Here is a 109,115-nt window from a genome sequence, read left to right as displayed (position 1 = left end):
CAGCATGCATCGACACCCGGGGTCAGCCCGACAGCACGCCAATCAACGCATGCTGTGTCCACCACCAGAATGCCGTCATTGCAGAGCTCAGCAGTGTGGCATTTTTGTGTGTGTCTGCCTCTGACAACAGCGATGCCATTTGCAACCTGTGCCAAAAAAAACTGAGTCGTGGGAAGTCCAACACCCACCTAGGTACAACTGCTTTGCGTAGGCACATGATCGCACATCACAAACGCCTATGGGATCAACACATGAGTACAAGCAGCACACAAACTCTAAGCCGCCATCCTCCTCCTGGTCCAGCATCTTCAGCCACGTCAACCACTGCTGTCCTCCTTGCCCCCTCTCAACCATCCTCTCCCCTTGAGCAGTTCCCGCTCATCTGCCCACAGTCAGGTGTCTGTCAAGGACATGTTTGAACGTAAGAAGCCAATGTCAGAAAGTCACCCCCTTGCCCAGCATCTGACAGCTGGCTTGTCTGAACTATTAGCCCGCCAGCTTTTACCATACAAGCTGGTGGAGTCTGAGGCGTTTAAAACATTTGTGGCTATTGGGATACCGCAGTGGAAGGTACCCGGACGAAATTTCTTTGCACAAAAGGCAATCCCCAACCTGTACTCGATTGTGCAAAAGGAAGTAATGGCATGTCTGGCACACAGTGTTGGGGCAAGGGTCCATCTGACCACTGATACCTGGTCTGCAAAGCATGGTCAGGGCAGGTATATCACCTACACTGCGCATTGGGTAAACCTGCTGACGGCTGCCAAGCATCGAATGCGTGGCTCTGCAGAGGAGTTGGTGACACCTCCACGACTTGCAGGCAGGCCTGCTGCCGCCTCCTCTACTCCTCCTACTCCATCCTCTTCCATAACCTCCTCGGCTGAGTCCTCTTGTGCTGCTGCGTCTTGCTCCACATCAACGGCACCCCCCAGCTCCCCAGGTACTATTCCACATCCTGGATATGGCAGTGTCACGCCGTCTTGGGTTTGACTTGCTTGAAAGCAGAGAGTCACACCGGACAAGCACTCCTGTCCGCCCTGAACGCACAGGTGGAAAAGTGGTTGACTCCGCAGCAACTGGATATCGGCAAAGTGGTTTGTGACAACGGAACAAATTTGTTGGCGGCATTGAAGTTGGGCAAGTTGACACATGTGCCGTGCATGGTACATGTGTGTAATCTGATCGTACAACGCTTTGTGCATAAGTACACATGCTTACAGGACGTCCTGAAGCAGGCCAGGAAGGTGTGTGGCCATTTCAGGCATTCCTACACGGCCATGGCGCACTTTGCAGATATCCAGCGGTGAAACAACATGCCAGTGAGGCGCTTGATTTGCGACAGCCTGACCTGTTTGAATTCAACACTCCTAATGTTCGACCGCCTGCTCCAACAAGAAAAAGCATTTAATGAATATTTGTATGACCGGGGTGCTAGGACAGCCTCTGGGGAGCTGGGATTTTTTTTGCCACATTACTGGACGCTCATGCGCAATGCCTGTAGGCTCATGCGTCCTTTTGAGGAGGTAACAAACCTAGGTCAGTCGCACCGAAGGCACCATCAGCGACATCATACCATTTGTTTTCTTCCTGGAGCGTGCCCTACGAAGAGTGCTGGATCAGGCCGTAGATGAGCGTGAAGAGGAAGAGGAAGAGTTGTGGTCACCATCACCACCAGAAACAGCCTTATCAGCATCGCTTGCTGGACCTGCGGCAACGCTGGAAGAGGATTGTGAGGAAGAGGAGTCAGAGGAGGAATGTGGCTTTGAGGAGGAGGAAGACCAACCACAACAGGCATCCCAGGGGGGGGGCTCATTGTCACCTATCTGGTACCCGTGGTGTTGTACGTGGCTGGGGGGAAGAACATTCATTGAGATCACTGAGGAGGAGGAACGGGAAATGAGTAGCTCGGCATCCAACCTTGTGCAAATGGGGTCTTTCATGCTGTCGTGCCTGTTGAGGGACCCTCATATAAAAAGGCTGAAGGAGAACGACTTGTATTGGGTATCCACGCTACTAGACCCCCGGTATAAGCAGAAAGTGGCTGAAATGTTACCAAATTACAACAAGTCGGAAAGGATGCAGCATTTACAAAATAAATGAAAAAGTATGCTTTACACAGCATATAAGGGTGATTTCACAGCCAAACGGGAATCTAAAGGGGAAGAGGTGAAAGTAATCCTCCTCCTCCCACGACCACGCCGGCAAGGACAGGACGCTTTAAAGACGTGTTGTTGATGGAGGACTTGCAGAGCTTTTTAAGTCCTACGCATCGCCACAGCCCTTCGGGATCCACCCTCAGAGAACGACTCGACCGACAGGTAGCAGACTACCTCGCCTTTACTGCAGATATCGACACTCTGAGGAGCGATGAACCCCTTGACTACTGGGTGTGCAGGCTTGACCTGTGGCCTGAGCTATCCCAATTTGCGATAGAACTTCTGGCCTGCCCCGCTTCAAGTGTCCTGTCAGAAAGGACCTTCAGTGCAGCAGGAGGTATTGTCACTGAGAAGAGAAGTCGCCTAGGTCAAAAAAGTCTAGATTACCTCACCTTTATTAAGATGAATGAGGGATGGATCCCGAAGGGACAGACAGTGGGCAATACATTCGACTAAAAAAGGCCTGATGAGATGAGCTGCCTTGGGCTAAAAATGGTGACCCTATGTAGGGGGAACAGTCCCTATTCTGCTCTGTGTCAGTGTGTATCAGGGTCCCTGAGGACAGGTGTCAATTCATATCTGCCAAGTGACCCTATGTAGGGGGAACAGTCCCTATTCTGCTCTGTGTCAGTGTGTATCAGGGTCCCTGAGGACAGGTGTCAATCCATATCTGCCAAGTGACCCTATGTAGGGGGAACAGTCCATATTCTGCTCTGTGTCAGTGTGTATCAGGGTCCCCGAGGACAGGTGTCAATCCATATCTGCCAAGTGACCCTATGTAGGGGGAACAGTCCCTATTCTGCTCTGTGTATCAGGGATCCTTAGGATAGGTGTCAATCCATATCTGCCAAGTGACCCTATGTAGGAGGAACAGTCCCTATTCTGCTCTGTGTCAGTGTGTATCAGGGTCCCTGAGGACAGGTGTCAATCCATATCTGCCAAGTGACCCTATGTATGGTGAACAGTCCCTATTCTGCTCTGTGTCATTGTGAATCAGGGTCCCTGAGGACAGGTGTCAATCCATATGTCAAGGTGTCAATATGTCATATGTCAGGTGTCAATCCATATCCATTGTGATTTCGGAATGTTAGGTGATTTATGCCCTTTATGGATTAAAACCAGACTCTGCATCAACTGTGTAATTTTCCATGGGAGTTTTGCCATGGATCCCCCTCCGGCATGCCACAGTACAGGTGTTAGTTGTCAGGGTACCTGTTGTCTCTACCTCTGTGGAGGTGAGATACTTGGACGTTCTTCCTCGCAAAAGGGTTGAATCACTCGTTCCTCGCGGTTCCCTCGGTCGTTTACACGCCGGCCGCGAGGGATCCACTTCCTTTTATGACGCGGCGTTCAGTAGCCGACGTCATGACGACAACCCAACCCGATCTGTCAATCAAGCCCCAAGCACGAATGAGGATTCGTCGGGGGCGTGATTACCTGTTTGGAACCAGGGTATAAAATAGGGCTTTCTACATTTGTTCATTGCCCTGTCGTGGTTCTAGCTTGTCTAGTCACTCAGTGCTCTTGTATTCTGTTAGTTTCTTTGGTTTTGACCCGGCTTGTCTGTTCTACCTGGTTTACCTCTATTACCCTTTGACTCAGCTTGTCTCTCGCTTACCTGCTCTCTCGTTCCCTCGACCTCGGCTTGTCTCTAGACCATTCTTTACTTACGTTAGTCCGGCCATTCTAAGGTCCGGTATACGTACCCTGTACCTGTTTGTACTCTGCGTGTTGGATCCCTGTCCCGATCCTGACATTAGTCCCCTTGAAACAACTTTTCCATCACTATTGTGGCCAGAAACAGTCCCTGTGGGTTTTAAAATTCGCCTGCCCATTGAAGTCTATGGCGGTTCGCCAACGTTTGAGGAAGTTCGCGTTCGCGAACCGAAAATTTTATGTTCGCGACATCACTAATCACTATTATTGAGAGGTATGTTAGAGGGAGAAGGAAGATGAAGGACAGTGGTACGGTCCACTTCACTGGTCACGCAGTGCAGACAGGCCCTCCGTAAATGGGATGTATGTTAGCTTGGCGTTCATGTGTGCCAGGCTGACTGGCATTCATGCTGGACAGCCTCCCCCAGATCTGTTCATGGGCATAACGCTGCTGACAAAGTCTGTATTGGCAAAAAAGTCAAAAGGTTTTTTGGAACAGCGCAATCTGTGCACTGATTGGACAGTGAGACAATAGCCCAAAATCTGGATTGCCTCACTTTCTGGGTCAATTGGGGGTATGCCTTGCCTCCCTAATCAGTGGTTTCTCGGCTCCCTGTACCCTCTGTTATGAGGAGTAGGTGAAGGTGTGAATGGCAGTAAGGGTTGACAGAAAGGATCCCACTATGGTCCTCTAGCTTTCAGCCAGTGTTCATTAATTTAGACCTCAAACATTTTGCTAAAATTCTTACCTGATAAAGATTTGTCCTTCTTGGTTTGATCCACAATGGCCTGATGGGGTACTAGAGGTTATATAAATCATATTTTCATCTTACAGTAATCAATATGACGTGTGATGGCCCTGTAGCTTTATTAGGTGCGTCCTGCTTTCCTAAATGGCACATTTTAGGAAAATCTTGTTTTTCTTCACTCTTGTCATCAAGCTGCTTCCACGAGCAATATGTCAATCCACACATTAGTGGGAGAGGTGTAGGGGTGAAAACGAGAACCTATAAATTAAGTCACTTTTCTTGCAACTTGTATGTCATCATCCGCCCGAAACAGTCTGATTTACCTTTCCGAAAAATTTAGATGCAAGTAAAATAATGATTTCCAAGAATTTCCCCTGACACGAGACATTTCTAAGTTCCAGTTACATGTCGGTGCAAGAGCTAGATTGTGCAACACTGAGATGGCACCAACTCTCAAACACAAATAGATGCCAAGTGATGTGCACACATCTTATCCAATTTCCTGAAAGTTTGGAACCTTCCAAATCACTACACTCACCTAAACCTGATTCATTAACCCCTTAATGACACATGACATTTGTGACATGTCATGATTCCCTTTTATTCCAGAAGTTTGGTCCTTAAGGGGTTAAAGGAACACTCCTTGAAAGCAGCTTGCAATGCTCTAGGGCTAAATTGCAGATTCCGTTTGCCGTATTCTTGAAATGTGAACTTTTCTAAACAAAATTAGCTATTCTCGCTGTTAGACAGTCTGGAAGGTTTCTTTCTTTAAAGTTTGAGTGTTTCTTTCATATTCAGGTGTTATTGTGATTATTATTATTATTTATAAAGTGCCAACAAATTCCATAGCGCTGTACAATGGCTGGACTAACAAACATATAATTGTGACCAGTCGAGTTGGACGCACAGGAACAGAGGGGTTGAGGGCCCTGCTCAATGAGTTTACATGCTAGAGGGAGTGGGGTGAAATGACACAAAAGGTAAGGATAGTATTAGAGAAGTAGATTGGTAGAATAGTATTCACTCAATATTTAGTGTGTGTTTGTTTTTTATTTTAATGAAAGCTGCTGGAGAGGAATCAATTGGGATTATTAACAGTTTAATTGATACGCTTTTGTGAAGAAGTGAGTTTTTAATGCTGTTTTTTTTAAGGAGTGGAGACTGGGTGAACGTCTAAGGGAAGGGAGTTCCAAAGGAACGGTGCAGCCCACGAGAAGTCTTGAAGGCAAGCATCAGAGGTGGGAGTCGAACAGAGGATAGACGTAGTTCTTCGGACGAGCATAGTGGCCTAGACGGGACATATGTGTGTGTTTGGGAGGATAGGTAGGTTGGAGCAGCATTATGTAGAGATTTGAAAGCAAGAACCATAATTTTAAATTGAGCCCTATATCTTACGGAAAACCAATGCATTATTGAGTTGGGGAGTGCCATATGGACAGGAAATGAGGGGATGCCACTATAATGTTTCCCCAATTCATTTTTAAGCATTAGATATACTACTGCAAAAGGATCTAAGTTCAAATATTTCTAATTCCCAACTCATCAAATATGGCCTCTATAGGTTCCCTACTGAATCCACTAAGCACAGCTAGAGCAGACATTGGAAATGAGGAGAGACAGAAACATTGCTTAAAGAGACACTATAGTCACCAAACCAACTTAAGCTTAATGACACAGTTTTGGTATATAGATCGGGTCTCTTAAGTCTCACTGCTAAATTCACTGCCAGTTAGGAGTTAAATCACTTTTGATCATGCAGCCCAAGCGACACCTCCCCTGGCTATAACTCACACAGCCTACATGAAAACAATGGTTTCATTTTAACCCCTTAACGCCGTTACGGCGTTCTATGCCGTCGCGGCTTTAAAGGGCTTTAAAGCCGTTGCGGCGGCATAGAACGCCGTAACGGCTGAAGCCCCCAGGAGGTAAGCTATACTTACCTCCGCCGCGATCCTCTTCTGGGGGTCTGCCTGAGAGCCCAGGCAGCCCCCCTCCGGCAAATGAGGCCCCCGGGGGCCATGTGATCGCTCTCAAAGAGCGATCACATGGCCCCCTATAGCTGACTATGGATCTGCCAGCAGGGGGACTGTCTAAAATATTAGAGAGTCCCCCTGCTGGTAGGTAGTGTAAAAAAAAAATTAAATACACATGTTAAAATAAAATACAAGTATTTATATATATATATATATATATATAATATATGTATATATATTATATATATAATATATATACATATTATATATATGTAACGTCATACGTAATGTATTTTAATATTAATATTAGTATATATATTAGTATTAAAATACATTTAGAATGACGTTACATATATAATATGTATATATATATTATATATATAATAGATCTACATATATATATTATATATACATACGTATAATTACAATAATAAATAAATAAAATAATAAAATAAATAAATAAAATATTGAAACAAAATTTAAAATAAATTATATATTCATATGTAATTTCATTCTAACTGTATTTTGTTATTAATATATATATATTGGAAACAGAATACACTTAGAATTACATTCTATATATATCTATCTATATATAAAATACAAATAACCGCAAATATATATAGATAGATAAATACATATAATTACATGAAAGATTACATTAGTATACACGTAGAATTTAAATACCTATAAATGCATATATATTAAAATTCTACGTGTATATTTAAGTAATTTTTTAACATAATTATGTCATTTAATTAATTAAAATTTGATTGACATGTCTGACAACACAGGGAGAAAGTGCAGAGAATTTAATTCGCAAGCACTATATTTGACCCTGTAACTCTCCAAGACACCATAAAACCTGTATATAGGGGGTACTGTTTTACTCGGGAGACTTCGCTGAACTCAAATATTAGTGTTTCAAACTGGTAAATTGTATTACAACGATGATATTTTAAGTAAAAGTGACGTTTTTTGCATTTTTTACAAACAAACGGCACTTTTATGGACTATATTATTGTTGTAATATGTTTTACTGTTTTAAAACACTAATATTTGTGTTTAGTGAAGTCTCCCAAGAATAACAGTACCCCCCATGTACAGGTTTTATGGTGTTTTGGAAAGTTAGAGAGTCACATATAAGGCTCGCATTTCATTTTTTTGACATTGAAATTTGCCAGATTGGTTATGTTGCCTTTGAGACCGTATGGTAGCCCAGGAATAAGAATTACCCCCATGATGGCATACCATTTGCAAAAGTAGACAACCCAAGGTATTGCAAATGGGGTATGTCCAGTCATTTTTAGTAGCCACTTAGTCACAAACACTGTCCAAATATTAGTTTTTTGCTTTTTTCACACAGAAACAAATATGAACGCTAACTTTGGCCAGTGTTTGTGACTAAGTGGCTACTAAAAAAGACTAAACATACCCCACGTTCAATACCTTGGGTTGTCTACTTTTTCAAATGGTATGCCATTATGGGGGTAATTCTCATTCCTGGGCTACCACACCGTCTCAAAGGTAACATTACTAATCTGGCAAATTTCAATTTGAAAATGGAACGTTCTATATTTGACCCTGTAACTTTCCAAAACACCATAAAACCTGTTAATGGGGGGTACTGTTGTACTCGTGAGACATCGCTGATTACAAATATGTGCATTTTGTTGCAGTAAAACCTAACAGTATTATGACATTTACAGCTAAAATGTGAGGCGGAACTACAAATTAAAAAAAAAAATTCTAATTTCTTACAGTTTTTTTTTATTTTATTCATAATAAATTGTTTCATATATAAATATTTTATATGAAATGAAAGCCCTGTTTCTCCTGAACAAAATGATATATAATAAGTGTGGGTGCATATAATTTGAAAGAGGTGAATTACGGTTGAACAGACATATAGCGCAAATTCCAGTTTTTGTTTACGTTTTGTTTTGATCAGAACGTGCACTATTGACTCCGTCCTGAAGGGGTTAAATCAGATGTAACTTACTTTAAAAGTTTTTAACTCCTTTTTTGTAAATTGAACTTTAATTACACACAGGAGACTCCTGCAGGACCTAGCAAGCTGTTAACGGTACAAGTGTTGAGAAGTTCTAATAAAATTAAACAGAATTTGCAATAAAGGAAGTATAAACATTAGATGACTCTTTACAGGAAGTGTTTAGGAATGCTGTGTTAGTCACATGCAGTGAGGTGTGACTATGGCTACATAATCAAAGTGATTTAACTCCTAAGTGGCATAGAATTAAGCAGTGAGACTGCAAGGGCATGGTCTATACACAAAAACTGCTTCATTAATCTAAAGTTGTTTAATTTCTCCCCTTCTTCATATGCTTCCTCTATATGCTTCCTGTCAGGTGCAAATTACAGATTTTATAACAATAATTGCAAGGAAGCCAAGATACTGGGTGCATAAAATAAAGAGGTGGGGACATTTAACGTTTAATGTTCTCCTTTTTTTTTATTCTTTATCTAGTTGTAAGTAGACAAATGCATCACAGGTAAACAGCAAAAGATCATTAGGACTTGCAAAAATCTTAAAATAAAAATCTAATCACATATGAACGCATGGCCATGGAGAAACCAGGAGGCTTCAGTTCCTTCACAGACACATGGAACCGTGGGTAGATTGTTATGCCAAAGAACGCCCTGGCACCAGGTAGATCCCAAGGCCTACAGTAGGGTCTCTATGTCAACAACTTGGAATGGGATGTATATAGCATAGTTTGAGAGATGAATGGCTTTAGAGTGTTGTCCCCACCCACCCATCCCCTTTTTTTTCTGTACCATGCTTCCCTCCCTATGATACTAAGTAACAGAGCAATTACTGCGCACGTTATCTTGACAGATAGCAAAGGACATAAAATCTACTGTTAGAAAAAAAGGGGTAGGGTCGCACTCAGTCACAACAATTCAACACAGGGTGCTACTGAACATGGGTCAGCAAAAACCCCAAGGAATATGTACAAATAGAAAAATCTCAGGCACTCACTGCGATTGTCTCCAGGCAGATTTATTGCAACGTTTCGACATGTTAAGGTCTTTATCAAGCTTGATAAAGACCATAATAGGTCGAAACGTTGCAATAAATCTGTCTGGAGACAATCGCAGTGAGTACCTGAGATTTTTCTATTTATAAAATCTACTGCTGTCATGGATAATACGTTAGTGGCAAAATACACTTACTTGCATGAATATTAGAATTGCTGCATGCTATGAAACTACTTCTCGATCTCGAAACAAATATATTATCTACAGAAGCTCGTGCCATGACATATTGTACCACCTCTATAACGTAAGAGTTTCATCCTTGCTTTCAACATTGCCGTGAGACTGCAACCACTACTGATGTTACATACCATATGTCATGCACGTTTGTTATCAATTCCCCTCCCACCCCTTCATTCTTTTATTTCTGTATCCTCTTCCTTTTTCACTATGACAAACAAAATAGAAAAACCTTCAAATCGAAAAACAATATATGAACAGTTAACAAAACAAACAAAAAACTTAACCTTGTGTTCGAGAAATATACTGTTGTCTCTGTGTTCTAGAGAAAATGATTGACCTTACTTTGTATGGTTTATGTCTCAATTGCATTGTTTTACTATATAAACACTCCACATTCTTGCAACTTTTTATATTCCATAACGATTTATGTTAGGGGATGTTTTAAAATATTTTTCACACCTTATAAATACATATTTGTTAAATGTAAACAGAACATGCAAAGCTACCTTTTAATTGAAGAAAAACATGGAAAATTGCATTCCTTTATCTTCATGAAGACATGTAAAGAATAAATCAAACCACGCTGATTAAATAGGTTAATAAAACTTTTAATAAAATCTCCAACTCATTAAAAACAAAAAGTAAATACAATTTTACCAATCACATCTCTTCAATAATGTAATCTCACGCATTCTTAAAGTGAATTAGAAATTTGGTGCATTTTATGTTTTCACCATCTCCTGCAATTTAGTGTATTTTTCTTTTTTAATTATTTAAAATAACATTTTTACTTAACTGGCACAATAAAACAAAAACAAAAACAAAAAAAATACAATAATGAAAAAAAAATATCTATAAAAAAATAAAATAAAACTGTCATACGTAATATAACAAACATAGACCTGATTTGCAAGTTTAAAGAAAAATGTAGCCGTTTCCGATTCCTATAATGAAATATGCATATACAGAAAAATGAAACTTTATTTTGTTTACATTACTGTATAACCCAATAAAAGCAAGTTCACCACATTTGAGATTTAGCAAATTATTTTTTATCTACAGAAATAGTCTGCACATCCTATTTTTATGCTGTGTGCTAGTTTTCCAAGAGATTAGAGTTATTGGATTAGGGATTTGTGCCCCAGGGGGTAAACACATCATTATGTTTGCTGCTAAACGGCAGCTTCTGTTGGGAGCAGAAAGTGGCTGAGATTTCTTTGCAATCGGTTACGTGTGTTTATTAATAAAGCTCTTTTTTAAACTTTTAGCAGCAGTACTGCCAACGTTCGTTGCAAAATATCTCCACTCATTTTTTGTATGTTTTACGTACACTATCAGCCCCTCATGTTACCGTATTCTAAAGTTCTCTCATCGAAAGTTCTAAAAGTTATACAGGAATTGTACTACCAAGTTGACGTCAACGAAAGCAAATATATAGCTACCGCCATGTCTGCTAATTTCTACAGATGTAAGGCGTGGGGGAGCATGCTGGACATTAAATAGTAGAATAGGAGCTTTAATTCTAGGAGACAGACCTATTTTCATTTAAACAGTATAGGTCATTTATGATTATTTCTAAAACATTCCACATTTTGCAAAGTCAAATTGTGGCACAGCGCTGTAGAATGACGAGCTGTACAAGAATTCTTAATAAGTTTGACTTGCAAAAACAGAAGGCGGTGAGCGCCCTGGTCAAAGAAGCTTACAATCTAAATTAAAAGCAGTGATTGCATTAGCCTAGGATGAAGAGGTTCATTGGTTTTCATTTACCCCCATTAAGAGTCAGAAGGCATAGCTGTATCTGTTAAATATAGAATTATCTCTTACATAAATAATGCATTCTTTAAAATGTGTACAATAATAAAATAGAGTGATTTCAATACGAAACAACCAGGGTAGGTCTTCTCCAGTTTACAATATTTAATGTCTTCAAAGTCTTTATCAGCATCTAAACAAGCGCCCATGTCCTACCCGCTAAGTTTCAAATGTATATCTTCCTGACAATGCCTACTTTCCACTAGAAATATTCTACACAAAGAATATCTAGATAATTGGTGGTATTTTGATTGACTGTATGGAATTTAAATGCTTCTAAATGCCCCAGTTCTAAGCGCTGCAGAGAGCCATTCATTTAACACACATTTACACAGCATTTATGGTTTGGCAACAATTTATACCGACAGTTAGGTTGCAATGAGGAACCATTAGCACATAAATGAATTGATAATGATGGTCATCCTTTTATCAGTATGTTTGCCGTTTGTTTTTGTGGTTTTAGGGTGTAACCAAGGATAGAGTCCTGTACTCCATTTTTGACAAGTCTTAACAACTATTAATCTTAAAAGATTAAAGGATCACTATAACAATTTCAATAATGTCGTTTTCGTGCCGCAAGTCCCCTGGTGCCTTTTGTTCTATGTTAAATCGTTTTTAAACAGTTTAACACTTAATGAGGACCCTGAGCAGTCCCCAGTTGGCCCCTAATTTCACATCAGCCCACTAGTGGTAATTTCCCGCAGTCCTAAATGGTTATTAACTAAAGTGAGGATTCAAATTGAAGGCCAGAGTAGCCAAACTGAAAACAGTTGATTTAGAGAGAGTTTCCAGTTTGGCTAGTTTGACTTTTGAAATCCACTTTGAATTCTCACTTTACTGAATAACACTGTAAATGTATTGCTATGGAATTTGGTTGTGGTTTTAGTACCTTTAATCCAGTGTTTCCCATCCCAGTCCTCAAGGCACACCTACCAGTCCAGGATTTAAGGATTACCCAGTTTTGTCTAAGGTGTTTTTTCTTTTTTTTCTAAAAACACCTTAGACAAAACTGGGTAATCCTTAAATCCTGGACTGGTAGGTGTGCCTTGAGGACTGGGTTGGGAAACACTGCTTTAATCCACTCTAGGCCTGTCTCCAATTAAAGGTACTCTCGGAACCCTGTAATGAGAGATATGAGGCTGGGACAATGAGAAGCTTGCATTAAGGAAAGAGATAGAAAAGATGTATAAAGGACAGAAACCTTGTGTGTCTCCCTATAGTATGCTGATGCTTAACATTTTGCTAGCTAGACCTTGAAATACTAGTGATCTGGCTTCAGAGACAGAACTCTGCAGAGCCAAGACACACATGGCTGGGATTTGGGTATTTCATAACCATGGATTGTGTAGGATGGATTTAACCATGCAAACAAAGGTTCAATTGACTTGACACAATATTGTCATCACTTTTGAGTATACAGTTGGCAGCATTAGTTTAGGTTTTGATATATTGGGCTGAAAATTGTTTGGTAGACTGCTTTAAATGCAAAAACTATAATTTAAAATCCCCCTTTTTAATGCATCATAAAGCAGTTAATGCATTATATATACAAACACTACGTTTTAAAGTTTAACTTTGTTCCCGGTTTAGTTGTTTGCCCGCAGATGTAGTTAGACGTCCTCCCACACCACAAAGAAACTCTTATCCCATAAACTGCTAGTCTTTTAGGATGAGTGTAACTCCTCTGTAATAGCAGCCATACCGAGGAACATGGCAGACCTGTAGTCCATGCACAACCCTGTGGATTATATCTCTCTTCTGGGAGGAGAATAAATTCATATAGCAGCCAGGAAACCAAGCTGGTTAATGGACAGGAACTGAAGGTGGAAAACTTAAATCTCTCTTAACTGACAAAGGTTTCTAACTAAAAAGCTGAAAAGACAGGATCCTTGCACCATAACCGCTTCAGCAAGCTGACGTAGTTATGGTGCTCAGAGCAATAAAAAAAAGGATGGCTCTAAAATAAATACGTTTTTTTTTTCGTAGGAACTCACAAAAATGGAATGGAGTGTACAATTTACACTTCATTGGAGGTGAAATTTACTTTGTATGAACATCACTAAAATGACAGCAATTTTAATAAAAACATAAATGGGCCAGTAGATCAATATAGCGTATATACAAAAATATGGTCTGTAGGCAGAGAAGTTCATTTGTTACCATATGCTTTTATATATTTGGTCAGTTAACTAAACCACAGAAATGAGAATTACCAATGACTTCGGATTCTACCTAAATGATATATTTACAGTTTTGCTAAATCTAGCTATCAATAAAACATTTTAATGTGATCTATGCCAGCTGCTGAAATGTAAACGTCTGAAAATATATATATTCCTATTAATATTATATATTTATATCCGGCATTAAATAGTATATAAAATAATAAAATACATCAGTTGCATAATTATTTATTATGGCTATTGATGCTATTTCATACATCGTACAGCAGGACAGCTAGATCAGATTCATCGAGACTTCTCCGATACACTGCCCACTGGTCAGGCAGCTATAATGTTTCTCAGTGTTGTCAGAAATTGAATGATACCCGCTTTCTAAACACGACCCATCTCACTACAATTCACTCACGCTTCATTCATTTCAATTCAATCATAGCAGTCCATCCTTGTTTGACTCAGAACAAAGGAAATATTAAAACAAATGGTAATTTCGCTGCTCTGTATTTATAAAAAAAAAAAAAAAACTGTTTACTGAAAAGCAGATTGCTAAATTTAAGCTGCAATGGTCTATTGGGAATATAGTCTACAACTGCCCAGTAGTCACAACTTGGCTATTTTAGCATGGATTTTGCAATTTGGTATTCAGGTTATTGTTATGTAAAATAAACCAGTTGGTGAATTGTGAGCAGGGGAAAAATGTAATCTGTGTAGTTGCTCACGTGAATTAGTCCATAACATAAAGTTTAACATTTCTACAGGATTTATAGGAACGCTATATGCTGGAGCTGATCTCTGTCTCTATATAGATCGAGGCTCAGAATTTCCATTTGCTACTAGACATAGGCGAGCGAGTATTAAGCCCTGGCAAGTAGCAATTCACTCCTGGTTAGTGTGCCATGGACACCCCAATCTTGCAATGGCAAGCATATGATTTTAAATTTTGAGCCTTGATGTAGATAATGAATTTAAACATCAACAATAAAATAGATTTGTTTTAAAATCAACCTAAAAAAATCCCTGCACATCTTAAAGGACCACTATAGGCACCCAGACCACTTCAGCTTAATGAAGTGGTCTGGGTGCAAGGTTTAACCCTTTTTTTTTAATAAACATAGCAGTTTCAGAGAAACTTCTATGTTTATAATAGGGTTAATCCAGCCTCTAGTGGCTGTCTCATTGACAGCCGCTAGAGGCGCTTCCGCGCTTCTCACTGTGATTTTCACAGTGAGAAGACGCCAGCATCCATAGGAAAGTATTGAGAATGCTTTCCTATGAGACTGGCTGAATGCGCGCGCGGCTCTTGCCGCGCATGCACATTCAGCCATGGACGTCAGAAGAGGGAGGGGAGTCCCAGCGAAGAGAGAGCCCGGCGCTGGAAAAAAGGTAAGGGATTAACCCCTTCCTCTCCATCCAGCCCGGCGGGAGTGGGACCCTGAGGGTGGGGGCACCTTCAGGGCACTATAGTGCCAGGAAAACAAGTATGTTTTCCTGGCACTATAGTGGTCCTTTAAATTCATGGGTTTGTTGCCAATATATCAGATCCACAATATTTCAACCCATAGTGTGCCTTTGACATTAAAGAATAAAACAATTTCATGGTAGTACTGAATTATATCCAGTTGTTTCCAAGGGGGAGTAGAGTACCGATTTCATTTTTTAAATGAATGTTTTCTTTCGACAGATGCTGCTTATATTTTACAGAAGGGCTTTAGATTAGAAGTATTGTTGTGAAATGTTTTTTGTTGCGGTACTCGCATTTGTCAAACTCAAAAATAAGGATAAAACTAGCGGTGAACGGCAGACCCAGCTATGGCACACCTGTCACCATAACCACTACAGCGCATTGTAGTGGTTAATGGTGTGTGTAATTTCCCTTTTAACCCCTTAAGGACACATGACATGTCTGACACGTCATGATTCCCTTTTATTCCAGAAGTTTGGTCCTTAAGGGGTTAATATATTCAACTTTTCAAATTTAACAACAGAAAACATAAGACTCATTAGCTTACTTTCTAAAGTGAGAAATGTTGGGACTTGAAAGTGAAGTTTAAATTTAAGGTCAAAGCTGAATTTTAAGAAAAATTCTCCCTATGCCAAATTTGACTAGTTTTCCCCACAATTTTCCCAATATCAGCTACAGCAAGTAATTTGTTCCCTATCTTTTTTCTACTACTAAGATGTAGGGCTAGATTTACTAAAACTATGATTATCCAGTCAAATGTGAATCGGATTTGAAAATGCCATTTTTTTTTAAATTTTTTTTTTTAATAAAGGACACAGTGCAGTACATTCCCCTGCATCTATGGGAGACATATTGCGAGCACTTATCTATCTCTTCTGTGAATCAAAGTAGTTCAACACACAAATGTAAACTATATTATTACACTTAAATTTTATTTTTTTTCTTCGGTTACTAATTTATATTTTAAAAGTTTAGCCGACATAAAAAAAAAAGACAATTCACCAATTATGGAATTTAATGTCCACATTGAACTAGCCAAACTGCAAGAAAATGTCATTAATCCATTGTAATGCTACTATCAGCAGCATTTGATTCCAGGACTGAGTTTCATTTGGATCTGGAGTTTGGAGCGCCTCTAGTGGCTGTCAGGAAGACTGCCTCTAGAGGTGCATTTAGCCTGCAATGTAAACATTGCAGTTTCTGTAAAACTGCAAGGTTTACATTGCAGGTTTAAAATTGACAGGAGCACTGCAACTAGACACTTCATTAAGATGAAGTGGTCTAGGTGACACTAGTTTTCCTTCATACCATTGGTAAAGATTTAAATGACCACAAATTTGGCCAGCAAAATGTATAGATTAAATTACATCAAGAGGGCTTTTATGTGCATTCATCTTGTGAATGACAAGTTTACATGTTTTAGTTGAAATTGTTTTTTGTTTTTCAAATGCTCTCCTTTATTTTAATTGTGATTTGCTCTTTCGATAAAGACAGTCTTGGCCAGGGATAGGCAACCTTCGGCTCTCCAGATGTTGTGGACTACATCCCCCATAATGCTCTTACACACATAATGCTGGCAAAGCATCATGGGAGGTGTAGTCCAAAACATCTGGAGAGCCGAAGGTTGCCTATCCCTGGTCTTGGCGTTTAATATTCCTGCATGGGGACACTTGAGATGTCAATCTACCAAATGCATTTCTGACTGTGACAAAATGCTCTTTAAATGTTGTGAGAACTTGGACCTCACCTACAGTTTTTCATTAGAATGATAAATTCAGAAGGATGGACTGCTACCTCATTTTCCACTCATTACATGCATAGAACAAGTTGCATAAAATGGCACAATATTGTCTCTTTCAGAGACGGCTATATAGGCTTTCCTCCATTAAGAGTTCAAAACATGGTCATTGCCAATTAATATATTGCTGCTAATGCCCTTAACCTTTTGAGTTACCTAGGGGTGAAAAAAAATGCAAAGCCACTCTGGCATTAAGTAGACAAATGCTCCATGTGCCAACGGGACGAAAGTGTGGCACAGCCCCTTACCAGCACTCGAAAGGTTAACTGACGTGACTTGTGATTCCTTCACACTATTTGCAGGATCCTTCGTGAAGATGCAAACAGCATTTCTATATATTAACAGGCTTGTAAAATATCACAGTGTTAAGCTAGCAAGAAAAGTTCATATTCACATATGAGAAATAACAGGTACAGTTTGCAGCCAACTTCGTGTCCCTGTAATATCTCTGTGTGAACCAAGGTGCAAACATGCACGTTATTTTTATCCTGATAGGCATCTTGCAGAAAGCTTGCCTTGGGTTTTTTGTTTCTTCTTCTTTTTTTTTTTAATTTTCCACCGGTGGGTGATTCTGGCCCCTGCTTTTGCCTTTATTTTTGGACATCTTCTTGTTGAGGAGGCGAGACAGAGTCGCCCCTTTCTTCCGATGCTCTTCCGTTCCTGGCTCTTGCAGGTAGACCAAGTCGTTGTGAGATTGGCTCATACCTGGCTCTTTCTGATGATGTTTTCGCCGGAAAAAAAGCTTGGCCCCTTTCCTTAAAAACCCTCCTGCGGGAAAAGGAAACATTTAAAGTCAACTAAAATTCACCAAAATTACTTCGTACAGATATAGAAGAGCTAACTGGAATCAAATATTGGCAGAGTTTAAAGAACGTTGTATACTTAACCAATCCACTAGTGTTTCCAACTGTGGTCCACGATCCTTCCCCTGTTTTTCCACATTGCACTAGATCACTCATTTATGCTTTCATTTTACCAAAGAGGACCCATTTTTCAAGCCAATGTTATATATACTTTTAGCAAATCAAGACAGTTCTCATATTCCTCACAATCTATCCACCTCGCTATATCACTTTCTATAGATCTTGACCACATATACACGCTACTTCTCCAAGCATCAGAAGAAACATACATTTTGTTTGGTTTTACCATCTATGTCAAGATTTGACAAGTCCATTAGACAGAAATCCACATCGCCTGAATATGTCACTGTGGAGACCAGGAATTTCATACAACATTCTATGGATGGTGCTGATGTCAATAGAGAATTCTAAGTGTTTTGCTGATGTTAATAGAACATTCTATAGATGTTCCTAACATTTAAACAATATTTTATGGATGTTCCAAATGTCAACAGACCATTATATGCCTCATACATGTTCTTCCTAAATAATTCCATGCTTCATTGACTTGAAATCATGACAGGCTAAAACATTTTTCCTCCCAGCTGTTGCAAAACCAAAAGTACGATTACTTTTCCAGTTTAATAGCAGCCAACAAAATCATGGGAGTTTTATTACTACAATAACAGGAGGTCTACCTGTTGACTGTCCCTACTAGAAAACAACAGAGAGGTCCTGTTTTACTGAATACTTGTACAAGATTAAAATTGCCCAACTGGTCAACCTTGCAAGCCAACACTCTTCATAAACAACAAGTGAAAATAATCAAGAACAGATATGGATATAGGCAGATGTTTTGTTGTTACACATTTCAGTTTGTAAAGTGTTGTTCCACATGTACAGTTCCAGATACTGCACACAACCCAGTATGTACAGAACTAATTGTGTACAGATCCAATCAGTGCAGGATTTAGTTTCAAAGTTTACTTTTAAATTTTATCCTAACTAATCTATGTTCCGTTTCTTCGCCGACATACCCGCAGATCTTTCTCAGATAAAGGAATACATTTGTTTGGAGCTTTATTCCATGCAGGAAACACTAGCGAATGAAAGAACTTGCTTACCGTACTCCCACTGTAGATATGAACCAATAACCAATCTGAATGTCTTAAATCTCTTTTTTATTATTATTTTAATACTTATATAGCGCCATCAGACTCCGTAGCGCTGTACAATGGGGTACAACCTTTTAAATTGCTAGAGGTGTACGTTGTCAAGCAACGGACTGCGCAAACCTTTGGCCCAAGGAGAAACACAACACTTAATTAGACATACTCTAAGCAACTCTAACACACATGGGCCTTCATTTCTTATTGTTGGATACGTTTTACAAATATTTTTGGATAACATATTAAAATATACATTGTGTGTATCTATATCAAAATGTTAATATTTTTCACAATTTTAAATCATTTTAAAAGTTTATCCAACAATATCAAATCGAGGCCATGATTAGACACTCATACACATGTATAATAATTAGCCAATTACTCACATCAAAATTACACATAATTAAATAGTTAAATCACACACAGACTCACATATCAATTCATTTAGGAGGTCTCTTTAAAAAAAAAAAAAAAAAAAAACTGGAACACCTACCAGTCCAGGATTTAGGGATTACCCAGTTGTGTCAAGATGTTTTTTTTGTTTTTTCTCTAAAAACATTTTAGACAACTAGGTAATCCCTAAATCCTGGACTGGTAGGTGTGCCTTGAGGACTGGTTTGGAAACCACTGGGTTAGAGTAACCTACCTATCCTGTTAAACAAATAAAGCTAAAACTTACCTTCATTCAATGTGTCATGGCCAAGTTCTACTAGTGGTCCGATCCTCCTTCGAGGACGTCACTCCCCCTGCTGCCAGGGGAAGGATGTCAGGGAGGACATGGACACCTGTCTCTTGCATGCTGTTATATGCGGACGAAAGACGTCCAATATGTACAGAACGGACATTATTCTTTTTCATTAATGATGCCCCAACGATGCTGCCAGAGTTCTGCCAAACTTGCAATAGGGTTAAACTCTGTATGTGCAGTGTTTCATGGGGAAATTGGGACATGTAGTCTGATTCTCAGCACGCAGACAGCATACTCCCTTCGAGAGCATGGTGGTGACTCTGTGGTTATTTTCCTAGTAAGAGGATCAAGTATATGTGATCTAACTCACACAACTACAATTAATCCATAGCCACAGGGTGTACACCCACCTACAATCAACTAGAATACATTTTGTAGGAAACCGACAGCAAATATGTTGCACTTATTGGCAATAAAGTCTCAAACGGCAGCTAAGACAAATGTGCTTTAGACTAAGATGTGTTGAGATGGATGGCATACACGTATAATAGAATATTGAGACATATGATATATACAATTGAGAAATGTGGGATAAACAGAAAATACAGAGATGGGGGATATGTACATGTAATAGAAGAAAGATATATACATAGTACGATAGAGGTTATACAAAGTATAAGAAAATAGAGAAAGGTATGAATTAAACAAACGTACCAGGCACATATATAAAGTCTAATAAATCAGAGATAGGTATAAAAAACGGCTACATTTATCAGAATGAGGTCTGATACACACATCTAATAATTCAGAGGGAGGTATGATATAGACAGATAACAGAGAATTTTGAAATACACATAAATTAGGATTTTGAAAAGAAACAACATTAATCAACTTACTCTGTAAGCAATTAATTCATGTTGCAGAATAGGTCCTCTTAGATTTTACAGGAAGAATGAATGAAAGATGAAAGAAAACAGCAGATAAAACATGGTGAAAAAATGGAAGACTGATGAAAGATGTACTAAGATCTCTCCATCAAACGAGCATCTTTAATGTCTGAGCACATCCAGCCGCCGGCTTTGAGCCACTTAAATGTTGCTCTAATCTTTTCTTATTCTGTATCTAAAATGATGGATTTATTTTTGTCAATAGTTAAAGAGCCAAACAGTGATAATAAAAGCATGCGGTGTTCAATCCTGTTATGATCTCCAGCACTTCCCGCAGCAGCCTGCAGTTAAAAATAAAGTGAAACAAGGAAATGCTATATAGCAAAGCAGTTATAAAGCCAACAGACTGAACATTCATTATCTGCAGAGTTCTAAATCCAATCAGGGTTCACTATTCAAAAAGTGTCAGTGGCCAGGAATTCAAATTGAATTTCAAAGTTTGGGTAAAAATAGCCACACGGAAATGACAAAACATTTGAAGAATTTTTATAGTTTGGCTATTTTCAGCCTAAAATTTGAAATTTCCCATGATGCTTAAAACAGGAATTAAGTAAGATAAGTCCTTCGGTGATAAATAGAGGGATTTATTCACTAAATATTAAATTCTAGAGAACTGAAAACCCAAATAGCAAGGCAGGAAACAATAGCGGGTTTTTAACAACTCTAACACTGAGTTATAGACTATTTTAGCTTTAAAGTGCCCCAGCGTCCCAGCCCTATTTCCAAGTAATGGAGTAAATTGTTTTGCAGCAGTTTGCCCTCTTACCTGGTCCTACTTGGCACGTGATCTCCTTTAAGGATGGTCGCGATGTGTTTCCAGCGTATTGCTGATCCTGTTGGCAATCAATTCTGTGCATATGAACATGCACAGAATTGACATTAACCAGCCTGGAACTCCAGTTCTTAGCTGGCTAATGACATCACGGTGATGCTGCTGGAGGTGGAGTCAAACCTCCAGGAGCAGGGAGATTAATTTCCGTATGTGCAGCATTTCAAAGCAAAATGCTCCACATACAGTCTCCAGGCACCATGACCACTTTAAATCACTGAAATGTTTCTCACAGATGTTGTTGTGTGAGTGTAGGCCACATTTTACCTGTGTTGTTTTTTTATATCTTATCCTGGTTGCTATATCAGTAGCTAATAGGCATTTCATACTGTGCAATTCAGTAGTAAGATTTCTTCATAATGATATCTCAAGTTAGGGGACAGGACTGTATGTCCAGGGAATCCACATAGATCTGTTAAACCGATTAAAAATCAGTTTGATTAAAAATAAATAAATTATAATACGAAATATATACATCAGCTACAGCTTACTAACACTAGAAACAGTCTCTGTAAAGTGATCTCTAACGTACCTTTTTTCTACGGTTTCCTCTTCACTTCCTTTTTTTAGAATCTGTTCTTCTTTAATAATTTCGGATCTATTTCCCTTTAAAACAGGACAAAGTACTGACTACTTTGACTTATGTATTTTTCCTACACTTGATAATAGGTAAGCTACACCCTTTGTTAGCTTGACATAGGAAGTGTAGCTTGCCTTAAGCTCCACCCTCTTGTCACTATTGTCAAATTCACAAGATAAAGTAGTCCCTATGTTGTCTGATGTTTTAAAGAGAAAAAGATCAGAAATAAAGAAAAGAAGAACAGATAAAAGAGGAAACAATATGAGAAAGGTGAGTTTGAGCTGACAGAGTACCTTTAAGCCCTTCCCAATGTTAGGGCGTGCTATGCCGTCCTACAAAAGGGCTTTAACACCATTAGGATGGCACAACTCACCCTAGCGATCTGGCCCTGCCCCCAGCTCAGATACTTACCTTTGTCTCATATCGCGATCGTAGGACATGCAGCCAATCCAGGCGATCAAGTCCTGTGATCGAGGTGACACTGCATTCACATGCCTCTGATTGGCTGTAGATATAGAGCTTCTAAAATCATTTAATTAAAAGAACACTATAGTGTCACAAATACAAACATTTATTCCTGACACTATAGTAAAAATGGGATTTTACTCACCTTTTCTTCCACAAAGGTCCTGCTGTGGCTGGCCCTGCTTCTATAGCTGAGATCATCAATCTTGATGATCTCAGTCAATCCAACGCTTTCCCATATGCAAGAATTGGGACTCTACTGCGCATGTGTGGCAAAACATTGTGCTGCGACAACCAGCATCTCCTCATAAAGATAATCTCTGCAATGCATCTCTATGGGGAACGCTCAGCGCCTCCATGCAGGGCGTGGAGATGCTGAACGTAGGTGCTGATTGAAAACCTGCACATAGGTGGCTTCGTTGTACTCTTGGGACATCGTAGCATAAAAATATGTGTGTTTTATTTCAGTAAAAGCTAACGGTAGTATGAAATAAACCATTAAAATGTCATGCAGAACTTGAAAACAACATTTCTGAATTTCTCACACTTTTTAGATTTCATTCATATTAAATTAGGTTTCATATGTAAATATTTGATGTGAAATAAAAGCTTGTACTAAATGATATGTAATAAGTGTGGTTAAACTTAATATGAAAGTGGTAAATTATGGTTGAACTCAAATTCCAGGTTTTGTTTTAGTTGAGAACTTCTACAACTTCCACTGTCCTTAAGAGTTAAGAACTTCGGAGAAAACGCAACGTCAGAGTCTAGACACTCGCAACCCAAGCGTTAACATCTGCTTGAAAATGACATGTCAATTAATGATGTTCAGTCTCATACGGTAGCCCGTCCCCCCCACGCATGCAATGCTAGCAGCACTATAACAACATTACAGCAAATATAATAAATAATAAGAGCAGCCAGCGCAGCAAGCTGAACTCAAACCAGAAAGCATTTAATTACCTCTTTTAACAAATTAACAATGCTGATCCATTCAACAGGCACTCTGGAAAACTGAATACGTATAGAGATTATAGATGACAGTGCAAGTGTCTCTGAAACAGCAACATGCTCTGAAACGTGCCCCAGAAAATGTAATGCTAAATAGAAAGCATGAACATGTAATGCTAAATAGAAAGAATTTTCCCCCAGAAAATAAATTGTTTTAGATAATATTTATACCAGAGACTGGATAACCCCAATGTAATATAGGGAGAATGGGGGGTCGTCACCATGGAACAGATACCAATACAAAGCTTTAGCCTTTCTTATTTAGGCACATTATCACACAAGTGTATATTATTACATGATCTCTTTTATCTCATTAAGATAAAGCGTTGCTCTCTCCTTTTGCTTCTGTGTTTATAAGCATAGGAAAGACACTGAAAGCAGAGTCAATGATTAAGGTATCTCTAATTAAACCGGACTAATCACTCATCCCTTGCTATACAAACACTCGGGGTAATTTTCAATTGTTACCTTGTGTTATTGGTCACTTTATCATAGCTATGTCACCAAAAAGAAATCTTATCTAATCTCTAGATTTTCTACTAAGTGCTGAAGCTTTCAAAAAATACATAACAAAATGTATAGACTGCTTTTCCTGATGTATAGCAGCCATACAGACAATGGACGGAGCTTAAAGCAAAGTTGTGTTTTAGTTCCCAATCAAATTTTCCCACAATCCTTCAGTAAATAAATAATCCCATAGAATGACACCAGGGCCTATGGTAAAACAAAATGGCAGCACCCAGATACCGAGACCCAGCGCAAGGAAGAAACAATAATAATTATAAATAAAATGCAAATAGCAGGTATAATCTTTAAGATACAGGGCCATAAGGATAGGAAAACCAAAAGAAAAAAATAATAATTACACCATGACACGATCACATGAAGTGGATACATATACACACACAGTAATGTAGATAATGGTTTTGTTCTATAATAATTACATTTTTGTCTGATTAGATAATTAATGTTCATCATTAAAAGGAAAAAAATACAAAAAAATCTGGAGCTCATTTATGGTATTTTCTCATGTACAATGTATTTTATCTATTCGGACAAATGTATAGTTCATATAATTATTCATAACATACTAAAGAAAACAAAAAGACCCTAAAATGTTCAGCATAAAATATATAATAGGATCTGAAAAATGGAAATGGTGGTTAGCCACACAAATATTTTAGTTGCCACTGTGACAATATTTTCAGTCACCCTATCCACATTTGCATCGGTTTGAGGAAGTTTGGGGAGAGCTATTTATGTTTTTTATAGTATGGAGTCACTTTGCTATTTTAATTTTGCCTGTCTAGTAAATAAATGGAGAATGGACTGAACAAAAAAAAAACTATCATAATGAAACTCCACTACGTCTGGCAACCAGATAATGATCTAATGATAAAAAAATAAATAAAAAAATATTATATTAAAAATCTATTAGATCTAGTAATTTTTATAAAAAAAATTTAAAAGCACAATTTTTCAGTTATGCACAATACCAAAGAACATCCTCCTTAATGCTGTTTTAGTTTCCATTTAAATTAAAGACAATATTACAATTATCAAAACAAAGGATGGCCGGTTTCATACTAATAACTTTACCTGTCTCACCAGTCCCTGTAGCAGTGGTTTCCAAACCAGTCCACGCCTTCCAGTCCAGGATTTAGGGATTACCTAGTTGTGTCTAAGGTGTGTTCTTTCTTTCTTTCTAAAAACATCGTAGACACAAATGCTTAATCCCTAAATCCTTGACTGATTGGTGTGCTTTGAGGACAAGTTTGGAAAATCAGTGCCCCACAGTGCAGTATTAACAGACCATGGTGCATGTCATTTTGTGTACAATACTAGCACTGCATTGGAACATCTACGGTCAAACCAGGGGGCACCTCTGATGATCCATACTCCAACATTGGATGCTGCTGAACTGTATTGCCATGTCACAGCCCCTCAACAATTAAAATGACAGGCAACTTGGCCATAACAGTTACCGCAAAATAAAGTACTCAACCGGAAGTTTTACAAAGACCATTATTCAAAGCCAAACAAACTGGGCAATAGCCACAGGGGGAAAGGGTTTCAAACTTTGGCCCCGATTTAATATTTTTGGATAAAAACTTTTAAAATTATAATTTCTTTTAAACTTTAAATATATATATATATATATATATATATATATATATATATATATATATAAATAAAAAATAATCACAAAATTTAAATATTTAAACAAATATTATAATTTTAAAGGTTTATTCAAAACTGTAAAACGGGGGCCTTTGTTAGTTCATATTTACTATACGGAAATATTAACTATCTATAAGTTCCCATTGAATGCTCCAGTTTGGTGTCTTAGTGTCTGGTTAGACTGTCACTAATATCAAGAGGAACTCTTAACCATGCTACTCATGGTGTCTTCAATCAACTCATGGTAAGAGATCTCCTATGATGCTGGCTGTGTGCAGCATGTATACCCAGACAATTCCTTGTTACTTCAATAATTAATGTCTTTCCTCTATACAACGAAATGAAAGAATGATAATAAGCAAGGAAGGGTCTTCGTAACATTCCTGATTGCTTTGCAAGAGGTCAATAACACGGATTCAAACGAACAGTTCCAGATCTGATTACTCTCAACTCTGCTTTTACATCACCCAGCTTACAAAACATAGAATAAAATAAAATATACGTGTCCGTGCAGTGTAATGAGCTGCATTAATTAAAAGGTTAAACAAAAAATCTAATGGAATAAAAATAGAAAAATAAGTTTAAAAAAAAAACCAAAAAACTAAAGAGGCCAACGTGTAAGACATATTCTGCACTAGAAATAAATACACGTAAAATGCCTTAAGCCTCATCCCATATTCGTTTCTATTAAGGATTTTTAAGGTCTGAATTCTCACTGTGAACATGATTCAATTGGCAGGAACAAATAAAAACACTTTCGAATGTCCGCGTTTTTAACTGTAACTGTTCCTATTTTACCATCCTTTAAAAAATAAATAAATAAATGGATAAATAGAACGCTGAGCTGTATTTTCCTGGAATCAAGACTGCAGCCCTTAGACTTGAGCAGGTACTAGAGCCACTGACCAAGGTGGCTATTACAAAGGAACGCCAATAGTATTTACCGGGCCGAACATTCTCTAAAATAGACGGACACGTGGCAGTTCCTCTTTAAATCGCTGGTTTATTTGTAGCACTTTAAGGATTTGAATAATCCTTTAATAAATTGAGAAATGATTACTAAAGCATAATGTATGGAGCATATACATGTAAAACACCCTCAACACCTTAAAATCCTCATTGCTATGACCTGTGGGAATAAAGACATTAATATATCTGTTTGGACCTGGCACTACCTGTCTCCCTTAGCTACTATCAGCAGATCACACGTGACCCACTATGCCAGGATTTTCATGCCATTATCAAAACGATTCAAGTTTCTTAACCAGTTCCTATAAATGCAGCTGGACAATATCCATTTCCACTAAATGGTTTTTATTATTTGTTTATTTTAATGCACACAGGGTGGACCTGTAAACAAGACTATGGGACAATGTAGCATTAGGAAAACAGATTTATATTCCTAATGCTATATTGTTCCTTAATGGGAATAGGGACTGCGCTCTGAATGCCTATGAACATAAACATATTATGGGGTTAGGTGAGTGTCTATATGTCATTAGCTATCATGGTTTTATTCACTAATGAAAGCTGATAATATACCCCCATCCTATATATTTACTGTGTGGCTTATAATAGTTAGAAACAATTCCTAACCTTTGGATTTCTTGACGCTCCCTGTTTCAGAGATACTCAGATTGCTAATGGACATTTCTTCACAGTCTGGTTCCACCAGCCCGTTGCTGGTCCATTCGTCGGGCTGGCTGCCATTCTCCCAGGCATCATGCAGCTCATCTTCTGGGCTAGTGTCAGACATTCCCGGCACGGCCTCCTTAGAACGGTGCGGATCACCCGGTATTTCCATAGTTTCAGTTATAGAGACGGAATGGACATCGGTTCCAATCGTGCTGTCCATGGCGGCTGCATAATCAAACATTAGAGTGGTCTCATCGTCCTGAGAAAGAGCACTCTGTAAAAAAATAAATATATATATAAACTAAAAAAAATATACGAATGAGGAATTTTCCTTTATTTCTGATTTTGCGCAGTAGCTTAGTTATATTTATTTATTTCTTAATCCTTGGCTTATAGGAAAATGCTCCAGGCTCCAGATACAGTATCTCAGTCACAGGTTTGGTTTGAAGCACAAAAGCCTTTTTATTGTTCTTAATTGGATAAAATGGATTATATTAAGCTGTGTTATAGACAGAAAAAAAATCTAGACTCTGGGAACTACCTGGAAATCGGAGAAAATCTAAACTCACCTTCCCAGGCTAAATATGTGTATATACTGCACTAGTTTATGAAATATAACCCCATGGCCACACATCCACAGGGACGGACTGGATCTGTGGATGTCAAGGGTTGTGAGAAGCCCATTTATAAAAGGACCACCCTACTGTGCTCAAGGTGAGATAGAGATAAAAACCAGGATGAGATTTAGTAGTCCTCACAGAGCGTAGAGAGATTAGATAGGAGTAGTCGACCTACCTTTGAAATTCCTGAAATAATGATGGTGCTTTTCTTCCTTGGGGATTTCAGGGGCTGTTTAGAGGACTCCCTCAGCTGTCTGATCGCCACCTCTGCCACCGGATCAGAACCGTTCAGCATCAAAAGCTCTGTGTTTCACACAAGAAAATCCAAGAGATCAATAAAACTGGGGATAAATCAATACACCTCTGTAGTAAGTTCAGAAAAGATGTCGGCAAAGATTTTTCAAACAGGAAGGTTACAGACAGCTAGATCACCTGCATTTTATAAATCAATAAATAGGTAAAAATCTTTTACCAAAGTTTGCCACACAACTCAGTTTAGGTTAGTTTATCATCATATTGAAATACAAGCATTTTTATAGGTTAAACAATTAATATGATAGTTAGCAAAAAGACAGCTTGGCTACAAAGAAATAGGTCACAGATATAAAAATAGTGCATTGTATGTGTTGTGTTTTTAAAGCATTAATCAACTGCTTTTTTCCTCTCTTCCTTTTAATTGATAGGTGGAGGAAATAAACATTTGTCATTTTATTAACGGAGACAATGAGAAACTCAGCTAGTGCCCTCGTAAAGCACCATATATTGTCAGACAGCTTGCCGGGACACACATACTGGAGGGCGCACAAACGCACTGTGATCGAGTTATGTAAGATCTTGGCGGCTTGCAAGATTGAGAAGTACTAATTTAAACTTGCAGCTGGTGACAGACTGGAACCTCCTTTCATGAGTGGATTCTCCAATGCACCCATTTTTGTACCACATTGCACAAATACTTCAAATGTATTTAACCAACTGACCTCTCTATATGTATAATAAGACTATCTGAAAGAGGGCTCTAAGGCAGTGTTCCCCAACCCAGTCCTCATGGACCACCAACAGTCCGGGTTTTGTCAGTATCTCCATTGGAGTAAAACAGGGAAATACATAAATCCTGGACTGTTGGTGGTCCCCAAGGACTGGGTTGGGGAACACTGCTCTAAGGCACACTCCAGACCCCTAAAGTATTCTAGCTTGCTTTAAAGCTTTATGTGTGAAGACTGTGTCCTATTTTTTTATTTTGCAAAAAGTGCAGATTTAAATAGAACTTGACACTTTTATACATTAATCTTGTTACACCACCTGACTGTCAGGCAGACAACAGATCCTGTTACTTGTCTGGTTTCATTAGCTCAGTGGAGCTAAACTCAAGAGGCAACAATTGCCAGCCCTAGAGCACCTGCCTTGCAAATACTTCTTATTGAGCTGCATTGGGAAGTCTGTGATTGGACAGCCATATAAAGTCTTGGCAGGGTTAGAAGGGGAGGGCTTGCAAAGGTTTTAGACAAGAGAACTGCAGGTTTTGCAAGCTATTTTTAGATATACCGGTAACCCAACGAAAAAAAAACCCTGCATATTAAAATGCACAAAGTTTTCATTTTGGGTATATCTACTAAACATGGCTTTTTTTTATATTTGAGTCCCTTTAACTACAGTATGGGTTGCCAGTGATTTCCAACTTTTAGGCCAAAATAGCATAATTGTAAAACATTTTCCAAGTCACTTTTCAGTTAATTTTTCCCTTCAGTTTGAATTAATCATTAATTCCTGACAATTCACACTTTAATTACCGTATTTATCGGCGTAAAACACGCACTTTTTCTCCCTGAAAATAGGGGGAAAATGATGGGTGCGTGTTATACGCCAATATACCATTTTTACTTACCTGTCTTGAAGCGTGGGCCGGTGTTCAGCGCGCACCGCGGTACTGGAACTTCAATTTCAGGTTCCGGTTTCCTGCGGGACTGAAAGGAAGTGTGCACACTTCCTTTCAGTCCCGCCGGAAACCGGAACCTGAAATTGAAGTTCCAGTACCGCGGTGCGCGCTGTGAAGCCGGCCCACGCTTCAAGACAGGTAAGTAATTATGGGACAAGGGGAGGGGGGGACACTATGGGACAAGGGGAGGGGGGAACACTATAGGACAAGGGGAGGGGGGGACACTATGGGACAAGGAGAGGGGGGGACACTATGGGACAAAGGAGAGGGGGGACACTATGGGATGAGGGGGGGAACACTATGGGAGGGGGTGGAGAATACTATGGGGGGGAGAATACTATGGAAAGGGGGGGGAACACTATGGGATGAGGGCGGGAACACTATGGGATGAGGGCGGGAACACTATGGGATGAGGGCGGGAACACTATGGGATGAGGGCGGGAACACTATGGGAGGGGGTGGAGAATACTATGGGAGGGGGTGGAGAATACTATGGAAAGGGGGGGGGAACACTATGGGATGAGGGGGGGAATACTATGGGAGGGGGGGAAATTTCCTGGAATTTCCTTCTTAAAATGAGGTGCGTGTTATACGCCGATAAATACGGTAATACGCTTTGATATAATCACCTTGGATGCAAAACATAGGAAATGGGGTTTGACAGTAACAATCTCTATGTAGCACTTTGAAAATAAAAGGGAACGAGGACAGAAGTTATTTTGAGTAGGTAAATAAAGCTAAGTGTTCTTTTTGTAATTTTAACCACTCACGACACAATGCGATAATAGCAGAGAAGAGAACAATTTCTGTCTGACTGCAAAATAATGAGCATCACATCACACATCCTCTATCCCCCCCCCCCCCCCGCCCCTTGGTTTTCTATAACCGATGCTCTGAAACAGGGGGCCAAAGGCAGACACCCGAATAGCAAAGCATTGTGGGTATTTCAGTAATAGCTAGCAGCCCCTGCTTGTTTTTATATTTATTCCAAATGTTTAATGACAAACTGTTGGCATTCAGGTATAAGTTACCGGGTTCTAGAACAATTATATATAGAGGGGGGCCTCCTGTCCTCTGTCTTGCATCAGGTTTATGGAATTTAAAACATTTCATCATTGCTCTTAGGGTTGAGCTAACAATTTTGTTTGTACAGAGGTTCCTTTCTTCCATTTGCATTTTACCCCAGGCAGTGCATTCACTATTCAGCTAATCTATAAATGGCAAACAAATGTCTTCATTACACAGACATTTTTACCCCTTGATGGCAGTTATTAGTACTATCATGGAGAAATAACTGACTGTGAACTCCATGCCATGTAAAACAATAAAATAAGCATTATAGTTCTATTTCAGACATAATAATAGAAAAGTTAAGTTGGTATAATTTCCCATAATTAAGGTTTTGCCATTCAGTAGTAGGCCCCGCTGGGAATTAAACCTGCAGCCAGGATGGTGAGACAGGCACTGAATTATGGGTATAAATCAGTGCAACAAGAGCAAATTATTTATAAAACAATATTTCTGACTATGTATCAGACATTACCGGTATCGGATGATGACAGAGCCTTGCTGACAACAGCATTCTGGGAAGGAATGGCTTGAACAGAAAAGTCCCGCGCTAAAACTTTCATTTTTGGTGATGTCCTCACAGGAGAGTCTGTTAAATGAATAAATACATAAATTGGACACAGAAAGACTAGCAATCCTCCTCCCATACACACTTAATGCAGCTAGTCCTTATCACCCAGCCTGGACATGGATGGAACTGTGAGGAACACAACTGTGTCACTTAATTGTTACAGTTTGATCAAACATATAAATCATGCAGGCACACACAAACGCACGCAGGCACACACACAGGTCTAAAATAAGATAAGCCACACTGGGATGCCATCCTGTCCCGTACAGCTGACACACAAGGGAACTCTAAAGCAAAATATCTCAAGCGGGAACTGCCATTTGATACCATATGTCATGCGATTGGAACATGTTTTATGAGATTCTATAGGAGTTTATTAGATTGTAGTAAATGGTGTGTACATTGTAACTGGGTAATAGTCTATCAAACCGTAGTATACAGTGTGTATCACATGACCGTGCAATAGTCTAGCGATTTGTAGTAGATAGTTGTATGCGTGATTATGGCCACACAGCCCAAAATGTTTCAGGATTTTCACGCCCATAATTCTCGGTTAGTCTCACTATTAGGTCATGTAAGCCCAATCTATCTTGATAATAATTAGCATGTAATCACACTCCTTATAGAATGTCATGGGTGGTCCGATTCTCAATGTAAATGAAGCAAACTTCCTGCCTGATTTGACATAATGGATTTTGTAATTTGAATGTCTAATTAAACTAACATGCATCACTTAACATTTTTTTTTGTGCCAACAAACAACCATACAAACCAAATTACAATAAGAAATTTTTTGCAAAAGTATGTGATAAACGTTTAACTTGTATATCTACTTGGTCAGTTTGCATTATTGGACATGCCTCTCAGCAGGGGGGGTTTGTTTAGCCCACCCTGTCCATCACTTACCAATCTCAGTTTCAGATCAGTCCACTAATGACTAAAACAGGACACGGTTGTGCAACAGCAGGAGAGAGAAAGCAGATACTGGAGCCTGCACTGAATCACACTGATCAGACTCCCTCTCTTCTCCCCCTGTCTTTCAACTGCATATGTGTAAATCGGTCAGGCCTGCCCAATGCCCTTTTCTAACATTCCTTGGGATTGGATACTGATTGGTTAGATCAATGTGCCCTTGGAGTGGGTGTGGAAAGTAGAAGAAAAAAGGTAAATATGAAATAAATAAATAAATCATATTTACCCATTTTTTTTAACTCTGCAGATTGAGACAACTGTCTCATTCAAAGATAAAGCTTTTGAATGAGACAGTTGTCTCAAAGTGATTTATATCCCTTTAACATTCTCTAAGACCTTCTGGTCATTTTGAAGGACATCATCCTGTGTCTACAATTCTAGATCAAAAGGATGTTTTACACTTGTTTTAGCACGTAGTTCTTGATATGGAAATTTCACAAACTGATAATTGACATCTTGCACATGAACAACTTAAGAACATTTAATCTCTGGGAACCTTAGACAAAGTCTCACAGGTTTGACACAACTTTTTATTGGAAAAGGGTAAGAGGGTCTGATGTTTAATTAGAATACATATAGAAAATGAAAGGCCTCGTTAACATTCTATCAAATCTCACAAGAGCCACTGGCATCTTTGAAATGTAAAAAAAAAAAAACTACAACCCCCCGCTTTCCCCCTAAAAGGCATGATGAATTTTCTCACCATTGGTCTGAGTTGTCCCCTTCCCTTCCATGCGAGGCTTTGAGGTAACTGAGGTAACTGTGGTGACAACGGTCCCACATGGCATTACCGTACGGTCCTTTTCCACCTTCTTGGCTGGAATTGGAGAGGGGATTGTCCAGCATTTCACTTCATTCGGTTCTATATATAAAAACTTAAAACACATTGCATATATTATGTCAGAATCAGTCTTTCAGCGTACTAGTTATACAAAGTGACACCAACACTCACTAATACATTTCGGTGTAGAAATCTAACCTGCTTTGGCAACAACTGTACAGTATTTATAATGTCCAGTATCTATAATGACCAAGATGGCTTTCATGGAGGATGTGAGTTTTTCAGTTTGGCAACACACATGGGACTAGGGCATCCTGGGAAATTGGTGGGGCATCCTGGGAAATTGAGTTCACAACCCCCTGCATTGCCAAGATTAGCATTTTCCTTTTTAGTAGTAGAGTGAATCAGGATTCTGTGTTTTTCTAGATAACTGGACAGCTCTGGTGGTTAGAATGTAGATGCACTTGGGAAAGGTGTGCTTGTAAGATAGATCCCCAGCTACTACTAGAACTACCACTCCCGTCATGCTTTGCCTTAAATCTAGCAAAGATCTCTGATTAAGAACGTCTGCTCTGTCACTTGTCTCCCAAACAGAACAAGGAGGAAAAATAAACAATGATTGCTGCACAGGACTCTTTTCCGGAATAGTTAAAACACCATAAATAAAAGAATTACTGCCTACCTGTGCCGTGACCGAACCAGACACACCACTGCCAGACTGTGAGCTTAGCAAGAAACTTTGATATCCGGAGGGCTGTTTTCGAAAAAGATCCAAGGGCACACAAGCCCAGGCCAAAGGCGAACCTGAAATTATTAGTATAAATATCACTCTTTAAAATGTGTATAATGAAGCATTGCTAGGACAGCTTACACGTCAAACTTAAATACAGTACACCCCAAAGAAATCACAATTTACCAGGAAGGACTTGAAACACTGGAGTAACCTCATGTAAAATACAATGCACACAGAGATAATATCTTTAACCATGATGAACTTCGCCAAAACAATCTGACTCTAGATGTCCCTGTGACAACATGTAATACTCAGAGAAAGAAGGGTGAGCCTATAAGATGAAACTGCATTATCCATTTGTCTACACGGACTGATTGTTGATGACAGCATTGAGTCTTGGTCCTTAAAGGGAGACCGTTGACAAAAATGAACCCCTATTTTTTTAAGGTATTACATAGAAAAATCATTAAAAATAATACTAAAAGCAAAATGAAAAATAACTGAATAAAAATACTGACCCCTTAAATAATCCTATAGCTGCTCATCTTAAAGAAGCCGACTGCAGCTTCAGCCACACCAGGAAGTGTCTTCACCAAACACGAATGTCTTATTTTGGTCTATGAGGTTTGATTGCACCGGTAAACATATCTCTGCAGTTATCAGCCGCTCTCAGAACGGACACTGGGTGCAGAGTTACTTACAGTGACCACAATGGCACTGGAACCACTACAGCTCATTGTAATGGTTGTGTTGCGAGAGTCTCTGGGTGCCATCCTCTTTTTTGACAAATGTTTGTGGAACCTACATTATTTCAGTTGGAACAGAGGGTCTATGTTTTGGGTGTCCAGAGAGCACCTTTTTTAGTCAGTCAATAGCTGGGCTTCTTATAATTAATGAAGTATTGTTAACAGGTAATAGTGGGCAGTTTAATGTGTTGTTTAGGGTGAGCCTAAATGTCTAAGAGTAATTACCCTCGTGGTACAAAACACTTTGAGCAGCTCTCCTCTGTGTGATGGTGGTCTCTCTTAGTTTGCTGTGACAGTTTTTGTGTTTATTTGGGAATTTGCTATCAAAGTTAATTTTATGTCTTACTTTGAGATTTTTTATTCCTATGCTATGGTTGGAAGTCCAACTACTGCTGTGAAGCGCTCAATTTCCCCCCCCCCCCCATTTTTTTGGAGTTTCTTGCTTTAGTATCATGCTCCAAAATCGGGTATGAAATGTGGAAGTCTGTCTGAGTTGCCGAAGGTTGGCCAAGCTTCAAATTCCAAGACAATGCTTGTTTTTGTCAAAACACTTCATTGGTTTAAAACTAAAAGACCTTTTGCACCATTATATAATGCAATAAGTGGCTGTGGTTATGACGCCCATTCTAGTCATGGCTGGACTAATAGTCATCTCCATATCTAATTATATGGCACATGTTACACCAAAATAAACCAATACGTACTATCTGTTGGCTTCCCAGCTTCTAGAAATTGCAGCAGCAGCTCCCTGGATTTAGCGTTTAATTCACTAGGAAAGAAAACACAAATTGTTGTAAAAAATGTTTTTTTTAAAGTTTTAAAAAAGGCTTTTAACTCAACTCTGAGCACTGATGAAATTTCAGTAAAAAAAAAACAACAAAAAAACAGCTGGGGCAACACAGGTGTCCGAGAACACAAAAAGTAAGCTTTAACGAGAGTGGAGGAAAACGTTACAGACTTTCTTATGCGTTCACATTAAATCAGTGTGAAATGTAACCTCTATAAAGGACGCAGTTATCACAAGCACCATATAGTAAGTAACTGGGAATCACAAACTGCACATTGTCTATAAAGCAGCTTACCAAAAAAAACTGCAATATCTTCAACGCTCACCGCCACGACAGCTGCCGTGTTGTTTGCTATGTAAATTACTAACTGCTATTTCACCAGAGGTTAGCACCCATTTTACGTGCATTGGTACAGTGTGCAACCACAAGGTGGCCACAACCAATTCACCCCCTTTATATACACCCCATGTCAGCTCTACAGCAGAAAAACGCATCACACTTGTAAAATAAGCACATTCCCATGGAAAAGCTAGATATCAAACACACATATAATAAAATTCAATCAAGCCAGCACCCCTGGTACCTTACAGTGAACCTTCCCAGCTCCCGTGTGATGTAAGAGATAGAGAGAAAGTAGATGGAACACACTGACTCTCTGCTTGAAGCAGAAAGACTGGATTTTGCTATGAGGGCAGCTTAGCTCACAGGAGGGGATGCAGTATAGCCCAAGGAGAGGCTCTTTTATCTCATACACAGGACTGACAATGGATGGTAGATATCAGTGAGAATATAATGGTTAGCCTTCCAGTGGGAGCAAATGCATAAATACTTACTACGATTTGATATAAAACACTCAGCACTGTGAGATGTGTGTTTTGCCCTCCAGAAATGTTTTAGTAACAAAACAAAGATTTCCTTAGTGCTTTGTGTTCTACGTGAATGTAGGACATCTCCTAGTAGAAAGCAACCAAATGAATGTCCATACAAGGCCTGATATGGCATCTTACATCCTCTGCCTTGGTAATTGGTTCAGGAACAGCCAGCAGTTCACATAAAAAAAAAAATCTTTGTTTTCCAATCCAGAAACATTTACACACCATAGTGTTAAGATGTCAGAATGGAAATTCCCAACACTCATTACATGATGTCAAAGCCAAGAATCCTTAATGATGGAAACCCATTCACACACGGCTTTCCATGGTAGGATTAAGAAATACCCAGCAGAGATGTTTAAACTTAAAGGGACACTCCAGGCACCAAAACAACTTCATCTGAATTAGGTTGTTTTGGTGCCAGAAGGGCCCTGGAGGCACGCTTGCCTCAAAGGGTTAAACCGTTCTCGAAGGATTTAACCCCTAAGTTGTCTCCAGCGCTGGTCTTAACTCCTTCCCCCGGCGGCACTCTGCGCTTACTGAATCTCAAAATTTAGAAGCCGGAAGCCACTGGGCAGTGGAGCCATTGATTGGTTTAAAGCAGTCCGTCGTTCCCAGTCAAATTTGGAGGGGAAAAAAGAAAGCAGTCCCCAGAAACGTACCTTTTGCAAGCCAGTTAAGTGAACGGGGAGTTACTGATTGGCTAAGAGTGTAAGCCAACTGCTCTTAACCAATTAGCAGCACCCCTGCCGGCAGCACTCTGCACTTCCTGAATCTCACAATTCAGAAGCCACCAAGGGAGGAGTGGAGACCAAAGCTGGAGACAACTTGGGGGTTAAGCCGCTTGATTGGTTTTACCCTTTGAGGCAAGAGTGCCTTATACATTTAAAAGAAGTCGTTTTGGTGCCTGGAGTGTTCCTTCATTCAGAGAATTTCAAATACCTGCGTAAAAGTTGTAAATTATGATTTCTTATCAATACAGGAACTATATCCGTTAAAATTGATCGAGAGTGACAACAACATATCTTCTACTAGATAAGGCACACGCGTCATTGAGTCATAATAACCATACTGACATTTTTATAATGGGGTCTCAAGCTTATCTGAGACAGATCTTGTCTAACATATAATAACGGGTTTGAACACTTTGCTGAACTTGCATAATTTGCAAGAATAAATATAAACAAAGTAAACAGGTTTTTGCTTTTAAAGGAAAAAGATGTGATTTGCAGTGACGAGGTTATATGTTGATAGAACACATTTTATGCTTAGTTAAAATATCGGAGGGAATAACGAAATAACACTAAACAATTGTCGTACATTAAGGAGATATTCAAGACATTTGTGTGGTGTCATTGTCTCAGTAGGTGGTTCAAGGGTGCCTATGGAGAGGTGCATTCCTAGGAGGCTGAGTGTGCCCACGCTAGTGCCGGCTGGCTGTTTTGGTGATTTGAACTGTTGTGTGTTCAGTAGGTTGGCTGCCTGTGCCTTATTTTTTTGCAGGTGACCGTGACAGTCATGGTTGCGTAGTTTAAGCGGGAACAGTCGGCCGGTGGCTCGTTGTGTGGACTATCGACGCCATGGGGAGTCTATTAGGTATTGAGGAGCTGCAGTATTGTCTGAAGTAAGGTGTAGGCCTGGGTCTAGGTATATAGAATAAGTGGGGGCTCAAGGTGTGTGGTCAGGTTCGTGCACATCTATAAGCCTCGTGAGGTGTCTGATTGTATGTTGCTGGGTACGCAGTTAAACATGGCTAGCTGCTATATAATGCTTAAGAGAGAACGGCTGCATATGCGTCCATTGCCGGCCTCTGGGGGACAAATGGGAACGCTGTGGCAGGATTCTAGGTCCGGGTCGGGGCCTTGGGTACCGTCGGCCCTGCGGTAGTCAAGGAGTCCGGTGGAAGACCCAGGGTGTGTTGGAGCCCCTTGGCACCTTGAAGATCTTGTATGTGGTAGATAGTGTCGTTGTGGTGAACTTGCAGTGTGCGGGGTATTCACCATCTGTAGGTGATGTTGTTCGATCAGAGTGCGGCTGTGAAGGGCTGGAGGGTGCAACTCCATGCCGGTGTGAGAGTGTCATGGTCTCGAACGAGTATGGAGAATGGTGCTGCACTGCATTGATGACCGCCTGCCTGTCGCTGCTCCTTTGAAACCGGATCAGCAGGTCTCTGGGCGTCAAGGATGGTGCTTTGACTGGCTTCGATAACGGAATACCCCCTCCGTTTCCACTGCCCTCGCCTGTTTGGGCGGTAGGAGTGCCATCAGGAGTCTTCTCAGCAGATGTGGTAGTACTGAGTCAGATATTTCTTCGGGGCCTCCCTTTATTTTGAGATTTAAAGGACCACTATAGGCACCCAGACCACTTCAGCTCAATTAAGTGGTCTGGGTGCCAGGTTTCTCTAGTTTTAACCCTGCAGCTGAAAACACAGCAGTTTCAGAGAAACTGCTATGTTTCACTGAGGGTTAATCCAGCCTCTAGTGGCTGTCTCACTGACAGCCGCTAGAGACGCTTCCGAGATTCTCACTGTGAAAATCACAGTAAGAAGACAAGGGATATCCATAGGAAAGCATTGAGTAATGCTTTCCTATGGGCGGTTTGAAAGCGCACGCAGCTCTTGCCGCACATGAGCATTCGGATCTAACATCGGCAGAGGGAGGAGAGTTCCCCAGCACAGAGGGAGCCCGGTTTTAACCCCTTAAGCCCAGCGGGAGGGGGGCCCTGAGGGAGGGGGGCCCTGAGGGTGGGGGGGACCAAATGACCCTATAGTACCAGAAAAATGAGTTTGTTTTCCTGGCACTATAGTGGTCCTTTAGCCCCTTAAGGACCAAACTTCTGGAATAAAAGGGAATCATGAATATGAATAGAGTAAGGAGCACAACCATAAATATTTATGTACAAGAAAAATCTTTATTACATGGGTACATACTATTGCAATATCTCTTTAAATATGAAGCTAAAGATACATAGTCATAATGCTGTAAAAAAATCTACCAGAAAAAATTCTGGACATATATAACCGCACAATGCGTAATATGTAAATGAAAAAAATCTGTAGCGTAAACAAACCAATATAATGCTAGTACAATCCAAACCCACAAAAAAAGATACAAAATAGAAGATAATACCAAAACCATACCAGACCTAGTGAGAAGCAGGGACAGAGACAGAGTCATATATTATTATTTTTTATTATAAAAGGAAATCATGACATGTCACACATGTCATGTGTCCTTAAGGGGTTAAACTTCGCTTTTGACCTTCCAGTGCAGCGACTCTTATTTCAGTATTGGCTTGTTGTTGCTGTAGCTTGCCCACCGCCTGTGTGCTGCGCGTTTTTGGTGGGTGTCTTGTTTCAGTGTTTCTAGTTGGCCCGTCAGGCCACGCAGGTCTTGGCGTAGCTGGGCCATACCAGCCTGTATTGTGCGCTGGAGGCATGCCAGCAGTTCCTTGATGACCGTTGTGGTAACCGGGGCAGAGTCTGATGAGAAAGGAGGCAACCTGGGTAACAGCAGTACAGGTATCTGTTCCTCCGCTGCCTCGGTGGAGAAATCCTCTGAGATGTCTGAACCGTTGTCCATAAAGGCGGCCATCTTGGGATCCATGGCAATGTTAGCCTGTCGCCAAAGATCTCCTATGTTCATGCTCATCCCTGGTTTTTCAGGCTTTCGCTTCTTGGACTTTCGACCCATTGTGTCAGTGCTTCTCAGGGGAGCTGTTCAGGTGCCCGTGGGGGTCCTTGGGGTCTCGGGTTTGTCTAAAATTAGCTGTTTGGTGCAGAGCTGTGGCAACATGCAGCCATTCAGGTTCGCTGCTTGGCTCCTCCCCCCATAAACAAGGGGTTTTAACTCCAAAATGGCAGAGAATTGAGCAGTGAGCTCAAGCTAAAGCCGTTTAGGTGCCTATAGTGTCTCTTGAACTTTTATTTTTTAAATAAAATTCTGCCAACAGTTTTATACAAAAAAAAATTGAATCAGGAGGAGATATATATATATATATATATATATATATATATATACACACACACACACACATATTACATATTTAATTGAACGATCAATGGTGAAGCAGTGTGGCTGGGTTATCAACTTCAACTTATCTGAAATGGTAGTAAATACATGGCTTATTTTCCCAGCACAAGTAAATAAAGGCGATTATAGTAAAGCATGTAATCCTCTGGGTGTGGGGGCAAACCAAGGAATGAAAGCAGGAGGTGCAATACAGGTTTGTCTCTAAGTGTGCTATATCTGATGGAGAGCAGGTTGGGACTTGCATTTAATATTCATTTGGAATATGTCACTCACTGAATTACTGGCAATTTCAATTTACAGTTAATTTTCCTGGAGCAAAAAAATTGCTGAAGGTAGAGCTGAATTTATTTAGCAAACATTGTACGATAGCCAGCATGCATTGTAAGCAACGTGAGTTGGCCTATTACTTTATATTGTAGGTAAGTCACCAGTGTGCTTGACATATTAAATGAGTTGCACGGAAAAGCAAAACAATTAAAAAACAAATGTTGGGGTCATGCAGGGGAGGAATGGCTGGTAATGCTTGTCCTGGGATCAAGTAAACACAAACTACTTTTTTTTTATTTAAACATGAAACTCTCTGAAGTGGCACTCTGTTGTGGGGTTGGGGTGTAGGAGCCCAGGGACCTTCAATCAGTGTTAAACTTTTGAACAAATAGTATAACACCGAATAGTGTGCCGGCGCCATGCCATTCCAATCATCATAAATACTTTTATTAGATGAAGTGGTGTCTAGAGTGCACATTAAAGTTTAGCAATCACCATGGAATACAATGGAATGTTAATGCCGATTGGTCCACTTTCAGAATTAAAATAACCCCTTAATACGTCTGCCCTATACTTACAATGAGAACTCTTCGCCCCACGATGGGCTTGTAGTGTTATTTACAGTGGCTGTTCTGACTTTCTGTGCAGGGTCGTTCAGCTGTGCGGTACACACAATACCCGAGAGCCCTAGAGAAAAAAAAACAAACAAACACAACTTTATTTATACCATATTACCCAACAAGACACGCAATCTATAACATCAATTGTCACACAAACACTTCTTGCATCAACTAACATGGACCATGATACTGCCATATCGGAACCAAAAAAAAGCAATGCACATGTAAACCAGAGCTTACGCTTATTTGTTAATCAGGGAATAAATAATTTGATTTTAAGGTTTCCAAAATTAAACTAGGCATTATAACCACTGCACTGCTGCTAAGAAGCAGACTAATGTAAACCCAGTAGAAGTAACAAAGTGAAACAACAGTAGTCCATTGGCTAATAACTACTACAGCTCGGGGTACCATTCTCCAGTTTAATATCAAATCATGTAGTAATACAAACCAGGGCTCTTCTTAGTGCCAAGCCCCCATCTTGGTCGCTATGATAATGTAGAATTAACAGTTTAGCTGTGCTAGATTTACATTAAATGTTTATCAATCCCAGTACTTTACCGGAAAGACTTCCGCCATCTGACAAGGACGCCCTGATATTCTTCACCTGCAGTTTCAACTCGTGGGCTCTTGGAGGTTTAGGGGGACACATTATCTGAGTGTTGGCTCTGGACCCAAAAACTGTCTGAAAATAAAACACAAAAAAAATCTATAGTGAGTTGCCTGCACACGGAGATCTTCAAATTCCCTGCCCAGTCAGCATGTGTTTGCCTCGATCTTCACAACCCTTTTTTTTTTTACTTATAAGCCAATTAAAAAAAAAATTTTTGAAAAAAAATAGTGTAGCTTTTGTCAATAATCCATTTTACTTATGAATATGATCTCAACCGAAGTATCACTCGCTCACTTTCCATGCTAGAAACATTCATTTTTTTTTTTAAAAAAACATAGATTGATTAAGGAAAATGCTAACTTTAGGTCATAAGAGACAGAGAAAAATCACTCTCACCTAATTTAGAGTTTTGACCTGAATTTTGTGATATGATATTCCTTTCAGCTGTTCAGCTTCCAAGCTGATGAATAACCCAGCTGTGTGTGCCACAATGGGGTTATATATAAAAAATATTGCATGTTCAAAGTAGTACAACAGAGACACATCGGGGATTTTACTTACTTACACCAAATCTTAGTAAACTGAATTAAAATACATGTAGGCAGAGGCAGAGACAGAGGTTGGACATTTCAGAGGTTGGACATTTTAGTTTACAGTTTGTAATTCGATTTTCAATTTGTTTTTATCACTGTTTAATGATAAATCAGGGTCTACTCTTGTGTGATATGATGCAGATATAATTGCTCGGAAATAGGTAAAAGTGTAACCAGATTGCACAAAAGCTAAAAAAAAAAAAAAAAATTATTAACTATTCATTTATGGTTTTGTAAACTCTTCAGATGAGGATTTGTTTTACATTACTGTAATCAGAGAACTGGAGCCATTACCAGTGGAAGGTTCCAATACTGATTATCTGTTTTTAAAATGGCATGTATAGTAATTTCCTCTACTTTTTCTAAATCATCACTTTGATAAACCTCTTGCTTCGTCCTAAACCGTGTAGGAGCAAAAATGCATCTATTCAGATTGTTTATTACACCACAAATCCCAATGTATTGAGTCTGCCACTATCTGCAGTGTGTAAAATGATCCAAAATCAAAATAAAAAAAAGTCACAATTACATGAAGAATGGAGAAGCAAAGGTAACAAAATGCCAATATATGAATACATATAATAATGATAAACATATACATATTAACCCTGAATGATCCAGTCTGTGGTTCATGGTAAAATAAACACAGGATATAAGGTCATAAAGTAACCAGGGAACATCATGCATCAATTTTACTTCCAAAGTAGCTACTCCTGCCAGAACGATTGAAAGGGCTATTATGCTACTTTACAGGTAAAAGAAGCTGAAAGCAGTTTTCAGATATGTGAAAAGCTTTAGCAAAAGCCAAGGAACACGTTTAATGTATTGACTGGTGGCTGAGAAAAGGTAAGATATTAGGAGATTAGATTAAATGCAATTCACAGGACACTAGGGTATGAAATAAGACGTAGGGTATGAAATATTAGTGCAGGTAAGCCAGGCAATAAATAAATAATAATAATAATAATAATAATAATAATATTCTAGGGAGAAATGTACTAAGCAAAAATATATCACGTTAGTGTCTTCCAATTGTACCCCTCACCCCAACATCAAGAAGATTGCATGAAAAATACCTGCAGATCTTTAGGGTCGGTCGGTCGTGCGTTTAATTCTACACATGGTCGGACAATTCCCATGAGATTTTTTAGGATATCTTCAAGAGTTTCCACAATTGTCCCTGTTCCTGGAGTCTGGCAATATCAGAAGAAAGAAAATAGGAAGAATAAGTTAAAATCCTAAACGGACTTCTTCCTCAAATGTGAAAAGCAAAACTGTACTTTTGCAGAAATTAGGAAAAAGTGAAATTACAGAAAAACTGAGATATAGATTATTGCAACAAATTTCTCCTCTAAACAATACATGTTTGAGGAACAGTTTAAAGGGACACTATAGTCATCAGAACAACTACAGCTTATTGCATTTATTCTGGTGAGTAGAATCATTACCTGCAGGCTTTTTGCTGTAAACACTGTCTTTTCAGGGAAAATGCAGTGTTTATATTACAGCCTAATGATAACTTCACTGGCCACTCCTCAGATGGCTACTAGAGGTACAGTTCTGCACAATATGCAAAACTGCCATTCAGTGTCTTCACCCTCTGCATGCAGACACTGAACTTTCCTCATAGATTCAATGTATGTCTCTAAGGAGATGATGATTGGCCAGGGCGGTGTTTGACTTGTGCTGGCTCTGCCCCGATCTGCCTTCTTGACAGTTTTAGCCAATCCTATGGGGATGCATTGTGATTGGCTCAGACCACCACTTCTGATGATGTCAGCAGACAGCAGGCGGGTGAGAGGCAGATGGGGGCAGTGCGAGCAGCTTCAGACTTAAATATAAGTAAGATTTGACTATATTTAGGGAGGCAAGATGGTGGTTTTAACACAAAAGGGTCAGGTATACATGTTTGTATAGTGTTCCTTTAAGTTCAAGTTATATGAAAGAACATTTAGCAACACTGAATATTATATGCGCAATGCATGCAACATGAATACTGGAATATGTTTACATTTAACGTTCTATTCTGATCACTGACAAGGATGGGAATTTTAGCTGTATACTGATTGGCTTCTCATTTGCTCAAATGACCAAGCATCTAATAATTTGAAACATGGTTTTCCTGTCCTTCTCTTCAGCCTCTCTATAAAATGTATTGTCACCAATAAACAACTTGAATATTTCAGAACACATACACATGTGAAAATTTTTAGCACGACAGGTAAACTTAGGTAAATCTAGTTCGATACACCATTGTTATTTATGTCACTACAGCATGCCTCCCAACTGTCCCGATTTAGGTGTGCAGCCCTGATTTTCCCGCCCTGCCATCTTGACCCCCTTTTAGGGACACCAAGGAACTGTTACCAAAAGGCACAAGCACATCATTAGACGCGCTTGCGCTATGCCAAAGGTACTGAAACAGTGCTCCCTGCATGCCCTGCCTCAGTGGGTTGGCTTGAGGGATTTACAGGCAGCCTGGCATGTATTTACAGCAGGTTGACCTTTCAACTCTTCCGGCGGAACTGTCCTATTGGCAGGTAAAGTATTTAAAGGAACACTACAATCACTATAGTAATGACAGTTTATTCTACGGACTATTGTGTTAGAATCTTATGAGACCACCTAAATGGCACTATTATAACTACAGTGTCAGGAAAACATGTTTGGATTCCTGACACGATTGTGTTCTTTTAACCCTTCAGACACTGCGGGAAAGCACAAACTACGCAGCCAACAATGAACTTATGTAATCTATGTAAATAAGAGTGACAAGCAAGCGACTTACACACTGACCTCCTGCTTAGTTTTTGGTTGAACCTGAAGATCGAGGCCTGAGAAACTCCCCATAGACCAGGAGACTCGAATGTTCCCACCATTGTCCTCTTTCATGCGGAGTTCCAGCTGTCAGATGAGTAAAATCAAATCAGAAAAATAGCTACAATATAACCGGTGGACTCACTCCTAACATAAACAGAAAACCACAATTTAAAAAAAAATAAAAAAAATTCTGTTCAAATCTCTTGCTTTCTGCAGCGTAACCCTTCTCCTTTGGCCACGCCTCCTCTTCACACAAAACAATTTCCTGATTAGAAGTTCTCTGAGTATGTACACAGCTCAGCCAACGAGAAATCAGTGTGAGCCGAGTTCCTGACATGACTCCACCCCACAGTCAATCAAAGTAAGCGACTTAGCTCACACCAATATTTTGGCTAAAATGTGTACATATTCTGAGTACTTCTAATCAGGAAGTTGTTGGGCGAGTCACACTGATGGTATTCCATTCAAAAACGAAGTGATCGAAGAGCTTTGAATATTGAGAAAAACATAACATAAAAAAATAGCATAAAAGAGGCCAAAAATCAAATGCACTTAAAGGACAACTGCCACCTCAAAAATATTAATATAATAATCTTTTCATCCATTGGAAGGTAAAAATAGATGAAAAACGCCTCTCTAAATTTAGTGTATGACAGGATCCTTCAGCCATATACATGCACCCTTGGTCAGACAGCGGTTGAAAACGGACAAACTCTCTGTGCAGGGAGTGAAGCTAGGTAAACCATAGAGACTCACTGTCTGAATTCACTGTCCAACCAAAGGTACACATATATGGCTGAAGGATACCATAATGTAATAAAAGAAGGGATAAGTTTTTATCTTTTTTTTTTTACATATACTTCATAAAAAAACTTTTACTTTCAATACTTGTTGAAAGTATTATCACATTTCTGTTTGTGTTTTTTTTTCCTTTTGCAAATTAATGTTGTTTTTGTAAATCATGTTAGAAGAGTAAAATATACCAAATACCACATATACAATCAAAAATAAAGTTGGTAAATAGTGATTAGAAGCGAGTCCTAAAAGAATGAAAACCAATAAAGAGAGTACAAAATTGAAACATAATATATCATGCTACAGTTTTAACACAAGGGGGAGTAATCTTGGCAGATAGAATAGAGATGCGGTTATTTGAATGAAAGTTTGGCGAGTCAGACTCACACTCAGCTGAAGAGGGGTAATCCGCACGCTGTACACCTGGCACCCAGAGTTGGCAGGGATACTGCGAGTGACGCGCACAGCAAACTGTATAGAGTCCCCAGTCACAGTGCATGACACAACCTGTAGAAACAAGGAGCAAAGGTGGATTAACTATCAGTAGAGATACAGGTTATGTAGTAAGAATAATCTTTATTTTATTTATATTTTTTAAGTATTAATAAGACAAATCTCCATTAAACAATTCTGTATTCCCATAAAAAGCATTAAGAACCACACCATGCACCACAACCACTGCAGCACAAGAGCATCAGTTTTTTGTTCTCAGTCAATGAGCTAAAGCCAGCATCGATGGACTTCGAAAGGGAGTAAAGGTGGGATGCAGTTCTCAGCAGACCCCAGCTAAAAAGTCGAACCATTCAAAAATGTTTTGACTACTTACAATGGGGGTGGGACGGGGACCAAGAAAATCTTGGCACCGTAGCTACTATAGTGTGCTGTATTTACAGATCTCTACCTCCTCATGCAAGATGAATCTACAACATATATAAACTGCTGGGGGTTTGCAGGTAGGTACAGGTTTAATCTATAAAGTGTGCAACCGGAATTTACATCAAATATACAGAATAAAAGACTTGTATACATATATTTATTTTAATCTATTATACATAAAGACACCCAACTATCTCTCTCTGTCTAGATTATCACACACACACCTACCCGAAGACTTGTTTATTTTGCAAGATATAATGGCTCGTCAGCAGTAAAGACTAAAGAGGTTTTATCTAAACATTTGGCAGTAATTGTGCCATTACAATGCAGAGGTGAAGTGTCACTCTCGTTAGATTGACACAACGTCATGCTTGTCAAGACGAGTGCACTTTAAAACAAACAATGAATTCTTCTTTAAAAGGTCAAATCAAGTCAAAATGCAAATGCAACATTCTATTAGATCAACTTGGCTCATTGCTCAAGAATAAAATTAAGGTGTGATACATATTTCCGACCATTGCTCCATAAAAACAGTGTGTTGATAACCCTCGGAGTCAAAGAACTGGGACACTCAATGTTTTTGCAGGAGACTCCCAATGTCTGTTTAAAGCAATATCAGCATTACGGAAATCCAAAATGTTACATTGTCACATTACAGTGAATCACAATATACCAATTAGGAGCTACACCCAATCCACATAAGCCAAGGGTGCTAAACCAGACCATGGGCCAGCACAACCCCAACAATCAAAAATATCGGTAATAAAGAAGAGGTCCGGGTACTCCAATAGCTTCAGGCACATTTATTTGAACAAAAGGAACACTGTAACGTTTCGACCCAAGATTGGGTCTTTGTCAAGCCTGAACCTCTTCTCAACACAGCACAGATCATCATTAAAACTATGAAATTAAAATCACTTAACTCCACTAGTTCCAGCTCCCAAACGTATGTAGTGGAAACGGACATCGAAACCCGAAGGTTTAACTGCTTAAAGATTCTCAAGATTGCGTAATCAATGATGGTGACAACTGAACTTAAGCCCAGTTTTATGTCAACAATAATTTCAGACATTGGTGTCAATATTGGCAGAAAACAAATGAGAGATCTTTGAATTGTGAATGTGTTGAAAACAGTTGCACAATAGCAGGCGTTTAGATTACACCAGTACTGGACTGAGATCAGGGCCAATATTTTTGTTTTCAACATTCCAAATTGAAACAATAGACTGTTCACTAAGGACGTACAGAAGGCCGAGAAAGTAACACATCAGCAATCTTTAAAAGGAAGGCGTTTCAGGGTTAATGTGAATCCCAGCCGGATGCTCCTGAAAGTACAAAGATAATCCACTTACAGGGGTCCAAAGGAACAGCGGCGTCTCGTTTCAGCAGCAGATGGGTGATTAGTGACTTGGGAAATAGCCTAATCAAGCTCCTCAACGAGATGCGACTAACCGAAGCGCAAAATTAAAGTGAGATGGCACCATTCCAGCTTCCATGCGTGATACACTCATAACTCACAGAATATAGGATCCACCCCAGCTCATTAAACCATCACACATTGCATTTAAACACATCAATCACCCCGTCAGTTTATTATCTAATAAAAAATAATAACTAGAAGCAATGTGGCTCCGGGTAATATGTATTTTTATTTTAGGTTTAAGAGATTTTCACCTGGGAACAAATATACCTCTGCGCGTGCGAATATATATATAACACGCCCTACAAAATACTCCTCTGATTTTTATTGAATATTCTGAAAATCTGTCTGCTACTAACTTTCGCTTCCACAAAACGCTTTATCCACTCTCACCAGGCACGATTACTTTAACTCCTTTCTAGAATTATGGTATTTTTAGGTTTCCCTTACTGCACAGTGTAGTTAATTTAGACGTTAGTTCCTGTTAATTGCCTGCTAGAACCTGCAGCAGTGTCCTGTGTGTGATCAAAGTTATAATAAATACACAATCATGGATCCTCACCTTCAAGCGTTCGGCTTTTGCCACACTTTCCACTTGTTTTACTGACAAGTCGAGAGGACGCTGGGTACTTTCCACTTCAAATGCCAGTCGCAGAGAACCCTGGGAAAGAAAAACACTGATTAACATACAGACCAACACGTGCATTTTGTAAGGAAATACGGTACATACTAGAATTTCATATGAGCAAAATAAGGCTGATGTTAAAGGGAAAACTTCACTTTTCACTATTGAATAAAAACGTTGAACATCACCTGTAACTTATTTTAGAATTATACAGATCTCATGGAAAAGAAATAGGATTCCCATCCAGCGCGCCCCCTCTTTTTAATTTTTTTAATTTTTTTTTTTTTAAATTGACCTCATGCTAAAGCGCTCTCTCACAGTGATAATGTTGTATGGAAAATGTGCTCATTAAAGGGACACTCCAGGCACCCAGACCACTTCTGCTCATTGGAGTGGTCTGGGTGCCAATTCCCACTACTCCTAACCCTGTAAGTGTAATTATTGCAGTTTTTTAAAAACTGCAATAATTACCTTGCAGGGTTAACTCTGTCTATTAGACAGCCACTACAGGTCTCTTCCTGGTCCATAGCACAGGAAACCTGTGCTAGAGCGTCGCTGGATGTCCTCACGCTGTGTGAGGACCTCCAGCATCGCTCAAATCCCCATAGGAAAGCATTGGGTCTCTATGGGGAGACCTAATGCGCATGCACGGAATTGGCGCGCATGCACATTAGGTCTCCTCGGCCGGTGGGCGGGATCAGTCTCACCCGCCGGCCGACGGAGCCAGTAGGAGGAGCGGCGCGGAGGAGGAGACAGCGGCGAGGGACATCGCCGCTGCCACAGGTAAGTGACTGAAGGGGTTTTTACCCCTTCAGTAACTGGGGATTGGTGGGTGGGAGGGAGAGGGACCCTCCAGTGCCAGGAAAACTGATCGTTTTCCTGGCACTGGAGTTTCCCTTTAATGTTGCAATTGTCATTTTAGGTAACCGTAAGATTTCATTGCAATGTCTTATTTTGCTACTGACATTTGAAATGGACGTTCTTTCTTCATTACATAAGTAAAAATTGTTACAGAAAAAAAACAAAAAAACACAGAAGGCATTTAAACTTTTTTCATGTAATGTTCGGTTTTCTTTTAAATATATATTATGGATTTGGCAATTATATCACAATCCAGCTAAGTCCTGGCACAGCCAAGGCATACATTGCAAATGAGAAGGAGAAAGATAAACATTGTGTCCATGATAAAAAGAGGCTAAGCACTTTGTATAAAAGATATTCAATAGCTAGATCTCAGTTTACGGGCAGGGCCCTCTCTAATTTAAGACTATACCCGCTTGTTGTGGCAGTTTTTTTTTTCTTTTATTAAATATAGTCTCCTCCTTTACTGTGTTGATTCCCTTTATGTATTTAAATGTTTCTATCATATCCCCCCTGTCTCATCTTTCCTCCAAGCTATACATGTTAAGAACCTTTAACCAATCCACGAATCCGTTTAGTAGCCCTTCTCTGAACTCTCTCTAAAATATCAAAATCCTTGTGGAGATACGGTCTCCAATACTGCGTACAATACTCCAAGTGAGGTTTCACCAGTGTTCTGTACAATGGCATGAGCACTTCCCTCTTTCTGCTGCTAATACCTCTCCCTATACAACCAAGCATTCTGCTAGCATTTCCTGCTGCTCTATTACATTGTCTGCCTACCTTTAAGTCATCAGAAATAATCACCCCTAAATCCCTTTCCTCAGATGTTGAGGTTAGGACTCTATCAAATATTTTGTACTCTACCCTTGGGTTTTTACGTCCAAGATGCATTATCTTGCACTTATCCACATTAAATGTCAGTTGCCACAACTCTGACCATTTTTCTAGTTTACCTAAATCATTTGTCATTTGGCTTATACCTCCTGGAACATCAACCCTGTTACAAATCTTACTATCATCAGCAAAAAGACATACCTTACCATCAAGACCTTCTGCAATATCACTAATAAAAATATTAAAGAGAATGAGTCCTGTAACGGACCAGCATAAAAGGGGAAAAATCCGTTTAGGCGATAATCCCCTTTGCTAGAGACAGGCACAGATACTGCAGAACACCAAACTCCCGATCTGGATACGAAATAACACTCCGAACTGGAACAGCTGAACAAGAAAAGCATACAAGCCGCTTACACTCTTGGCAGTCAGCTTACAATCCAATTCCCCCCAAGAACGAGACGACACTTAATTTTGAGGGTTAAACAGGAACTCTGGACTGGGACACCCAGTCTGGCTTTTATTACAAACAAGTACATACAGGACACTCCCAGGGGGAGGATGAAATTAACCAATCACAGGGATGTACCTCCCACACATTTCCTCCCCTTAGATTAGCACTTAATATAATTATACCGTACACCCTTTTCCCCAATTCCTGGATGTACCCCAAATACATATGCTACACCTCCAAAACAGGTATCCCCTGATAGCCCTTATTCAGGGGGACAACATATGCAAGAATCAGGTCATTCGGATGAATGGTTAGGGAAATATGAGGTTCCAAAGATTTGACCGACCGCATGGGTAAAGTATCCGAAAACAGTTCCATGCATTTTGGCCCTGCGGTCGGTCACAAACAAGTGAATGAAACAGACGAATTACTGGTGTTATAGAGACTAAGGGGGATTCGCATGAATCCCCTAGTTCGTACGTTTCTTTCTACCGAACGGCGGGCCGTTCGGTAGTTTCCCCACGAAATCCTGGAAGTCTGGAGGTCTCAGCGGTGTTTGCCTAGTCGAGTGTCCGATTTCAGTTCCAGACACTCGACGGCAAAACACCGCTGTTCGGTAGTTTAAGATGGCCGCCGCCACGTGTTTGTTTCCCGAATGGCGGCCACCCAGAGGACAAAGCATACATTACATGGATTGCCAATTACCTGTTTGCAACATTGTTGCAACCGGTAATTGGAGGCACACTTATTCCTGGGTGGTCTGGTTGTTCGGTAGTTTCACTCAATATAATGAATGGAGTGATTCTACCGAACAATCAGATGAATGCTGCATATATATATAACCCAGGTTAACTGCATACAAAAATACATACATGACATTAAAGTATTAAAGGTAGGATTACTGTACTACGCTCCACAGTCTTAAAGGTACAGTATCCCAAAAGTCCCCATAGATCCACGGATGGCCCTTAAAGGCCCAGTAGCAGTAATATACATTATTACATGCCCCAATATAGTTTTTCCAATACAATATGTCCAGGGGCCATAGTCGCAGGGCAGGAGGCTAGCAACCAGGCTTCTCCAGTTCACAGTGGCGAAGTTGGTTTCGCCACAAGTCCAAGTACAGATCCCTGAAGTACCCCACTGGTGACAAGCCCATGCTTCAAATCTACTCCATTGACTACAACCGTCTGTTGCCTGTCACTCAGCCACTGCCTTACCCATTCAACAATATTGGAATCCAAACCTAAAGATTGCAGTTTATTGATAAGCCTTCTATGTGCAACAGTGTCAAAAGCCTTACTGAAATCTAGGTAAGCAATGTCTACTGCACCACCCTGATCTATAATTTTAGTTACCCAATCAAAAAAATCAATAAGATTAGTTTGGCAGGATCTCCCTGAAGTAAACCCATGTTGTCTCTGATCTTGAAATCCACGTCTTTTTAGATGTTCAACGATCCTATCCTTTAACATGGTTTCCATCACTTTCCCCACTACTGAAGTAAGGCTTAGTGGCCTATAGTTTCCCGACTCCTCCCTACTACCTTTCTTGTGATTGGGCACAACATTCGCCAACTTCCAACCTTCAATAAATACCAGTAATAAATCAATGATAACAATGAATGACAAGAAGCTATGATGGAGGTGCCCAGTACTAAGCTAGAGGTAAATAGAGCAGTGTGGAATTTTACATTTAAATTTTTTTTTCAGATCTCATAAAACACCTACATGTTAAATGAAGGGAATAAATAAACAGAACATTGACACTCCCAATTCTGGGAAGTGAGAGTTCCCACCCTAAATGTCCTTTCTCTGTTTTGTTTCTGCACTTGCATTTTATTTTATTGCTATTGAAAGATTACACAATTCACTAAGTTCATCTAACAAATTCCGGATCAAAGAATGACTGAGTTCAGTCCTTTTTAAAATCGGTCTGGGTGCAACGAAGCATGAAATACAGACGGCAGCAAGGCCTAGAAATACCATGCAGCATCGATAAGATAAGTTCTTACATGCACAGATTCCAGTAAACGGTTTAACGAAAACATGGCATTTAAATAAAGTTTGCATGAAGAATGCAAATAATAATAAACCGTCCTGTACATGCCTCTTTATTTACATAGTGTTGACAAGGCAAGGACCCACTACACAGAAAACAATGTAGGCAAAAGAACACACTGAGAGCAGACAGCGGTAAGCAAGTTCTCACCTGTACGAAGACATAAATACAGGAATGCTTAAAGGACCACTATAGTCACCCAGAATGATCTGGCCAGGGTGCAGTGGTCCTGCTGTTTTAACACTGCAATGCAAACCACGGCAGTTTGCAGGGTTAAATGCATCACGTTGTAGGGTTAAATCCATCACTGGTGACTCTCTTCATCACTGACAGCCACTAGAGTCACTTCCTCCTCCAGACCCAGTAAGGCTGAAAGCATTTGATTGGATGAGCACGGCGTTGGCCGCGCATGTGTACATCCAATCTACTGCTTCGCTATGAGAAGAAATGGATTGGAGGAGATGGCAGGTGATGTCAGCATGAATGATGACATCACTGGAGGAGGAGCTGCAGCAGAGGCGTCCCAGCGCTGGAAATGTTAATTATGATGAGGGTAGACAGAAGGGAACCTAAAGGCCCCTAAATAACAACTTATCTCCAGGACTATAGGTACCCATTAAGGAGCACTTACATACAAAATAATAGCTAAACGTATACAGCGCATTCAGAAAGTATTCAGACCTCATAATTGTTTTCACATTATTTTATGTTGCAACTGTGTCAGATGTGTCCCTTAATTATTATTTTTTTCTACAATTCTCAGAAATTGTACTGTTTTCAGCTGCCAAGATGCAGGAGCAGCTAAGCAATGAAATGATTGTATTAAAGGAGCACTATAGCATTAGGAATCCCAACGTTAAAGTCTTCTACTCTATGTTTAGGTGCCGGCTTCCACTGTCTGTAGTAAAAAAAAAAAAAATGTTTTACATACCTTTCTGCCCTCACCACACTGTCTGAAAGACGGCCACTAAAGATATATTAATCCTGCAATCGAAACATCGGCGTTTCTACAAAATAGCAATGTTTTATAATGCAGGGTTAACGGGGCAGGACCACTGCATCCAAACCACTTCTGGAGTTCTATCCCTCCTTCGCTGGCATCACATAAATTCTACTCCTTCATCTTCTCTTTTCATCACTCTACATTTCATCTCTCGATAATCTAATAATCACATTTGGTTTGTGAGACAATCTAGCATCTCCTGATCTCACTGTCACCAGATGCCTCCACTTCAATTTCTCCTTTCACTTCCACTAGAAAAGCCAGACTGTCTCTTTAATAGCTTAAATAATGTTATGTCAAGTTAAAAAGAAACAAAGCTGTGCTATAATAAGCTCTCGCACCCAACTAGAAGTGAAGGAGATTTATTTAGTACATATGACTTATAGCACTAGCCTAATGGATGCAAAGGCTTCATTAACAAGGCGCATTATGGTTTTCATTAACAATGAATAAATTAACCCATTACATCTGTATGTATACAACTTGGACTCCAACACTGGTCTACTACAAGGAGCTGCTTGCAAACTCATGAGCAATATTCATCGGAGTAAGGTCACGGTTTGAAGATTGACTCAGAAATGCTGTGCCCAAATAACATACACTGGTATGGTGGTTAAATTGTTACAATGAAATATCGCTGAATGAATACCTCCCAACTGACCCAGACGGACAGTGAATCATTGAACCCCTTGTAACGGCTACCCAGTTAGTAAGAGGGTATCAGCCGTTGGAGACGTCCTTTTTCCCGGCAAGTTGCTGTGTAGTAGTGGAGTTGCTTATTCCCATTCACGAGATCCAAGAGAAGAGTCAGGCATAGCTATTAAAAGAGTCAGGTGGTAATGCTGTAAATCCCCTTCCAAGAACGAGACAAGGCTACGTTTTGAAGGGTCAGGAAGAAGTGAATTTTAATGGCATGCATTCTCCTTTTATGTGATGCTGCCCATGCAAGGAAGACACCAACATAATTAACATAGTAACCAATAACATATAAGGTACAACCCACACATCTCCTCATCTCAGATAAACCTTTAACATAATTAACAAGGATAAATTTTTACCCTAGTTTTGGATGTACCCCAAATATCTGGGGTACATTCCTAAATCCAATATCCCCAGATAGCCCTGATCTGGGGGAGCAACATATTTAAAAATCATCCCATTCGGTTAACGGGTTCAGGAGTTATGGAGCTTTAAAGTTTTGACCGACTGCACAGGCACACTAGACGAAAATAGTTCCATGAGTTTTGGCCCCGCGGTCGGTCCTCGTTCGTGCGTTAAAAAGTCCCGAAAAGCTTGCCATCCGTGGGTATCTTGGTGTTCGTCAGAATCCCCATATGCTGCTTAGTCTTTCTACCGAAAGGCAGGACGGTCGGTAGTTTTGGCACAAATTTCCGGTGCCATGGAGGTTTCAGCGGTGTTCGCCTACTCGAGTGTCCGATTTTAGTTCCAGACACTCGACGGCAAAACACCGCTGTTCAGGATTGGCCGCGGCCACGTGTAAAAGTCCCGAAATGGCGGCAACCCAGGAACTTAAACAAAGCGTTTGTGCGTTTCCCATAAAGACTGGATGTGCCGATCAGGGAGGTAAATTACCACATAATTAGGTAGCAGGGTGGTCCTGTGTTCGGTAGTTTGCATTCGTATGATGAATGCTGGGTCCATATTGTCTGGGTCTCACAATTAAGCGAATGTTATAAAAGGCACGAACTGCTTTAAAGAAGCATCCCCATGAAAGCAGGTAAGCCTCTTCAATTTATATCCAGTTTGATATCTTTTTCTGGATGAATAATATATATCGTTATAATCCCATGTCTCTGTTCCTGTGTAGGTGCCCGGCTGACTCTTAAAGGGCCGGTAATAGCAGATGTTCCCAGGCATAGGGTAGGGTTTTGTTACACCCCTGTTTCTCTGTCTGGGATTTTGCTCTGGCGTGTCACTTCATTATTTGTGTTGAGCAAAGAAAACTCTGGGCGCTCTGCAGGTTGTATTGCTGTAAGCCCAATTTTATACACAAAGCAACAAGTCAAATCCACCAATTAATGAGAGATGTGGCGAACCATTTTAGGCTATGCAATTATATGCACGCTTTGTAAATATTTATGTATATATCTCAATATGGCGCTTCAAAATGTAGAGAAATACAATGGACACATAGAATGTGACGGCAGATAAGAACCATTCGGCCCATCTAGTCTGCCCAATTTTTTAAATACTTTCATTAGTCCCTGGCCTTATCTTATAGTTAGGATAGCCTTATGCCTATCCCACGCATGCTTAAACTCCCTCACTTTGTTAACCTCTACCACTTCAGCTGGAAGGCTATTCCATGCATCCACTACCCTCTCAGTAAAGTAATACTTCCTGATATTTTTTTTTTTCAATTTGACAATTTTTATTTTGTCGTAATTCTCAACAAGGGATACAGAAGAGAAAAGAAGGGGGGGAAGGGAATCACATTTGTCTCATTGCTAGCATTCGTTAGTAATCGACTTGGTTCACCTGGTACAGTATTACAATTTTACAATATGTACAATAAGGTTGGTGCTATTTACATTGCTTAATTCGACAATGAGAGTCATCACAACACTTTGTGCATTTTGGAGTATATCCTAGGGTATCATACACGTTGCATCGGACATATACATACAAAGGTTACATTATACATTTTAAGATTTGTCAGTTGATTTGCCTTGGACCAGCTGCTGATTATTGAGTCTACCTGATATCTATCCCGACTGTGGTACACTTTTGCATTGATCTCACTGAGTTTTAGCAGCTACTTGTCATTACTGTGTTGCTTACGCCAATTGCGATGTCTAATCTCGTTCGTTCGTTGGTGAACGTATATGTTGCTTGTAGTTCCGGGAGGGGGGACATGGGGTTTTCTGACATGGGGGTGTGGGTGGGGTAGAAGATAGAAGGGTAGGGGGGGGGGGATTCCATGAGCCCTTCTTCGAATTTACGAAGCTCCGGCTACCTTGCCGTGTTCGTTGTTTCTTCGTGGTATTTAGGCCTGAATCCCCTCAACTATGTACAATGTGGGTTCGAGTTCTCCATTACCCTGGATCAGGTGTAGTAGTGGGTGTGTTCCGTAAACCTCTATCCTGCCTCTCCGGTATCATTGCTCTTCTTACCCCTCCTGTTACTAAGATTACCCCTTACTATTGAGTTTTTCCTTTTTTTTTTAAATATTATCTATTATTTATGACTCAAGCTCATCCACTATTCCTAGCTTCTCCACAAAGACCTCCCATTCTTGTCTAGCTTGTATGATGTGTTTTTCTATTTGGGACTGCTGGTTAGTCCCTATTTCATAAGTCAAGTTAAGTGATACTTGTTGTATCAGGTCATTCCATTTGGGTGTTCGTGTTTGTTTCCATCTCCTTGCTATTAGGAGGGTGGCCGCTATCAATATGTGAAACATTAGGCTGGCTTGTGTTTTTGTGTAGGTTTCGAGTGTCATGAATAGTAGGGCGCATTCCGGTCTTAGCTTAAATTTGATTCGCAGTGCACCCTGTATCGTCTCTTCTACTCTCCTCCAGTATTCCCTAATGGTCGGGCAAGTCCACCAAGTGTGGAGCATGGTGCCCTCCTCTGTTAAGCATCTCCAACATGTTTTGGGGGAGTCGGGGTGTATGTGCGCCAATCTAGTTGGCACTAGATACCATCTATACTGTAATTTGCGCATGAGTTCTAGATGGGATGAGCAGCGAGACCTGCCTTTATGGGCAGTGAAGGCCCGGGACCATTGGTCGTCTGAGAATTCCATGCCTATGTCTTTGTGCCATGCTGCTCTAAAGGTGTCACCCTGGGTTTGCTGACTCGGATCATTAAGTACTGCATAAATGAGTGAAAGTGTTTTTTTGGGCATGGTCATCGACATACAAGCGTGTTCTACTCTTTTTGCATGTGGCGGGGTGTTCGGGTTGGTGTTGTTCGCCAGTATTCCTTTTAGTTGTATGTAAGAGAATATCATATTTTGCGGTAAGTTATATTCTAATTGTAGTTCTGGGAATTGTTTCATGTGCCCCTTACTATACAGGTGTTTTACTAGTGTACATCCCCTGTCTATCCATTTGCGGTGGTCGAAGGTGGGGTGCGCTATATGGATGCTAAATATGGGGGTGGCTAGTGACCAGGCATTTGTGTACCCTAATTGTGATTTAGCCTTGTCCCAGACTCTGAGCAGGGTGTCTGTGGTGGTGGGCATGTTTGGGAGCGGTGGTCGCCGGTTGTGCGGCACCCACAATAGGTATTTAAGACCTTTGGGGTTTGTCCAGGTCGATTCCATCTCTATCCACTGTGGTGGGTTTTCGGCTGCGTGAGCCTGTAGGGCCGTGGATATTATTGCTGCTCTGTAGTACGTCCGCATGTCCGGCAGTCCCAGCCCTCCCTGGTCCACAGTCTTGGTTAGAATCGTCGTGGCTACTCTTATTTTTTTGTGTGCCCATACAAAACTTGTGATAACATTTTGCATCCGTTTTATGTACGTATTGGGCAGGGGGATCTGCAGTGTCCTAAGTAGGTATTGGTATTTAGGCAGTAACATCATTTTGACTGCTGCTAATCTCCCCACCCATGACATGCATGTGGTTTCCCATTTTTTCAGCGTGTCACTGTATTCTCTGTGTAATCTTCCGTAGTTGAGTTCCAGGAGGCCTTGTGGGTCTCTCGGGATTCTCAAACCTAGGAATGTGAGGTGGTCGTCTCTCCAGTCCAGTGGGAATGAGAGCTTGAGGTGTTCTATAGAGCTGTGTGGTAGTCCTATCCCCATCGCTTGGGTTTTTGTGACATTTAGTTTATAGTATGATTGTTCCCCGTAAGTCTTTATTTCCTGCAGTAGGTTTGGTAGTGATATGTGCGGCTGTGTAAGTGTAAGTAAAATGTCATCTGCGAACAGGTTAGTTTTGTACTCCCTCCCCCCTATTTCTATACCGTGTATCGCTGGATTGTCGCGTATCCTCACCGCCAGTGGCTCCAGCGCCAAGACATATAGCAGGGGGGACAGGGGGCATCCCTGTCTCGTACCATTCGTGATCCTGAACGGCTCGGACAGAAACCCTGCGTTGAGCACCCTTGCTGAGGGCTCGCTATATAGGGCCCTCACAACCGACACAAAGTCAGGTGGGATATCGAACTTGCTTAGAACTGCTCGTAGGAACCCCCAATGCAGGCGATCAAAAGCTTTTTCTGCGTCGAGGGAGACCATCAGTCCCCCTCTCTGCTGAGTTTTCAGATGGTAAAGGATGTTTATGACCTTTCTGGTGTTTTCTGCTCCCTGTCTCCCTTTGATGAATCCCACCTGGTCATTGTGTATGATGTGTGGTAAAATGTTTCCCAGCCTATTTGCGAATAGTTTAGCGAAGAGCTTCGCGTCAGTGTTGAGGAGGGAGATGGGACGGAAATTTTGCAGAGTTGTGGGAGGCTTGTTGGGTTTAGGGAGCGTGACAATATGGGCAGACAGTATGTCTCTGGGGAGTTCGCCCTTTTGGGCTGCTTCTGTGAACATTCTGGCTAGGTAGTACTTCCTGATATTTTTAAACCTTTGCCCCTCTAATTTAACACTATGTCCTCTTGTTGTGGTAGTTTTTCTTCTTTTAAATATTGTCTCCTCCTTCACTGTGTTGATTCCTTTATATTTTTAAATATTTCTACCATATCCCCCCCGTCTCGTCTTTCCTCCAAGCTATACATGTTAAGATACTTTAACCTTTCCTTGTAAGTCTTATCTCTTTCTACTGCTAATACCTCTCCCTATACAACCAAGCATTCTGCTAGCATTTCCTGCTGCTCTGTTACATTGTCTGTCTACCTTTAAGTCATCTGAAATAATTACCCCTACATCCCTTTCCTCAGGGATATTCTGTACTCTGCCCTTGGGTTTTTACCTCCAAGATGCATTATCCATGCACTTATCCACATTAAATGTCAGCTGCCACAACTCTGACCATTTTTCTTGTTTACCTAAATCATTTGTCATTTGGCTTATCCCTCCTGGAACATCAACCCTGTTACATATCTTAGTATCATCCGCAAAAAGACATACCTTACCATCAAGACCTTCTGCAATATCACTAATAAAAATATTAAAGAGAATGAGTCCAAGTACAGATCTCTGAGGTACCCCACTGGTGACAAGCCCAAGCTTCGCATATACTCCATTGACTACAACCGTCTGTTGCCGGTCACTCAGCCACTGCCTTACCCATTCAACAATATTGGAATCCAAACTTAAAGATTGCAGTTTAATGATAAGCCTTCTATGTGGAACGGTGTCAAAAGCCTTACTGAAATCTAGGTAAGCAATGTCTACTGCACCACCCTGATCTATTATTTTAGTTACCCAATCAAAAAAATCAATAAGATTAGTTTGGCAGGATCTCCCTGAAGTAAACCCATGTTGTCTTTGATCTTGAAATCCATGTGATTTTAGATGTTCAACAATCCTATCCTTTAACATGGTTTCCATTACTTTCCCCACTGCTGAAGTAAGGCTTAGTGGCCTATAGTTTCCCGACTCCTCCCTACTACCTTTCTTGTGATTGGGCACAACATTCGCCAACTTCCAACCTTCAATAAATACCAGTAATAAATCAATGATAACAATGAATGACAAGAAGCTATGATGGAGGTGCCCAGTACTAAGCTAGAGGTAAATAGAGCAGTGTGGAATTTTACATTTAAATTTTTTTTTCAGATCTCATAAAACACCTACATGTTAAATGAAGGGAATAAATAAACAGAACATTGACATTCCCATTCTGGGAAGTGAGAGTTCCCACCCTAAATGTCCTTTCTCTGTTTTGTTTCTGCACTTGCATTTTATTTTATTGCTATTGAAAGATTACACAATTCGCTAAGTTCATCTAACAAATTCCGGATCAAAGAATGACTGAGTTTAGTCCTTTTTAAAATCGGTCTGGGTGCAACGAAGCATGAAATACAGACGGCAGCAAGGCCTAGAAATACCATGCAGAAACGATAAGATACGTTCTTACATGCACAGATTCCAGTAAACGGTTTAACGAAAACATGGCATTTAAATAAAGTTTGAATGAAGAATGCAAATAATAATAAACCGTCCTGTACATGCCTCTTTATTTACATAGTGTTGACAAGGCAAGGACCCACTACACAGAAAACAATGTAGGCAAAAGAACACACTGAGAGCAGACAGCGGTAAGCAAGTTCTCACCTGTACGAAGACATAAATACAGGAATGCTTAAAGGACCACTATAGTCACCCAGAATGATCTGGCCAGGGTGCAGTGGTCCTGCTGTTTTAACACTGCAATGCAAACCACTGCAGTTTGCAAGGTTAAATGCATCACGTTGTAGGGTTAAATCCATCACTGGTGACTCTCTTCATCACTGACAGCCACTAGAGTCACTTCCTCCTCCAGACCCAGTAAGGCTGAAAGCATTTGATTGGATGAGCACGGCGTTGGCCGCGCATGTGTACATCCAATCTACTGCTTCGCTATGAGAAGAAATGGATTGGAGGAGATGGCAGGTGATGTCAGCATGAATGATGACATCACTGGAGGAGGAGCTGCAGCAGAGGCGTCCCAGCGCTGGAAATGTTAATTATGATGAGGGTAGACAGAAGGGAACCTAAAGGCCCCTAAATAACAACTTATCTCCAGGACTATAGGTACCCATTAAGGAGCACTTACATACAAAATAATAGCTAAACGTATACAGCGCATTCAGAAAGTATTCAGACCTCATAATTGTTTTCACATTATTTTATGTTGCAACTGTGTCAGATGTGTCCCTTAATTATTATTTTTTTCTACAATTCTCAGAAATTGTACTGTTTTCAGCTGCCAAGATGCAGGAGCAGCTAAGCAATGAAATGATTGTATTAAATGAGCACTATAGCATTAGGAATCCTAACGTTAAAGTCTTCTACTCTATGTTTAGGTGCCGGCTTCCACTGTCTGTAGTAAAAAAAAAAAAAAAGTTTTACATACCTTTCTGCCCTCACCACACTGTCTGAAAGACGGCCACTAAAGATATATTAATCCTGCAATCGAAACATCGGCGTTTCTACAAAATAGCAATGTTTTATAATGCAGGGTTAACAGGGCAAGACCACTGCATCCAAACCACTTCTGGAGTTCTATCCCTCCTTCGCTGGCATCACATAAATTCTGCTCCTTCATCTTCTCTTTTCATCACTCTACATTTCATCTCTCGATAATCTAATAATCACATTTGGTTTGTGAGACAATCTAGCATCTCCTGATCTCACTGTCACCAGATGCCTCCACTTCAATTTCTCCTTTCACTTCCACTAGAAAAGCCAGACTGTCTCTTTAATAGCTTAAATAATGTTATGTCAAGTTAATAAGAAACAAAGCTGTGCTATAATAAGCTCTCGCACCCAACTAGAAGTGAAGGAGATTTATTTAGTACATATGACTTATAGCACTAGCCTAATGGATGCAAAGGCTTCATTAACAAGGCGCATTATGGTTTTCATTAACAATGAATAAATTAACCCACACACATTACATCTGTATGTATACAACTTGGACTCCAACACTGGTCTACTACAAGGAGCTGCTTGCAAACTCATGAGCGATATTCATCGGAGTAAGGTCACGGTTTGAAGATTGACTCAGAAATGCTGTGCCCAAATAACATACACTGGTATGGTGGTTAAATTGTTACAATGAAATATCGCTGAATGAATACCTCCCAACTGACCCAGACAGACAGTGAATCATTGAACCCCTTGTAACGGCTACCCAGTTAGTAAGAGGGTATCAGCCGTTGGAGACGTCCTTTTTCCCGGCAAGTTGCTGTGTAGTAGTGGAGTTACTTATTCCCATCCACGAGATCCAAGAGAAGAGTCAGGCATAGCTATTAAAAGAGTCAGGTGGTAATGCTGTAAATCCCCTTCCAAGAACGAGACAAGGCTACGTTTTGAAGGGTCAGGAAGAAGTGAATTTTAATGGCATGCATTCTCCTTTTATGTGATGCTGCCCATGCAAGGAAGACACCAACATAATTAACATAGTAACTGTAGCGGAATGCATTAAGCCTGTCCTGTATTATTCCTATGTAACCGTGTTCAGTATGTAATTCGTATAGTATTTTTCACATTACTAATGTATCTCTATGTGTTTAAAGTATGTTGTTCGGTAGTTTCCATCCGTATACTATGCAAAGGGAAACTACCGAACTGGCGGACCACCCCAGAGAGAAGTGTGGCAGCTATTAAGGTTCACACTTTCTCTGACCGCAGGTTAACAAGCTTGTTATATATGTATCTGGGTGGTCGCTGTTCGTATGCGTACACGTGGCGGCGGCCATCTTACGCATACGAACCTCAGTGGTGCTTGGTCGTCGAGTGTCTGGAACTCAAATCGTCCACTCGATTACCCAAACACCGCTGAGACCTCCAGAGTTCCATAACTACCGAACTGAAAGGTTAATTAGAACCCGGTTCGGTAGTTTTAAAGTACCGAACGAGGGTATTCGTATAAAGGGAAATTTAACCATGGATGGCAGTATTTTCTATGCAATTCACCTCTCGAACGAAGACCGACCGCAGGGCCAAAATGTATGGAACCCTTTTCGGATACCACCTCGTGTGTGGTCGGTCAAATTATACCCTCCACCTAACTCCCGAACCCCTGGTACGATCTGGGTGAATTTTGGATATGTTGGTCACCCAGATCAGGGCTACCAGGGGATACCATTTAAATAACTGTACCAGGCTGTTTTGGGGTACATCCAGAATAGGGGTAAAAATTTACTAGTTATAAGTGGATTATGTGTCACACTGAGGGGAGGAGAGGTATGGGAGGTAACTACTGTACTATTGGTCATTGTACTGATTACTGTAAATCCCTCCCTTGCAAGGGAGAACCCTTTATAAGAAAGTGTGTGATTAAAAGATTTTAGTTCTGCTCCTGAAACTATGTGTCGTCCAGTTATTGGGATTGCTGTTGGGATATTGCTGTGTTACTTTGCCTGCTGGAAACTCTGCTTGTGGATTTTCAATTGCCTTGTTCCTGAGCCTCACTAGGATCGTAAGTGGAGAATAGCTGTGGGATATCAGCTCTCCGCTACAGTAACCAATAACATATAAGGTACAACCCACACATCTCCTCCCCTCAGATAAATCTTTAACACAATAAACAAGGATAAATTTTTACCCTAGTTTTGGATGTACCCCAAATATCTCCAGTATCCCCAGATAGCCCTGATCTGGGGGAGCAACATATTTAAAAATCATCCCATTCGGTTAACGGGTTCAGGAGTTATGGAGCTTTAAAGTTTTGACCGACCGCACAGGCACACTAGCCGAAAATAGTTCCATGAGTTTTGGCCCTGCGGTCGGTCCTCGTTCGTGCGTTAAAAAGTCCCGAAAAGCTTGCCATCCGTGGGTATCTTGGTGTTCGTCAGAATCCCCATATGCTGCTTAGTCTTTCTACCGAAAGGCAGGGCGGTCGGTAGTTTTGGCACAAATTTCCGGTGCTATGGAGGTTTCAGCGGTGTTCGCCTACTCGAGTGTCCGATTTTAGTTCCAGACACGGCAAAACACCGCTGTTGGGGAGTGGCCGCGGCCACGTGTAAAAGTCCCGAAATGGCAGCTACCCAGGAACTTAAACAAAGCGTTCGTGCATTTCCCATAAAGACTGGATGTACCGATCAGGGAGATAAATTACCACATAATTAGGTAGCAGGGTGGTCCGGTGTTCGGTAGTTTGCATTCGTATGATGAATGCTGGGTCCATATCGTCTGGGTCTCACAATTAAGCGAATGTTATAAAAGGCACGAACTGCTTTAAAGAAGCATCCCCATGAAAGCAGGTAAGCCTCTTCAATTTATATCCAGTTTGATATCTTTTACTGGATGAATAATATATATCGTTATAATCCCATGTCTCTGTTCCTGTGTAGGTGCCCGGCTGACTCTTAAAGGGCCGGTAATAGTAGATGTTCCCAGGCATAAGGTAGGGTTTTGTTACACCCCTGTTTCTCGGTCTGGGATTTTGCTCTGGCTTGTCACTTCATTATTTGCGTTGAGCAAAGAAAACTCTGGGCGCTCTGCAGGTTGTATTGCTGTAAACCCAATTTTATACATAAAGCAACAAGTCAAATCCACCAATTAAAGGGAAACTCCAGTGCCAGGAAAACGATCCGTTTTCCTGGCACTGGAGGGTCCCTCTCCCTCCCACCCCCCAATCCCCAGTTGCTGAAGGGGTGAAAACCCCTTCAGTGACTTACCTGAGGCAGCGACAGGTCCCACGTCGCTGCTTCCTCTTCCCCCGCCGCTCCTCCTTCTGCTTACGTCGGCCGGTGGGCGAGACTGATCTCGCCGGCCGGCCGAGGAGACCTAATGCACATGCGCGGCAATGCCGCGCATGCGCATTAGCGCACCCCATAGGAAAGCATTGAAAACGAATTTCAATGCTTCCCTATGGGGAATAGAGCAACGCTGGAGGTTCTCATACAGCGTGAGGGCGTCCAGCGACGCTCTAGCACAGAAAACCTGTGCTATGAAGCAGGAAGTTCCCTCTAGTGGCAGTCTAATAGACAGCCACTAGGGGAGGACTTAACCCTGCAAGGTAATTATTGCCGTTTTAAAAAAACTGCAATAATTACACTTGCAGGGTTAAGGGTAGTGGGAGTTGGCACCCAGACCACTCCAATGAGCAGAAGTGGTCTGGGTGCCTGGAGTGTCCCTTTAATGAGAGATGTGGCTATGCAATTATATGCACGCTTTGTAAATATTTATGTATATATCTCAATATGGTGCTTCAAAATGTAGAGAAATACAATGGACACATAGAATGTGACGGCAGATAAGAACCATTCAGCCCATCTAGTCTGCCCAATTTTCTAAATACTTTCATTAGTCCCTGGCCTTATCTTATATCTAGGATAGCCTTATGCCTATCCCACGCATGCTTAAACTCCCTCACTGTGTTAACCTCTACCACTTCAGCTGGAAGGCTATTCCATGCATCCACTACCCTCTCAGTAAAGTAATACTTCCTGATATTTTTAAACCTTTGCCCCTCTAATTTAACACTATGTCCTCTTGTTGTGGTAGTTTTTCTTGTTTTAAATATAGTCTCCTCCTTCACTGTGTTGATTCCTTTATATTTTTAAATGTTTCTACCATATCCCCCCGTCTCGTCTTTCCTCCAAGCTATACATGTTAAGATCCTTTAACCTTTCCTTGTAAGTCTTATCTCTTTCTACTGCTAATACCTCTCCCTATACAACCAAGCATTCTGCTAGCATTTCCTGCTGCTCTGTTACATTGTCTATCTACCTTTAAGTCATCTGAAATAATTACCCCTACATCCCTTTCCTCAGGGATATTCTGTACTCTGCCCATGGGTTTTTACGTCCAAGATGCATTATCTTGCACTTATCTACATTAAATGTCAGCTGCCACAACTCGGACCATTTTTCTGGTTTACCTAAGTCATTTGCCATTTGACCTTACTACCCCTTCTGATAAATTTAAGATTTTGGAGGCATGTACCAGCCACGTGTAAGATGTATGTATGTGTGGGAAAAACAATTCACAATGCAGCACATCAAAACGAATTGTCAAAAATCAATACAATGAAAATAATAATTTGTAAAAAGAAAAAAAAAGGGCACTGCATTTGTAGGGTCTTTGCATTATTAGAAAACCAGTCAAGGGCTTTACTCTCTCACCTTAATGCTAAATGGGTCCATACATTTTCTTGTGCAAGTGCAATAACATATCATGTCAACTCAAGCAAAGAATGATGGGAAATGGAAGAAAGTGGTGGCTGAATTGTCACATTTTGCCAACAACATAAGGCAAAGTAGTCCCTTTTATCTTTGTATGAAATTCTCTAAAGTGACAGTGCTGCATAGGCCCATTTTATATATACTTCCCATGAACTCTGTCAGAAGGGGAAAAAATGTATAGTAGAAACCAAAAAAAAAGTGGCATAATAATAATAATAATGAAAGCAGTATAACAGAGGGTTTGGTTTTGCGTAGTTTTTCTTGGTGCAGGAAAATATCCCAGCCATTTTATTTGTACATTGCGTCAACTAAAAACCTTCTACTTTTTCCAGAACAAATTTTCAAGTTGCTCTGTAGATGAAAGACACGAGAATACAAATCGTTAAAAGGATTTACTAAAGACAAGTGCTGTGACAGGACTGTGTGACATGATTCCTGATTCCACAGGAAGTGTAGTGACATTAATTGGCTTATCCCATGGTAGCGTCAGAAGATATTTGACCTAATTAAGGTTAAACAATCTGTTTCCTGTCTACACTCTTTCTGTATCAGCGATGTATTGTGACATTCCACAAACTTACAGAAAACATTGACTCACCACACTCTAATTGCCTTTAGATTCCATTCGTTTCAGCGTCTCTTAGTTAAACTCTCATTAAAAACTCTAAATATTCCCAATCTGGGCTAACAAAAATAATACAGGACGTTCTTCACGTTAACAAGGCAGCGTTCGAACAGACATGCAGGTCCTCCTGAATCGAGCCATCTGCATACCACCAAATGGCTGAAATCCACAATTTTTGCTTGCTGGGAGATGAATCAGTGACTACCAAATTGTCAGCACAAAGTTAGATCTTTAACAATTTCCACCTTTGGGTCATATTCACGAAAGTTCTTCTACCAAAACCATTCACTCTGTGTAAGAGGAGTGCTGCAATTTTGTTAATAAAATGATCTAGAACTTGAGTGGGAGCTGGCAAAAGCTGAAAAATCAGGACATGATTTCTAAACTGCCACCACTCCCTCATTTTCAAGCCCACCTACACAAATCTTATATCAAAACGTTTAGCTATCCCTGCTGTCACTATGCTAAGCCATAGTCCGGATAGTTTTCACAATATGACCATTTGTTTGCAACTGATGCCGTCCATTGACATTCATTGAAACTCCACTCTAGCCAGGTCAAACTTGAAGGGCAATTTCTAAACTGCAACTGTGCCTTCATTTTTAATATTTCAGAGACATACTATGCATCCAGATGTAGGTCTAGGTCTTGTGATTCTCACAATATAAAACTCATCGATGTAGGATGTATAGTTTTTAAACTACGACCATTTAAAGATGGCAACCGCCAAACTACTCTGACCTGTGCCAGGCTGGAGCAGCAAGTGATGTCATAGACAGGGCCTTTTGTACACCTGCTAATGTTTTTATAACTGTATGTTTTTTTTTTTTTTTTTTCAATTTATGTTTTTATTGGTGTTTTATGTATGACATCGAGAAACATATTATATATTATATAGTGTGAATACAGTAGTATAAAATGAAGATGCAACAATATATATATAAAATGCAGTAGTGCAGTCGGCCACATTTGAACAAGCATTGAATAAGATGACTAAGATGGCTAAGATGCGACCTGCATTAATGTGCCTAATGCCAATACCCACTGGCACCTTGCTCTTTGCTCTGCAGTTTAGTCTCGTATGTCTCTAAACGGTTTGTCTATCTGCAGCGTGTTATTTGTAGAGTTCCGTACGCTGTTCCTGGGTATTGGGGTCAGTCTCTTAATAACGGCGCCTTGTGGCCTGTCTGGTTTGCGGTTGGGTCGCGTGGAGTTCTCCGTCTCTACTGTTGGTTCTGTTGGTAGTGGGGTACCTGGATGTTGCGGTTTCCCCACATCAATGAGCTTCAAAAAGCCGTCTGGGTCTCCCTTTGAAGTAAGTGTGTTGCTTTCTCCATTAATATCTGTGATTAGGGATCCGTCCATACCCCAGCGGTACTTGATAGCGGCTTCTCTCAGTTTTCGGGCTATGGGTGCCAACTTTCTTTTTTCCGTTAAAGCCGAGAATGGTGTATCTGGGAATATCGCCACTCTGTGTCCTGCATGTTGCACCGTTCCCAGCTCCCTGGATCGGGTCAGTATGGCGGCTTTTGCGGAGATGTCACGTGTGACTATTATGATGTCTCTGGGTGCCTCTTTGGGTGCCGCCGTTGATTTGCGCACCCTAAATATTGCGGTGATCAGAGTGCCTGTCGGAGCAGGGTTAATGCCCATGGTTGCTATGAGGTCTTGGGTGTAGGTCAGGAGCTGCGCATCATTTACTGTCTCAGGTACACCTCTAAGGCGCAGGTTTTTTATCCTGTGCCTTGCCTCCAAGGTGGTCACTGTGCGTTTTAGGTCTTGTACCTGGGTTGTGAGATCCTTTTGAGCCTGTTCCATAGCGCAGATTTTGTTGTTTCTGGATGCCTCTCTGTGTTCCAGGCCTTGGACCGCACGGCACACATCTACCACTTCCGTTTGGACCCTTTGGAGGTCCTCTCTCCATATTTGACGCATTTCTACCAGCAGCCTCCTGATATCTCCCTTTGTGGCTGGGGTCCCGTCGTCCCCGGAGTCTGGCGTTGTGGATCGCCCTTCCGATCGGGGTGAGGGGGTTTCCTCCTCCTCAGCTGAGGATTCTGAGGTGCCGCAGGCCGCAGGCGCCATCTTGGTTCTCTGGGGGGGAGTAAATGCTTGCCTTATATCAGGTTGTCTTGGTGTAGGCATGCCCTGAGACTTCTTGTGCTTCTTCCCCATATTCTCTCTGTGGGGGGGGATATCTTTTCCAGCCGGATTTGTGTTTATTTTCCCTCGTTTTTTTGCCGTTTTGTCTATATTCCGAGCGGAGCCCTGCATGAAGACGTCCGCTCGGTTCAGTCGCTGGCCACGCCCCCTATAACTGTATGTTTTAATGTAACTGTGAAGCACTTTGGGCAACAACGTTGCAATTAAATGTGCTATATAAATAAATAATAACAGTTACTCCACCAACTCCAGTTGTAGACTACTGGTGGAGGCAAGAACACTTCACACAATTTCCCCAGAAATTGTAGCATTTCTAGTTTTTTATTGTTATCCTAAAAATTGCTTATGATGTCAGTTTTTTGTTACTGAAAAATCACTGGGCTTTACCACCAGATTATGCAACAAATTCACCCCATGTATTCCGGCAACAATGAAATGGTACAAACTATCTGTCAAGAACTCGTCACAAATATGAAAATCAGCGCTTGTAGGTTCATATTATGGAGAACTACAGTACTACGGATATCCCATATGAGAATTCTCAGCCTGAGGAAGGTTGGTCTGAAACCCACCAATAAACACTTGGTGGCATCTCAGCCACACACTTGTTTCCTATTGGTTGTTTATTTTTTTATAGAAGGTCAAGGTAGGCTTTAAGCTCTACACTACACAAATGTAATATTAGCTTCACAACTTTCTCATAGAGGCACACTGGTTATTGAAATTACCCAAATAAAAAAATAAAAATGCATAACTGAAGCGATAATCTCTAGTCTAGGATGGCTGTGAGTCAAGGGAACTGTAGTTTCCATCTGCAGTGCCAAAGTTAGCTTTCACGGTCCTACAGCATTAGCTTCGCACTATTGGTTACAGAGTGTCATTAAGGATTAATTGTAGAGCTAAAGGTTACCGATGTGTGAGACAAGGTGTATCTGAGGGATAGCAAATATAGAAACACAAATATCATAAATCAGTCTGTGTCACAGAGTCCTATTCACCACTGAACTCTGGACCAGATCATGGATTCGATAAGAAAGAGGAGGGGAAAAAACGTTGAGGCAGTTAAGTAATCTTCTTTTACCGGCGAGTGTGCATCATTATACGGGTTATCAAACAGACATACAGGGTGTATCCTGCATACCGTCTCCCTTCCCTAGGTGGCGTTATCCATTCCCCCCGCTATCTGCTCCTCTACCTCTAGGCTTAGGCTACTGGTTGCTCTCGACCAATGAGTGCAGTTATTCACAGGTTAGGCTGTGCTCTGCAGAGACATGTGGCTTCCCCTATAGAAAACAAAATGGGGTGGCCCAGGCAAGTTGTCAAATTGTACGAATTGATGATTAGTTGGTCATAGCACGGGGCATGCTTATAAATGTTTTATTTGTAATTATATTTAAAGTGATAAAGGTGCTGGAACTTGAAGCATAAAGAGTTTTCCCAACTCAGCTATTCTGTCCTCAAAGGGACACTCCACTGCCCAAATGCAAAATAAAAATCACCATTAGTAGATATGCCCCCAAAAAATTTTTTCTCTAAAGTTCTATCTAAAAAACATTTTTTAAAAAAAAGACCTCTTGTCTCCTGCCTTTGCAATCCCTCCTCTTCTCACCCCGCCCAGACTTTGTGACTGTTCAATCACAGACTTCCCAATGCAGTTAAATGAGAAGTCTTCACAAGGCAGGGCCTCTAGTGTAGTCTAGAGGAGACAGTCTTCACACATAAAGATTTTCAGCAAGCTAAAGTGCTTTAGGGATCTAGAGTTCCCCCTTTAAAACAGGGCTTGACAAATCTGCTTTGAATCTAGGAGCCAGCTAAAAATGTTAGGAATTAGTTATTTAGTAAACTTTTTTTTTTGTCAATTCTTTATTTTGGTGATGACAGTTAAATTGCGACCGGTGATGTGGAATTATTAAAAATCTTTATTGTACTTGTATTGAATTATTGTACTAACTCCATTTTAACTTTATACTGTGACTTCGTCCTCCATTTTGTCCTCCTAACCTGACTTCTTCAATCCTCCATTTTGTCCTCATGACTTAACTTGTTCATTTTAAAACTACATTACGTGACTGAACTTCTCAACCCAATTAATACAATAGACAAAGACTGTGTTTCCTTCAAGGACAAGTACCAGGAGGTGCTGGCTACTCCTTAAGACTTGCCGGCTACTCCTTAGGACTTGTAAGATAGTATAGTTTGAAGGCCACGAGAACACAGTAGTAATGAAATGTTCTATTCATAAGAGACCTTGCACCTGGACATGAGGCCTGATATCATTGACCGTGTAAAATTACGCTTAGGACCCCCTTGTCCCCCACCCGTGTCCAGAATAATCCCACCTCTGATGGGTGGGCACGGGGCTAACTTCTTAATTTTACTAACCAATAGGTAAGACACTAACTCCGTCACTTAACAATTAATCCAATTGATGATGTTTATTTGCTGATATTCTAATAATCAATGATGACGCAAAATGCCTCTTAAAAGGGCCTGCGCGCCCGCTTTTTCTTCACTTGCCAATAAACTTTCTCGAAGTTATTTTAACCTGAACCTCGTGTGTCAGACTTAATTACTTCAGCGTATATACGCAATTTAATTTTATTGATTTGGACAGGAACAGATAGACATTTGAACATTTTGGTTTACTTTCAAAAAGTACCATAACAACTTGGCGCCCAACGTGGGGCATCGGGCTATGTCCGGCCGGTGAGCCGTCCTAAGGAAGACAAGGGTGGACGGAGGAATCCAGGGGGAAGGAAGGGAGATTGATCACCTCCAGATACACGGTAGAGACTTCTGCAGAGCCACCGGTACGTTCCGGCCCCTTTGATTGACCCGTCCACGTGTCTGTGACTGCTTCCCGGGAGGACATCAAAGACAGGTAATATCTTGCCCGGTGTCTCGTTACTCATTTGTTTACCTGCATTTTAGTCTATCTGTTGCCTGGGTGTGTTTGAATTGTTTGCCTGTTTCCCCATTTTGAGATAAAGGGGGGGTGGACCTGCAGGGGATTTGCCTGGGGTTCTGTCTTGCTTGTTTTCCCCTTTTTGGGATAAAGGGGGGTGGACCTGAGGGGACTTGCCTGGGTCTTCAGTGTGTCTGTCTATCTGTTTGTATTTTACCCCTTTTGGGATAAAGGGGGGTTGACCCGTGGATGTGTTCCTGGGGGGTCTTCTGTTGCCTGTTTTACCTCTTTTAGGAACCACGGTGCTGTGGTTGTAAGGAAAAAGAGGGGTTGACCCGTGGATGTGTTCCTGGGGGGTCTTCTTTGCCTGTTTACTTCTTTTAGGAGCCTCGTGGCTGTGGCTGTAAGGAAAAAGAAGTTTGTGGAACTGTGGGATCTGTGTAGAATCAAAGTTTCCTGTGATCCAAGTTTGTGTCACTTTGATAGCCTAGCTAGCTTCACTGTGCGCGTTCGGACTATCCAGCTCTAGTTGAGTTGGGGACGTCCTGACCCGGACCATCCAGCTCTAGTTGAGTTGGGGACGTCCTGACCCGGACCCTTCGGCTCTAGTTGAGCTGAAGGTCCACTGATTATTTAATCGTGGTAGGAGACTTAGCCTTGTGGCAGGGGACTTTGTTTCCTGGGGGAATTCAGGCAGGTATTGCTTGTTTTTCGCATCACGTGGTAGTGAGACTTATAAGTGGGTTTTATAGGGGCACTACGGGAGTGAGGATAGACGTGGCCACATTCTTGTGGACTGCAGAGTAGAGGGAGGCTGGAAAGGATTTCGGACCGGTGTTAGCTGTTATCCTTGGCCGCTGGTAGTGAGACTTATGAAAGTCGTTCTCCGAGCGGGGACACTACGAGGTTGAGAAAGGTGACTTTGGAGTAAGCACATGTAGAAGGAAAGGGATTATTGTTGATTTTATTTGAACTGTAATGCATGCACTGTATTTCGATTGTATTGTTGTCTTGTCTGTTTTATTAGGAGTCTCATGAACTCCTGTGTCTGTCTCTAAGGATTTTTCCTTGCCTTTCATCTTTTCTAAACTTCCTATATTATTATACTATCCACTCCCATTTCTCTTGAAAGAGAAGTGATTGGTCACACACTTCTCACCTCGCTCCAATCCGTGTCTACCACCCCGGGTAGGCGGATTCAGTGACTAGTCTACGTTTTGGGAAGACGCACCTGAGAAAATCCCACGATTCTCGGGTGGCAGTCGAGCATTGTAGACGTTCTTGTTCAGTTTTCCTTCTCTCTCCCTATATCTAGGACGCTGGTATAGGGGTAAAGGGATTATGGGACAGGATTTAAGCAAGCCCAGTAAGGGCTGGTTAGCATGTGATTTAGTCGAAGACAGAGAGGGTGAGGAAATGGTTAAAGGTGTTGAAAAGATTGCAAAAGTATGTAGAATTGCTGTACCGACATGTGGAAGATTGCAACCAGAAAGTTGGCGTAGGTTACTGACAGAAAAGAAAGGCAAGCTTACAGATAATGGTTTATTAAAGACTGCTGAAGCATGGTATAGAGTAGCGAAGGCTATTCAGCTAGAAGGTTGGGTTGAGGAAGAGATAAATCACAAAGGTGTGAAATTGTTTGTGTATCATAATAATTGTGTTGCTGGGGTCTACCCTCAGCCAGCGCCCAAAACCGGCGCCCAGGGAATGTCTATCCCCAAGGTTCAGTCAGCCATAAGTGATAGCCAGCCGACTATGTTCCCCACTCCCAATCCTCCTAACACCCATCCCATTACCTCCCCTGTCTGCCCGGTCCTGAATTCTGATGGATCTTTCTTTTCCCCTTCCCCATCTTTGACATTCCCATCATCCTCATCCATCCCTACGCTACCTGCTATACCTTCCCCTACCATTTCATCTGCCATCCCTTCCCTACAATCCCTCTCCATTAATGATCCCCTCCCCTCTGCATCCGCCCAGCCAACCACCTCTTCCACCCTCACCCCGGCTCCTCCCTCTGCACCCACCCCTACCAATCCCTCTCCGTCCCCTCCCATCTCCGCCCCAGTCCAATACCCCACCTCCTTTCCCTCCCCAGCCTGGCCCTACCCCTTCCCATATCCCATGGCCCTGCCCTATCCCGGATATCCACTACCCCTTCCCCAAGCCACTCCCCAGGTTCCGGTTATGCCCAGTCCGGCACAGGTTGCTCCGGGTGTGCCCACATCTAACATGGCCGCCACTCCTTCCCTTAACCCTAATGTAACACCTTTTCCGGCCACCAATATGGCGGCCCCCAGTTCGGCCCTGATGCCGGTAATTCCCGGTGACTACCTATCCCCAGGTTATGACTCGCTAGCCACCCCTGCATCCGGGGCTCGTTCCCAACCACCGATCCTTTCACCTCATGCGGGCCCTGCACCGCGCAAAAGAGCCAATATCATAGAATTCGATGATGACGAGATGGACAGGGTGTCCCATGTCTCATCGGAGCTTGCCGCGGGAGCCCCAACTCATCGTTCTATCGATGACCCCTTTGGCCACAAGGGTCGGGGAGAACAGGCCCCTCCTAAATATGTTGCTTTCAATCCCACTCAAGCTAGTGCTCTAATGAAATCACTCCCTGACCCAGAAAAACAGCCTATGCCCTTCTACCGAGGGATAGTTCAAATTCAAAAGACTTATTCCGCCGCATGGCGTGATTTGCTGAGCATTTGTGCTATCAAAGCAGGGGATGCATATTGGCCAAGTATGGCCCGACACCTCAGTACAGATCTACTCAGCAGTGATGTTGATTACCCCTCTGGAGTAACTTTTTGCACCCAATTAAGAGAATGGGCTAAGGACAAACTTGCGGATCAGGCTGCTGGCCTTACTGATGTTATTCAAGATAAAGGAGAATCAGTGGAAAGGTTTCATGCAAGACTGTATCAAATGTTCACAGATTTGGGGTTTGATCTTACAGATAAGATTCATTCACAAATGCTGTCAGGTGCGTTTGTCCAAGGTGTTAAAGACTCTATACGCAAGGGAATCATTGCTGCACGTCCTGAATACAAGGTTGTTCCCTTGGATACCCTGCTTTTAGTTGCTAGAGGTCTGGAATCTGTTCAGACCCCAAGAAGACCCAATCCAGCTCCACTCATGGTGGCCCGCGCTACCCCCATCACCTCTGGCACCAAGGGTGTCAAGTTAGAGGATGTAACTTGTTTTAATTGTGGGGCTCAGGGACACTACAGAAGTGATTGTCCGGAACCTAAAAAGGAACCTGGGGCACCCAGAAAGTTCTCTAAGCCTGCCCCAGGCCCCAAGACCGAGAAAAAGATTCCAATTATTGAAGAACCAGATGATTAGGAAACTGGCAAGCCTGTGTCCGTAACCCCTGTAATGGCAGCGTCTACAGGGGATAAGGGAGGGCCACTTGCCACAGTGACTTTGCCCATTGAAGACCATCCTACTACATTTCTAGTTGACACAGGTGCAGCCCGTAGTGTTCTACGAGAACAAGACCTGCCAGACCCATCCTTCCTGTCCAGTATTGATGTCTCTTGTGTTGGAGTGGATGGCCAGCCAAGACGTAGCCCTTTAACAACTCCACTACGAGTTGGCTCTAGCCTGCTTGCTCGCTTTGTAGTATCCTCCACATGCCCCATTAACCTGTTAGGTGCTGATGTTCTCTCACGCCTGCAAGCATCCATCACCTTTACCCCGGATGGGCAGGTAGAAATGTTTACACCTCTGTCTGTATCAGACACTTCAGCCCTATGCTCTTTACCTCTGATGCTGCATTTAGAAAAGCCCCGTGAGGAGGCAGCAGAATTAAGGTCCAATTTCCCAGAGGAATTAAAAACACAGGTGCCAGCTAAGTTATGGTCCTCAGGCCCAGAGGACATAGGTCACCTAAATGTTCCCCCTGTGGTGGTAAAGCTTATTTCAGGAGCTAAGTTACCAAGAAAACCACAATATCCATTAAAACCAGCACAGTCTGCTGCAATTTCTGTCCACATCAAGGCACTCTTGGAGAAGGGTGCCCTTGTCAAATGTAAATCTGAATGCAACACCCCATTATTTCCTGTGAAAAAGAAAACTCCAAAGGGTGAGCCGGAAAAGTACAGGATGGTCCAGGATCTCCGTGCTGTTAATGAAGCTACCGTCCTGGACACCCCTCTTGTACCAAATCCTCACACTCTGCTCTCTGGAGTCCCACCATCTGCAAAATTCTTCACAGTTATTGACCTGGCCAATGCCTTTTTCAGTGTCCCACTGGACCCATCCTGTCAATACCTGTTTGCTTTCACTCATGAGATGCAGCAGTATACCTGGACTGTCATGCCCCAAGGGGCACAAAATTCTCCAAGTCAATTTGCAAAGGCCATGGGCACCATCCTTGACCCATGGCAAGCTGACCACCCAGAGGTTGTCCTGCTTCAGTATGTGGATGATCTACTGCTGTGTGGAGATGATATGCCCACTACTGAAAGGTGTTCACTTAGTCTTCTTTCCTATTTGGCAGAACAGGGATGTAAAGCTTCACTCATCAAGCTACAATTCTGTCAGTCTTCAGTGATCTTCCTTGGACATTGTCTATCTCAAGGTACCAGACATCTTACTCGGGACCGGGTAAGAGCTGTGCTAGACATTCCGCCTCCAAGGACTTCTAAGTCCCTTCATGCCTTCCTAGGCCTCATTTCCTACTGCAGAGCATGGATCCCAGAAGCCTCTCTGCTTATGCAACCTCTCTATGATGCTCTTAAGTCCGAACCCTTCGGTCTGACCAATGAAGCTCTGGACAATTTTACTGCCCTCAAACGTGCCATTGCTTCTGCTCCTGCCTTGGGCCTACCTGACTACTCCAAACCTTTCAAATTGTTTGTCTCTGAAAGACAAGGCCATGCAACAGGAGTTCTCACCCAAACTAATGACCTGAGAGGCCGCCAGAGACCTATTGGATATTTCTCATGTCAACTGGACATTGTGGCCAGAGGGACTCCTTCCTGTCTCAGGGCTGTTTTTGCTGCGAGAGAACTCATAGAAAGAACCTCAGACCTGGTCCTTGGCCACCCTCTGGTTGTTTTGGCCCCTCATGACATCTCTGCCATCATCAACCAAGTCCAGCTCAAGCACGTGTCTCCAGCCAGACATCTACGCTTACAGTGTCATCTTCTTTTGCCTGACAACATTTCCATCCAAAGATGTCAAGTGCTTAATCCGTCCACTCTTCTTCCACTCCCTGAGGGGGGTATCTATTATGGATTTATCACGGATGAAACCTACATTCACCTGCTCTGTGGATGTATCAAGAAAGTCATGCATCCACATTTGACATTTTATGAAGGCAAAAAACCTCTCTGTGAAGGCCCAGATCACGCCTTCTGCACCACGTGGTACAAACCGAACATTACTCCTGAACCTTGCTATGAAGATGAGCTTTACCACCGGACCGATGTAAAGCTCACTGCACAAGACTTCTATTGTGACTCTGAAGGCAATAGCATGGTCTTGATCCAGCTACCTCAACAACTTAACTACCTTTACCGTCATTGGGATACTGCTATCCCACATATTCCTGTTACCAAGTTGAAGACAAGGTCATGGAATGATCTTGGGCCCATGGCAAAACTATGGGCCACCATGAATGAAGAACAGCTACAGGAAAATGGTATTGTCAAATACCCAACAACTGACCTTCTAGAAGCATGGCCACGCCATTTCCTGGAAAAGGAATTCCAAGATCTGGTCATAAAGAATGATTATGACCCAGAAACACCTCATGACTGTTTTGAACAGATGAAAATGGAAACAGTGCACTTACCAACTGTGCATGAGAACCCATTACCAGATCCGGATTTTACCCTGTTTGTGGACGGATCGAGATATGCCGATGAAGGAGGAACATATCACACAGGATATGCCGTAACCACAACAGATGAAGTCATTAAATCATCATCCTTACCGCCAGCAATGTCTGCGCAAGAAGCTGAATTACAGGCTCTGACTTCAGCATGCAAAATTTCCGAAGGAAAACGTGCCAACATCTATACAGATTCAAGATATGCTCTGGGTGTGGCACATGACTTCGGCCTAATTTGGAAGACTAGAGGATTTCTTACCACCGCCGGTACACCAGTCAAACACAGCACTGCAATCAAGGAGCTAATGGATGCCCTCCTACTCCCCAAAGAAGTGGCCGTTTTGAAAATTAAGGCCCACGGGAAATTGGATACAGATGAAGCAAGGGGCAACCATTTGGCTGATCAAGCTGCTAAGTTAGCGGCCAGGGATCTGCAGGAAGTGGATGAAGAAGTGTCCGGACAAGAAGAACAAGAAGAAGAAGAAGTCCCTATTTTTGCTTTGCAAACTCTTCCTACTGATTTGCGAATTTTACAAGAACAACAAGCTGCAGTCACTCCTGAGGAAATCCAGAAATGGAAAAAGAAAGGAGCTGTCCAAAAGGACGGAATATATTACAACAACTTCAAATTTTGTCTTCCCAGAAATTTATACCCAGCAGTGGTCCAATGGGCACATGGGCCTGCACACCTGTCAAAAGAACTGATGGCCGCCCTCATACAGAAGTATTATGAAGCACCCGGAATCACAACATTGATAAGCAACTTCTGCAAAGCCTGTGTTATTTGTGCAAAATGCAACCCGGGAAGACCAGTCAAGGTGCCTGCAAAGAACCTGGCAAAGCCCATGTACCCCTTCCAACGAATTCAAATTGACCACATCCAAATGCCCAAGAGTGGGCCCCATGAATATGCACTAGTAATAGTAGACATGTTCTCAGGCTGGCCAGAAGCCTACCCAGTGGCCAATATCACTGCAAAGACAACCGCAAAGCGCCTAATTACAGATATTGTATGCAGATTCGGACTCCCAGAAGTCATTGAGAGTGATCAAGGCCCAGCCTTTACAGCAACTGTGACTAAAGAAATTTGGACTGCTCTAGGGGTGACTCTAGCCTTCCATACCCCTTACCACCCACAAAGTAGTGGTAAAGTGGAGCGCATGAATGGCACTCTAAAAACCAGAATGTTAAAAATGTCACAAGAAACAAAGATGCCCTGGCCAGAAAGCCTACCAATAGCTCTATTTAGTGTTAGGCACACACCTAGAGGGAAGCATTCACTGTCCCCATATGAGGTTCTATTTGGGACAGCACCCAGACTAGGTTGTTATTATCCGCAGCAGTTGCAACTCCAATCAGATGTTTTAGTAGACTATGTAACTGAACTTGCAAATGTCCTAAACAAAATACATGCCCAAGTTTTCTCTTCAATTCCAGATCCCGAATTGGATACAGGTTCCCATAACCTACTCCCCGGAGATTGGGTCCTGGTTAAGAAGTTTGTGCGGAAAAATACTCTAGAACCGAGATTTGACGGTCCATTCCAAGTTCTCCTGATTACCGCAACCTCCGTCAAATTGGCCGGTAGGCCAAATTGGATCCACGCTTCCCACTGCAAGAAATCTCCTGCCCCAGAGGAGGCGAATATCGCACAAACATGTATCTCTGGTACATCTTCTCCTTAATTAGCCTTATGAAGGCCCAGCAAGTAGCCATTACCAAAGACATTAGTGGGTACACCTTCTGGTATAATTCATCATGCACCCAGGTGGCTACTTATACCTTTGACTACTGTGATATTGTAGAATGCCCATTTCCCACACCACAAATCCAGAGCATCTATAGAGATATCCCTCATTCGAAAGACCCATATGTTTGTGTAGTTGACAAGCAATGGGGGCACAATTGTGACCATTGGGGGGCGGCGGGGTGGAATGCCGGGCCTGCCTGGGGTTACAAACCAAAAAGCGCCGTAGCTAAAGTAGATGATCGTGGTAGATCGCTTCTCCAGAGAATGACTTTGAGAAAGCCTGGGGGGAGCACACCAATGAAATTAATCCTTAACATTGAGCACCCAAGCCCAACCGATGCAGACCAGTATGTGATGGGAATGTACTGGAAAAGGGGTTCCTACCAGAAATTAGGGCATTTCTACCTCAAAGATATGTGCAACTCTTCTGAGTGGCAAGGGGCCACCCATATGGTCCCTAACCCATTAAAACCCCATATCCAGACCTTTCAGGACATGATGGCCATTGCTAACCCCACTTTTGAAGATACCATGGCCGCTGAAACAGGTTTTAATGATGTAAATTTATGGTTAGAATGGATGAAATATAATGCTAATAAGCATAATAGAACCGCATGTTATGTGTGTGGAGGTGCCCGGCCTCACCTGGGTACCGTACCTTTAATCCTACCCGTAGATATAGAAGAATGTGTTTTAAGCCTTTTTGCCTATCACTATAATTTTAACAGGTCCATATGTATTGCATGGACAAAGGAGTATCCTCTTCTAGCCAAAGACGTCAAACCCCCTGATGGTATTACCGTATATAAAGGTAATTACACTTGCTATGCCATGTACGATGGTATTGGTAAATTTGTGGGTAACTTTTCCAAAGGTTATTGTGCTACATACAGAACTGTTCCTGTACGCTTGCTGCAACACCATACTAGGTCACTAGGAGACATTTACTGGTTGTGTGGGGATTTACAGCTGAGATCCAGAATGGACACGGAATGGTGGGGAGAGTGTACTTTGACTAAGGCCATTATGCCTATACATATTATTTCTGACACACACCTCAACACCCATGAGTTCAGCCACACTAAGGTTAAACGTGACGCCCCAGTGAAAGGAAGTTTTGATCCTCATGTATATATTGATGCCATTGGAGTGCCCAGGGGGGTGCCCAATGAGTTTAAAGCTAGGGATGAAGTTGCTGCAGGATTTGAATCAATTTTTACCATAGTTACCGCAAACAAGAATCTAAATTGGATAAATTACATTTATTATAATCAACAGCGTTTTGTCAATTACACCAGAGACGCCCTCCAGGGGTTGGCCGAACAGTTACAGGCCACATCCCAAATGACTTTCCAGAATAGGATGGCCCTAGATATGATCTTAGCCGAAAAAGGAGGGGTTTGTAAGATTTTGCCCGACACTATGACATGTTGTACCTACATCCCAGAAAACACAGGCCCTAATGGTAAAGTCACACTAGCTATAGAAAAATTAAATGACTTGTCTGAAGAGTTAAAAAGGAATTCTGGGATAAAAGATCCCTGGGAAAGATGGTTTGGTTGGATGACAGGATGGCAAAAGGCTTTAATGCAGATTGGTATGGCTATACTAATTTTTCTTTTTATCTTTGCTCTTCTCTTTTGTTGTGTCCTCCCATGTCTGAGAAAATCCCTCATGAAGACTGTTGACCAAGCAACACCCACTTTGACCCATCTCGAAGTTGATGACCAAGAATTCCAAGACATCAACTCACCCTGTCTGCCGCTGCAAATTATCCCCTTTGTTGATAAAGTGCAGGAATTCTAGGAAGGGACTAGATTAGGGACAGCATCTGTCAGTGAATGGTAAAGGCCCCATGTGGAGAAGTGGTGGGTTAGCTGCCATGGGATACCCTTGGGTGTGAAGCGTTCGAGAGCCATACTGACGGATGGTTAGCCTATTAGGGTCAGATCTAGGGACAGCCTCGCACTTTGCATTAACATCTAGCTAGCGGCCACGGGGTTTCTGTGCCTTTGGGTTAACACGTCTTCTGATACTAACATAATAAAGTTTTATCTCTTAGAATCTAACATTTCATAGGGGGGACTGATGTGGAATTATTAAAAATCTTTATTGTACTTGTATTGAATTATTGTACTAACTCCATTTTAACTTTATACTGTGACTTCGTCCTCCATTTTGTCCTCCTAACCTGACTTCTTCAATCCTCCATTTTGTCCTCATGACTTAACTTGTTCATTTTAAAACTACATTACGTGACTGAACTTCTCAACCCAATTAATACAATAGACAAAGACTGTGTTTCCTTCAAGGACAAGTACCAGGAGGTGCTGGCTACTCCTTAAGACTTGCCGGCTACTCCTTAGGACTTGTAAGATAGTATAGTTTGAAGGCCACGAGAACACAGTAGTAATGAAATGTTCTATTCATAAGAGACCTTGCACCTGGACATGAGGCCTGATATCATTGACCGTGTAAAATGACGCTTAGGACCCCCTTGTCCCCCACCCGTGTCCAGAATAATCCCACCTCTGATGGGTGGGCACGGGGCTAACTTCTTAATTTTACTAACCAATAGGTAAGACACTAACTCCGTCACTTAACAATTAATCCAATTGATGATGTTTATTTGCTGATATTCTAATAATCAATGATGACGCAAAATGCCTCTTAAAAGGGCCTGCGCGCCCGCTTTTTCTTCACTTGCCAATAAACTTTCTCGAAGTTATTTTAACCTGAACCTCGTGTGTCAGACTTAATTACTTCAGCGTATATACGCAATTTAATTTTATTGATTTGGACAGGAACAGATAGACATTTGAACATTTTGGTTTACTTTCAAAAAGTACCATAACACCGGTATGCATTGTGTAACATGTATATCATGCATAAAAGACATACAAAAAATAAGCATAATTAATATAATAAACATATGTCACGTATTATTGTTGTATGAGGATAAGTGATCCGTTTTGCGTGTGCTGTGTGTATGCGTCGGCTGTGTTCGTTTCGTATTGTACCCTTCTGCGTGGTGTTATATTTTGTCTCTGTGTTGGTCCTGCCTCTGCGATATTTAGTAAACTTTTAAAGCTTTATTTTCAATGACAAAAATGCAATTCTTTAAGGGACACTAGAGTCACCAGGACCACCGCAGCTTAACATAGTGGTTATGGTGTCTATAGCCTGTCCCTGCAAGCTATTCAATGTAAACACAGCCATTTCAGATAAAAGGAAATGTTTACAAAGCTTCCTAGTTATCCCTCTAGTGGCAGTCACTCAGACGGCCACTACGGTGCTTTCTGTCAGTGAACTGCTGCACAGTGAAGAAGATGCTGATTGGCGCAGCGTTTTGCAGCGCATGTGCAATAGCTGTGCAATAGCTGTGCAATAGCTTCCAAATACTTTCCCATGGGAAAGCATTGGATTGGCTGAGATCATCAGCTTGATGATATCAGTCATAGGTGGGGCCAGCCACTGGAAGACCGGCACAGCGTAGGAAAAAAAAAAAAAAAAGTGAAAACACGATTCACAGGCAGACACACACACACACACTGACAGACATACAAATATATATATATATATATATACACACACACACACACACACACACACACTAATTATTACAGGTTTTCATTCAATCTAAGTCCACCAAGTCTTCCTACCTTTGTACTGAAAGCTGTGAACTCCCTGTTATGCTCCGGGGGCAGAGTGACATCATATTCCAATGTCACTAAGCAGCACACGAGGGAGCAGAGCAGGGAGATCAGAGCTCACTCGCTGCCCGCCTACTGTATGCACAGATGCCCTCCCACCTCAAAAGGAACGGTCTCACAAATCCCAGGAGCCAGGACACAATTTTCAGTTGACATGTCGAGCCCTGCTTTAAAGGGCTCCAGTCACGAAAACAACTTCATAAAAGTTAAGTTTATATGGTGCCGGGAGGCCCCTGAAGACACTCTGACCTCAAAGACCCCTCTGGTGGGTTCCGGTGTTCTATCAGTCTGCTATACCTCGTCAGATTTCTATACCCTCGTCACTTCCGGGGAGGGGAAGCAGCTGGATCCTGTGCTGCACATGCCTGCTAGCACTCCTGCTACTCCTCCACAGCCAGGTCCTGGAAGGTAAGTAAAACTAGTGTTACACTTTCATTATAGTTAGTGCATTCACTAAGCTTAGGACATGGGACATTTAGGGTTAAGTGAGGGTTCAAATTAGGGTTAGGTAAGTGCTTCTAACCTCTCTCACTCTCTATTCTTACCCTAACCCTTGGGGTAAGGGTTAAAATAGAGTGTGAGAAATCCCTATTTAGTGATATTCCCCTATTGTGAAATATCACTAAATGTGAACAAGTCCCTAATCCTAACTCTAATTTGAACCCTAACATTAACCCTAAATGTCACATGTCCTAAGCTTAGTGAATGCACTAACTATAATGAAAGTGTAAAACTAGTTTTACTTACCTTCCAGGACCTGGCTGTGGAGGAGTAGCAGGAGTGCTAGCACGCATGTGCAGCACAGGATCCAGCTGCTTCCCCTCCCCGGAAGTGATGAGGGTATAGAAATCTGACAGGTATAGCAGAATGATAGAACACCGGCTTCAGGAAGCACGGAGTCCCACCAGGCAGGGATGCCGCTGATTGGCTGAGAATGGTCAGCTGATGTTCTCAGCCAATCAGTGACTCTCCATTCATTAAATCGGTTTGTAAAGAAATGTACCACTTACAAGCCAGTTTAGTGAATGGAGTCACTGATTGGCTGAGAGCATCAGCTGACCTTATCTTATTTATTCTGTCCTTGTAACCTCTACTTTCTGCATTAGAAGGAAACACTGAGGTGGAGGGGGTAACTAGTGGCCCAACTAATCATAAAGTGGCTGCCTTTGCTGGTGATCTGATGTTCTTTGTAACATATCTAGTGGTCTTGTTGCAACACAAATGCAAGGAACTGGAGTACTATTGTTCAATCTCCAATTACAAAATAAATTCCTGTAAATCCTACATTTTTCCTCTAAAGTTAACGCAATAAGCAGCACCCCTGTCTGGCGGCACTTCGCACTTCCTGAAAGTGAAAATTCAGAAGCCAGAAGCCGCCAGAGGGGAATGGAGACCAGCGCTGGAGGCAATTTAGGGGTTTAACCATTCCAGAACGGTTAAAGTGATCATGGTGGCAGGAGTCTATATGTGCAGTGTTTCTGCTTGCAACACTACACAAACTGAGGTATTTGTTTTTTTGTGCTGTTGGCTAGTTGCAACCCTGTCACACGTGACTTAGTCCGAATATCAACCCTGTGTAAAAATTATATGTGTCGTCTGTTCGCACGACGTGGTTATTAATTGATAAGACCAACAAAAGGGGGTCGGGGAGCCGAGCAAGTTCAATAGTGCCCAATAATGCATTATAAAGATACGGACATAAACATAAAATCTTTCAGCGCTCAGACTAAAATATGCTTGCTATGACAAAATCAAAGACTGAGAATTTGGCCAAACCAGACATTTTGCCCTACATTTATTAAAGGGACTCTACAGTGCAAGGAAAACAAATCCATTTCCTGGCACTGCAGGACCCTGTAGTGCCCTCCTCCCCCCCCCCCCCATCCCATATTGCTGAAGGCTTTTAAACCCCTTCAGTGACTTACCAGAATCCAGCACTAATGTCCCCTGGCGCTAGGTCAGGCTCCACCCACACTCCTCCCCCCGTCGGCTGACATTAGACCTCCCCATAGGAAAGCATTATTCAATGCTTTCCTATGGGGATTTCGGCGACGCTGGAGGTCCTCACATAGCGTGAGGATGCCCAACGTCGTTTAAAACACTTTGTCTAGTGGCTGTCTGACAGATTGAAATAATTACAGTTGCAGGATTAAGGGTGATGGGAGTTGGCACCCAGACCACTCCAATGGGAAAAGTGGTCTGGGTGCCTGGAGTGTCCCTTTAATTTAGTGTTTAATTTACTACTAAATTGTGCTGTTTAGTGAATAAATCCCCACCAGAGATAGGGAGAACATGTAGAGATTAGTTCATTACATAATAGGATGTAACTGTTTAAGGGGAGTGACATTATTTTTGCAAAAGGTCAAAAGGCTGGTTAAACAAAAGAAGGGAAGAGAAAGTAATTACAATATACATACACTCAATAGGACTATGTGGTCTCGAATCCTCACTGTTAGGACACAATATACATACATTTACTGGAGAGAATCAGAGACTAAAACAATGCATCTCCTTTCCTGAATGGAATAGCTAAAACAATACATATCCTGGATGGGACAGCTAAACAATGCATCTCCTGAACAGATTAGCTCAACAATATATCTCCTGATCTGCATAGCTAAAACAAAGCATTTCATGTCCTCAATGGGATACCCAATAGGGACGCCCAAACAGAATAGCTGAATTCACCCTTCTGATGGAATACCTTCCGGGTATTGAAATACCCGGGAGGTATTCCATGTTCGATGGCAGGTTGGTTTTCCAGAAATTGGCAGGATGCCAATGACGGGATGTTGGACAAATAGATATTCAGATAAATTGTGCGCTATCTGGGCTTATTCCCATCCAGAACCAACTACCAAACTCGGGACTTTTTCAGTTTACTCCCGGAATGTCTAATGTTGGATGCCTTTCTACAACAACGGTCATGTCAAGGAGGCTTTGTGTTCTCATGATGTTGGCATACGTACTTCACCACCTCACGTTTTAACAAGTATCTATCACACTGATAACATTACTTTGGCAAGAACAACCTTGGTTTCCCGAACTCCTGGATATGTCAGTTAAGGATACTCTTCGATTACTATCGTTTCCTCTCCTTCATACAAATTCATTCAGGAAGTCACACAACCTGATGCTCCAAGATTGTCTACCCTTAGTGGCTTGGGCACTTTCCCGGGGTCATGGAATGTCAGAGATTTTCTCACAAAGCTCGGCCCCTCCTCTTGGACTCATCAGCTCCTGGCACTAGGATGTGCTATTTTGCCGCATGGGAAATCATGGTGTAGCCGGTGCGATTCCTTTACAGTTCAGTTTTGTTCTGCCATTCGGAAATAACACACTAGCTAGTTCAGATCATATAGATTGACTAACGTTGTACGTTTGCTGATTTTGGCAGCTCACGCCCCGTCCAGGCATAATCATCAGGATAGATCATGCGGTTTGCAGGTTGATGAGAGACATCTTCCTCTCTAGACCACTGGGTTTTAAATATTCCCCTTCTGGGATTAAATTTTTTTTTTTTTTTTAACGGGACTGGCTGCAAAACAAGCGTCTTTCTCTTCAGCAGAAAGAGTCTGTTTTACTTTGTTGTTGCTTAGTTATGTCTTCAATGTAGACGCCCTCTCCGTTTCCCTGGATGGGGTTACTATCCTGTTCTCACCATACAAAAAAAACAATTGTCGACTGTTTTGTATCCATATTTTTGGGGATGAGCCAAATCTTTGCATCATTAATGTTCTCGTAGCTTTTTTTCAGTTACCTCAACGTAACGCGAGTCCCCTTCTTGACATAATTATCAGGGATACCCTTGTTTCCCTGAGTCTCTATGAGTAATCTTAAATGGGTCACTCATTGGCTTATGTTCTTATACATTCACTGCCTTGTTTGTCCAATGTACTGCTAAATATATAGCCACTTTAAAATAATCATTGCAATAATGATAAAATAAAAAACATACCAAACACACTCTAAATTGAAATCCTTGGTTGCAAATCTAATGCTGCCTTCCCACGTCCCAGAGGAAGCAGGGACACAGCCCAGGGAATCACAGATGTTAAAAGCACATGGTCCAGTGACCAGCTGTCTGATGAAGCAATCTCTTCACTACACAATAGCTAAATCCATCAATGTGAAGCTCAGATTTACCCTGAAGGGAAAATGAAAAAAAAATAACAATGCAAACCTTTTCAATAACTCTTTGTCAACCCAACGCGGTATGCATACAGACTTGTTCTTCCGTTTTACAGTGGGTGGAAATTGTATGAAAATAGCAGTCTGTATGTTTTTGTGCAGAAGATTCCAGAGCCATCCTATGTCTGTACATCGAGCATATACTAACAGAGGTGGATCCCGAGTAGTTTAACTGAGAATATCTCTCAACAACCACTCCTAACTGCTACATATAACGTAGGTATCGAAAATTAAACAATAGACGGCATAACGTAAAAGGCAAACAATCCCAAGGCCTATGGAAGACTCCGCACAATATACCAGCCAGTACCTTTAAGATGGTTCCTAGGCTACCATATCTCTATATATTTCCCAACTTAAAAGTTAAACATTCTTTTGTTAGACGTGTACTCGACAATTATCATTACAGCTAGAGGTAGTTTTCTACATTTAAAAAAACGTTAGATTATACATTTCCTATGAAAATATATTTCATTAATGTCTAATTATGTACAATGAGTAAAAACTTGCTTAGTTAGCACGGCGTCTCTATTGTTAGCAAAACATGTTAAGGCTCTCGATATTCCGCAACACCTTTCTCGCTTACCACTTAATGCGGTACAGAGAACGTCTGCTTCGGTAATAGAATTTAATCAGACTATTTTTAAATGTATATTGAAGCTATTTATTTAAATATTGTTTACCATCAGTTATTATATCCAGTTTCATTGCAGACAGTCAGCTGGTAAGAAAAATAATGCTTTAGCGAAGGCAAGGCAGAAATATTTACAAACGTTTACAGCAATACAGAACTGCTGGAAGAGTACAGAAGGAAGGAGAGAGAGAGAGAAAGAGCGTTTTTTGTTTGGAGAGGTTACAGATAGAATGATGAGCAAATATATAGTCTAAAGGAAGCCAAACAATACAGTTTTGGGAAGTTACACGGGTGTACACATGTCCTCACACACAGTATGTAAGCCGTTCAGTCCCTAGTGTACGATGCGCGCGCACACACACACACACACACACAGAAACAAACACACATTGTAAGCCATTCAGTCCCTACTGTACAATGCACAGACACACGCAAACACACATTCTAAGTCATTCAGTCCCTACTGTACGATGCACACACACACATTGTAAGCCATTCAGTCCCTACTGTACGATGCACGCACATGCAAACACGCTGTAAGCCATTCAATCAATACTGTACGATACACGCAAACACACATTGTAAGTCATTCAGTCACTACTCTACGATGCACAGACACACACAAACACATTGTAAGTCATTCAGTCCCTACTGTACGATGCACACACACGCAAACACATTGTAAGCCATTCAGTCAATACTGTACGATGCACACACACACTGTAAGTCATTCAGTCACTACTCTACGATGCACACACAAACACTGTAAGTCATTCAGTCACTACTCTACGATGCACACACACGCAAACACATTGTAAGCCAGTCAATACTGTACGATGCACACACACACACCCGCAAACACACATTGTAAGCCATTTAGTCCCTACTGTACGATGCACACACACGCAAACACACATTGTAAGCCATTCAGCCCCTACTGTACGATGCACACACACACACACACGCAAACACATTGTAAGCCATTCAGTCAATACTGTACGATGCACACACACGCACACACATTGTAAGCCATTTAGTCCCTACTGTACGATGCACACACACATTGTAAGCCATTCACTCCCTACTGTACGATGCACACACACAGAAACACACATTGTAAGCCATTCAGTCCCTACTGTACGATGCACACACACACGCAAACACACATTGTAAGCCATTCAGTCCCTACTGTACGATGCACACACACACGCAAACACACATTGTAAGCCATTCAGTCCCTACTGTACGATGCACACACACACGCAAACACATTGTAAGCCATTCAGTCAATACTGTACGATGCACACACTCACACGCAAACACACATTGTAAGCCATTCAGTCCCTACTGTATGATGCACGCACACACACACACACACACACACACACACACACACACGCACTGAAAGCCATTCAGTCCCAACTATACGATGCACACACATGGGGAAACTCCCACTGTAAGCCACTCAGTTCCTGGTACTGGATTTACACACACGGTCAGTAAGTCTTTCTGTCTATATTATAAATACACGCCCACACAGTCTGTAAGCCATTCAGTCTCTGCTATATTTCATATCATGCTCCTCTTCCATTTTCACCTTGTTAGCCACTTTCTTCATCAAGATGAATAAATGGGAGATCCGGAGAAATTCGGGAAAAGGGACTGATTTTTCGTAAGAAAGCCTTAAAGGGACACTATAGCATTAGGAATCCAAATCCACTATAGTGTTCCTATCCCTGCACTTATTCGGGTGCATTCCCCTCCCCTCCCCCCCCCCATTTCTCTATATAATTGAAAAAATAAATGTTTTCCTTACCTTTTTCCAGCACCAAGTTTAGTTTTCTGCCTTCAGTGATGTCACGGAGAAGGCATGGCCGTGGGGACCTAATGCGAATGTGTGGCGAGTGGCGTGGGCACACTCACACTTTCCTATAGGAAAGCATTAAATCAATGCTTCTGTGTCGCATGACCAAGCTTTACAAGGTCGGTGCAGCAGTAGCGCCTCTAGTGGATGTCATGTTGACAGCCACTAGAGGTGGACTTAACCCTGCAATCCAAACATTGCAGTTTCTCAAAAATTGCAATGTTTCACAGTGCAGGGTTAAGATAACGGGGACACTGCACCCAGACCAATTCATTGAGATGTATTGGTATCAGTGACTATAGAGTTCCCTTGACGAAAACTGTGGCAAACTTCCATACAAGATTTTGCTCTGAGAATCCCAGGCGCAACCAATTTTGTAAACTTAAAATCATTTTTTGGATTGAGGGGCTGGCCTGTCTATTGTGTTGGCCCCGGAGGACAGGCACTGCAGTGTGGGACTCGTTGCAGGGATAGAGACCAAATTGCCAGTAAATATTAGTTTTATTAATATTCTATACTCTCCCTAACTGAACTCAGGTCGCGTGATCAGTGGCTGTGGTATCATCGCAGAGTCACATCTTGCCCCATTCTCAGCTACACAATTCTGTGTGTTATCTGAGATTCGGGCAAAGTACGCAAACAAAAGTGTGTAAAACACTTGAAAGAACACTGGCATAAAAATAAAAGCGCACTCCCTGGACTTATTTTCTATTGCTTGCCGTGACGCGTTTATTTCTCAAGGTAGTAGTGAACACACTAGTCAATGTTTCAGACCACCATCGTGATAAAAGTCCAGAGAGGACTACTGTATTTATTACTGCCTTGGAGAAACAAAGGCAGCGCTGCAAGCAATTGAAAGTAGGTCCAGTGAGTGCACTTCTATTTATATTTTTTTGTGTATATGACAGAAGTTGCAACGTGGCCATAAATATACTGAAAAGTCAAGAGCAGAGGCCCTGTTCGATTGTGATAATATACACAATACACACACACCTTCAGAAAGTTCAAAGTTCTCTCCATTTCCACTTAAATTTAATGTGACATGCTATCTCGGCTGTTAAGTAAAAGCCTCAGAGTGCCAAATAAGAAACAGCTTACAAACGACGTGCTGTGATTGGAAATTGCCGGTGTTAGGGTTTCAAGCTGTCGTTAAAACGTCTAATTAAAAAGAATCCTGTTGACGGAGGAAGCAGGGAGCACGTTACAAGTAAATCTGGCAATAAATAGATCAAATATGGTTTTAGAGGTAACATAATTCATTAATAAACTATATCAGGGTTTATGTACTAAAGTATGAATTGAAAGTGAATTTGAAATGAAAGCCAAAGTACCCAAAGAGAAATCATAGCCAACTTAGAGAATTTTCCAGTTTAGATATTTTGACTTTGAATTTTACATTCGCTTTTAATTCTCATTTAAATAAGTTGGTAAATAACCCTATAAATTTTATTTTTACTCATCCTTTCTCCTCTTTTTTCTTTATTTCAATTTAGTCATCTCTCTAAGGTTTACGTTACAGTGGATAAACACTGATCCCGTTTTCACACTGCATATTATAATGCAGAGTATGACTAAGCATAAAATGCATATGAAAGGGGAAACTATAGTCACCCAGACCACTTCAGCTCAATGACGTGGTCTGGGTGCCAGGTCCCTCAGGTTTTAACCCTTCACATGTAAACATAGCAGTTTCAGAGAAACTGCTATGTTTACATAGCAGGGTTAATCCAACCTCTAGTGGCTGTCTTCCTGACAGCTGCTACAGGTGCTTCTGCGACACTGGATGCGAAATTCGCATCCAGCGTGCAGAACGTCCATAGGAAAGCATTAAGCAATGCTTTCCTATGGACTGTTAGAATGCGCGCGTGGCTCTTGCCGCGCATGTGCATTCCGCTCCACTTGGGAGCTGACGTCGGCGGATGAGGAGAGGACACCAGCGCCGAGGGAGCCCGGCGCTGGATTAAGGTAAGCTGCTGAAGTGGTTTTAACCCCCTTCAGCGCTACGGGAGGGGACCCTGAGGGTAAAGACCCCCAAGGATGACATAGTGTCAGGAAAACAGGGTTTGTTTTCCTGACACTATAGTCATCCTTTAACCCCTTAAGGACCAAACTTCTGGAATAAAAGGGATCATGACATGTCACACATGTCATGTGTCCTTAAGGGGTTAATTTACTCTTTTTAAAAAAAAAAAATCCAATTTTTTTAAATCAATTTTTGATTTTCTGCTACAGGTATGATGAAAAGGTGATGTGCATGGCTGTAGATTAGTGTGGATCATTTAAGTGAAAAGAATACCACAAACTGTCCATTATAAATTCCTTAAGTGCAACAAAAGACACTGGACGAAATGCGTTGGCACAGAAAATGAAAACTATACCATTGTTTTTATTTTTACAAAACTGTATTTGCACGTTATGAATGGTGCGTAACCATTTGTGAGTGTGTTTTTATCTACATACGTTCTAATCAATTTATGATACATTTTACACTGTGGAGATCTTTTAATCTCTCCTTTCTACGCTACAACAGCATGGCAGCTAGTAAGGGGAACTTGTCCTGAGGTGAAAACCCTACAATAAAGTTTTATTTTACACACAACATTCGTTCCAACTTTGCACTCCTCTTTTTTGATATAGAAAACCGTCACTGTTCGTGCATATCCTTTGAAGATTGACACATATCGGTTTTCGTTACTGTTATGTTTTATCTATTATACTTTTCTGTAAAAAAAAAAAAGCAAAAAGGCGGTGGTGTCTCTTCCTCAGTAAAAGTAAACAATAGAGTTATAGAAGTGAGGTGTCATTTTGTTTTTAAACCAACTGAGTGCCAAAACCTGATCAAGATATTCAAATGCACTGTGAAGGTCAAGAATCAAAAGAAAACCCTCCCCCTTCCTGTGGCTCCTATCACCCTCAGCCATATTTGGTAGTGGGAGCTTTAATCTAAGAACTGCAGAGTATTTGTTTTCCCTCCTTTTTTCACAGCCTTTTGTGTGCCAGGAAAGTGTTCTCATTCTGGCAGCAAAACATGTTATATAAAACAAAGGCAAATACAAAAATATAAACAGCAGATAAACAAAGAGCAATAATCACAGTATATAGGAGGTTATTAATAGGATGTGAGTGGCCAAATATGGGAAACATTCAAAAATAAACTGGTGAAGGAACAGCTTTTGCGAACATTCAATGTTTAGGATGAGTTATTTTTTAACAGTAAATGGAAATAATGGCTGCTTATAAAAACATATTTGTGGTCTAGGTCTAGGTACCAAATGTGGCCTGTGGCATAAAGGGGTATTTATACTTGAGGAACGGTTTGATTGTTTTTGGTGTGTCTCGGTATGAGTACATAATGGTCTGTAATTTTAATGAGATCAGGAATATTAAGAAGCCATGATTGATCCAACAATGATTATTGCAAATTATTTTGGATATAAGAAAAATTAAGGCTATATATACACAGGGAGTGCAGAATTATTAGGCAACTTCCTTTCCTTTGGCAAAATGGGTCAAAAGAAGGACTTGACAGGCTCAGAAAAGTCAAAAATAGTGAGATATCTTGCAGAGGGATGCAGCACTCTTAAAATTGCAAAGCTTCTGAAGCGTGATCATCGAACAATCAAGCGTTTCATTCAAAATAGTCAACAGGGTTGCAAGAAGCGTGTGGAAAAACCAAGGCGCAAAATAACTGCCCATGAACTGAGAAAAGTCAAGCGTGCAGCTGCCAAGATGCCACTTGCCGCCACCAGTTTGGCCATATTTCAGAGCTGCAACATCACTGGAGTGCCCAAAAGCACAAGGTGTGCAATACTCAGAGACATGGCCAAGGTAAGAAAGGCTGAAAGACGACCACCACTGAACAAGACACACAAGCTGAAACGTCAAGACTGGGCCAAGAAATATCTCAAGACTGATTTTTCTAAGGTTTTATGGACTGATGAAATGAGAGTGAGTCTTGATGGGCCAGATGGATGGGCCCGTGGCTGGATTGGTAAAGGGCAGAGAGCTCCAGTCCGACTCAGACGCCAGCAAGGTGGAGGTGGAGTACTGGTTTGGGCTGGTATCATCAAAGATGAGCTTGTGGGGCCTTTTCGGGTTGAGGATGGAGTCAAGCTCAACTCCCAGTCCTACTGCCAGTTTCTGGAAGACACCTTCTTCAAGCAGTGGTACAGGAAGAAGTCTGCATCCTTCAAGAAAAACATGATTTTCATGCAGGACAATGCTCCATCACACGCGTCCAAGTACTCCACAGCGTGGCTGGCAAGAAAGGGTATAAAAGAAGAAAATCTAATGACATGGCCTCCTTGTTCACCTGATCTGAACCCCATTGAGAACCTGTGGTCCATCATCAAATGTGAGATTTACAAGGAGGGAAAACAGTACACCTCTCTGAACAGTGTCTGGGAGGCTGTGGTTGCTTCTGCACGCAATGTTGATGGTGAACAGATCAAAACACTGACAGAATCCATGGATGGCAGGCTTTTGAGTGTCCTTGCAAAGAAAGGTGGCTATATTGGTCACTGATTTGTTTTTGTTTTTGAATGTCAGAAATGTATATTTGTGAATGTTGAGATGTTATATTGGTTTCACTGGTAAAAATAAATAATTGAAATGGGTATATATTTGTTTTTTGTTAAGTTGCCTAATAATTATGCACAGTAATAGTCACCTGCACACACAGGTATCCCCCTAAAATAGCTAAAACTAAAAACAAACTAAAAACTACTTCCAAAAATATTCAGCTTTGATATTAATGAGTTTTTTGGGTTCATTGAGAACATGGTTGTTGTTCAATAATAAAATTAATCCTCAAAAATACAACTTGCCTAATAATTCTGCCCTCCCTGTAGTGGCCTTGAATATTTCTTATCTCCTGCTCTGTTAATTACATGCAAGAGATGCAACAGCCTCCTGTGTGTAATTAAAGCCAATTAACAGAGCAATAGATAACTTCTAAAGTAAACACACTGTGCTTAATAACTACCTTTTTTTTCCATGTAAACTGTGTGAGTCACAGCCTGGTGAGGTGTGACTAGGGCTGCATAAAAAGGTGATTTATCTTCTAAATAGCAGATAATTGAGCATTAAGACTGCAAAAGGTATTATCTACACACCAACTGTTTCATTAAGCTAAAGTTGTTTTGGTGCTTATAGTAGCCCTTTAAGGTCAGAAAAGTAGCATTTCTCCTTCAATGTTATTTCTGTATTATGAAAAACTTCTTAACAAACCAGTTTGGAAGAAAGTGAGAGGCACACCCTCTGATAACATGTACTATCTGAAATTGCCACCCTCCCCTATCTGATCAGCAAGACGGGTTCATCTGAAACAAACATGTGCTCATTGTTTACTTATCAAAAATGTCAGAAAGAACAAGAAATGTTAGAAATTGGTAGCTAATAGTTCACGTTTGCTTCAAAGTAAAACAATAGTGTTAGGAATACAAAATGCACCACCCACCCCCCCCCCCCCTCCTCACTTACGCGATTGCAGCATCAATGTCCATCGGTGCTGGGTCGTGATCCTCCTCTGCCGACATGGGTACCTAATGAGGCAATGCTTTCCTATGGGGATTTTTTAGGTCATGGACATCCTCATGCACAGCGCAAGGACGTCCAGCGGTGTTTCATGGAGTCAAATTCTGTGAAACTGCATGAAGCGCCTCTAGAGACTGTCTACCAGATTCTCATAAACTGCAATGTTTTACAGAGTTTTTACAGAGAACAGGGACCCTGCACCCAAACCACTTCCATTAGATGAAGTGTTCTTGGTGCCAATAGTGCCACTTTAAGTTGTAAAAGCATGTTTGCAATTTGTGCAAAAATACACATTGATGCACAAAGGGAAACTAAATTTAAATCAACTGGATTTATTCACTAAGCTACGAATTGTCAACAACAGATAATTACAAATAACAGGTCCATATATTCTCTGAGAAACTGGCCAAACTAGATTGACCTAAAACTTGCAATTATCTTGTCGATTCTCCACTATTCTGGCTTTGTAAAATAGGCCCAATGTTTACTAAACATACTGGATTGAAACAAGAAGAGGGGAAAATGTTAGAATTGACTAAACAGTAGATTGACAAGTGGTTCAGCCTAAAACAGTCTCTTTGTGATGTTCCTAATTATTTTTACAAATCTGCAACAGTTTGAATGTTTTTTTCCCATTTCGGCTACTGTGAACTAAAATTGAAATTTTACTTTGAAATCCTGACAATTTACAATTAAGCTGAAACTGACTCTTTACACGTTTTAACCCTGAGTGTGACAAGCCAACGTTTGTTCCTATTGATACGTACAGGGTCAGTTAGCTCAGTTTAAGTAAAACAGAAATAAATAACATTTTCAATATATTCTTACCCCTCTTTTGCCCGCTTCCTCGTTCAGGGCAGTTATCCAAGCTTTCAGCCACTGGTTTTTCCAGCTGGGTAGGGCAAGTATCCAGGACAGGAGAGAGCTGGCTTCACTATGCCCATGAGAAGACGCCGATTGTTCTCTACGTGCCCAAAAGATGCCCAGAGCATACTGAAACAGGTACACCCCAAGGGTAACCACAGCAGCAATAAACAATGAGACCAAGAATAACCACTGGGTACCTCCAAACCAAAACATGACTTCGCATAACGGTCTATTGTCCAGACTTTGTATATTCCACAGTAGTTAAATACGAAAAAATTAAAATAAAAAAGAGTAGATCTCCAAAATGCTCTCTTTTGGATGCCCCAAAATTCAAAGGGGTGTATTTCAAAAAGGTAGAAAAATTAACAAGAAAAAACACTTCCAATTCATGCCTAGTGACTTCTTAACATTGCAACAGAGTCACTGCTGCACAAAGGATGCAAGAACATTCTTCCAATTCCACCGACAATGTGTGATCTCAGGCATATATTAGCTGGGACAAGTGACGATGGAACAAGTGCACGAATTCTCAACGTTCAGCAGAGTTTGGAGAGTTTCCCACCATCATTGTTTCTGAAGGTTCACTGCTTCAGATTCTGGAAGATCCTCAGAAAGTCCCTGGCTTAAAACCTGCTAGCGAACAGTCATTCACCCTCGAGCTAGGCTTCAAGGGAAAAGTGAAACAAGGTACAGAGCCATTCGCCTCTTCTTCCTTACAGCCCCCCCTCTAAGTCTTGGTAGCTTTGGGATATTTACGATATCCGGAAAAAATGTACTCTTCCTGGAACACCGGAGATTCCCACTAGTCCCTCTGCAGAGAACATTGCAAGATATTTAAAGGAACAGCTTGATCTGTGGCAGTCTCACTGTGAAAGATACACACACAGAATTAGAAAAATGCATAAAGAAAATTCATAGCCTTTTAGCTAGTGTTGGACTACATGTGCCACTATTCTATGCCAGCCAACCAGTTCACAAAAGGTTATTTTGGGCTCAACTGGCCTGCGTGCTGATGTTCACAGAAGCCCACTTGCACATTCTTTAAGATAAGTGTCAAAACTGGCAGATATACTGACCCTGCTTCCCTGGAACTCTATAAGGCGACTTTTAAGCTCCCATTGAAAGACACTGGGAGACCCAGGATTGGCTGAAGGATCTCGGTCATTTCCTGGTTTATGCATTCAAACAATGCAGAAAAAGCAGACAACAGGATTTATTGTAAACAAAAGGAAGTTTTTAATTTTTACTCTACCCCTGGAGTGTGAAAAATAGTCTGCAGTGCTTGCCTGTTTTAAAAAGAGACTGGCTGAGGTTTGTGAGAGCTGCACTTCACATAAAGCAATAGGGCTTATTAAAGTTTTTAAAATAAATTTTTTGAAATTTCATTTGAGTTATATAATTAAGAACATGTAGAATTCAAAGAAATGAAAGGCAGAACAGTGAATAAAACAGAAGAATCTCTTCTATCAGCAACAGCTAAACTCTGGCACTGCAGCTGTTGTGTACTGCATTTCCCATAATGCTTAGCACGACAGCTGGCACACCAAATGGCTGCCAGTGACTGATGTGTACTGGTGCACACACGTATAGCAAAGCATACATATTCGCTTATGATAAAAGCACAATTTTCCTTTGTTAAAAGGGCCTCCTTGAGGTATTTAAATTTCAGTGTGAATTATCTAAAAATGTTTACTCTATACAGTGAGTCTTCACAAACGATCCAAGGTGTGCTACGGCTTAGATACCAGTTTTATAACAGAGCTAAAACATTTTTCAGATTGGACGATTTTGACCTACATTTTGCAAACTGCAACTTTAATCAGCAAACTGACAGTGGTAGCAAACTGAGATGGGAATTTTAGATTTTTTTTTTATTTTTTTTTTACCAAAAACAGCCAAAGTGAAATAATAATAATAATAATAATAAACCAGGAAAGAAACGTTAAGCTTGTCACTGCTGTTCCAGGTTGTTCCTGGTTGTTCCTAGATATTACAGTTAGGAATTTCAAAGGTAAATCCAACTGGGAAAACTCTCTAAACTCACTATTTTCAAGCGTAACTAGTTCTAACTAAACCGTTATCCCCCAACATACAGAACAAAGCGTACAAGTCTTTCTGGACTGAACAGGTTAACATAATGCCAGGCAATCTGCTTGAATCCAGTATAGGCCTGGCATTACAGACATACTTGGCATTTTTGGAATTACAAGTATCAGTGTATTGTACATTACATTATGGTCTCCATGGTATGAGAACAGTGTGCAATGATCTGTGATACTGTGGCTTTGTTCACTAAATAGTTAATTGTAATTGTAGAAAAGTGGAAAATAAAACCATAAAATGTGGGCTAAAATAACCTGTGACAACAGCTGAGTTGAAGAATATTTCAAAATCTGCTACTACCCCTGAATGTTGGGCGATCGTAACATACCTAAAAAAACAGAGTCATCTGAATGTGCCTTTCCTGGTTAAATACTTTGTTATTGTTATTATTATTATTTTGGCAATTTGGTTATTTTTTTTTTAGTTCACGGCAATTTGCTGTTTAATGCATAAACCCCACTGTGTAGAAAATATAGGTTTTTCCTCCCCCCTAAGCTTGCATTTTAGAAACAATAGTTGGCAGGTGTTCCAAAAAATACACATATGGAACCAAAAAAGAAAAAAAAGTTAAGCAAACATTTTTTTTGTAAATGCAAATTTACCGACAACCGTGGAATATACGATATTAAAAATAAACAATGGCTGTCTAACACTTCTAAAACGTGACTCATAAGAAAGAGAGCTCAAGCTAAAGCTTTGAGGGGCCAAGTAGTTTTGGGATGGAATATCAGGCAAGTATTTCAAAATAGAAGGGACAAAGGGTGGCAAGGGCAGACAGCCTTAATTATTTTAGTTAAAAATTAAATGGACACTAAGTATCACAATAATCACACGTCATTGTGGTTATTGTGCATTAATTCTATAGGAACTTTGTTTGGCTAGATGTAAAAAGCTTATTTTTTGCCCAGCAGAAAATACTTTTGTACTGTTGCAGTAAGCGATAGTGTGTAGGATTTTACAAAACAGAGGGGGAAACAGTAAAAAAGGAGTATTTACTACAAGGGGTTAATATTACTAAAAAATGTCCTTATAATATGAGCATTGAATGCGTGGGGTTCATTTTTCAGCTTAACAATCGCACTAATAATTCTGCCCATTGTGGTTTAAAGTGCAATACAGAGATGTAACACAAGCACTCGAAAGGTTACGATTTAGGGAAGGGGAGGGTTAATTTTAGGGGATTTCACTATGGTACAGAATAATGATGTTTAACGGCTAAATGTCCAGATCCACAATGAACCCAACAAAATGCATAGTATTACACTGAGCACTTCGGTTGAGTCTATAAAAGATAGAATTGAATTAGCAAATCATAAAAAAAATCATTGCTTTATCTAATTAGCTTTAGAGGATTCCCTGTAGGGATATGCTGAATTGTAACCAAGGGCAATTAAAACTGGGCAATACAAGTCCACCAGGTACTGGTTTAACAGGAATAATTAGAGGCATATAATGATTTTTTTAAGGGAATGTGGCACAGTTAACCCCTGAAATGCCAGAGGAGTTTATTAGTGCCCTTTACACAAGCACACACGCAAACTTTGGCAATAATAATAAAAAAGTAGTTTATAGTCTCAAGGAATACAAAGCAGACCATTTATTTTTAGTTTTTGCTCTGGATTCCTGGCTTGCATCGAGCCGTATAAACACAAAACCTACAAAATAGGTCAATTAATTACAGAAATGAATTAAAGAAACAGCATAATTAAATAACTAAATATTTGTTGCTAGAAAGAACAAAGCTGTGTTAGTTTACCTCCCAGCACAGTCCTGTGTACAGAGTCAGCTATCAGACACATGTAAAGTGAAAGAGAGAGATCACATAGTGAAACCCATTGAAAGTACATGGTGTGTGAGTGATACTTCCTGGTGACACAAACAGGAACTGAACCCTCATTATTAGGATGTGGGGCTGTGAAAATACCAAAATAAAAAGGTTATATTACATCACAAGCAATGGGGACTTCTGCCATCTGTCCTAATTCAAGCCAGGATCCAATGGGGGGTGGGGGGTCATTCAATCCAGGGTCCCATGGAGGGGGTGAGGGTCATTCAATCCAGGATCCCATGGGGGGGGGGTCATTCAATCCAGGGTCCCATGGGGAGGGGGGGGGGGGTCATTCAATCCAGGGTCCCATGGGGAGGGGGGGGGGGGTCATTCAATCCAGGGTCCCATGTGGAGGGGGGGTCATTCAATCCAGGATCCCATGGGGGGGGGGGGGTCATTTAATCCAGGATCCCATGGGGGGGTCATTTAATCCAGGATCCCATGGGGGGGTGCCATTTAATCCAGGATCCCGGGGGGGGGGGGGAATTAATACCTGAGAAGTTCCTGTGTGTGGCTTGCCTGATGGGAGTGATACTGTACATGGTGTGCATGGTAAGGGGCCATTCCAATAAGCTGGCTTCACCAGGTTACTGGCCATTACTGAGAATGGTCGGTACCCCTGGCTGTGAGATGCCCAGTGTGACCCCCTCTATCTCTCTCTCTCACCTGGTCACGTGATGAGCTGCCCCTGGCTGGTTGCTGGGAGATGCCCAGTGTGACCCTCGCTCTGGTTGTCTCACCTGGTCACGTGACGAGCTGCTCCTGGCTGGCTGCAGGCCCCGGGTTCCCTCAGAGCTGGAGGCTCACACCAGCCGGGGACCGTGCGAACTCACTGGAAGGGGGCGCGGCCGTGCGACAGCTATTTGCATAACCGAACCTCAGCATTGCTATTGGTGGAAGCGGTGGAGGGGCGGAGCTTTGGCTGCAGGATTAGGTAGGAGAGTCTCACTAAGCTGATTCACAGACTGCAGGGAGGGAGGGGGCTGCATGCTGTCACTGTACACTGCAGGGAGGGAGGGGGCTGCATGCTGTCACTGTACACTGCAGGGAGGGAGGGAGGGAGGGGGCTGCAAGCTGTCATTGTACACTGCAGGGAGGGAGGGGGCTGCATGCTGTCACTGTACACTGCAGGGAGGGAGGGAGGGGGCTGCAAGCTGTCATTGTACACTGCAGGGAGGGAGGGGGCTGCATGCTGTCACTGTACACTGCAGGGAGGGAGGGGGCTGCATGCTGTCAGTGTACACTGCAGGGAGGGAGGGGCCTGCATGCTGTCACTGTACACTGCAGGGAGGGAGGGGCTGCATGCTGTCAGTGTACACTGCAGGGAGGGAGAGGGCTGCATGCTGTCACTGTACACTGCAGGGAGGGAGGGGGCTGCAAGCTGTCATTGTACACTGCAGGGAGGGAGGGGCCTGCATGCTGTCACTGTACACTGCAGGGAGGGAGGGGGCTGCATGCTGTCAGTGTACACTGCAGGGAGGGAGGGGCCTGCATGCTGTCACTGTACACTGCAGGGAGGGAGAGGGCTGCATGCTGTCAGTGTACACTGCAGGGAGGGAGGGGCTGCATGCTGTCAGTGTACACTGCAGGGAGGGAGGGGCCTGCATGCTGTCACTGTACACTGCAGGGAGGGAGGGGCTGCATGCTGTCAGTGTACACTGCAGGGAGGGAGGGGGCTGCATGCTGTCACTGTACACTGCAGGGAGGGAGGGGGCTGCAAGCTGTCATTGTACACTGCAGGGAGGGAGGGGCCTGCATGCTGTCACTGTACACTGCAGGGAGGGAGGGGGCTGCATGCTGTCAGTGTACACTGCAGGGAGGGAGGGGCCTGCATGCTGTCACTGTACACTGCAGGGAGGGAGAGGGCTGCATGCTGTCAGTGTACACTGCAGGGAGGGAGGGGGCTGCATGCTGTCAGTGTACACTGCAGGGAGGGAGGGGGCTGCATGCTGTCACTGTACACTGCAGGGAGGGAGGGGGCTGCATGCTGTCACTGCACACGGGAGGGAGGGGGCTGCATGCTGTCAGTGTACACTGCAGGGAGGGAGGGAGGGGGCTGCATGCTGTCAGTGTACACTGCAGGGAGGGAAGGGGCTGCATGCTGTCACTGTACACTGCAGGGAGGGAGGGGGCTGCATGCTGTCACTGTACACTGCAGGGAGGGAGAGGGCTGCATGCTGTCAGTGTACACGGGAGGGAGGGGCTGCATGCTGTCAGTGTACACTGCAGGGAGGGGCTGCATGCTGTCAGTGTACACTGCAGGGAGGGGGCTTCATGCTGTCAGTGTACACTGCAGGGAGGGGGCTGCATGCTGTCAGTGTACATTGGAGGGAGGGGGCTGCATGCTGTCAGTGTACACTGCAGGGAGGGAGGGGCTGCATGCTGTCAGTGTACACTGCAGGGAGGGGGCTGCATGCTGTCAGTGTACACGGGAGGGAGGGGGCTGCATGCTGTCACTGTACACTGCAGGGAGGGGGGCTGCATGCTGTCAGTGTACACGGGAGGGAGGGGGCTGCATGCTGTCACTATACACTGCAGGGAGGGAGGGGGCTGCATGCTGTCAGTGTACACTGCAGGGGGGCTGCATGCTGTCAGTGTACACTGCAGGGAGGGGGCTGCCTGTGGTCAGTGTACACTGCAGGGAGGGAGGGAGGGGGCTGCATGCTGTCAGTGTACACTGCAGGGAGGGAGGGGGCTGCATGCTGTCACTGTACACTGCAGGGAGGGAGGGGGCTGCATGCTGTCACTATACACTGCAGGGAGGGGGCTGCAAGCTGTCACTGTACACTGCAGGGAGGGAGGGGCTGCAAGCTGTCAGTGCACACTGCAGGGAGGGAGGGGGCTGCAAGCTGTCACTGCACACTGCAGGGAGGGAGGGGGCTGCATGCTGTCACTGTACAGTGCAGGGAATGAGGGGGCTGCATGCTGTCACTGTACACTGCAGGGACGGAGGGGGCTGCATGCTGTCACTATACACTGCAGGGAGGGGGCTGCATGCTGTCAGTGTTCACTGCAGGGAGGGAGGGAGCTGCATGCTGTCAGTGTACACTGCAGGGAGGGAGGGGGCTGCATGCTGTCACTGTACACTGCAGGGAGGGAGGGGGCTGCATAATGTCAGTGTACACTGCAGGGAGGGGGCTGCATGCTGTCACTGTACACTGCAGGGAGGGAGGGGGCTGCATGCTGTCACTGTACACTGCAGGGAGGGGGGCTGCATGCTGTCAGTGTACACGGGAGGGAGGGGGCTGCATGCTGTCACTATACACTGCAGGGAGGGGGCTGCATGCTGTCAGTGTACACTGCAGGGGGGCTGCATGCTGTCAGTGTACACTGCAGGGAGGGGGCTGCCTGTGGTCAGTGTACACTGCAGGGAGGGAGGGGGCTGCATGCTGTCAGTGTACACTGCAGGGAGGGAGGGGGCTGCATGCTGTCACTGTACACTGCAGGGAGGGAGGGGGCTGCATGCTGTCACTATACACTGCAGGGAGGGGGCTGCACACTGTCACTGTACACTGCAGGGAGGGAGGGGCTGCAAGCTGTCAGTGCACACTGCAGGGAGGGAGGGGGCTGCAAGCTGTCACTGCACACTGCAGGGAGGGAGGGGGCTGCATGCTGTCACTGTACACTGCAGGGAATGAGGGGGCTGCATGCTGTCACTGTACACTGCAGGGACGGAGGGGGCTGCATGCTGTCACTATACACTGCAGGGAGGGGGCTGCATGCTGTCAGTGTTCACTGCAGGGAGGGAGGGAGCTGCATGCTGTCAGTGTACACTGCAGGGAGGGAGGGAGCTGCATGCTGTCACTGTACACTGTAGGGAGGGGGCTGCATGCTGTCAGTGTACACTGCAGGGAGGGGGCTGCATGCTGTCACTGTACACTGCAGGGAGGGAGGGGGCTGCATGCTGTCACTGTACACTGCAGGGAGGGAGGGGGCTGCATGCTGTCACTGTACACTGCAGGGAGGAAGGGGGCTGCATGCTGTCACTATACACTGCAGGGAGGGAGGGGGCTGCATGCTGTCACTGTACACTGCAGGGAGGGAGGGGGCTGCATGCTTCCACTGTACACTGCACGGAGGGAGGGGGCTGCATTTGAACACGCAGCCACATAATTTTTGGATAACCGTATCACATCAATACTCAGGGTGCCAATAGGATGCCCTGCTTTGCATTAAATCTAAACTGCAAGACAAGCTTGTTTTAAAGTGAACATGTCACAACATGTTCAGCATTTCAGTTTAGTGTTCAATGTGTTTTATCAATTAAAGTACCTTTGAAACCAACGTGGGACAGACATGCGGTGATAGCCTTACTAGGAATGTCTGCCAGATCACCTTCTCCTTCTAATGCTGGCTGTTTGTGTTATAGCAGCGCTTTCAGTGGCTAAGCGCTGTACGTACCGATAAGGAAGTCTTTCTCTGGAACGAGGGGCATGGGTAAGGAGGCAAGCCTGTGGCGAGGTCTTCAATTTCTTATTTTACTTTAAATTACAAAGTTTGCAGTATGCAAAAAAATTATATGTTCTTTAAAACCAATCAAATGGAATAACGGAGATATATATTATGAAAGCAAATGTAATGTGTGTAATATCACAATTGTTATCCATTATGAAGAAAAAAAAAAAACTATTGCCCCATACAAAAATTTGTGTATTGAACTAACAGTGCTGTTCATCTCTCTTTGTTTTCAGACAAGATTTTATTCATTATGGAGCATGTTTTGTATAAAGCTACACCATAGACATAAATATAAATAAAATAAAAAATACACATGCAAATCAAGATGCAAAAAGAAAGCCTTTATATTACGATCTGTAACGATTCATACACATGAATTTAAAAAAAAAAAAGTGTAAATTTATTGGATTCGACAATTCTTGGTCAACAGCTAAGTATAGAAAACACATTAGAATTTTGAATACAAAGAAAACAATAGGTGAACAGTAGATGGAAAGGTAAAACAACGGTCTAAATTAAAATATTTGAATTGTAACAAAAGTAAATGTATATAGGAGATTGGGATTAAAGGACAGATCCCTCCAGTGATAGTAACATGCTCAGCATGCCTTTGGAACCGTAGGCCACAACTAAAGTGTAGAGTTTTTGGCATTGCTACACAATGCTATGAGGAATATTGAGAAGTTGCCTAAATGCACTAAAGTACATTTCAGGGTGCTTTTTCAGACTCACAGGCTGGATTTGAAGCGATCAAAAAGCATATGTGTTCGATTTTAGCTGACAATTAAAAAAGATAAAAAAAATAATAATAAATAGAGTTCTCAAAAGGTTTTCCTTCAAAATGTGTTTAATCTTGCAAATTGTACAGGTATTTAATTTAAAGAAATCTGAAATGAATCTAGTGGGTTAGTACAGTACCTGACACTATATACAGGTAGATTTTTTTGTACAGACAGAATGGAGATGACAGACAGAATTTCTAAAACAAATGTTAACACACAATTAAATATCGTCCTTATCATGGAAGAGAACAAAAGAAAATGAAATCTTTTGCAAGTGTTGTCAAGAGTGCCAACTGTTTGGCATGAAAGCAAAATCAGAACAACATTTTTCATTTAACACATCTCCGCAACATGTTAGAGACATTCTAGGTACCAAAACCACTTAATGTCATTGAAGTAGTTCTGGTGCCTGGAGTTCCCTGGTCCAGTATGTTTAAGAGCAGCCTGACATTGAATGAGGATACCCAGATGCACACTGCTTGGCCTATCACTGCCTCCCACTGCCAAACCATTTGAGAAAAGTTTATCATGGAACAGAGGAATGGGTTCAATGAGATTAACTGGGTTATTTACTAAAGTCAGACTTTAAAGTGAATTTAAGGACACTTCAAGCTCTTTTACGTTGACCAATATATGAATTTTCACTTTAGTAAATAATCTTGTATTAAGGGTTTATGGTGCTTAGAGTGTCCCTTTAAGTAATATCCCGATTTTTGTTGATCAAGAGTGAGGGGAAACAGGATATAAACATGAATGGCTCTGTAAAAATAAAAAAAATTGGGAGAACCATGGAAACCATGTTGTGAAGAAATAGCAAAATGCCTGGAGAGGTTTGGTAACATTTGTAAAAAAACATAGGAAAAAAAATTGTGCTGGCTGCAAATCTTATATAATTTACATGGTACACTCACTATTGTATAAAATGATAGATATATCCTGTCTACATATTGTGCTACAACAGTGGTTCTTAACTCATGGTCAGTACCAGGATAGTCAGAGTCAAAGGCAACGTCCACAAAAATATATAAATACAGTATAAAACGTTTTGTGTAGGAGCACTACCTTCCCTTATGCATTGGAGATGTAAACACTGGGAAAATGGTAATGAGGATGAATCCTCTTGGTACAAACAAGTAAAACCCTTTCTATGATAGAATAATGCACTGTGGCATTATTCTATTGGTGTCTTTCCCCCCCCCCCCCCTACAAAAATTGTCAAAGAGTGTTTTTAAACTAAGTTTACTTCTGAAGTCCAAGAGAGAAGCCTTTGACAAGTGCATTTTACCAATGCTGAGCACATACACACGCACTAAGCCAGCAAAGGGAGGGAAGGAAAGGAGGATGAGTGGGGGCAAGTTGTGTCTGTCACCAGCATACAGTGTGCGTTGATGAAAAATGTATGCACAGAATTAACATTAAGCAGTTTAGAACAGAGTTCTGGGCTGCCTAAATTATGTGTGCCTGGGGTGCAACTTGACCCTAGCACACAAGTGCAAATTAATCGGGATGAAACACTGCACATCCAGACTCCTAGCACCATGGCCACTTTAAAAAGCCAAAGTGGTCATGGTGGTTGATGTAACCCTTTAAAGTAACTGTACAGAAGAATGATGTAACATAGCAACACTCACTGTGCTAGTAGAATTGAAAACAAATATATGAAAAAGAAATATGATCCCACCCCTCACAGTCACATTCTTTGCATAACTCTCTAAGTCACAAACTGTGTGACAGGAAAGAATGAGAATCTTCTGCTTCTAGATTTCCCTGCTCTATGCAAAAGCAACTACATAGTATGCACTGTAGCTGCTGTGATTATTCCCTTAGTGAGTCAGTTTCCCTGCTCTGCTAGAGGAATAGCACAATAGAGTGATATCAGATGCCAACACAGTGATAATGAAGCCAGTCGGTCAGATTTTTGGGAGAGGGGCACTTTATGAAAATCTGATGCAACAATGTAAAATGAAGTTTCTGCTTTTCAGAGGGGGGCTAACATTTGGAACATCATTATTACAGCAATGTACATTTCCAATTTTAATGATTAAACCCCAAAGAAATGGAATGGAATTAGGTTTCTCACATCTCTCACATCATTAGTTAGCTACATCAGCATGGAGGCTCACAACATCACGCCTAAATTCCAATACATTGGGAATAGACATGTAACATCAATGTAATATATAGCAAATACAGGTTTCACTGTAAGTTGATTATTTTTTTAGAAGGTTTTACAGGGATTTGTTCAAGACACAGCATGTGGAGGGTTAACAGAGTTGCCAAATTTGAGGCACAATGAAAACCTATAAAAAGGTGATCATCTGTAGCTATATATAAAAAAACAAAAAACATTCTTCCAAATATGGTATAGACCAGGGGTGCCCAAAAAGATAGATCCCCCAGATATTTTAAAACTACAGATTTCTTAGATTTTTAACTTTCCTTGACCGTTTACCTTAATCTATAGTTTAGTGAGTAATCCCCAATTTGTCCATCAAGAGATGATGCAGATTAAACCACGATATCCTGTTGTTTACAACACAACACATAAAGGGTTAGAGAGCTAAACAAAGCATCTTGTACAGACATAAACATATCAAGTAAAGAACTTATGTGATATCAGACCACCGAAAAATGTAATTTCAATTAAATCTAAAATTATAATAAAATACTAAGGAACAGTGGTTTAAGTTGGGAACCAAAATAGTTATTCCATGTTACGTCAATTGTGACATAGAATTAGTCAACACCCAA

The 109,115-nt window shown here is 41.7% G+C and overlaps 1 protein-coding gene across 3 annotated transcripts; it reads right to left on the bottom strand.

Moving 5' to 3' along the window:
• Positions 1 to 16,807: 16,807 nt before the first annotated feature.
• On the bottom strand, positions 16,808 to 101,941 carry C2CD2 (C2 calcium dependent domain containing 2). 3 transcript variants are annotated; one of them, XM_063446979.1, is made up of 15 exons: positions 101,865 to 101,941; positions 97,155 to 98,059; positions 49,061 to 49,159; positions 46,590 to 46,709; positions 45,384 to 45,491; positions 43,664 to 43,780; positions 41,943 to 42,066; positions 41,340 to 41,448; positions 35,508 to 35,572; positions 34,007 to 34,128; positions 33,247 to 33,418; positions 31,476 to 31,589; positions 28,175 to 28,302; positions 27,341 to 27,653; positions 16,808 to 17,800 (listed from the first exon to the last, which is right to left on the bottom strand). In XM_063446979.1, exons 2-15 carry the CDS (start codon positions 97,404 to 97,406, stop codon positions 17,580 to 17,582), a joined length of 2,064 nt encoding a protein of 687 aa, XP_063303049.1. In that variant the 5' UTR covers positions 97,407 to 98,059; positions 101,865 to 101,941; the 3' UTR covers positions 16,808 to 17,579. The 3 variants fall into 3 exon arrangements, with proteins under 3 accessions (XP_063303049.1, XP_063303039.1, XP_063303058.1); XM_063446969.1 differs by having other exon boundaries at positions 101,791 to 101,938; XM_063446988.1 differs by lacking the exon at positions 101,865 to 101,941 and adding an exon at positions 101,053 to 101,113.
• Positions 101,942 to 109,115: the final 7,174 nt, after the last annotated feature.

Source organism: Pelobates fuscus, chromosome 1, assembly GCF_036172605.1.
Source record: "Pelobates fuscus isolate aPelFus1 chromosome 1, aPelFus1.pri, whole genome shotgun sequence".
Taxonomy (NCBI): Eukaryota; Metazoa; Chordata; class Amphibia; order Anura; family Pelobatidae; genus Pelobates; species Pelobates fuscus.
The sequence above is the reverse complement of the archived record's forward strand: the minus strand, read 5'-3'. Positions and strand labels throughout refer to the sequence as shown.

Excerpts from the sequence above, each read along its gene's own strand:
- C2CD2 (XM_063446979.1), bottom strand. The coding sequence starts at position 97,406 with ATGTTTTGGTTTGGAGGTACCCAGTGGTTATTCTTGGTCTCATTGTTT. Across the intron at positions 45,492-46,589 it reads TTACCCCTCTTCAGCTGAGT|CTGGAACTCCGCATGAAAGA; the intron begins GTGAGTCTGACT and ends CTCATCTGACAG. Across the intron at positions 31,590-33,246 it reads GGGGACAACTCAGACCAATG|ACTCTCCTGTGAGGACATCA; the intron begins GTGAGAAAATTC and ends TTCATTTAACAG.